The 143,708-nt window shown below is 44.9% G+C and overlaps 1 protein-coding gene and 2 long non-coding RNA genes across 11 annotated transcripts; 2 read left to right on the top strand and 1 right to left on the bottom strand.

The window, feature by feature from the left end:
• Positions 1 to 23,428: 23,428 nt before the first annotated feature.
• Positions 23,429 to 25,293, bottom strand: LOC131820330 (uncharacterized). Its single transcript, XR_009349586.1, has 3 exons — positions 25,077 to 25,293; positions 23,599 to 23,741; positions 23,429 to 23,495 (listed from the first exon to the last, which is right to left on the bottom strand). It is a non-coding gene; the product is annotated as an uncharacterized LOC131820330 (long non-coding RNA).
• Positions 25,294 to 28,454: 3,161 nt separating this feature from the next.
• On the top strand, positions 28,455 to 70,789 carry LOC131820327 (conserved oligomeric Golgi complex subunit 2-like). Of its 6 annotated transcripts, none has more exons than XM_059155866.1 (5): positions 28,455 to 28,651; positions 47,761 to 47,922; positions 49,072 to 49,134; positions 51,349 to 51,429; positions 70,612 to 70,789. In XM_059155866.1, exons 1-5 carry the CDS (start codon positions 28,580 to 28,582, stop codon positions 70,708 to 70,710), a joined length of 477 nt encoding a protein of 158 aa, XP_059011849.1. In that variant the 5' UTR covers positions 28,455 to 28,579; the 3' UTR covers positions 70,711 to 70,789. The 6 variants fall into 6 exon arrangements, 5 of the variants coding, with proteins under 5 accessions (XP_059011849.1, XP_059011852.1, XP_059011851.1 ...); XM_059155869.1 differs by lacking the exon at positions 70,612 to 70,789 and adding an exon at positions 53,271 to 54,816; XM_059155868.1 differs by lacking the exons at positions 28,455 to 28,651; positions 47,761 to 47,922; positions 49,072 to 49,134; positions 51,349 to 51,429; positions 70,612 to 70,789 and adding exons at positions 56,499 to 56,942; positions 58,590 to 58,717; positions 60,703 to 61,576.
• A 22,278-nt stretch (positions 70,790 to 93,067) lies between these two features.
• On the top strand, positions 93,068 to 137,524 carry LOC131820549 (uncharacterized). Of its 4 annotated transcripts, none has more exons than XR_009349687.1 (5): positions 93,068 to 93,464; positions 116,300 to 116,441; positions 122,967 to 123,155; positions 123,260 to 123,437; positions 137,286 to 137,524. It is a non-coding gene; the product is annotated as an uncharacterized LOC131820549 (long non-coding RNA). The 4 variants fall into 4 exon arrangements; XR_009349686.1 differs by lacking the exon at positions 137,286 to 137,524 and adding an exon at positions 128,795 to 128,996; XR_009349688.1 differs by lacking the exon at positions 137,286 to 137,524 and having other exon boundaries at positions 123,260 to 123,723.
• The last annotated feature ends 6,184 nt before the right edge of the window (positions 137,525 to 143,708 follow it).

Raw genomic sequence — 143,708 nt, 5'->3', positions numbered from 1 at the left:
ATTACAATATCAAGCGATGATCTCTCAAAACATTAAAACTTTAGGAAGTGCATAGAATCTCTAGAATAGTTATAGCATTTTCCCAAATGTAACCCAAGGTTTATCATTGGTTTAAATCTTGTCAACAATTGCTAAAACCTTAGAAAGTTTAAAAACACATGCCTAAATATAATTAGGGATGTTAAACACCTGATAAAACAAAACATAGGAACTGAATTTTTCAGGCGGGCAAAGAGGAAACCATTTACACTTTTTAACAGATCAATTAGCTAAGAAAACTTTGCCCCTTTTAAACAGAAAGAAAACCAGCTTTTTATACCAGTGTCTTTCCCTTTTTTTATTTTACTTCTAAGTGTGCAGTCTTAAGATAGGAGTTTTCTGGGTTTCCCTCCTATCATGAATGATGTCGCAGACAAGGGGGGGGGAATCTTTTCCCTGCTGTCCTGTTTGCATCCCTCATGGGAATTTAGGAGCGTCTTAGCTAAGGCCTGTCCTCATAAACCCCGAACCAGGCTACTCCGTGGAGTAGATGACCGTTATGCCATATGACGCCCCGCGAGACTCAAGGTGCAGCCCACTCAGACTTGGTAGCCGAAGTGGTGGAGCCATACAGACACATTCACACAGTCAGGCACTCTTGAGATTCAAACAGGTTGGATACCCTCCCCTTCTGGGCATCTCTGGCTAATGGGAGGTGATCAGTCTCCCCTTTCATTCTTTACAGATTAGAGTGAGTTTCTATGGTTACAGGCAATGGAGGATGGTAACAGGGTGTTTTTGCAGTCCCTCAAGGTTGGGCTGCTTCCTTAATCTCTCAAGGCAAAATGGCCCTTATACTTGGAAGTATAATCTGTGTGGAGGCAGGACAGGAGAGTGCTAAATCACCTTGGAGGCTGTTTTTCTTTCTTTTTTTAGTCTGTCCTGACCATATCTAAAATTTCTTTTGTGAAGATTTCCGTTCACAAACCTTCCACAACTTTCCTTTGCATTCAGGTTTTGTCCCAAGCCATTTCCTTCCAAACAACCATCTCATTTAGGACAAAATTACCTTCCCTTACCTTCAACAAAATGTATTCCCATTCCTTAAATCTTTCTTACTTATCATCTACTTTCCTAGAGTTTCCCTTATTTCCATCAGTCTTAGTTACACTAAGCAGAACTTTGTATTCTTAGAAACACCTTTAGTTATTAACCAATTGTAAACTGTTACACAACAGAATTCTTCAGGTAGCAAATTTATGAATCAGTTAAGTGGCAAACAAGTTTACCAGCAGATTTAAATACTCTTAGTTTCTTTGCAGTAAGAAGTCAAAAGCACAAACCTACATCCAGTAATTAACGACTTAGCTTTTTATCCTGTCTGGTTAAGATATAGATGTCCACAATTTAATTCCATTTGTCATCCAAGCAAAACTTTAAAACTTTCAGGTTACCAAAGACTTTGAAAGTTACTTCAGCAATTACCCATTAGAACTTTGAGACAGACAATTAACCATCAGTTCAGTCATTTCTTTGCTAACAAATTTTAACAAGTAGCATAAGCTTATTTGACCTTTAGTAAACTTTGATAGAATAAAAGTTTCATATTTACTGCTGTAACTTCAAAGACAGGTCTTATCTTAATTAAACCAACAAACTTAACTTAGTTTCAACATTGATTTACTTTTCACCTGGACCCATTCCACTTTGAATATTTACCTGAGACGTGCGTGGGAAGATCTGGAGTGGGGGTGTTCTTCTTGCTCCTTGACAGTGAAGAGAGAAGGAGCCATGGTGCATGATCTAGAGGCTAGTCATGCAGGCTGCACGCACGTTGGTGCACAGAAACAGGAGAAGGGGGAAACAGAAGAAACAAAGTGCTGCCAGGAGGCAGAGAAAGGATTCCCGGTTTTGGAGCTCATAAGCCCCAACAGAGGAGCAGACGCCATGCTTTCCCACCAGCAAGGGGGGAGGGGTTAAGCAGTCCAAGTCGGCCAGAGAACACAGGGAAACTTCCCCGAAACAAAGAGAGTTTCTGCAGCTGCTTGGGAATATTCCTTATGGTCTCTGTCTCGAGTTAGACTAACCCCAGTTGGCTCCAGTTATAGCCATTAACACGGGAAGTGAGTGAGGGAGAAGCCCCCTCATCTATTAAGAGAAACAGGAATAACGCCAGAGTCCCCTTTGCTAGGGATGGCCCAGCAACCAGGGTTTACTAGAGGAAGGCTTATTTACGTAATTACCATCCAATATGTCAGGAGAAAGTTTACTAGCTGACTCATTTGGGCAAACATATTCCACAAAAGCCCCTTACTTGGAGTCCTGGTGCAGAGCAATGAAGGCCTAGGTATGAGCGGTGAAGGTATCTTAGGTCCATTTGCCCTGCTTCCTGCAGAGGAGATCTAACTGATAGATCCCACTGAGGCCATGCAGTGTTACAGGAGCTCAGTCCTTTCCTAAGTTTTGCAATCCAAATTATTTCCAGTGGGTTAAAAGGCACCCCAAGATAGAGTCCTTGGGAACTGAGGAAGCCTACTGAGGCCATGCTTCCAGAAAAGTAAAGAAGGTCCATTACCAAATCCCCCCTGACTCCTGGGTAGCGTCCCACGCAGGATATGTCAGAGGTTCCTGTGTGTCAAAAGCGACCAGAGGCGTCCCTCAAGATATCGCTATTGATCACCATCCTGCCTTCCCTGGAAAGACATTCCTGCCATAAAAGGCCCTGGAGGGGTGCCGGCGTCCCTCCACTTCCCCATCGCATCCTAGGCTGCTGATGGGTGCCTGGTGAATGGACCAAAACTCTGTGCCATACCATGCCATCGTCTGTCCTGAGGACTGCATACTGTTTTGCCATTTTAACCCATGGAAATATTAGAAAAGTTTGGCAAGGGGAAATTACCTAATTTCATAGCTTTAAGCGGTTTGCTGATGACACTGACGAGAAACAGTTAAAGACTGAAATCCATCATGGTCTAAGCGACATTCCAGCACATGTGGTCCTTACAGCCAACTTCCCTAGGAAACGGTCCCTGGTTGCATTTTAATTCAATCGGGTACTGGTTTCGGCCGGCTCCCAGTGGAGGTCTCGCGGCCAGAAGTGGCTAGACCAGGATGTGGAGGGGATCACATTAGATCAATCAGGAGGAAACCTCACACGGGAGTCTTGAGATTGGAAGCCATCCTGGTGACTTAGGTGGCTGTCCCGTGCCCAAGAGAGACAACTTTCTATAAGAACAGGAACAAAGAGAGGCCATCAAGTTTCTGGGTCTTATTGCCATTCCGGCCAGGGTACTAGCTTACAGCCAAAAGGCAGACATTCTCCTCCCCGTAGAGTAGCCACGGGCTAGACGATTACAGCCTGAGCAATTGACATGCAAGTGTTCCAATAAGACCATACTCCTTGAAAAGCCCTGGAATGAGCGTAAAGGAAAAGGAGAGAAAGTACTCACCAATTTTGCACCGAAGCTCAGAGTCCAAATATAAAGACTCATGAATCTCCTGGCTGGCTCGCCAAAAATGATGAAGTCTCAGAACCTAAGTCAGGTTCGGTGGGGTGAGGTTCGGAGCTGACGACTAAAGAAAGAATTCTTAAGACATCTTTGGTGCAAAATGGTGGTTTATTAAAGCACGGGGACAGGACCCGTGGGCAGGAAGAGCTGCTGCCCCGGGTTGTGAGGAGTGGCTGGTTATATACACAGGAGTTGGGTAGGTGAGGACAAAGGGTTGTTCAGAAGGGCTATTGGGATAAAGAAGACTGTCAGGATATGGAAGGCCTGGTTACTATCAAGCCAAGGCCACTTTCCCTCTAATGAGGCACTAACATAAAGACAATTGGGAGTCTCCTGGTGGAATGTTACATTCCTGCTAACAAATGTCCTTGTTAGTGAGATTTAGGTCTTAAAAGATATTTAACTTTATTTACTTTTCCTTCTAACTCCATCTCCTTCGGTTTTTTTATGGAGGGGAGGGTGACGTAAGGGCTTGAGGAACTGAGTTATGTATCTTTGGAAATTGGGCTATTGATAAGGTAACTTCTTTGTTGTAAATCTCAAGGACATTTATAAACCAAGAGAGACTCCTGCCTTGCAGGACTGTGATCTCTGCAAGATAACCATTTGCTCTTCTTTTAGGGCAGTCAGGGGTGCCTGTGAAATGTCACACATATTACCAAGGGGAGTGGGTGGAGAGGGGGTGCAAGGTGCCAGCCCCTGCTCCGTTCTCAGCCAGCCTCTTGCTCCCTCATCACTAGTAGAGATTTTGTGGAAAGAGAAAGGATGAAAAGGGCTAGACCGTACCCAAAGGAATCCGCCAAGGCTGCTTTTCCGAGGTCTGGAGAAGAGACAATGGAAAGACACCCGATCCGTGAACAGAAAAAGAAACCATTGCAGAACAACAAGGGATCCTCTTAGAAAGACATGGCTATCCTCAAGGTGTCTGCATGCGATGAGAAAACTCCCTGAGATCCACCACATTCAAGCCCATCCAACAAGGCTCCAGACACTTTTTGGAAAGCTTGTCTTTCTTTCGTGGAGAAAGAATGAGTGAGAGAGAGCATGAGAGAGGAGAAGGTCAGTGGGAGAAGCCGACTCCCCAAGGAGCTGGGAGCGGCAGGCGGGATGAGATCCTACCAGTCCGGGGTCATGACCTGAGCCCAAGGCAGTCCCTGAACTAACGGAGGAGCCACGCAGGCACCCGTCTCCAGAAATGGAAATGGGTCAACAACAGCTGAGGAGCACCTGGGCGGCACCCTCAGTGAAGTGCCCAACTCTGGGTTCTGGCTCAGGGGGTGATCTCAGGCTCTTGAGATTGAGCCCTGAGGCTAGCTCTGGGCTCAGGGCAGAGTCCACTAGGTCTCTCTTCGGGTCCTGCCCTTCCCCCCTTCCCCAGGAAGAGTGCTCTTGCCCTGAAACCAACTAGGAAAAGCCTTCACAGAAATAAACAATGGCTGAGAGGGGGAGGGGTGGGGAGAGAAGCGACTGGCCCGGGGCGAGCGGGAGGTGCCCGAGATGCTGCCCGCCCTGCCAGGGCCGGGCTCCCTCAGCCGCCACCGCCACCGCCACGCGACGCCGTCGCAGCCACCGCGGCAGCAACTCCCGCCGCCCCCGCCGCCCCCGCCGCCCCCGCTGCAGCCCCCGCCGCACGGAACAGCTGAGCCCAGGGAGCCTTGGCGCCAGCCTCCAGGAGCGCCTGCAGCGCCCTCTGAGCGCGCTCTCTTGGGGCAGCGGGGCCAAAGATCCGTCAGGGAGGAGGCGAGGGCGGCGCCCAGGCGTCCCCGGCGGGGGAGGGGCAGGCAAGACCTGCAGGGAGATCCCCTTGGGATTGTTGGAGCTGCTGCAGGGCTTCACGCTGCACTTGGAGACGCACCAGCCTGAGGACCCTGCCCTGCATCTGGCTCTTTCCTGAGCAGGGAGCCTGTTTGGCCCTCTCTCTCGGCCTGTCTCTCTCCCTCCTTCTCCTCTCTGTCTGTCCAAGGAAGGAAGAAAAACGTCCAAGAAATCATCAAACAACCCTCCTGATTCTTGTCGTTCTTGAGGACCCCATGCGTCAACATTTGATTTGTACTTCTTGAATGGAAGGGATTGCTTGTTTGATAGACGCATTGGACAGAAAGACAGACACAGTGAGAGAAGGAGCCCCATTGGAGAGGGAGTACAACAAGTGCAAGTGGGAGAGAGAGAGAAGCAGGCTTCCTGCTGAGCAGAGAGCCCCAGGCAGGGCTTGCTCCCAAGACCCTGGCATCAGGACCCGAGCAGAAAGCAGCCACCCAGGTGCCCCACTCCATGATTAAATCCGTTTTTGACGATTCAGTCCGTTGCATTAGGCAACATGCTTCGAGGTCCTCCTCCACTGGGATAACACTAACCCACAGGTTGTGTTTTCCTTGGCACTCTTGTGATCACTGAGCATTTAAGGAATCTTTTCCTGGGTTTCTTGGCTGATGATTTTCTCCTTGGCATATTTCTGTGCCAGGATTTTCATTGTTTTGAAGGTACCTACCTATCCTTCTTGATTCCTAGTTATCCTCTCTCGAGTTGTATACAGTTCCTTAGGTGGTATCTCCATACAAGCTTTCATACTTTTCGTCTTGTCCTTTGCTGGGCAAGACTTTGTGTTTGGAACCTTGGATTCGTAGAGTCCAACTTCCTAACTAACCCTTCTTGGGCTTCCCGTTTTTGGTGGTGTGCTCCACTCATCTCTGCCACCTCCCCCAGATCCTCCAAAGGGTTTCCGATTGTATCTTCCAGACAACTTCTGATGTCTTCTTTCGTATGTAGGCTCCATCAGTCTGGAAGAGCGTTCGGACCTCTTCTGTTCCACGTGGATATTCACGTCGTTTAGCACCGCTTGGTCAAAGTCTGCCCTCTCGTGTTGGTCTATTTGCTCGGGTCATTCATTTCAAGAGACCTTTTGTAAGACATCCTATCCCATCAGATTCTCCTCTCACTCTCTTTCTCCCTCAGTCTTGCTCTCGCTTCTTTCTTCAGATTTGCCGGGGAATGACGAGCCCTTTTCGTGTCCAGGGCAATAGGAGAACTGGCTTATCCACGGACACAGGCACTTGCCAGATCAGAAACTGGATTGCATTGAATCCCTCCATCCAGTTGGGGTCCATTGAAACTGTACACTACCGTTCATCCAATCTCTGTACGTGTTCTCACCCTGGGCCAGTCACTTCTCTCCCCACCCCTCCCCCTCTCAGCCATTGTTTATTTCTGTGAAGGTTTTTCCTAGTTGGTTTCAGGGCAAGAGCACTCTTCATGGGGAAGGGAGGAAAGGCAGGACCCGAAGAGAGACCTAGTGGACTCGGCCCTGAGCCCAGAGTTAGCTTCAGGGCTCAATCTCAAGAGCCTGAGATCACCCCCTGAGCCAGAACCCAGAGTTGGGCACTTCACTGAGGGTGCCGCCCAGGTGCTCCTCAGCTGTTGTTGACCCATTTCTGGAGACGGGTGCCTGGGTGGCTCGGTTTGTTCAGCGAATGCCTTGGGCTCAGGTCATGACCCTGGACTGGTAGGACCTCATCCTGCCTCCCGCTTCCAGCTCCTTGGGGAGTCGGCTTCTCCCAATGACCTTCTCCTCTCTCATGCTCTCTCTCACTCATTCTTTCTCCACGAAAGAAAGACAAGCTTTCCAAAAAGTGTCTGGAGCCTTGTTGGATGGGCTTGAATGTGGTGGATCTCAGGGAGTTTTCTCATCGCATGCAGACACCTTGAGGATAGCCATGTCTTTCTAAGAGGATCCCTTGTTGTTCTGCAATGGTTTCTTTCTCTGTTCACGGATCGGGTGTCTTTCCATTGTCTCCATTCAAGACCTCGGAAAAGGAGCCTTTGAGGGTTTCTTTGGGTACGGTCTAGCCCTTTTCATCCTTTCTCTTTCCACAAAATCTCTACTAGCCACTGCATCCTCCTATGTAGAGTTTAGTATTCACTGACCTATCCAGGTCTTTCCTTTCAATAGAATTTCAGTCGTTCATTCTGAAGGTCATTGTTGAAAAGTTAAAGGTGAAGTCTACTAACTCGCTAGACGTATTTTCTTTTTCCTGTCTATTCCTTCCTCCCTTTCTATCTATACACATATATATATATAGGAATACATATACACACACACACGTGTGCGTTTGTGTGTGTGTGTGTGTGTATATGTGTGTGTTTATGCATTTAAACTATCCAAGTCTTAAACCCCAGCACCTGGAAGCATGACCGTATTTGGAAATAAGGTCCCTGGAAATGTCTCTAGCTAGGATGAGGTCATATTGGAGTAGACTGGGCCCCTAATTCAGGAGGACTTGTGTGCTTCTAAGAAGGGAGAGTGCAGATACACAGATATGCACTGAGGGAGAAGGCCCGGTGAAGAAGTCCAAAGCCAGAGCAATACTTCAAGCTGGAAAAGGGGCCTGGAACAGATCCATCCACAATGCCTACAAAAGGAGCATGTCCTACCAACATTGTAGCCTCTAGAAATGTGACACTGTCCACTTCTGTGGTTTCAGCCTCCAGGCTTCTGGTTTCTTGTAATAGCAATCCTAGAAAACATATATATACATATACATATGTATATATATTATATGTTTGTGTGTGTGTATATATATGTATATATATATTTTTTTATTCATTCTTTTACCTAATAAAACATTTTTGTTCAGAATCTCAGTCTTCCTTCCTTTCAATAGTAATGTTATTCACATTCTTTTGGCACCTCCTGAACAATTCGACCACGTCTTCCTCTTCTATTTGCATGAAAGTCATTCATACCTAACGTCGTTTGCCATTTCTTTAAATACAGTTGGCATCTTTTTGCAGTTTCCACTGTTTTTGGTTTGAGTATCTGTTTATAGGCTGATAAAGGTAACTTTTATCCTACTCTTTCCTTCTGAGTTTGTTTCTTTCTGGGAAAGTATAATTTCTACTCTTTAAAAAGAAGACCTAGAAAAGCAAAATGGTTCTTCTTTGTGTATCTACATTCCCTTTCACCATTTTTTACCTCTCTTTAATATCTCCCCCTGCTCTGAGGCACTGCAGGTTCTAAGCAGCTTCAGGCAGGCATATCTCTTTCTGAACGTCAGACTGACGCTGAGTATACATACGGAATAAGGCATATTTTGAGTCTGAGTGTAGAATCGTTCCTCTATTGCTGTGCAATGAATTACCCCCAAACTTAGCAGTCCAAACTATATATTTAAGTACTTATGATCTCACATCGTTTCTGAAGGTCAGGCACCTGGAAGCTGTCGAGCTATGTGTTTCTGCCTTGAGGGATCTCATGAGATTGCCATCAAACAGCCAGCTGCAGCTGTTTGAAGGACATGTGATGATGGATAGAACTCAATTCTGTGCAGGTGGCAGGTGTGGAGGGCTTCAGTTCCTTGCCACCCGGGTATCTACAGGGAGACCTGCGTTTCCACAAGAGCTAATGATAAATGAGAAAGGGAGAGAAAGGGAGGGAGTGAGAGGGAAGCAGAGGGGGAATAGAAGAAGGAAGGAGAGAGAGAGAGAGAGAAAAGAAAGAGAGGAAAAGAGAGAGAGAACAAAACAGAAGCCTCAGTGTCTTTCATAACCTAATTTTGTAACTGATTTACCCCCAATTCTGCTATATCCTGTTAGTCACACCAGATGTGGGAGGGTACAACACACGTGCAGATACTGGGATGTGGAAATCTTCGTGGTCCTCCCCGAGGCTGGCTAGCACACTGACTTGTGCTTTTCCCCCCACAAAATCTAACATCTTTGAAATTTGGATACATCTTACAATCAAAGGTATAGCATGGTTGGAAAGGCCAAATTCCCATTTAACAGCATTTAAATCGTCATAAGCCTTATCATCATGATTTGAGAATATGCTATCCTGGGATAGTCGGGCTTTCAGGAGGCTTCCTGGCTCCTGGCAGCTTGCCTTGAACCCAGTCTCTCACGGCCCCACCTTGACAGTCCACTTGCCACCTGCCAGATGTGCTCGGCTCCTGTCCTGTGCCCTTGCTCACCACACCACCCCTTCCGATGTGCCCTCTTCACAACTAAATGATCACACCAGGTACTGAAGCCTCCAGAAGATTTCCTGGACCATCTGGAAGCATCACAGTCTTCTCTTGCTATAGGATTGTCCTAGCTACTGCTTCCATCCATTCATCAGTACTTATGCTTCTGGCCTGGTAGACTTGCTGCACTTTCTGTGTAATAAATGTTTCTGTATGCATTTAGCCTGTTTTTTAAAAGCAGAATTTCTGGACTCTTCATAAAACAACTACAACAGACTTCTGCTCCTCAGGTGAAACTGTAAAACTAATCCGGCACACATCAGTAATGGACAGCTAACCAAGAATGCACAAGCTCACTGTTATAAACTGAAGCTGCAAAGATCACTGTTTCCAACGTTCATCAAACTGATGAACATTCTGTTCCCTACAACTTCTACATTCTAAGATTTGCTTAGACAAGGCTTTGAAGTACACCATCGCATAGGATGGGGAAGGGGTTCCTGCTCTTTTTTACTCGCAAAGATAGGGGTTCTGTCCAGTCACTGTGTTAAGAATAAAAGGTCAGTACTTTGTGACACTCTTGTAAGTGGCTTAATTTGTTGCCCTTTTTTTCAGGTTTAATTCCAACAGGTGAATTGATGTTCTCTATAGAAAGCAGGTTGAAAAGGGGGAGTGGATAAAATGCATGAACTTCCATTGAAACCCAGTAGACAAGATTGTTAAATTTGAGGATTTTCTTTCAGTTATTTGACTGCTCTGAAGGAAAGCTGTGCTGGACCATTGCCAGGAAACAGTGGGAAAGACCCAGGCCCATTCTTCTTGGGGACAGGCTGGAAAGCATTTCTATCATTGCATGTATGTATGGGAAAACAAATCATCACTCTTGCCTCACACTATATCCAAAAATTAACTGGAAATAGATTGTAGACTTAAATGTAAAGGCTAAAACCATAAAACTTTCAAAAGAAAATGCAGGGGGAAATCTTCATATTCTTGGGGTAAGCATGGCTGGATCGGGCCAGGTACACTATTCCCTAGGCACCATTTTTCAATTCAGGGCACAGGAAGATTCAAGACTATTTTGGTCTTGAATATAAGCCATGCTGACTCATCTAGCCCTCAATACCTATCACATTTGATTGAACTCGGTTCTTATCTGTTGTCAGTCTAGGTTAGAACCCAGAAGGATGATTCATTGACACCTTCCCTGATCTCTAAGAGAACAGAGTCTAATATTCTTCAGTTTTCCCAGACTTGGGAATAAGTGCCTTGCGGGGACATTGCAAAAAGGTGGATGAGAGGTTGTCTACAAAACACCCAGGTCTCTAGGAGGAAGACACCTCAGATTCACAAGGGTCCACTAGCATAACTCTTTTTCCCAAGAATATGTTCTGACCTGTTGCCAAGAACCGGTCTTTTATCTGTCTCAGGATGTCTGTGTTTAAACGGACAGAGTTAATGATTGGGTTGGTGGTTGACATGAGGGGATGGTCACTGAACAAAGGCACGCCACCTATCCTCTGCTCTCTGATTTCCTCCCTCTTCTCCAGGTCCCCTATAGCATGTGACAAGCAGAATTAGCTCACATAAAACTATCAAAGAACTCTCTCATTAACTTAGCCCCCAGGTGTCAAAAGAAACAGCTTAAGTCCCTGAAACATGAAATGAAGATGTGTCCCCACCTTAATGATGTAACACCCCTTCCCTCACATGATGCACACCGTGGGAAGCTCTAATCACATCCATTAGGGACCTAGTTGCTGAGCATATATTAAAGGAATAGGACAGAAGTGAGGAAAGATAATTATGTTTAACAAATGAATTAAAACAATTATACAACCACCCACTGAGTACAGAGCTTTGAGCTCTGCTTCAAATAGGATATGAAAAGAATCAGCTGAGAAATCGTATTGCAATCAAAACTGGTCAGCACTTTCAGAGAACTTTTTTCTGCAGGATCAGAATGCAGACATTATTGGTTAGAGAAATCTAAAAGGTGCTCTCTTATCAGATATCTTGTGAACCTACAGTAAATTATTCCCAGTAACATTAAAACCCAATAATAACTGTTTCAAGACATTAAAACCCCACTTCTGATGGTTATTGGTATTGTTTGTCATGTTTGTTGTAATTTGCAACAGCCAGCATCCTTTGGATACTCTTCCTACCTCTGAGGAATTTTCCCATGTTGACTTTCTACCCCAAGAGAAGCCAGAAATTACTTTGCAAATGATACAAGGTCTGCCCATCAGATGCACCCACATGAGGCTCTGATGGGAGAAGAAGAAGCAAGCACCAAGTTGGTAGGATCTGTTTCTAAGGATGGACGCAAAAGACTGGAGTTCTCTGAGCAGCCATGCCCACGGTTCCATCCAGGGTCAACTGTTGGGGTATCACTGCACTATCTCCCCTGGGCAGTCCTGCGGTGGTACAGCCCCAGAACCTGGCATTGGCCCTCCAGGCATTCTTCAAGGCCCTTGATAATGTTCAATAAAGTTCTTTTCTGTTCAAACTAATTACATCATTGACTGATACACATTTTGCTTTTCAGAAGTAAAGAATAGGGGAAGAACTCATAAGTGCTTTGAAAGCTGTAAAAGACTGTATCGATCTACGGTAGCAACTACAGTGCTTGGCTTTTAAAGGCAAGAAGCAGCAACCTAAGCTTGCAAATAAATAGACCACTCACAAGCTTGTTGAATGTTTGGAATTCTACAAAGTAAAACATGGGTCATGGGATTAATGTTGTAGACGTCCCTTCATAGCCAGATGGATGATGAGTTGGGTTTTCAGAAGTTTCCAAAGCTACTCTTCGTGTAGGAACTAACTGAGGCTATTTCTGTCCCCATGCTCTGACACTGGACACTTGTCCTTTGGGGGACAGATAGCAGGAAACCCCAAGTTGGTGGGACGATGCAGGTTTTCAGTCCGGGCCTGGCTTAGGTCCCAGCCAAGAGCCAGCATGGCCCACCAGGGACATCACCGACACTCCTTCCTTTGTTAAGCTGAATAATCTTCCATTGTAATTTATTTATTTATTGCATCGCCATTTTATTTATTTATTTATTTATTTATTGCATTTCATTTATTGATATAATAATATAGCATTATAATAATATTTCATATATTATATGTAATATATATCATATCATTGGCTCTCTTCTGTGTCTTCCCATAAGGGCACTAATCCCATTGTTAGGGCCCCACCACCATGACCTAATAATCTCCTAAAGGCCTTATCTGTAAATGTCATTACACTTGGATTAGGGTTCCAACATATGACTTTTTTTTAAAAGATTTTATTTATTTATTTGACAGACAGAGATCACAAGTAGGGAGAGAGGCAGGCAGAGAGAGGGAGGGAAGCAGGCTCCCTGCTGAGCAAAAAGCCCGATGCAGGGCTCGATCCCAGGTCCCTGGGATCATGACCTGAGCCAAAGGCAGAGGCTTAGCCCACTGAGCCACCCAGGCATCCCTCCAACATATGACTTTTGAGAGGGGACACAAACTTTCGGACTACAGAAGAGCTATATTTTTTTAAATTATTTTTTTAAGAAACAGGAAAAATTAACCAAAAACCATTAATGTAAAAAAAATGATAAAAGTACATTGTATTACTGTAGATTTATTTTGTAACTGCTAATATTCACTTAATATAATCAATCACCTGCAATGATTACAAAATGTGGACTCAACAGCCCTGGCTGACAATTTGAGTCGGCATCTAAACTGTATCTGTGTTTTATTTTGTGTTTACGTGTATTTTGTGTCTTGAGAAAAATCTGATTACAGAGATAAGTAACTGTAGATAAAGGCTGACTCGTGACAATTTGCCTTAAAATCTCAGAGCACCCCTTAATTTAACCCAAAGTCTTGAAGAAAAGATGAAAAAAGTCTTTGCTTCAAAGTTGAATCACTAAGAAGGTCAAATACGTGTTCAGATTCCTAAACAGAAACATGCACATTTTATTATGGCAGCAGAAATTTACACAGTGATGGGTTAGTCCCTCACTTGCTATTGTATAACACTATCAGGTCCTGGAGGAAATCCCAGGGAGGAACATGCATCAAGCTACAACCATTGGGGCAAAATAGTGCACATTCAGCATCTTCGCCTGACGTTTTAAGGTTTACCAGAAGGAGACACTTTGGGCTAAAAACCAACCTGTACTTTGCTCCCCAAGCAGTTTCCACAGCTAACAGCTGCAACTGTGCAAAGGATGGTGCTTCTTTTCCTAATCCACACCCAGGCACCATACAAAGATAATAAGGCACCATACATTCATCAGTGGGAGAGGTCCTTGTGTAATCAGGCATATTGTTTTGATTTTCTATGCACGGATATTTACAAGCCTGAATTTCTTAAAAGAGCAGTCAGAGTTTAAAATTTCCTGGTTAATTGTGTATTTGGAAGGTCAAAGATAGGCACAATAATGCAGAGAAAAATCGTATTCAATAATCAGTATGAGGATGAATGAACAATGGCTCTATAAGTGAATGTGATGGTGGAAATTCAGGATATATAGCACACCTCGAGTTTTGTTGTCATCATTTTAATAAAAAAATATGAATAAAAATATTTTTAAGACACGTGAGTAAAGACTAGAAGTGCAGTCTTACAGGCTACCCACATCAAATGAGGTCACACATCCATTACATCGAAATTAAAATGGCTTCAAGTTCTCACCCTCTTCCCTCAAAGGAATCTGAAGGTTGAACATTGCTATGCTGTCACTTGGGATGCCATTGTTGGCGCTGTCACCTTGCAAGGACAGAAATATGCACTGGTTATTATGGGATCAGAAGGAAGAGTCACAGAAACCTGATTTAGGGGAAGAGGGTGAAAAAAATATCAGGGAAGAATAATTGACCTCTGCATTAGAAACTATTGACACGGGGCGCCTGGGTGGCTCAGTGGGTTGAGCCGCTGCCTTCGGCTCAGGTCATGATCTCAGAGTCTTGGGATCGAGTCCCACATCGGGCTCTCTGCTCAGCGGGGAGCCTGCTTCCTCCTCTCTCTCTGCCTGCCTCTCTGCCTACTTGTAATCTCCGTCTGTCAAATAAATAAATAAAATCTTTAAAAAAAAAAAAAAAAGAAACTATTGACACACTTTACGTTAACTAATTGAATTTAAATAAAAGAAGTTTAAAAAGAAAAAAAATCAGGGAAGACGAGTAACCGTCTTTATTTTCCATATTTTGATACTTTGACCATCATGAGTGCCTGCTGAAGCTGGAAGGACTGCCCCTCCAGGGTTGGTCAGCTCCTAGAGAGAGTTACCCCTCAGCTGGGAGTGAGGTTTTTAAATGCAAAGCAAAGAATCTAGAGTCTGAATTCCTGACCACCTTCTCTGTGGAACTGTTACTCAGGGTCCGAATCACCCCAGGGCCAAGTACCAGACAACCAGGGACAGCCGTTATACCCCAGCTCCTGCTGAAAGTGTCCAAATCAGCCAGTCACAACCTACCATCCCTACTTCCCCCATTCCTTCCTACAGAAACCACAATAAAGGCTCTTATCCTCAGTCCCATCCTGACGGAACCCGGTGCTCCCCTTTGTCCTTCCCCACCCCTCCCTGGTGGCTGCGCCAGCCCCCTCCTTCTGGGATCTGTGAGTAACCAATTGTCTTTTCAACGGCAGTGATCTCCTGCTCTGTTGGCCTTACTATCCCTAAATGAGAATAAAACCCCTAAGTAAAAAACAAAGACTTCCTGGAGGAGATGATGTATGAGGTGTACGATGTGTGAAGAATGTCTGGAAGTATTATCTTTGTATAACAAGCCAGAAAATAGGGTTTTAGGCACAGAGAGCAGCAGGTGTGGCCAGATGCAGGTAAGAGAAAGCCAAAGCCATCCACGAATTCACAGGGGCTCACTGTGGTTCAAGCACAGAACCTGTGGAAGGAGCAGGGAAAAGTGGAATCGAAGAGATCATGTAAATGGTGGAAACTGTGGGCTATGTGTTGTGCCTGACCGCTGTACTTTCTCATCTTCCTCTTTCTGGGTACACAACGCCGTTCACTCTGGATAATTTCCCCTGTGCTTCACAGTATGAAGGCTCCTCAAAGAGGAAAATAGAGTTACCCTAGGGCCCAGCAATCCCACTACTGGGTATTTACCTAAAGATACAAATGTAGTGATCCAAAGGGGCATGTGAACCTGAATGTTTACAGCAGCAATGTCCACAATAGCCAAACTATGGAATGAACCTAGATGTTCATCAACAGAGGAATGGATAAAGAAGATGTAATACACACACACACACACACACACACACACACACACACACAGAGGAATACTATGCAGCCATCAAAAATGAAATCTTGCCATTTGAAATGACTTGGATGGAACTAGAGGGTATTATGCTAAGTGAAGTAAGTCAATCAGAGAAAGGCAATTATCATATGATCTCTCTGATATGAGGAATTTGAAAGGCAGGGTAGGGGGTCATGGGAGGTAGGGAGGAAAAAAATGAAACAAGATGGGATGGGGAGAGAGACATACCATAACAGACTTAATCTCACAAAACAAACTGAGGTTTGCGGGGATGGAGGGGGTATGGAGAGGGTGGCTGGGTTATGAACATTGGGGAGGGTATGTGATATGGTGAGTTCTGTGAAATGTGTAACACAGATGAATCACAGACCTGCACCCTTGGGGCAAATAATACATTATATGTTAATTAAAAAAAAATTTCACCTGTGCTTTATGCAGTCTGGGGGAGGATGGGCACACATATAAACCCATATAGTGATTGGTCCACCTGACACCAATAGGACCAATCAGAGTCTCCCTGGGATTGATATGTAAATGACAGGAAGACAAGGTTCTCTCTTTAGGCGAGTGACTGGCCTTGCTGGATGGGATTCAGGAGCTGGCAATGGCCATCTTCCTGGACACTTGAAGAGTCTGACTAGAGAAGAAAGCAGCCATATGGAGACAAGTAAACATGAGACATGGACAAAGAGAAAAGTGTTTTGCCGGTTTCCAGTCCCTAGTTCTTGATTCTGAAATTTTAGTTCTGTAGCTCTTCTTTTGATTTTTTAAAAAGATTTTTTCTTTATTTATCTCACAGAGATCACAAGTAGGCAGAGAGGCAGGCAGAGATAGAGGAGGAAGCAGGCTACCTGCAGAGCAGAAAGCCCGATGTGGGGCTTGATCCCAGGACCCTGGGATCATGACCTGAGCTGAAGGCAGAGGCTTAACCCACTGAGCCACCCAGGTGCCCCGTATTCTTTCGGATTTGTATGAACTTCTGTGGTATCCACCCCTACAGGAACCTGGACATTCCTTTGTTTTTTGTTTGTTTGCTTGCTTTTCCCTTTTGGTTCCTCCAGTTTTCTTTGGATTGCTGCCACTTGCAAGCAAAGGGTCTTGTAAAAATACCACACCAAGGAAATTCACACGTCCGTAGGAGCTATTGAGTAAGTTCCTGTAGGGGAAGGACACAGTGAGATGCACATTTTAGAGTGATCATTTTAGAATAAGTTTAGAGGATGAATTGGTGTGAGGAGGGGAGGGAAAGGGGCATATTCCTGAAGATGAGATGACAGGTTGGAAGGCCATTATGGTCATTCTGGCAAAGTATGGTGAGTGCCTGAAACAGAAGAGAAAAGGGGGCCGAGGAAAGATTAAACTTACACAAGGTGAGAAGACTAATGAGACTTTATGAAATCTGAGTTTGTGAAATCGGATATTGCTAGGCTTTTAGCACACTTACTTTGGGATCTAATCTTCAAAAATATTTAAATATCTCTGGTGGTGACAACACCATCGTCTTTCCAGTGATTAAGAACTCTGAAATCTTAATCTGGCCTGGGCTGTAGAATGTCAGCTGCGGCTTGAGCACAACGAAAAGCTGTTGAAGGGTTTTACACTGGTGGGTAGAGGGTGGTCGTGGGATTACTTTTGCATTTTTAAAATGTCATTTTTGGCTGCTGTGTAAAGAATGGATAGAGAAAAGGCAAAAATAGAAACAAATCATTCTCCAATATTTACGGAACATCTACTATGTGTCAGGTACTGTTCTAAACCCTAAAGACAGAATAGTTAACAAGAAACAAAATGAATTTGATGTCCTCTTGGACTTTTCATTTTAGTTGTTGAGTGAGAAATGAAGCAAATAAATATACATACATATCAGGGGTTGATGTGGGGTAGGAAGGAAACTAAGCTGAGTGAGTGGACATGGGGTGTGGGGTTTAGGGGAGCAGGTTGGTATTTTCTATGGGACTGTGTCAGGGAAGTCTCCCTCATTTGAGGAAAGACCTGGAGGAAATTAAGGAACGAGCAGTTGTGCTGTTTGGAGAAGAGCATCCCACACAAAGCAAACAGTAAGCCCAAGGTGGGAGCACATCTGGTGTGTTAAAAGAATGACACAGCGACCAATAATGCTGGGCAAAAAATGAGCAAGACGGCAAGTGGTAGGAGGTAGGTAAGGAAGGTAGTGGGGTCAGATCACATAAAGTCTTGAAGGCCATTGTAAAGATTTGCCTTTAACTTTGTGCCAGATGAGAAGAGCTTGGATGGTTTTGAAGAGGCTTGACTTGATTTAGATTAGAAAAGGATCGGGGCGCCTGGGTGGCTCAGTGGGTGAAGCCTCTGCCGTCAGCTCAGGTCATGGTCTCGGGGTCCTGGCATCGAGCCCCGCATTGGGCTCTCTGCTCATCAGGGAGCCTTATTCTCCCTTTCCCACTGCCTGCCTCTCTGCCTACATGGATCTCTCTCTCGCTCTGTCAAATAAATAAATAAAATCATAAAGAGAAAAGAAAAGAATCACTCAGGCTGCTGTGTGCAGAACAGACGTGTGGAGTTGTGGGGTGGGGATGCTACTTGCATTAATGTAGACTGAGATTTCTATACTGCTGGCATTTGGGGCCACATTAATTTTTGCTATGGGGAGCTGTCCTGTGCACTGACCACTAGATCGCAGGAGCGCCCTTTCCCACTCTCAAGTTGTGACAACGAAAAGTGTGTCCAGACCCTGTCAAAATCCCGTGGGGGGGGGGGGGAGCAGGTGCACAAAACTCTCCTGGTTGAGGACCACTGATCTAGGTGAGAGGGGGTATTGGCCCAGACCAGAGCAGTAGATGCAGGGGTGGGGAGAAGGGGGGAGATTCTGGGTGTATATTGAAGACAAAACACGCAGGATTTGTAAATATATTAAGTGTGGAGTGTGCGGAAAAGACAAGAGTTCGGATGATTTTACAATTTTGGGGGCCCGAGGCCCTGGAACAGTGACGTTACCACTTGCTAAGATGGGAAAGATGATGGGAGAAGCAAGTTTGATGGGCAACAGGTGTTTGGTTCTGGAGATGGTGGCTGAATCCACATGGGGATGCCCAACCAGCAGCTGAACACAGGAGTCTGGCATTCATGGGTGAGGTCCGGGCTGGAGGCACAAATATGAGCACCGTTAGGACATAGGGTTCAAGCTCTGAGAAGAAGTGGGCTTACCTACGCAGTGAGTATGGACAGAGGTGTGTTTGGCAACATGATAAGGCAGCTTCATGATATCTGTCCCCTGGTATGTGTCCTGTGAGTATGGATGGGAGTGTGTATGGGACTTAGGACTTGCTTTTAACCAGTAGAATTTGGCAAGGTAAGAAGATGTCACTATTATGGTCTCATTATATTAAATCAGACTGTTTTACTGATTGGAGTGAGAGGCTGTCCTGGACTTGAAGAAGCAAAGAGCCAAGTTCGGAATCAACTGTGGAGAGAGTTATATGGCAGGAGACCGCAAGCAGCCTCTGGGGGCTGAGGATGGTTTCCAGTTAACAGCCTGGAGAATCTCCCTGGCCCGCCCCAGCATGGGCTGCCCCCCAAATCACACAGCTACAAGGAAATGAGTTCTGCCAACAACCCGAGTGAGTTTGGAAGCAGAGCCTTCCCTAGTGGAACCTGCACGTGAGAACACAGCTTGGTGGGCGCCTTCTCTCCTCCTTTGAGTGAGACCCAGAGCCGAGGACCGTGGTTAAGCTGTGTCTGGCCTCCTGACAGCTAGAGATGGTAGGATAGTAAACTGAGCTGTTTAAAGTTACTAAACTTGTTATTATTTGTTATGAAGTAACTATTAAAAACAAAACAAGAGGGGCGCCTGGGTGGCTCAGTGGATTAGGCCGCTGCCTTCGGCTCGGGTCATGATCTCAGGGTCTTGGGATCGAGTCCCGCGTCGGGCTCTCTGCTCAGCAGGGAGCCTGCTTCCCTCTCTCTCTCTCTCTGCCTGCCTCTCTGTCTACTTGTGATTTCTCTCTGTCAAATAAATAAATAAAATCTTTAAAAAAAAAAAAAAAAAAAAAAAACAAAACAAGAGGCCCAAAATGGAGTTGCTTATGCTAAGCCCCATGTCCCCCAAACCAGACTTAATTATGATTTCAGCTGTCCCAAAAATGGAATCTGAGCCCAGGCAAGCAGACACCACCTGATCCCCACTCCCTCGGACCCCTGCCATCCCCAGAAGCCAAGTCACCTGGCCATAACCAACCTGCCTTGTTTGCCTGACATGACTTCCTTGCTCCTCCTCTCTTCTGCCTATAAAAGTCTTTCATTTTGTACTGCTCCTCCGAGCTCCTTTCAGTCTGCAAGCAGGATGCTGCCCATTTCGTGAATCATTGAATAAAGCCAATAGGTTCTTTAAAATGTACTCAGCTGAATTTTTTTTTTTTAACACAACAGAAAACTCAAGCAGAAGGTCCAAGTCCCAGAGCACAGGACTGATGTCTAAAGGTCAGGAAGCTCAAAAAAACCCAGCCAGGAAAGGAGCCATCATCACTGACCAGTGTGGAAGAGGAAGGGAGAGCCAACATCATGATGAAAAAGATAGAATATCTCCAGAGAAGTGGAGGGACTTCTATGTCTATAGGACTGACAGGTTGAGTCATTTGGATCTGAGGGTTAATCACTGGATTTGGCAACTTGGTGGTGATTAGCGATCTTGTAAAATATCTGTGTTGGTGTAGTCGTGGGACCAATGACTGTTAACAGTGTCTGAAGTGCAAAAAAAATTTCAGGGTTTGGATTCAAATGGGAGCAGTGGATATAAAGAGCAGTGAGCAAGTCTGACTTCTGTTTTGTAGGTCAAATCAGTTGGTTTTGCTGATGGATTAGATACAAGAAAAGGGAAAGGGGGAATTTATCCCAGGGGCTGAGGCTTTAGCCAGTAGGAGGTGGGGATGCTGTTTACTAAGATGGGGAGACTGGGACAGGAGCAGCTTGAGGAGGGAGCAGGATAGAAATCATGGTGAAAATAAGACTCCTGTTACATATTCATGGAGAAATATGCTGCAGGCAGCTTGCCATGTAATTCTCAGCTCCAAGGGCGGGTTAGGATTAAAGACGTTAACTTCAGAGCCTTCAGCTTCTACAAAGAACTTAAATCAATGATGCTGAATGGAATCGGCTAAAGCAGTGGTTTTTAAACTGGGGCTGGGAGGCAAGGAGTTTTGCTCCCAGGGCCGATTGAACAATATCTGGCGACATTTTTGGTGGTCACCACTGGGGGGGGGGGTGCTGCTGGCATCTAGCGGATAGAGACCAGAGATGCTGCTAACTGTCCTGCAGGGCACAGGACAGCCCCACAGCAGAGAATCACCCACCAGGTATCAATAGTGCTAGGTTGCAAAAGACTGATCGAGAGAGAGAGAGAGAGAGAGCGCGAACGCATAGCTACAGAAGACCCAGAATCAAGCTCTTCAAAGGGGCGGAGATGAAATAGAGAAGCAAATTGAGAATACAGGTCCAGGATGGTAGGAAGAGAAACCATGTGATTAAGAGGGCACTACGGAAGCGGGAACCTAGAGACACCGAGTACATCCACGTTTGCTAGTGATAGGCGTGTACGGTGCATGGACCGCCTATGAGAATTCACACACCTTGCACATTTTTAAGTGGGCATCTGAAACTTTTTAATCATAAACTTTTCATCACAATATATGTATATTTTATTAACTAGGTGTTGAAAATATTAAACATTTAAAAAATGAGATAGAGGGCACCTGGGTGGCTCAGTCACTAAGAAGCTGCCTTTGGCTCAGGTCATGATCCCAGGGGCCTGGGATGAAGGCCCACATTCCTGATCAGCAGGAAGCCTGCTTCTCCCTCCCCCGCTCTCCCTACTTGTGTTCTCTGTGTGTGTGTGTGTGTCTCTCTCTCTCTCTACCAAATAAATAAATAAATCTTAAAAAGAAAATGAGATAGGAAACGATCGACTTCATTGGAATAACATTTGCCTGCTACAAGTTGATTTTTTTTTTAAAGCAGAACAGTCTCATTTTTTGTTATTTTATTTCCCAAACCACACTGGAATGGAATGAAACCATTAAAATCCTTACTTGTGCTTTTCCCTATTATGTCTCTAAAAATATGTTGTTTAATTTAAATATGAAGGAATGAGTGTCACTAACCAAAACTGATGTCAGAGCACTTCCAACATCTGCCCAAATCCCCTTTCCGATGTTAACCTTTACCCTAATAAGGAAAGGAAGCCCTAAAAGCAGAGCCCCAGGACTGCCCACAGAAGGGCATTATTTGAAACAAAACTGGTATTTCAACTTTGGTATCAGCCCAAGTCCTACACTCTAATAAGATCTGAGAGGAGTGTCTTGATCTTCCAGGAAGGAGAGGAGTATCCTGATATCAGACCCAAGAATGGGCATATCATTGATCCTACAGAGCACACATGGAGTTTGGATCTGGAAATGGACTCCGTTAAAATGATCTGCACATAAGGATTCTTTATAGAGATTTTTCAACTACCCTTGGGGACATGGTACCCTACACCCACAGGTGTAGACAAATATTTTACAAGCTATTCTGGGAATGAGGTGAGGAGAGAAATATGGAGGTTGTTATAGGAAGATAGAAGGTTAAAGGAAGTCTTTGTTTTGGGTTTTTTCCTTTTGTTTTTAAGAAAAAGGTCATTTGTCTTCTGACTGGAAGGATCCATTGGAACGAGAACTTGATATTGACCCTGGGAGTGGAGTCCTGGAGAGGGCTGGAGGGAAAAAATCCCAGGCACAAGGAAGAACAAACCCCAGATGGGGATGTCTGCTCTTCTCAATAAACCTGCTCTGTCTTCAACTCTTTCTGTGTTTCTTGTACATTTCTCCAATTACCATGTAAATTCCATGATGCCAGGGACTTTTCTGTGTTGTTCGCCACAGATTTACAAACACTCAGGGCAGTGTGTAGCACACAGTAGGTACTGACTAAATATTTGTTGAGTAAATGTTTAAAAACAAATTAAAAATGGATACAAATGTAGGTATAGATTTGATTGAGTGGTGGTAAGATAAGGGAATTCCTGCACAAGGGGCTTTTATTTTCTTGAAGTGTGACACTAGTGATGAAGTTTTAGAACACAGGTGAGGTTAGGTGGGGTTAGGTCCAGAGCCAATGACCAAGAAAGGATTCTTGAGACGTCTTAGGTGCAAATGGTGGTTTTATTAAAACACAGGGACAGGACCCAGGGGCAGAAAGAGCTGCTCAGACAGAGGCATGGTTGACTGGGAGCTGAGGAATTTGAGGACAAAGGGGGTGTCCAGAAGGACTGTCATATGCTAAAGAAGAATTTCGGGATAAGGGAGACCTGGTTATTGTCAAGTCAAGGCTGTTTTGGCCTCTAATGAGGGAAAGCATGAAGACAGTCGGGAGTTTCCTGGAGATATGTTACATTCCTCCTATCACACATCCTTGTCAGTGGGCTTTGGGCTTAGAAGAAATTCAGTTTTATTACACTTCCCTCCCCCTTAGCCTCCCTCAATTTTATGGAGGGGAGGGTGATGTTAGGGCTTCCGGAAACTGAGGTATGGGTCTCTGGAAGTCAGGCTATTGATGAGAAAGCTTCTTCCTTCCTTGTAAGTCGCTAGGACATTTGTAGATGGAGGGAGACTCCTGTCCTGCAGGACTGGGATCTCTATCAGTTAAGCATCGTTTTTCCTTTAGGGCAGCCAGGAGTACATGAGGAATGGTACACATATAGGTGTAGGGTGCCAGTTTCTGCTTTGTCCTAAGCTTGCCTTCTGCTCCCTCATCCCTAGGACAGGAGCTGGGAGTGAGGTGACATAGTTCAGAAGAGGTGGGGGTAGGGATTGTTGAGGCAAGTCTTGAAGGTGTGAACCGGTCATCCATTAGAGGGAAAGCAAACTCACCGGAGAGACAAGGGAGTTTGAAGCCAGGGTTGAGTATCCACTGGAGAATTGTGGTCAAGTGTTTTAAAGTACAGCAGGTTGGCTCAGCTGTATGATTCCTTCCTGGTTTCTGGTGCATGCCGCTGGCATTGGTAGAATCATTTCTAAAGAAACAAAGCAAAAGAGGATAAGCCATTCTTTCACAAACGATGATGAATCAAGTTTTGAACATGCTGGGTTTTGAGGCACAGGTGGGACATCAGTGAAATAGCATGAGTAGGTAGTCAGTTACATGGGCCTGGTGGGTAGGAAAGAAACAGATGGTCGTGTATCAGTGGGAGAGATGTTGGCTGGGAGCTGAAACCAAGGGCACAGTTGATATCACTACAAGAGAAAGTAGCTTGGAAGAGAAAGGTTAACTGAACCCCCGAGGAAACCCTGATGGGAAAGTCACATGCATTTCCCAGGCATGCCAATGTTGACACAGATTATTGTAAGTCCTGGGGGCCAGAAGCCATGTCTTTGAGATTCATTCATTCTCTGCCTCTGGCATAGCGTGGGCCACATTGAAGGTAATTCTAAAATTCATTCCTATTTGATTTCATTGCACTTTTCATTTACCAGAATCTTGTCATGGTTTGCTAGTGTATCATTTTCTCGAAAAGATTAAATAAGGACCATTTTACAAATATGAGATGAATGCCTGAAGGGATTTTGTTTAATTCATTCATTAGCTCAGGAACCACTAAGATGTTACCACCACTTCAAGCAAGAATCTCAAGGCAGACACATATACAATACAAGTAATACTTAAACGAATTTGCATTGATAGATGCAAATAGATATGCAAATAGAATGCAAATGGATGCAAAACTGCGTTCTACCAAAGGAAAGGGGGTCAACTGTATTTCCAGTGGACAAAATTCATTTACAGATAGCTAGACAAGATCATCTGCATCCACATCAATTATGTACAATCTATAGGGTTGCAAAATAGCTCAAAGACAAGAAAGGCACAGAATATCCCATAGAATTGGTCAGCCCAGAAGGGTACATGAGACAACACCTGTTTTCCCTTGGAAGACACTATAATCTTTTAGATTCATTTCAATGTCTTTTGTGATTTTGCCTATGCTTTAAAAGAAAAAAAAAGTTACCCTTATCATTCTTTTTAGTTTGAAAAAAAACTAATAAAATACTAGTCTGTTATAAAATACACATGGAAGAATGTTCTGGCACTATCATACCCAATTTGGGGTACTAACTGATTAGGAAGATGAGGCAGAATTTGGGAGCCCCTAGAATGAGTCTGTTTCTGGTTGGAATGGGAAATATTTAAGAATCAAATTAAATGATCTCAAATCCACTCTGGAATGAAACAGGTTATAAGGAAAATACAGAAGATGTTGAAATGGACCTGTTGGCTCATTGTGAGCTTTCCTGGTTGAATGGAGACCTCTACCATGATGCTTGTCCTCCATGTCCCACCCGTCCCATACCTGCTATCCTGGCACCAAAGGGCCATCAGACTTTAGGCTCAGTCTGCAGTTCCAAATGGAAACCCTCTGTTCCCACAGTAGTGGACAGGATGACTCTGGTTGCTGGTGGAAGCGTCAGCTGCTTTAGACCAACAGTTCAAGAGAGGATCAGAAGAGCATAAGGACGATATTGGAAAAAAATGCTCGGATGAATTTCCAGAACACAATATTTCTCTTTGCAATTTTTGAGTGTTCTGTAGCCAACCTGCCAAAAAAATGTGAAAACTATAAATAGAGAGGAGTGGGGAGGAGAAATGAGGACCTGTCACAGTGCCAGTGAAAATAGGGAACTGAGAATCTTCCAGAGATTTTGAGTCAAAGGGGGTTAATATTTACTTAGAAAAGAAGTCGTGGGCACAAGTTCTAGGATGAAATGAAGGCAAGAGAGGGAAGTTAGGGAATCGAGAGAGAGAGAGACTTGAAGATAAAAAAACGTCAACTTAAAGTCTCATTCCTCATTAAGGAAAGTACATATCAGAGAAGAGGGGAGAGACTGGGATATAGTTGATCGCCGATTGTGTCTGGCTCTGATTAGAAGCTTTGTATCCACTTTTTAATTTAATCTTCGAGCCTGTTTCCTGGATTCCAGCTTCTATTTCCTATGAAATAGGTACCATCACCAAAGACGAGAGTCAAACATGTAACAGTAGTCAAATCTTTAACAGCGTGGACAACTAACTAACCAAAAGCTGTCCCGGGGACCCCTGCAGAGTCAAGTGTTACACGCCCAGTGCCTGCATCGCGAGGCCATGGTAGGGATCTTGGGAAGGGTTTAGGGTAGGGAGACACACAGCAGGTTCTGGCCAGAGGCTAGTCACCAAACTTTGTGTGGCTGAAGGGGTGTGTACCAGGTGAATGTCAGCTCCAAGATGAAACTGAGGGAAATGTCCTTTGGGAAGGTTTACGCTGACTCTCTGCCTTTCCTTCGTCCTCCCCAGGGTGTTCCATTAGCATTTGGGGTCTGGGGTCTTGCCTGTTGCTCCTGGCTTTGGTGGGCCACACCACTGCCACAGCCAGGGCTCCAAGTGGCAGTGAACTGTATGGGCTCTTGACTGTTCCCTCCTGACTCTCGGAAGAACAGGCAGCAGGGATTTTCATTCTTTGTTGGCACCTACTCTCTTCAGCAACCCCAAGATCAGTACCCCAGGCTGCACAAGCTCAGGTTCATGTCTTTACCAAAGGCCGGCAGTAATTTCAGAAAGGAATGACAATGAAGGAAAAAAACAGTTCAACTACTCGCTCATCTGGACTTCTAGGGCAGGTGGGGTTCCCAGACAACTTTGTTCCGTCGGTCTGGCACCCTTGCCCCCCCTCTCGGTGCCTTGGTGATGAGTGTGGGCCTTGCTGTTTGCGCTGCCTGAATTTGCCCTTGTCGCTTATTAGCACTGTGGCCCTAAAAGTCTGAGAGGCTAAAAGTCATGCCTCTCAGAGCCAATCGGAATAGCTTATTAGACCTATTGATTCTGGCATAGTGGGCCTGGGCGGAAATCTCTCTTCTTCATCCCTCCTCCTTCTCAGTCTTCCCCTCCTCCACGTCTTCCTCCTCCTTCTTTGATGTGTAAAGCAAGGTATTTGGGGGGCAGGGAATGATGTGATGTTTGGGATTTACTTTAAAATATATTCCAGACCTCCCCCCTCCCCAAAAACAAAATTACAGGCACTTTGGGGGCAGTAGAAGGAGGAGGGCCTATGAAACAGTTGGGGAAGCAGAGTGATAAGTACTCTACACATTTTGGTGTATGGTTGAGAATTTTCATAATAAGAGTAAACAAACAAAGACCAAATAATGAGGCTTTCATTCCCTATATCCAAATGACCACAACAGGGCATAGAATGCACTTTCATAGTTATTGCCCTGGCAATTTATTCTGATTCTCCAAATAAGATTCCAGCTCTCATCCTACCTGTCATAGTCTCTGGATATTGACTGGGAACGTTTTCCTCAACAAGGCCTTGCCAGGCCCACTGCTAGGGAATGTATTGTTTCAGATTCTGTACTCAGGTTTTAAAGATTTTTGTTTTATTTATTTATCAGAGGAAGGGGAGAGCGAGCACAGGCAGACAGAATGGCAGGCAGAGGCAGAGGGAGAAGCAGGCTCCCTGCCGAGCAAGGAGCCCTTGTGGGACTCGATCCAAGGACGCTGGGATCATGACCTGAGCTGAAGGCAGCTGCTTAACCAACTGAGCCACCCAGGCGTCCCTGTACTCACGTTTTAAAAAAAGTGACCAGTTTCCCGTTTGGAGTGACTCGAATGCAAGACTCACTGTAAGCCGTTGTCTTGCTTGTCCCATCCCTTTCTAAGGACTGTTTGTGCTATCTCTGGGAGATCACAGCATTTGGAGGGGCAGCCCAGGCCTGGGCTATTACAGCAAAGCTGCAGCCTGAAGGGCGCACGTGAGATCTGTGGTTTGAGCTGTCAGATCTCACGGAGAAAAAAAAGAGAAATGAATCATCATTTGACCATGACATTCCCACTAAAGGGGAGGACAGTGGGAGAAAGAGCAAGGGAAGAAGAAGGAAAAATCTCAAAATAAATGTGGGGTGGATGGCAGGAGGAGGGGGGGTCTCGGAAATTGGGGGCAGGTGTGGCGATCCAACCAACGCTAGCCACAAACACACGATTCCGCCCATTCTAGAGCGGACTGGACATAAACATGCAACCACATCTACTTGTCGGCTGCGTTTTGTCGGCTGGTAGCCAGGTGATTCTTTAAGAGCTCTGAGAACCCAAACTTGAGGCCTCCCCGCAGCTGAGCTGAAGTGGAGCTGGGAGCTGTCCAGCCGACCCGAAGCTGCCAGCTGACCACCTTCCTCCCTACTGATCGCTGGAGCCAAGCTCGGCGGGGGAGAAGCCATGCTCGCAGGTGGGTGCCGGGGCTAAGGGCGGAAGCTGGGTTCCCACAGAGGCCTCCGCGCCCAGGCGGCTGCAGCGGCGGCGCACGGGGACCGGAGGCCTGACACCGAGATGCGCCCCACACTCTGGACAACCGGCCGCAGAAGTAAAGGGCCAGCATCCCGCCACGGCTATGCTTCCCGCGGGACAATCTCGGGAGAAGGTCCTGGAAGAGGCTCACAGGCCGATTTTCCGAGGGAAACGGCGAGGTGGGGAGGGAGCGCCCCTGACCCTCCCCGCCCTCCCCTCTCCGGATCACCCCGCATCACCAGCGGCGGGGCTGCTCCGCAGAAACTTACGCGAGGTTGTAGTGTCGCCCTTCGCCGCATGGGGGCAGCATCACCTGCTAGCTCGGTGGCAGCGGTCCGCACCCCTCTCTTGGCGGAGGCAGGCGGAGGCGGGCCTGCGGCATCCTCTTTCATTGGCCGCGGGGCGGACGCTGCCATGTTGGAGGAAGCAGTGCCTTCTGTATGGTGGAAACGCTGTGGCTTCACCGGTAGCGTCGGGGAGCGCAGCCTCCTACCTTCCTCCTCGCTCGAGGGTCGGTGCTGAGAGGCGGCGGCCGTCGGGATGGAGAGAAGTAGGATGAACCTGCCCAAGGGGCCGGACACGCTCTGCTTCGAAAAGGACGAGTTCATGAAGGTGCATGCCTGGGCTCTGCTCCCCGGAGCCGGGCCCTGGGTGGCCTGCCCTCCTTGGCCCTCCGGGGCCTCTCCTCGGGCTTCTCCTGCGGGCTTCCTGGGCCATCCCCGCCCCGGACGGGTCCTCGCGGGGACCTCACTGCACTTCGCAGTGAGTCTTTTGGCCTCGGGAGGGCTAGGTGCAGCTTGCAGAAAGCACTCCTGTGAAATCGTGCACATTGAATGAAAAGGCCTGAAAGTTCAGGGCAAGTGGTTTTGAGCTAAACGTAAAAGCCCCGGATCCGTAGGACCCGCCTCTGGTACCGTGCGGCACAGTCAGACCGCCGCTCCCCCGGCCTGACAGAAGCCTCCCAGTGCCTTGTGCCTAGAAGCTCAGCGATTGTGCGTTGAACACATCTCTGAACGCACGTACTTACCAGGAATCGGGTCAAAAAGGCACTTAACCTAACGTTTATGCCTGACTTTCGTCTTAAGCTCCCGGAATGGGAAATCTGAAAGACTGCACTGTCCTTACTGGTTCTGGTCCAGTACTACAAAGCATACCAAGCTCCTTTTCTAAAGTTGCCCTACTTCTCTTGGTGAGGTCAGCCTGAAGCTGGCAGCAGATAACTGTAGGACATAAACTTACAGAATAGAAATTTAAACTGAAAAGACTTTACTGACAGGAAAGGTTCATCAGACATAGCCTTGAAAATGTCCCAAGGTTTGAATCAGAGCCAGGAGGAGCTTTATCTGTTTTCTGTATCCCTCTGGGTCTGTACTTAAACTATCAAAACGTATATGTTTAATTTCTAAGGATTGGGATTTAGTAGCTGGTTTCAGTGTTAAAAAGTTTTGGCTCTGTAGGTACCTAAAATTCTGAAAAGAGTTTGAATTTCTTACTTTTTTATGGCTTCAAGTCATAATATGTTTTTTTCTTTTTTGGGTTAACCAGCTAGTTCCTTTTTGATACTTGCATTCAGATCACATCTCCCAAACTCTGGCTTTAAAAGTGCTTATGTCTGGATCCTCTGCGGTGTGGCCATATCATTTTTAATATGTAGGGATGTCTAGACGAAGGTATATTGTACTCTTGTTCTTGTATGGTGATGTTAAGCCACTGTAATAAAAGGTGTAAAGTGAATGGAGTGTCTGAAGGAGAGCACAGAGTGAATTCTCTGATCCAGAAACCTTTTGTTAACGAAGGGCACGTGATGTGGAGAGAGGTCATTGGAAGAAGAAAAGGCACACACACAGACTTAAAAAATGTCAAAGCACGGAAGTCTCTTTAGCTTGTCTGTCTTTGGACTTCGTCAGGCTTTCTTTGAGCCTAACACTAGCATTTTCTCACACTTCCTAGCCCCGCCATCTTTCTCACTCTGAGCTGACAGAATGCCTTTGGTCAAAGCAGCTTCGGAAAATAGAAATCTCAAAATAGCAATTCTAAAGTAGTACTTAGAGTTAGGGAGAGAGCAAACTGGGAAAGTGGCTAGAATGCCAGCAATTCCATATTCTTTCAAAGCTCTGAAATTTCTGAATGTAATGTACAATTTGTAGTGTTAATGAACATGACCCCTTCATACATAGAAGGAAAATACATGGAATAGCTGTTCTGTGTAAAGTGGTATTGATCTTCTATGTGGGAGCTGGAGATAAAGGTTATTTGCAATTTGTGTTTCCGTCAGAGAGATGTTTTGTTAAGTTACAGTTCCGAGGCAGAAATGAGTGGAGAGCTTGCTGTCGGGGTTGTATTTCTACATAGGTGTCTTGTTTGGCACATTTTGGAATGAGACTGGGATGGTAGAAAGGGAGATGGGGTGGGGCTGCGGGTTGCACCTTGGACACTGCATACATTGAGGGGTCCATATTGATGCAGTCTTCATGGTAGAGCTGCAGTCAGGTTTACAGCAGGAAATTGCATGGTCATATCTGTTGAGTGCGAGCTGACTGGTGGCAGGAGACTACTTAAAAAGTCATGTTTATGAGACCTAATAAGAAATAGAAGGGGAAAGGTATGCAAAAGAGGTAGGTGATCAAAGTGCAGGAATGGCAGATGGGGAAGGGTCACCTGGGGCAGAGGCACTGGCAACATCATACTTTGTCCGCTTAGAAATACGAAAATCCTTTGGGTTAACAGCCAACTAATAGATGAGCAGGACATAAGGTATTGGTAGTAGGGGGAGAAAGTGGCATAACAGATAAATTAGACCATTTACATGGGTGTGCTATTGACATCACATGTAGCCTTCCTCTTCCATCTCAACATATGACTTCATCTCCATTCGTACAGAAAAATTAGCAGCCATCCCACGGGACCTCCTCCATCCTGCTGATCATGATCCCATTCTTGTATTTGTCCCCTTCTCCTCCTCGCCTGGTATGGGGAGGGGCTCTCCTTCCTCCTCGGGTTCGGTCTCCACTCTGGCTCGGAGTCCATGCCCTCCCGCCCTTCCAGGAGCCTGCGAGGATCCTCTCGCCTGCACTCCTTCCCATCACGTGCTCCTGTTTGATCCTCTCCCACTTGACTGCCCCACCTCTAGGTATTGCCCTGTCACTGTCGCACATCACAGCCAGTGCTCAGGGGTTGACTTGACTTTCCCACCTTCCACCCTTCAGGCCCTGTCGTTCCACTAAAGAGTTCTTACCAAAACTGTTTCTAAGTCAGCGCACCTGACCTTTCTCTGTCTCCTTACTCGACATCGCAGTAGACCAAATGCTCTGCATTGCTTCCTGTCTTTCTTCTACCTCTCTGATGTGTCTCCTGTGCAAAGTCATGCTCCTGGTAGCCACTGAATGCTGACTATGGGCTCAGCCCCGTGTTCCTTTCTTTCCCTAGATGACCTTTTGTGCAGCTTCATGACCGCCTATCAGCAGGTAAGGCAGATTCCTGTCTCTGGCTCACACGCCTCCTGAGCACCAGTTCTGTGTATCGGACTTGCTGACCTTTCTTCTCGGATGTGTCTGTGGCCCCTCAGACTCATCAGATTCAAGACGGAATTCATGAGCACCTCCTCCACTGAAAACCACCTTTCTTATTCTATTGCCTCTCTCGGTAAACACTTCATCCGTTTAGCCTGGAGTCGGGAAACCAGAAGTCAACTCCTACTCTGTCACCTTTCCAAAATCTAGTCTGTCACATCAAGTCCCGTGGATTTCGCTTCCTAAACCTCTTGAGCCCATATACTTCTTTCCATCTCTTCTCGGACCTTTGCAGTGCGCCCTTGCCGTCACACCGTAGAAGCTTCTCACCCAGTCTCCATGCGCCTTCCTTGTCTTCCTGGCCCCTGGTCTACACTGCAGGAAAGCCACTCTTGTCAGAATGCGGATGTGATCTTGTATGTACCAGGTGACTGGTCAGTCCACCAGCTCTTGAAAAACCATTTTCCCACGCACTCGAACATATTTCAAAGAGAATCAGTCCCCCATGGGGTAGTTTTCCTTGGTAGACAGTTTGTTTCTGCACTGAGCCATCCGCCTCCTTCGAACTTCTCTGTGTCAGTTCCTCTCTGGAACCTGTGGCTCCGTTGGCACCCTGGGTAGGCACATGATGACCTTTTCCATGAGAAGTGAAGGTAGGAGCCCTCTGGACGGTGAATGTATGTACCCTCATGTTCCATAGGTAAAAGAACCGTGTGTGGGGGTGGGGGGGTAAGTCCTTGAGGCTCCTCCCTGTTCTAATTGGGTGAACTGGGAATTTTGAGACAGGAAGCAGGTCCTGTGTGTCCCTGTTTGCAGGGAGCATGCATTCTGATGGACAAAACGGAAAAGGGGAAGAATGAGCAGCTGCTCAGATCTGTTTGTACTGTGCTGGCTAATTAGCTGTGTCCTGCAGATGTGGGTCCCATCCTCGGCTCTGCTCTCTGCTTGCTTATGTCTGACTTGGGGCAAATCACTGGCCTCCGGCCTTCTGTTTGCTTGTTAGTATAATGAGGTGGTGCTTATCTATGTGATCTTTGCCAGCTCCTCTGAAAAGACTCTCTCTAGTCCATCCTGGCTTGCAGATAAGGAAACTGAGGCCTGAGGTGTGATGACTTCCTTTAAATCCACACAGCTAGTTGGAGCCAATCACAGGCCAGATCTCCTGACCCCCACGCATCAGTCCTTGGAAATCCTACTGTAATATGTTCCTTTCCAGAGGCCACAGGTGGGAACTGAGGGAAGTGGGACAATCAGAACATTAAGAATAGCGCAGAAGATGGCACAAGGTCCGCATGCCTTAGCACCTGCATTTCACCAATAGGGCCACCTCTTACCTTAGAAGAAGTTCCCACAGGGCTGGTGATCTGGATGCCTGGCCTGGAGCTTAGCTACGGTAAATGGGACCAGAGGGAAGTGATGGCAGTTTGAGGTGGACTTTGTTGACAGCGGCTGGAGATAGCAGCTGAGAGAGGAGGAAGAGGGAAGAGTGACAGACAGCAGATAGCTGCAGGCCCGCAGGTCAGCCACTGTTGCCCAGGGCCGCCCATCCCCAGGAGACGTCTTCGTATCAAGGAGCTGAGTGCTTACCCTGTGGGTTCTTAGTTCGATGTCATGTCTTGATGACAAGATTCCATTCTCTTCCGCATCAGTTTGAGACAGACATCGTAATGAAATTCTAATTAGCCAAATATGGAATGTAAGCCTGGAACTCATTTTATAGAGAAATTTTCTTATGTGAACTACTTTCCCTGATGATAGAGGAGTTGTGACGATGTAACATCAGATAAAGTTTATCTGATTGGCACTTGTAAGAAGGGTTCCCGGCAAAAAAGAACTTTTTTTGTTGTTGTTGTCCTCCCTTTTGATCTTTCCTTTCCATTCCTTTTTTTTTTTTTTTTTTGTCTTGTGAGCAGTCATCTGATTTATAAAAAGATGCAACAAAAAGTAAAATGGTACAAGATAATCAGTTTCAAAACATAAAAAATGTGAGTGTCTTTAGCCATAGCTCAGAACAGAGGAACTGGGTAAGGAGAATTGCTTGTATGAACTGGCAACAGGAAAAGTTGGTAAAGGAGAGCTGAGGAACTCTATTAAGACATAGGAGTGAGGGGCTCCATCATCATCTGGCATTTGCTCAGTGTCGTCTATATGTTTAGAGATGTCCATGATGGGAACTCCAGCAATCTTCTGGGTCTGGGTCAGCTGATGCCACAGTGTAACACTGAATTACTTCCATACTGAGCAGTCATATGTATAGTTTGTCTTTTGTGTATGTGGTAATCATTTGAATCTTGGCTCTTTTGCAATCCTTAGAGCCTCTTGATACTTTCCCCCCGGTTTCTCAGTTTCAGCCATTACACGGTCAGTTGTACAACTGGTACACTTGGCACACAGCCCGTCCATCATTGACCGGTCAAGTTTGGCCTAAATAGAAAAGTTGATAAAGTCGGTACCAACCAGGATGTGGTAAGTCGGCCCAGCTGTGTGTTTATATTGGAAAAAGCAGGAGGGATGTTGGGGGACTTCTCTTTCCTTGAGTGCATGGGATCCTTCTTTTCTTTCTTTTTAGGTTTTAATCTGTCCTTCTCTCGGAGAAGGATCTCAGAGCTAAGCATTCGCTTCCTGGTCACATACTTTCTTGCTTTCTCTTGCTTCCCCATGTTCACATCATGCCCATTTCTCCTTGCTTTTGATTTTCTAATTCACTCTTTGTAGTACCATAAAACTTATTTAAATAAAATGTTGGCCTACTAAGTTATTGATTATTAGTAAGTTCTTTGTTCAAAATTTGAGAGCAAGAAGTATTATGTAAATATATCTTTTTGTTATTTAACTAGTCTTACAACATTTAGCATCAAATTTCTTGAAACATTTAAACAAATTAATCACAAACTGGGGTTTGGGCTCTTTCTTTCTTTTTTTTTTTTTTTTTTAAGTAATCTGTATACCCAACATGGGACTTGAACTCAAAACCCTGAGATCAAGACCTGCACGCTCCAGTGACTGAATGAGCCAGGTGCCCTTTGGGCTTTTTGTTTTTAAGTTCCTCAGGTGAGGGGGTGCCTTAGTGGCTCAGAGGGTTAAGCTTCTGCCTTCAGCTCAGGTCATGGTCTCAGGGTCCTGGGATCGAGCCCTGCATGGGACACTCTGCTCAGCATGGAGCATGATTCCCTCCCTCTCTGCCTACTTGTGATCTCTCTCTGTGTGTCAAGTAAATAAATAAAATCTTAAAAAAAAAGTTCCTTAAGTGATTCTAATGTGTGACCAGTGTTGAGAACTCTAGCACTGGATAATTCCTTTAAATAGCTCAAGAAATTAATTTTGAAAAGCGAACTAAAAGCCTACATAGATTATGATTGGTGTTAAATTGAGGGGAAAAAAGAGATAAAGAGAAGAAATCAGCTGGAACAGAGCGTAATTAGGTACTCAAATATTTGTTAGATGGATAAATACATTTACGGAATGTAGGGTTTTTTTTTTTTTTGGCTCTTCATAAATATGTCAAATGGGTATATAAATTCAACAAAGGAGTTTGATATAAAATTGATGAAAATGTTAGAACAGAAGTTTTTTAGAATTTCAGTGTTACTATTTCATGATGCTTTTAAGATGATCTCTCTGTAGATGGTGGGAAGATCTTGTTAGCATATGTTTTTAATTTCTCAAGCTTGAATAATTTAGTCACCGAACAAAGATTTAGAATGAGTTTTGGGAGACACAAGTCCTAGATTATGTCCCCACCTAGCTGGGTCAGAGATTTGAGAGCAGGGGCTGGAGGGAAGAGCTCCAAGGACATTTTTGTATACATGCTGATACCTTGGGCGGGAACACTCTTCCCACACTTCCTGTGGCTAGCTCCTTTGTGTCATTTGGATTCAACTCATTGTTCTATATTTCCTGGTTCATCCAAGTTAAAATACATCCCATTTGTCACTCAACCTTTACTGTGTCCTGTTTTCTTTTTAGCTGTGATCACTATTCATTAATCACTATTTGATCACTGTTCATTAATATAATGTTTGTTTACATATTTATTTTCTCATTTCTGCATTAGAATATCTGCTCCTTAAAAGCAGAGACCTTGTCTTTTCTTTTCATGACTGTGTCCCCAGGTCTTAGAGCAGAGCTGGAGTTGCATGATAAATATTTGAGGAATATTTATGGGATATACAGGGACATTTATTCATCTCTGTTGTCCATTGTTTTCAAGAATGGTTGGAAACACACACATACGTGAGCTCAGACAAACTTTCTATGTCTTTCAACCCCTATGTAGTGTGCAGATTAGTGCTTAACTATTTTCGTTTTTTGTCTCAATGAAATGGGACATGTTTCAGGGCAGAGCTCATAAATTTCATATGCCCTCTTAGTACTTCTCATCATTACAGAGTGATGGTTCTGGGGGATTCTGCTTCTCGTGGAGATAGTATATAGTGATTTTATAAGTCCATGTATCTGGGAAGGAGTGTTTTACTTCTTGGCAGCTTAGAGAACTTCAATCTTTCCAAATTCCATGTAATTTTCATAGCATTAAAGCTACTAATTTCAGATTATTGGTAAGTTTTAAATGATTAATTCCCAGGTTACTTTGAATTAGTCTTTGTTTGCCATCCCTAATTGCAGCTAGTTAGTAAAGTAGCTAAAGTTTTAAACTCTACTTGGTTTTAATTTTGAGTGATGTCACTGCTTCTCTCATGGTTAATGGTTCTTCATTACCTGCAGCTTGTCTGGTTTGCTCATTTATTTTCCTGTGTTCCAACACCTCTTGTAATCTCCCAACTTCTGGCCTTTTGGGGGATTTGTACTTTAACTGGTTTTAGATAGGAAATACCCCTGAGTACAAAGAGAAGATATTTTTCTTCTAACTTCACTATCTCCTATTATTAATGTATTACATTGTTGTGGTACATGTGTTACAACTGATGAACCAGCATTGATACAGTATTAATTAATAATCCATGGTTTACATTAGGGTTCACTCCTCTTTCTATACTTCTGTGGGTTTCGACAAATGTATAATGTTATTTACCTACTGCTGGTATCTTACAGCCTAGTTTCATTGCCTTGAAAACCCCTGTACCTCATCTATTTGTTTCTTCTCCTCTGTCTGCACCCTCCTCGCTCACCCCTCAGCCCGGGATCTTTTTACTGTCTAGAGTTTTACCTTTTCAGAGGCACCTGGCTGGCTTAGTTGCTAGGGCATCTGACTCTTGATCTCGGGGTTGTGAGTTCTAGCCACCACATTGGGTATAGAAATGACCTAAAAAATAAATAAAAATAAAAATGTTGGTTAATTTTTACCTTTTCCAGAATGCCATAGAGTTGGAATCATATAGTATTTAGCCTTTGAGACTGGTCTTTCACTTAGCAATATGCATTTAAGGTTCTTCAAAGTCTTGTGGCTTAATAATTCATCTTTTAATTGTCGAATAATCCGTTGTGTGGGTGTGGCACAGTGTACCTGTTCACCTACTGAAGGAGATTGGATTGCTTCCAAGTTTTGGCACTTCAGAGAATAAAGCTGCTGTAAACATCCGTGTGCAGGTTTTTGTGTGGACACTAGTTTTAAGCTCTTTTGGGTAAATACAAAGGAGCACAATTACTGATCTTATAGTGAGAATGTGTTTAGTTCTGTGAGAAACTGCCAAGCTGTCTCACACAGTGTCTCCCATTTTGCATTCTGACCAAACAGTGAATGAGAGTTCGGTTGTCCCACTTCCTTGCTACCATTTGGTATTACTAGTGCTTTGGATTTTTTATATTCTACGTGATATGTAATAGTACCTTGTTTAAATTTGCAATTTCTTAATGACATACAAAGTTGAGCATCCTTTCAGATCCTTTTTTTTTTCTTTTTTAAAGATTCTATTTATTTATTAACAGCACAAGCATACGGAGAGGTAGCAGCAGGCAGCGGGAGAGGGAAAAAAGCAGGCTCCTCGCTGAGCCGGGGGCCCAGTGTGGGGTTCAGTCCCAGGACCTGAGCTAAAGGCAGATGCTTAACTGACTAGGTTTCCCAGCCACCGCTCTTTTCACATTTTTAAATTAGGTTTGATTTCTTGTTGCTACTAAGATATCTTTATATTATATTTCTTATTTTAAGTCCTTTACCATGGATGTGTTTTGAAGATATTTTTTCTACTCTTTGACTGGTTTTTTCATTCTCTCTCTTTTTTTTTTTTTAAGATTTTATTTATTTATTTGTCAGAGAAAGAGCGAGCGAGAGTGAGCACAGGCAGACAGAGTGGAAGGCAGAGTCAGAGGGTGAAGCAGGCTCCCTGTGGAGCAAGGATCCCGATGTGGGACTCGATCCCAGGACGCTGGGATCATGACCTGAGCCGAAGGCAGCTGCTTAACCAACTGAGCCACCCAGGCGTCCCATCTTTTCATTCTCTTAACAGTGTCTTTTACAGAGAAGTTTAATTTTAACAAAGTCTCTCTCATCAATTTTTTTCTTTCGTAGATCATGCTTTTGGTTTTATATCTGAAAAGTCATTGCCAAATCCAAGGATCCCTACATTTTTTCTTATGTCATCTTTAAGAAGTTTTGCATTTTACATTTAGGTTTTGTGAAAGGTGTGAAAAGTTTGTTTTTATTCTTTTCATTTGTTTGTTTTTTCTTATCAATGTCCCATTGTTCGGTTCCATTTGTTGAAGACTGTCCTTGCCATTGAGTTGCCTTTGCCTGTGTGTGTGGATGTTTTTCTGGGCTCTCCACTCTGTTACAAGCACCTGTCTCTTTTGCCAGGCACCTTCTGTCTTAATCACTATAGCTTTAATAGTAAGTCTTGAGATTGGGTGGTGGCAATCCTCAATTTCCTTTTTTTCCCCACTCTTTAATATTTTGTTGACTACTCTGGGACTCTTGGTTTTCCAGTTTTCCATCCAAATTTTAGAGTCAACATGGTGGTATCCACAGAATAACTTCCTGGCATTTTGATTGGGATAGCATTGAGTCTGTCGATCAGTTTGGGAAGAACTGACCTCTTAACAGTATTGAGTGTTCTTACCCAAGATTATGGACTTTCTTTCCACTTCACATCTTACCTTGCTTGTTATCTTTCATCAGAATTTTGTACTTTTTCTCATATAGATCTTGTGCATATTTCGTTAGATTTGCACCTAAGTATTAATATTTTTTGGTATGCTAATGTAAATGTTAAGTCTCTTGTGATTTGCATCCCTGTCTGTTTCTATTTTTCCTTCCCTTCTCCTATATTCATCTGTTGTTTCTTAAGTTCCACATGTGACTGAAACTATATGGTATTTGTCTTCCTCTAGTTCCATCCATGTCCTTGCAAATGGCAAGATTTTATTCTTTTTGATGGCTGAGTAATGTGTGTGTGTGTGTGTGTGTGTGTGTGTATGTATACCACATCTTTATCCATTCATCTGTTGATGGACATCTGGGCTCTTTCAATAGTTTGACTATAAACATTGGGGTGCTTTTGCCCCTTCAAATCACTTTGTGTACTTTGGATAAACATCTAATAGGGCAATTGCTAAGTCATTGGGTTGTTACATTTTTAACTTTTTGAGGAGCCTCCATACTGTTTTCTAGAGTTGCATTCCCACCAACAGTGTAGGAGGATTCCCCTTTCTCCACATCCTCGCCAACATCTGTTGTTTCCTGACTTGTTAATTTTAGCCATTTTGACTGATGTAAGGTGGTGTCTCATTGTGGTTTTGATTTGTATTTCCCTGATGCTGAGTGATGTGGAGCCCTTTTTCATGTGTCTGTTGGCCATTTGGATGTCTTCTTTGGTCTGTTCATGTCTTCTGTCTATTTCTTGACTGGATTTTTTTGTTTTTTGGATGTTGAGTTTGATAAATTCTTTATAAATTTTGAATACTGGCCCTTTGTCTGATACATCATTGGAAAGCAATTGACTTCTGTATTTTAACTGTGTATTGTGCAGACTTGCTATAATCACTTGACTAGTTTCAGGAGGGTGTGGGGTGTGAAGTCTTTGTATTTTCTTTAGACAGTCATGTCATCTGTGAACAAAGTTTTATTCTTTCCCAGGCTGTATACCTTTTGTTTCCTTTTCTTACCTTATTTCATTAGTTTGGCCTTCCAGTATAGTATTGAATAGTAGTAGTAGGAGGGACATCCTTGCCTTTATTCCCTGTCTTCTATTTTCTCAGTATTAATATCATGTTAGCTGTGGATTTTTGGAGACATTCTTTATCAAGTTGAGGAAGTCCTCCTATTCCTAGATTTCTGAGGGTTAATAATGAAGAGGTGTGGATTTTGTTAAATGGTTTTTTCCTCCCTTCATTGATATGATCATGTGATTTTTTTTCTGTTGATATGATGGATCACATTGATTTTCTAATGTTGCATACCTGGAATAAATCCTACATGATCCTGGTGTATAATTTTTTAATATAGTGTTTGCTTTTATTTGCTAATTTTTGTTGAAGATTTTTGTGTCTGTGTTCATGAGAGATACTAGTTTGTAGTTTCTTTTCTTGTAGTATTGGTTTTGGTGTCAGGGTAATAATGATCTCCTAGAATGATTTAGGAAGTATTCCTTCTAGTTTTACTTTCTGGAAGAGATTTTAGAGAATTGTGTAGTATTCCATAAATGTTTGGTTAAATTTACAGTGATTGGGATTGTTAGCAGTAGCCCTCCCTTCTTTCATCTGATATTAGTAATTTATGTCTTCTACCTTTTTTTCTTTGTTTGCCTGGCTAAGGGTGTATCTGTTTTATTGATGTTTTCAAAGAAACAGACTTGGGGTTTATTGATTTAAAAAAAAAATTCCTGGTTTTAATTACATTGATTTCTGCTCTAATTTTTATTTTTTTCTACTTCCTTTAGGGTTTTTTTTTTTTAATGATTTTATTTGACACAGAGAGAATTAGTGAGAGGGAATACAGGCAGGAGGAATGGGAGACGGAGAAGCAGCCTTCCTGAGCAGGAAGCTCTGATGCAGGGCTCTGTCCCAGGACCCTAGGACCATGTCCTGAGCCAAAGGCAGATGATTAACCAACTGAACCACCCGGGAGCCCCTCCTTACTTTAGATTTGATTTTGTTGTTGTTGCCTAAAATGGAAGCTTAGATAATTGACTTTAATCTTTTTTTTTCTAATATTTGCATTCAGTACTGTATTTTCCCTTTAAGCAGCATTCCACACATTTTGCTACATTGTATTTTGTTGAGACTGGTCTCCTGTCATTTAGAAGTGTGTCATTTAATCTCCATGTATTTTGGACTTCTTCAGCTATCTTCTGTTACTGATTTTTGATTCCATTGCGGTCTGAGAACATACTTGGTATAATTTTTATTTTTAAAAATTTGTTGTGTTTTGTGGCCCAGAATTATTCTGTCTTGATGAGTGTTCCATATGAGCTTAAGAAGAATGTGTGTTGCACTATTATGGGGCGAAATTGTCTGTGTACATCTGTTGTACGGTAATTGATGGTGGTGTTAAGTGTGCCATGTCTGGACTGAATGTCCACATTTGTCAGATACTTGTTGCCCTGCTGCTGGATCGGCCCATTAATGATGGAGAAGTGTTGAAGTCACCAGCTGTGATAATGCAATTGTTTATTTCTCCCTGCAGTTCTGTTAGGTTGTGTCTCACCTGTGTTGATCAGGCACACATACGTTAAGGATAATTGTGTCTTCTTGGTCAGTCGATTTCTTTATCATTATGTAATGCTGCTCTTTATGCCTGATAATTTTCCTTCTCTGAAATCTGCTTTGTCTGAAATTCATGTGGCTACACCATTGTTCCTGTGATTAGTGTTACTTTGGATTTTTTTTAATGTATCCTAGCATTTAACTTGTTGATATTTAAGTTGTTTCATTTTTCATCAAAATATAATTCACAAAGCATAATAGTGGCCATTTTAAAGTGTACTCTTCTCTGGGTTTTAGTATATTTACTGTGTATATGGTACATAAGTCACTTCTGTCTAATTCCAGAATGCTTCCATCATCCGAAAAATAAACCTCTTAGTTTATTAGAGTTCCAATTCTCCCCTCCCCTTATTCCCTGGTAATCATGAATCTACTTTCTGTTTTTATGGATTTGCCTTTTATGGAACATCTCATATCAGTGGAATTGTATAACATGTGACCTTTTCTGTCTGGCTTCCTTTAACCTGAGAGTAGAATGTTTTCAGACTTCACTCGTGTTGTAGCATGTAACAGTTTATTCCTTTTTATGGTTGTGTAAGAGGCTCTTCCACATTTTATGTATCCATTCATCAGTTGATGGACGTTGGGTATATGCTCTTTTGGCTGTTACGAGCAGCGCTGCTGTGCACATTCATGTACAGGTTGTGGCAGGAACATCTGTTGTCAGTTCTGTCGGTGTCATACCCCTAGACGTAGAACTGCTGGGTAATTTTATGTGTGTAACTTCTTGAGGAGCTACTGAGCTGTTTGCTGCCTTAGCCACACTGTTTTACATTCTCACCGACAATACAGGAGGGTTCCAGCTTCTCCGCCTTCTTGCCAGCACTTTTCTTCTTTTTTTTTTCTTTTTCTTTTTCTTCTTTTACCATAGTTGTCCTAGTGGGTGTGACGTGGCATCTGCATGTGCTTTTGATTCGCAATTCCCCAATCACTAAGGATGTCGAACATCCCGACATGTGCTCTTGACCGTCTGTGTATCACCTTTGGAGAAATGTCTATTCAAAATTCTTTGGCTTGTTTTTAAATTAGGTTATTTGTCTTTTTGTTGTTGAGTTCTAAGAGTATCTTTGCATATTCTGGTTATTAGGTCCTTGTCAGACAAATGATTTGCAGATACTCTCTCCCATTCTGTGGGTTGTCTTTTCACGTTCTCCGTAGTGTCCTTTGACACACGAAAGTTTTTATTTTGATCAAGTTCAGTTTATTTAATATTTCTTATTGCTTTGTGTATCATGTCTAAGAAAGCTTTCCCGATCCAAAGTCATACAGATTTTCACCTATTTTCTCTGAGTGTTACAGTTTTTACTCTTACATTTAAATCTTTGATCCATTTTGAGTTATATTTTTGTGTATGTGTGACGTTGCTGTTCCAAGTTCATTCTTTTGCATGTAGATATTCACTTGTCCCAGTAGTAGGCACTCGAAAAGACTGTTTTTCCCCCCATTAAATGGTCTTGGCATCCTTGTGAAAAATCAGTTGACCATAAATGTATGGGTTGTAAATACTTTCTTTTTGAATACTTGGGAAATCTACACTATAAAGTAAAACCATTCCTAAAGTAGTAAAACCATTCTTGGTTAAGTGAAATGGGTCTCTATTATGGCACTGTGAGTTTGGGTTTGCTTTTCACAGCAAACGCTGCCTAACCCAGTATTCACAGATGTTCCAAGTTATTTAGTCATGTGTTATGCAACTTTTGTTTATCTGAGAACAAATGCATAAATGGTAAGTTGAGTACTAATATTACCTAATAGCATTTGTTCACTGAGGCTAAGTTATATGATTTATTTATTTATTTACTTAAGATTTTATTTGAGAGTGAGAGAGTGCGGGAGCAGGAGGAAGGGACAGAGGGAGAAGCAGTCTCCTTGCTCAGCAGAGCGCCTGATGTGGAACTCAAACCCAAGAGACTGGGATCATGACCTGAGCCAAAGGCAGATGCTTAACCAACTGAGCCACATAGGCACCCCAGTTATACAATTTAGAATGCCATCATGAAGTTCAAGAACTTCAACAATGTGTAACTGAGGCAGGGAAAGTGATCGACCTAAAGGTATACAGTTGGTGAGTAGGATCGCCAGGATTATGAACCGAGACCCCCTCCCGTGATGTACTACATAACTATGATGTAAGGTCTGAGATGGTCTCAGGAGAGAAAGGTCCAGGCTAATTTGGTCACCAGTGTAAGGAGCAGGTGGCTTTCTGTAGATGAATGTGAAATTACGGTTTGGTATGAAGTCCTTCTCTCCGACACTAGCAGGGTCAGTCTTTGGATGATTAACTTAAAAAGTCAGTTTAAACAAGTACTCTTAGGGAATGGTACATACAGTTTTTAGCATTTTATTTGGAAAAAATGTATGTACATTTATTCTCCATTGAAACAGTGCCAGGTCTTTTCTCTGGAAACTGGCCTGCAGATTAGATTTCTGAGTTATCACAGCACTTGGGTCGCTCAATAGGTTAGGCATCTACCTTTGGTTCAGGTCATGACCTCGGGGTCCTGGGATGGAGTCCCACATTGGGCTCCCTGTTCAGCAGGGAATCACCTCCCATTGCCCCTTTCCATGCTCATACTGTCTGTCTGTGTCTCAAATAAATAAAAAGAATCTTTTTTAAAAAAGCTTTCTATGTTGTCTTTTTTTGCATTCAGTTTCAGTTTCTTTTACTGAATTGAGTGAGAATCCTGTGATCACTCCCTCCCTGCCTGGTACTTGGTCATCTCACCCATACCTAACTTAGCAAAAATTGTCTTATTGATTTCTTTGTATCAAATCTTTCCAAAGTAGCTGTGTTAGTTTTCAAAAGAACAGTGATTTTTTTTGCAGTCATATTTTGTTGGTTTACATAGTGTTTAATGAAGCTATATAATTACGAAGTAAGTGTAGGTGTCCTTAACTAGTTTGGGAATCATCACATTTGATTCTTGCTGACTAAACAGGTCATGGAGTAGCAGAGTCACAGGGGAAGTAGATAGTAATTTATTGCCTCTAAGCATATAAGCCTACCGGGGTATCACAGTATTGTAAAGGGGAAACACAGGATAGCTAATCCTGTGAGACCAATACTTGGAAATAGGTTATGAAAGATTTGGAACATCTGTTCAATGGGACACTCAGCATGCACATAAAATATTAATAGAAATGTATGTGTTTTACGTAAAGACATTCAAGTTATATTTTTTGATGGGAAATTTTTTTTAATAGAATGGGTTTTTATTTTTTATTTTTTTATTCTTTTTTTAGATTTTATTTATTTATTTGACAGAGAGAGAGAGAGGTAACAAGGAGGCAGAGAGACAGGCAGAGAGAGGGGGGAAAGTAGGCTCCCGGCTGAGCAGAGAGTCTGATGTGAGGCTTGATCTCAGGATCCTGAGATATGACCTGAGCCGAAGGCAGAGGCTTAACCCACTGAGCCACCCAGGTGCCCCTAGCTGGGAAATAGTTTAGAAGAGCATGAATATTTGTGTGTGTGTGTGTGTGTGTGTGTGTGTGTGTACACATATGTGTGTGTACACACATACATAGAGAAGGTCTGGGGTTTCCATTCAAGATGGTGGCATAGGAGGATCTTGAACTCATCTCTTCTATGAAATACACACTGAATCTATAGCTCCATATGGAAAATTTTCCTGTGGAAAAAACCCTGCAACTAGCTGAGTGACTCCTACACATTAGGTGAGTAAGGAAAAAAACCTATGTTGAAGTAAGAATCAGTCTTGCCATAAACCCCACCCCTGGTACAGCGACCTGGGATTGGGAGGGTACTCAAAACCCCAGGCTTCTCCCTGAGGAGCAAAGGGTTTGAGCCCCACTTCTGGCACCCCAACTTCCAAGATGTACATCTAAGAGACAAGACCCCAAAACATCCAGCTTTGAAAGCCATCAGAGCTTGCACCCATGAGACCCACAAGGCTATAGCAAACTGAGAAACCGTTCTTAAAGCAGTCGCGCGAGTAGACTGACCCACCCTGGAACTCAGCACAGAAGCAGCAGACTGAAATGGGTTCAGATTTCTGTGAAAGAGGCTCATTTGCTTATCTTAAAGCCCTGAAGGGCAGGCATCTAATTTAACGTGGATCTGGGAGCCTAGTAAGGTATTCTCCAAAGATGGAGCTGATGGGTACCATCTTTGGGCTGTCCCTCTACCTCGCTTCTGCTTTCTGGTATCTCCTAGAAAGGAGCTTGAATGCTCGTATGATGCCCCGAGGTTTGCAGTTGCTACCCAGGGTATACCTCTAGATCACTTGGCTCTAGCGGCCAGCAAGCCTCACACTCACGGTAGTGAGTATCACAGTATTTACAACAACCAAGACTTGAAAATAACTAAAGTGTCCACCAACGGGGTGAATGGATAAAGAAAATGTGTGTGTATACAATGGAATATTACTCAACCATAAAAAGAAGGAAGTCTTGCCATTTGCAACAACATGGATGGACCTTGAGAATATTGTGCTGAGTGAAATAAGTCAGACAGAGAAAGAGAAATACTGTATGATCTCCCTCACATGTGGAATCTAAAAAACAAAACAAAATCAAGTCATAGAGAACAGATTGGTGGTTGCCAGAGGCGAGGTTGTGGAGGAAATTGATGAAGGGTCCAGTGGTATAAACTTCCAGTTAATAAGATAAGCCTTGGGGATGTAATGTACATCATAGTGACTGTAGTAAATAATACTGTGTATTATTGTATATTAATTTTATTATTTTCTATTAGAAATATGTATTATTAGCCCCAGGGTTACAGGTCTGTGAATTGTTAGGCTTACACACTTCCCAGCACTCACTGTAGTACATACCTTCCCCAATGTCCACAACCCCACCACCCTCTCCCTACACCCCTCCCCCCAGCAACCCTCAGTTTGTTTTGTGAGATTAAGAGTCTCTTATGGTTTGTCTCCCTCCCAATCCAATCTTTTTTTTTTAAGATTTTATTTATTTATTGGACAGACAGAAATCACAAGTAGGCAGAGAGAGAGGAGGAAGCAGGATCCCCATTGAGCAGAGAGCCCGATGTGGGGCTCGATTCCAGGACCCTGTGATCATGACCTGAGCCGAAAGCAGAGGCTTTAACCCACTGAGCCACCCAGGTGCCCCCCTCCGAATCCAATCTTGTTTCATTTTTCCTTCCCTACCCCCACACCCCCCACTTTGCCTCTCAAATTCCTCATATTAGGGAGATTGTATGATAATTGTCTTTCTCTGATTATTTCACTCAGCATACCCTCTAGTTCCATCCACGTCATTGCACATGGCAAGATTTCATTTCTTTTGATGGCTGCGTAGTATATTATATATATATATATTTTTTTTAATATTTTTATTTATTTATTTGACAGAGATCACAAGTAGGAAGAGAGGCAGGCAGAGAGAGAGGAGGAAACAGGCTCCCTGCTGAGGAGAGAGCCTGATGTGGGGCTCGATCCCAGGACCCTGGAATCATGACCTGAGCCGAAGGCAGAGGCCTTAACTCACTGAGCTACCCAGGCTCCGTATATTATTACATATTTAAAATTGCTAAAGCTTAAGAGTTCTTAGTACAAGAAAAAAATGTGTATGTTTGGTGATGGATGTTAACTAGTTTTAGGGTGATCATTTCACAACAGATTAAACTATGGAATTTTTATGTTGTACGCCTGAAACTAACATGTGTCCATTATATGTCAGTTTCTTTAAAAAGTAATTGATATTTTATTTTTTAAAAAATTATTTATTTATTAGACAGAGATCACAAGTAGGCAGAGAGGCAGGCAGAGAGAGTGACAGGGAAGAAGGCTCCCTGCTGAGCAGAAAGCCCAATGTGGGGCTTGAACCCATAACCCTGGGAACATGACCTGAGCTAATGACAGAGGCCTTAACCCACTGAACCAGCCAGGCACCCCAAAAGTAATTTATATTTTAAAGAGAAAGACTATGGCACCTGGGTGGCTCAGTCAGTTAAGCATCTGCCTTCGGTTGAGGTCTTGATTTCAGGGTCTTGGAATGAACCCTGGCATCAGGCTCCCAGCTCAGCAGAGAGCCGGCTTCTCCCTCTGCCCCTCCTCCCACTTGTTCTCTCCATCTCTCTCCCTCAAATAAATAAAATCTTTAAAAAAAAAAAAAAAGTAAAGAGAAAGACCAAAACAAAGTCTGGAAGGATGTGAATCGCTGTGTTAAATAGCGAAGAAAAATAAACATTAACAGTGCTTAACTGCAGAGCATTAGAGAGTGGGTGATTTTTTTTTTCTCTCTTACATAAGTATTTCTTGGTTGGTTGAAAGTTTGACAGTGAACATTTGTTACTTTTAAAATTAAGAAGAAAAAGCTGTTTCTATTTTGAGAAGAGCCTCTTTGAAATGTATAATTAAAAGAAATAAAATGCCTGTAGAGTTAGGCAACAGGAGAGAATGGTCTTGGTGAGGGGCCCCCTTTCCCATAATCTTAGGAAGTGAGCAGACCCCCTGATGTCCTGTGTGTGTTCCCCTGCAGTAATACGGCCTCTTATTCTTTCTCTGATCTTATTTTTCTATGTAAAATGTGGTATTAGTGCAATCATTTTTTTCTTTCTGGTTTGATTTTCAGGAAGATTTCGACGTCGATCACTTTGTGTCTGACTGTAGGAAGCGTGTCCAGCTGGAGGAACTAAGAGGAGATCTGGAACTCTACTATAAACTTCTTAAAATACCCATGGTCGAGCTCATCAACAAGGATTATGCAGATTTTGTCAACCTTTCCACAAACTTGGTAAACCTGAAATTCACAAGTCCTACACACACACACACACACACACACACACACACACTTTCTCTCTCCTTCATATTTATTAAAAGGGCAGAGTTTTTAGAAACCTTTCAGTTGATTACCCCACCAACCTCACCAGAAACTTGAAGAAATTACCAATTTCATTAATAAAAGAACTAAACATTTGGAATACATTTTTTTGTTTGTTTTAGTTTTTATTCATTTAAGGTTGCTCTAGTTTGATTATGTTTCAAATTCATTAGTCAACAGTGAAAAGTAAAGGATAATAATACCCAAGGGGTTGTTTTATTAGTTGCTAAGTGATTACCCTGAAGTCTTCCTTGATTTAGACTAATTTGTAGGAGCAAATGTCCACCACTCTTATATTGTTTAATTTACTCCCAGGTATATCTGTTAGCCAGAGCTAGGTTGAGGGAACATTGGCCAATATTGATATTTAAAAAGTTTGGTTTTATAAAAATATAAGAATGATTTGCAGTGAGCTTATCAATTGTTTGTAAAAGCCGTTTAGAAATGTTGAATTTTGTTACTTGGCAGAAAAGTCTCCTTGTTGATGCTTCATTTTGTTTTAAATCTGTCCAGAGAAGCACAGAAAGTTGCAGCTCCGTGGGAATTTCAAGAAGCATTAAAATTAATGATGCACATTTGCTTTTGGGAAATATACCACTAAGATAAATATCCCAATAGGATTAAAAACCTAGAAAATTTTACTTCTGTTTAATTTCTATTTTTCTCAAGGCTTATAATAATGTTTAAGAGAGACGTAGCCCGTCAGACTTTCACATCAGCTGGCTGAGTATCATCAATTACAGACAGAGAACTGTTCACCTTCTGTGAAAATTTTTCACATTCATTTAAAATGTCATCTAAAGGCAAATTGTTCTTAAGGAAACTTTCGTTTCTCATGACTTCCCTTATTTTTATAGTTTCATGTATTTCAACAGATTTTTTTCATATTCTATGAACAACATTAATGGCCAAATAACACTTCTGTTGTTTAGCTAGTTAGGTAGCAAAATACGGTTGTGCCAAAAAAATAACTTAAATCTGGTACTGCTTTGATCATTAAATAGATACGTCACTATTACTCCTTATCGTGATGTGTTTGTGCCAACCTGGTTTTGCCTTTAGGTTGGCATGGACAAAGCCCTCAGTCAACTTTCTGTGCCTTTGGGACAGTTACGAGAAGTTCTGGTAAGTCCCCAATTAATGAAAACAGTCTGCTGTGACGCCTGTTGTCCTCGTCGGCTTTTCTCTAAGAATTCTTTTCATCTGTTAGTTTGGTGGTACTGGTGGTTGTATTTTAACGGTTCATGATTATAATATTCACCTTCAGAAGAGTTGTAAATGATTTTGTTTTTGCATATGCTAAAAACATGTTCGATTTGAAGAAGACATATTCTCAGAGTAGACAACCTTAAAATGTCATGGGAGAGGAAGCATATTTCCAAATTCAACTTATTAATGCCACTTTGGTCATATGTAAGTGGTTTCTAACTTATGAATGACTTGTATTTTAACAGTTTGTAATCTTCTAAATATCCCCCCACCCCACCCCACGTAATCTACGTGTGGTTAGGTTCCTGGGCTGATCTACAAAAACTGTGTAATCCCTAATGGAACTGAAGGATAATATAAATAAAATGTAATACTTAATAAATGTTACATTTGCATGTTCTCTCAGAAAAATCTCTGTTGTGGGAATGGACTCCCCACCTCTAAGCCATTGGGAATAGGAACTCCACCTGGGTGAACAGTGGAGGGGCAGTTGTGGCATCACTTCTAACAGAAAACTGTGCTGCCCTGTCTCCCCCCCCCCCCCGTCTGTGTCTGGTGCCCTGACTTAGAGCCTCTGTCCGTTCTGATGCCCTGTCGTAAACTTGTCATAAACGATACCATCCTTCCTTGTGTGTCTCCTCTAGCTTGAGTGGCCTCGTGCGTCCCTCCCCTAAGACAGTGCCTGCATCCTAGAGAGAATATAAGGAGAACATAATTTAAGGGAAGACACAGTACATGGTTAGAACCAAGAAAAATGCGGAGTAATGAAAATATCAGTGCTGAGAAGCCTAGGGGAGGGGCAGGCAGGAAAGAGTTTGTGAAACAGGTAAAAATCTTGAGTTGTGCCTTGAGGTAGCCAATACTTTCCATGGTTTATGTCTCATTTGAATTTTACAAAATCTTGTTAAAGGTACTTTTCCTTGGAATGGAAGGGATTTTCATGGTCCGCTGTTGGATTCCACACCAGCCGCTGTGGGGCTCTCCCACTGCCTCCTTGGTGTGCCTCTTCCTCTCAGGGCCTCATAGTGGTGTTGTTTCCCAAGCCTAGCCTTCCTTTGGCCTCCCACTCTTCTCTCGAACCCCCTCCCTGGAGGCAGATTTGCTCTACTCACACAGGCTCCCGTCCCGCCTCACCCCCTGCCATCACCGTATCCCCTCCCTTTTCCATGGCCTGTTTTTATGGCCACTTTGGTCCTGCTCAGCCACAAGCCTGACCTGCCTTTCTGGTCCCAACTCTGAAGCTGTTCTGTGAGATTCTCAGACCACTGAGGGATACGACTATATCTGTCTTCATTGCATCCCTGTGGGCTGCCACAATACTGACGTCCAGGAGGTGTTTCATAATGTTGATGGAGTGAATTAATTCACCTTCCTGTGGAATTTTTGTGATATGCCTACTTCATTCTAGTTGTTTCTGTTAACCTTTGTTTTGGCCCTAATTCCTAATTATCTCTTTATTCATTAGCTTCTGGACATGTTTCTCTACCTCTGTGCTCTGCCTTTTTCTGGTCTTCTGTTCTTCATTCTTGATTCCTGGTATTTCCATACCCACATTTCATCATCATGCATCAGTGCTTTGACATTCTTTCGTTCTCCAAAATATGCAGAATCTAAAGACCTCATCTCAGTGAAGTTGGCCCTCCATTCCTATTTCTGCTTCTCTCCAGAAGGAAGCCTGCAGTGCACATGGCTGTGTGCCTGTCTGACCCTGCCCCTGAGTGTGTGCACTTACATCTGCTCCCCATCCCCTCCCCACCTCGGCAGCTGTGTACACATGGCTTTCAGAGTCCGATTTGAGCCCCGTCGCATTTCCAGACTCTCCTGTACTTTGCTTCATATTATCTGTTCTCCATTCTAAGCCCCCTCATCCCCATAACTTTCACTGTATATGTCATTCTTCTTCTGGCCATGCGACCCTGCCTTCGTGTCATTATGCCCCCAGATCATGAGTCCCCTCAACAGTAACTGTGTCTGGTATATCATGTTTTTTTTTTTTTTTTTTTTTTTTGTCAATATCTGCATAGTACTGGTGCACAGGTATTAAGTTCTATGGAATTGAATGAGATGTAGGAACTTGATAATGTGACAAAACAATGTCTGTAATACGTTTTATTTATTATTCTTTTAAAGAGTCTCAGGTCATCAGTCAGTGAAGGAATTCGGGCAGTAGATGAACGAATGTGTAAACAAGAGAACATAAGGAAGAAAAAGGTACCCTCCAGTAGATGTCTTATGCTGTATGCCAGTTGAAGCCCTCTCCTCTTGTCTCCGTGAACTTGTCAGCACTATTCAGCTGTTTTTCTTTATTTTTTAAATTTAGCTTTTTTTCAAAGCTCTCACGCATGTGCATTTTATGCATTATGTCACGTTATCTACCTGAAATAAGAAGACAGAATTTCAGAAGTACCCACACGATCTCAAGATCACCCACTTTTTCCAGAACAAGAAACCGTGATAACTGTTGTCGGTGCAGCGCTTGACAGTTAACGACTGTATAAATTGTCAGCGGCCCTGTAAAGAAAATAGGCCTATCTTAGAGACTAGGGGAGAAGTGGGCTTTCCAAAGCAAACTCAGGATTCTGCCGTAGGTTTGTTGTTATTTTCTGATCCTGTGTTCTTTATGTTCTCGTGTTCACTTTAATTTTTTCGATTCCCAGTAGTTAGCATGCGGTGTTGGCTTAGTTTCAGGTGTGTGAGACAGGCAATGGCTCTGTACATCTGAGGACTTACCCCGGGAGTGTGCCCCTTAGTGCTATCTCCAGTTCCAAGTGTCCCCGATGTCATTCATGATCATAACGATGTAGGGGCACAGCGGGCATTGGGAGTCTGGGCTTCTGACTCTCACCTGCTGCTCTGTACAATGTTTCCTATGTCTATTATTAGCATATTTGTTAAAATCTCAGTGGGGAGAAGCCTGTTTGAGGGACCTTCTGTTTAATTCGCCTCTGGATCTCCTCACAGCTTTTGTCCAAAGAATGCTTGTCGTGCGCTTCCAGACAAAACAGTAAGCTTTGTGAGAGTAGGGTGTATTTCTTGCTTTATTTTCTCGTGTCCCCCCCCCACCCCCCGTCGGAATGAATGTCGAGCTCCTATTTATTGAATGGATGACTTTGTATTTTTTTGTTCTTTAAGGATGAGAGTTTTCATAATGTCCCTCAACCTCTTTGATAATATTTGTAGTGTAAAAGGTCTTTAATGATTTGGTGCTTGGGCATATAGGTATATGCACATGTAAACTGAGAGGGCCAGTACAATCGGAAGCCAAAGTTAAAACATGAATAAAGGGCCATAAGAAAACAAATGGAGGGGCGCCTGGTGGCTCAGTTGTTTAAATGTCCGACTCTTGATTATGGCTCAGGTCATAATCTCAGGATCATGAGATTGAGCCCCGCATTGAGCTCTGTGCTCAGCAGGATGTCTGCTCAAGATTCTCTCTCTCCCTCTGCCCCTCCCCTGCATGCGCACATGCAGACTCTCTCTCTCTCTCTCAAATAAACAAATCTTTTTAAAAAAATAGGAAAGGGGGCGCCTGGGTGGCTCAGTGGATTAAGTCTCTGCCTTCAGCTCGGGTCATGGTCTCAGGATCCTGGGATCGAGCCCCACATGGGGCTCTCTGCTCAGCAGGAGCCTGTTTCCCCTTCTCTCTCTCTGCCTGCTTCTCTGCCTACTTGTGATTTCTGTCTGTCAAATAAATAAATAAAATCTTTAAAAAAAAACATAAAAAAATAAAAAAATAGGAAAGAAATGCCCATAGAAAGATTAAGGATGGGGAAAAGAAGAAATAAGAGTATAGAATATGAGAAAGCAAAGTCTAGGGTTTTTTTTTTTTCCTCTATAAACTTGCAATAGAATATGGAAGTATGCTTATTCTAGAACTAAGATTTGCATTCTTGAGAATTCTGTGTTTCATAGAAATATTCAAAATATAGCATGCCCTATATATTTGAAGTTAACTTTTGGTCTTATATTTTCCTGCATTTAGCATGGGAAATAAACATGATTAAGAGTAAAGATGGTGACGTTTTTTGTTTGCTTAATTTTTATTTTTATAGATGTGTGTGTTGAGGCTTATACAAGTTATTTGATCAGTTGAAAAGATTGAAAAAATCTTAAATTCACAAAGTTTTAAAGAAACCTCTGCACTAGAAGTAAGCAGGTAAGCATTTTTTTTTTAACTAAGTAGCACATAAATTAATACTTCACATCCAATCTAATTAGGCGGGGACGGCTTAGTTAGAATTCATTTCTGAACAAGAAGAAAATCCAGGTTTGTGGCTAGAATGTAGCTCCAGGAGAGTGGAGAGCATGAAATGGTGAAATCTATAACACGTTCCTATAAACCCTTTGTTTATAGACCACAGTTCCAACACGTCATTATGCTTGCAGTGGAAAAGTATATTTGGAATCACCTTCCCTGAGGACTAGCAAAGTCCTGTTGATCTTTAAGGCATACTTACCATTCATCTTGGTTTTTGTCCATCTCATTTTTTTTCCTAGACATGCCCAGAGTATTACCATTGATGTATTTTGCACCAGCATTATATTATTATGAAACAGTATAGGACATATCCAGTTGAAATTTACAAACAGGAAAGAAAAAACTTATGAAATAGGAAAAAGATGATGGCTCTCTTTGTTATACTGTGATTGTCTTGTTCCCTTCCTGGTGTGAATTTTCAATTAGCCAGGGTAGATGAGTGACTCAGAAAATGAGTAGTTAGGTCCTGTCAGCACCGTGAGACTCACAGTGGTGCAGTGGGAGTAGCTGGGGCTGGTCCTACACATACCAGCTGGGATGCCTGCGTCAAGGTCGCCTGGTGCCCTGAGTGCTCTGTTGTGTGACGCTAACAGTCCCTCCCCTTGCAGGCGGAGTTAGGTTTCTAAATTTTAGGAATTAAGGTTTTAGATTTGGAAGGAACTTGAGAGACCATATGCTCCACATGTCTCATGATGGAGATTAAGAATGGACACATCCCAAAGGAAGCGATTCTCTGGTCCTGGGTCTCTGCTCCCTTTCACATCAAGGCATTCAACTAAGTGGTCAGCCTCCACTGTGCTTGTGTCTCTAGCCCGTTGCACTCGTGCTTCTGCCCCGTTCGTCCACACTTAGCAGACAGTCTGCACGCGGCCCTTCTGCAGCCCGTGTGTCTCCAGCGGCTCTGCTTCGCTGCGGCCCTTGGCAGCACCTGCAGCCCCTCCAGCCATGTCCACGTTCGGCCCCTGGGGAGCTGGCCCTCCAGTGTTCTTCCCATCTTTGCTGTTGCTGCTGTGCTCCTCGGATAGAAACACCTCAGAGAGCTCTGTGTCTACAATCCTGTCCCTGTGCAACACTGTCCTTGATAAACAGACATTGTGCGCTTTCTTGCTCAGAATTACCTTGGAGGACTTTTTTCTCCAGAAGAGCAGCTCTGAGCTCTAGAGTCAGGAAAGCCAGAGCAGTGTCAATGCACGGTAAATCCATCATGCTCTGCCAGGCCCAGAAATGCCGAGAAAAGGATAAATAGGAAATGTGCATGGGATCAGTCAGTAGAGGTTGGGATTAGGCTTCCACTTTGGTTGTGCCGAGGGCTTGCCTTCCCTCCACACCTGTTCTGATGCTCTGGGACGGGGCACACCGTGGCAGGTCTCCAGAGATTTTGGGTTTCCTTACAGTGTGTTTCCTCACTACCTGACTGCCCATTCTCAGATGGGGGATGCCTCATAGAGCCCAGCAGGGGCTTTGGGGCATTTGTTGTGTTTTTTTTCTTTCTTTCACTGTTCGACTTCCTTTTGAATGGGGTTGATGCTTTCTAATGTGGGGGCCAAGAGGGAAGTGTATCCAGTCCACTTGATGGCAGATGCACTGTGAGTGATTTCTCACCAGCTCCCGGAGCACCGAGCTTGCTCTTTCTGCCGTTGGGTAAATTTAAACTTGGAGTCCGCTGCTCTGAGTGATTTCTCAGGTTGCTGCTAGGCGGTCAGTTTTAGCTGATTGAGGAGACAGCAGTAGTTGGTACTGGAGAGGTACTTGGGAGGGAGAATGAGGCAGGCGGAGAAGAAGAGGGGGCTTCGGGTATGAACGGTAGGACAGGGCAAGAGAGAGGAGGGGGTTAGAGAATGGGAGAAGAAGGGAGAAGAAGGGCACGAATGGGAGAGCCCGAGGAACGTGGTGGAAACATGCAGTTGTACCCACACTGACCTAAAATAGCTCCACCCCCTTGCCTGGGCCCTGTGGCCCAGGCCAGGCTGCGTCGGTGGCTTCTACGACCTCCCCGCTCCTCACCCCTTACACTGGGGCCTGCTGCACAGACAGTTTGTCCTGAAAATTGATGGCGTGCAGGTGCAGGTGCCTGAGCGCTGTAAGGTATGGGGGGCGATGGGGGTGGCAGGTTTTAACTTTGGGAATTACACTTCTCTAATTGTCTCTACTAGCCCTCTCTGGACTAGACAGATTTTGGAGAGAATTGCCACAGAGTTTAACCAGTTACAGTTTCATGCTGTTCAGAGCAAAGGCATGCCTCTTCTGGGCAAAGTAAGACCAGTAAGTGTTGGTTTCGATTTTCAATTTGCTGTTTGCGAATTTCCTGGATGATTTTGGTTTGACCTAGCATTGCCCCTGATAATTGCTACTCTACAGGATTTTGAAGCTATCTTTGAATTTTTTTTTTTTTTTCAGTGTCTCCTGCTTGGGACCCTGCTTCCATTATGTCACACTAGATAGATTTTGTGTAAAGACACAAGCGTAGTCTCCAAACTATGCAAGTAAAATTAATTCTGAATTTCATGTAACTTGACACATCATATGATGTAGTCAGAGTTCATTTATCCAAAGCCCTTGACTGGGTTTAAATGCACGTTTGTCTGATTTACTCCATAGCTTAAGAGGCAAATAAATTTTTGTCGTTCAGTAATTGTCTAAACTTCACTTTGATGAAGCCGACTTACTTTCAAAGAAATCATAGGGAGGGGACACCTCAGTGGCTCAGTCAGTTAAGCCACTGCCTCTGGCTTAGGTCATGATCCCAGGGTCCTGGGATCGAGTCCCACCTTGGGCTCCTTGCTTGGCAGGAAGCCTGCTTCTCTTTCTGCCTGTGCCTCCTTGTGTGCTTGTGCTCTCTCTCGACAAATAAATAAATAAAAACCTTTAAAAAAAAAAAAGAAAGAAAGCAATCATGGGGAGAAGAGATTCATTGTTATTCTCTAGGAAATGATGGGATTTTTTTTTAAAGATTTTATTTATTTATTTGACATAGAGAAATCACAAGTAGATGGAGAGGCAGACAGAGAGAGAGAGAGGGAAGCAGGCTCTCCGCTGAGCAGAGAGCCCGACGCGGGACTCAATCTCAGGACTCTGAGATCATGACCTGAGCTGAAGGCAGCGGCCCAACCCACTGAGCCACCCAGGCGCCCGGAAATGTTGGGATTTTAATCTTACATATATTCTGGTAGAATTAGAGGCTTGCTTTATATATATAACACATATGTATATAAATTATACACATATATTTGAGCTTTTAGAAACTGTGGTGCCTGGACCTTCTTTCCTGGTCTCTCTGTTCTTGCAGCGTATAGCCCACATTACGGCCAAGCTGCAGCAGTCCCTGGGAGGCCTGCTGCTAGAAGGGCTTCAGACTTCCAATGTGGACATCATACGGCACTGCCTCCAAACTTACGCTACAATTGATAAGACACGGGATGCAGAGGCGTTAGTTGGTCAAGTACTGGTGAAACCGTACATGGATGAGGTTTGTGCCCCCATGCACCTCATTCCACAAACACAGAGCATCTAATCTGGCTTCGTTTCTTGACTGGGTGCGAGAGAGCTCAGGGCTCTTCCTTGAAGATGCTCCTAGTTCCTGCTCTTCTGGTTGTAAGAAAAGGTTGGTCCCGCTTGGTGCCCATCAGCATGGCAGGAATCAGGCATGCGCTCTGGTCTCTTTCAGTGATGCCATAACTCAGGGATCATCTTAATTTAGTAGGGGTGAGGGACTTGCCTCGGAAGAAGGTACGGATCAGAACATTTTCAGGTCAATTTCCATTTCCATAAGTTATACGTTAATGAAGTTGCCAAAAAGCGTGACCCCACCAAGGCACCCGTGCCCACTGGAGGAGCTGGAAGACAGCTCTGTGCGCAGGGAAAGTCTGTGAGGGGAGGCGTCTTCGCAGAATTGATGTGGCCTAAGTCTTGAAGACCATGGGGAGTTTGCCAGGCTAGGAAGGTGGGAGGGAGGGAATATTCAAAGATAAAGGGCTTTTAAGGGCGAGTTAGCGGGGTAGTACCTTAAGTCCGGAACTTGGTTACCCAGTGTTCTTGACGTATAAGGATACAGTTAAATACAGGGAGTCAGTGTATCCTGCCTCTGAGTGGCCGGAGTATGGGCTGCACCATGTGAGGCCGCCAGCAATCAGCAGCTTCCAACTTAGAGAGCGTCGTTTCATCTAGTTCAGGGTGACAGAAGTCATGAAGCCTGTCTCAGTGTTTGAGGGCTTTCTTCCAGTCACCTGCCAGTGCGAGTGTTCTTTCTGTCCGGTAAGTATAAAGCTACCCACCATGACTTCAGGATGAAAGGCTTCCAGTTTTAAAACGAGACAGTATCCCAGTGATAGAAGTGAAATTGAAGGATTAATTTCAGTAATCTTCTCAGCTTCATTAAGACTACTAAAAGTAAATGATCTGTCAGTTCTTTGTATGTATCCTATTATAGTTCATAGCTCTCTCTGTGGGGGTGAAAAAGATCACATTATTCTTTGTCACTAAATGAAAATATTTTAGTTATTTAATTTATGCCCTTTTCATTGAACTGAATCTAATATGCTAAATGAGGGAAGTACTTTACGTTTCCGTGTCATTAAATGAACTGTGGCCACGTTTGTATTTTAAGTTTGTATGCTTGTCATTCACCTCCTGCAACTCAGCCTCACCAAAAAAATATAAAATACTAAAGCAAAATAAGATGTGTTTTCTTCCATCACTTTCCATCTCAGCCCTTTCCCTGTTCTGGAGACGGTAGAGGATAAGGCCAGGGTGAAGATGGTACAGAGCTGTTGTCTGCAGATACAGTATTTCGCTTTTAAGCTCAGAAGGGAAGCAGATGAGTGTGTGTGATGTTTTAGCTTCAGGCCAGTCTCTGTCCCTCAGCCTCTGTGTCCCCCAGGGTTGGAGCAGTATTCCCAAATCCCGGGACCTAGATTTTCATGCCGTTGTTACTTACCTCCTGTTTAGAAAGCATACTGAGTGGGGAGGAGGAAGGACGAAGTGCATTTGTAAGGTTTACTCGATTCTTTTCTCTGTAGTGTATAGTTCATACTTCTCTTTTAGGTGCTTTAAAAACAAACAAAAACACAAACAAACAAATAAATAAATAAAAATAAAACGCTCTTCCTTCTGCTAGGTGATTGTAGAGCAGATCGTTGAGTCTCATCCGGACGGCCTGAAGATCATGTATGCTAATAAGCTCCTGGAGTTCGTTCCTCACCACTGCCGCCTTCTTCGAGAGGTCACAGGAGGAGCCATCTCAAGGTGACGTAAACTGCTGTGTATGCACCTGAGCTCAGTTTAGTGACCACCTGTCACCTCCTCATGTGCCGCTGATCCCTGGCTGTCCTGTCTGACCCGGGAACGTGGGAACGTGTGCTCTTCCCTATTTGTTACCAGTGCTGTGTGGCAGGTGTCGCTTGCCTGGGTTTACAGGGAAGGGAATGAAGAGTGGGGACGAATCTCAACGGTGACATTTGTGTGACTCCAGAGCCTCTGCTTTTCTCTTGTCTATACTTTCTCCTTAACCAGGTTCAAAATCAAAATTGGTTTCCTTCCATTATTGTGATGTCATCATCGGTCTAGAAATACCAATTCATTTTAATTCAACACGTTTTATACTGATGGCAATTAAAGTCATGTTCGGTTTTCCCTCCCTCTCTTATTTCATTTCCATGGCTTTCCAGTTCTGTTTCATGAATATCCCATTACCTTCCACCATCTCCGTCATCCCAGTCCAGACCTTTGTCGCCGTTTGTTCGAGGGTAGCGGGCTCTCCCCACCTGGTCTCCCAGCTCCACCTGTCCCTCTTCATTGCAGCCCTCAGCTGTCCCACCTGCCCAGAGCTCTGCAGCCTTCCTGAGTCACTCGTGGCTTCTCATCACCCACAGAAGAGCATCCAGTCTTCCTGGCGCAACCTGTGACCATTGTTGCTTGAGTCCTAGTGGTTCTCCTCTGTAGAACTTTCTGCTGTGGTACTTTCCCCCATACCACTATGGTTCCTGGCCAGACAGGAGCGCTTGACCTTCCCTAACACACCTGGTACAGAAGATCCCTGACTTCACCTTGGTTCAGTTTATGGTTTTTTGACCTTTTATAATAGTGCAGAAGTGATATGCATTTAGTTTGGATCTTTTCCCAGGCTGGCGATCTACAGTAGGGTCCTCTTTTGTAATGCTGGGCAGGGGCAGCGAGCACAGCCCCCAGGCAAACCACGTGATCACGAGGGTCAGCAACCAACACAATTGAACCGTCCTGTTCTGGCTTTCAGTGCAGTGTTCAGTAAGTTACATGAGATACCAGACACTTTATTGTGAAATAGGCTTTGTGTTAGAGGATTTTGCCCAACTGTGCAATACTGTAAGTGTTCTCAAGACATTTAAGTTTGGTGGGGCTAAGCTCTGATGTTCAGTCGCTTAGGTGTTTTCCATGCATTTTCAACTAAAGAGATTTCCAGCTGAACAATGGGTTTATTAGAAGCCGAGGCCGTCATAAGCCGAGGAACATCTGTCTATACTGTGCGCCTCTGTGTTTTCCTTCATTGCTTCCTGTCTCATATCCCTTTGTCTTTCTGTTGATCTGTCACTCCACATGAAGCTCCAGTCAAATACAACTTCTTTTTTTTTTTTAGGTTATTTATTTATTTACTTATTAGAGAAAGCATAAGCAGAGGGGGAGGCAAAGAGTGAAGCAGGCTCCCCACTGAGCAGGGAGCCCGATGTGGGACTCGATCCCAGGACCCTGAGATCATGACCTGAGCCACCCAAGCGCCCCCAGGCTATGGTTATTTCAAGAGAAGGTCCTATTTGTGAATTCTTCATCTAGTGAAGATGAATTAAAATCAGAAAGTCAACTCTGCCACATTTAAAAACCCAGGAACAGAAAAAAATTCCGCGAGCAGGTATAACCCTATCCACAATAAATCACTTTCAATCCAGTCCTGAAAACTAATACAGAGTAGGAAGAAAGCATTACAGAAAAATTTTGTTTTCATTAATCAAGCTGGAAAATAACAGGCCTTACACGAATGCCCTTTAGGAAGACAGTTCTTATAGTTTTATGTTGATGGAAACTAACATTACATTCGAAATGCATGTTAAAACCATGACTGTAGATTAACTACCACTTTCAGTCGTCAGAAGATGAAAAATGGTCAAGAGTCACCCAAACTGAATCCTGGTTCCTCCTGGAAAATGTGTTCCTAAATATTTTCCCCCTGAACTACTGTGCTCTTTCTTTATCTTGCACAGCAGACACTGCGATGCACAAACACATCCAGAAGGCCTTTGAGGGCTGACAGCCTGCTGGAACAATGAGGAATTCACCCGGGTTTCTGCCTTTCTGCCGGGCCCAGAAAGTTCTGGGTAACCCAGGTGACGTGTCATGAGAATACAAGTGTACCTCACACCATACGTATCATCTCCTCAGGGTAGACACCAAAATCCATGTTCGTATATGAAAATCTGAGATGCGTACAGAAATCAAGAGTGATTCTGTCATCTTGAAAGAAAAACACACTGTTGCGCTGCCACATGCCTCGTTTCTCCTCGAGTGACTGCAGGAAGTAGGGATTGCAGTCAGAAGTCTCAGAAAGAAAAATTAGAGTAAGGGCAACACCTGAAGTTTATTCCTGAAAATACTTGGAGAACGACTGTGACCAATAAACCAGGGCTTAGTTCATGAGACTATGTCAATGAGCTTATACCATCCCATGTCCTGGTCAAACCCTCATGTCTGGGAGATGGAGGGACGTCTTCATCTTCCAGAGCTACTATTAGGGAAAAAGGTGGAGACAATACGGACTGAGTCCCTCCTTCAGCAGGAGAGCCAAAAACACCTTGCCCCTCCATAATCCCAAATGAAAATAAACATCTCGGGGCGCCTGGGTGGGTTAAGCTTCTGCCTTTGGCTGGGAGCGAGCCCCACGTCGGGCTCTTTGCTCAGCGGGGAGCCGACTTCCCTCCTTTTCTCTCTGCCTGCCTCTCTGCCTACTTGTGATCTCTGTCTGTCAAATAAATAAAATAAATAAAATCTTTAAAAAAGAAAAGAAAAGAAACATCTCATTTTACTAGTGTGCAGCAGTGACTATGCAGGAGAAATTATTATTGTATTATTATTAGATGATATATTATTATTATTATGATTATTATTATTCTATATTGTTAACCTTTTGAATTCGGACACCTAAAATTTTTAATAAAATATGAAGGCCTTTTTTTTAAAGATTTTATTTATTTGAAATAAATATGTGAAGAGCTGGAACCTGTAAATTGCTGGTGGGCTTGGAAAATGGCGCAGCCACATTAGAAATGGTTTAGTAGCTCCTCAAAATGCAGAACACAGAGTTGCCATATGACACACCAATATCACTCCTGTGTATAGAGCCAAGAAAAAAACTATGCCCACACCAAAACTTGTGCATGAAGGTTTAGGGTTTATTCGTAATAGCAAAAAGGTGAGAACAACCCAGATGTTCATCAACTGATGAACAGATAAATAAAATGTGATCCATCCAGCCAGTGGAATATTATTCAGCCTTGAAAAGGAATAGAATTTTGATATGTGCCACGACACAGAGGAGCCTTGAAAACATTCTGCTGATTGAGAGAAGTCAGTCACAGAAGACCACATATTGCATAATTTGATTTAAATGGAATTTCCAGAATAGCTAAATCTACAGAGACCGAAAGTAGATTAGCGGTTGCCTAAGACTGGTGGTGATGGCTAAAGTTTTCTTTTGAGGATGATGAAAATGTGTAGGTAGTTCAGTATATTATAGTTAACTATAGTGAAAGCCATTAAATTGTCCACATTAGATGGTGAGTGGTATGGCCTGTGAATTATATCTCAGTTAAGCTGTCATCGAAAAATGCAAAGAACTTCTATATTTATGAAGTAGAAAAAGAAAACTTGATTAAAAACATCAAAAATGGGGAAAATAAAAACAAACAAAATAAGATGGAAGGAATAAAATCATGACTGTTTATCATTAATTTAAATGTGTACAGACTGACGTTTTCTATTAAAGCGCCTATCAGGGGGTTACAGATCCATGCTGTTCAAGAAACATACTTAAAATGCAAAAGGTTGGGAGAAGGGGGTGGGATTATGGACATTGGGGAGGGTATGTGCTTGGGTGAGTGCTGTGAAGTGTGTAAACCTGGTGATTCACAGACCTGTACCCCTGGGGATAAAAATATATGTTTATAAAAAATAAAAAATTAATAAAAAAAAATAAAATGCAAAAGGGATTGAGAATGTATCAAGTGAGGAGATACCATGCAAAAGAGAAAGCCAGAATGGCAAAATTCATCGCAGACAAGTTGGGTCTAAAGTTATAGGTACTAAGATGAAGAGGGACATTTTTAAAGGCAGAGTTTGGAAAGAAAATGTAAAAGGTATAAGCAGGTATACATCTAACAACATAATACCTAAAGACTCTAAAAATGCAATAACAAGGTAAAATTTTAGCTGTTCAAATGGGAGTATCTACTAGAAGGAGGGAAAAACAAGGACACACAGAAAATAGACATCCTGGGGCGCCTGGGTGGCTCCGTGGGTTAAAGCCTCTGCCTTCAGCTCAGGTCATGATCCCAGGGTCCTAGGATCAAGCCCCACATCGGGCTCTCTGCTCCGCGGGGAGCCTGCTTCCTCCTCTCTCTCACTCTCTGCCTGCCTCTCTGCCTACTTGTGATCTCTGTCTGTCAAATAAATAAATAAAATCTTAAAAAAAAAAAGAAAATAGACATCCTTATTTCCCTCGGAAAACATTTCTTTCTTACACCTAAGAAAAGCCATATTTGTAAAGATTAATTGCATACTAGGCAACAAAGGAAACCTTTACAAGCCTTCCAAATTAAAGATTTAAAGAACAGTTCTTTGATCACAATCCAGTAGAATCAGAATTAGATAACCTGGTAACAAAAAATTGAAACTACATACAAGTTAAGAAATACAGTCTTCAGTCAAAGAAGAAATCATAAGACGACTGAAGAAAATCTTGAAAGCAATGGAAAGGAGACTATTTCATACCAAAACTTACAGAAGACACCAGAAGTTATACTCTAAGGAGACTTTAGTGTCAAATGTCTTCAATTTCAAACATTTTTTTGAATAAAAGAAACTACTCATTTAAACCCATCAGAAAAGGGCAGCTCAATCAAAAGAAAGGAAGTAGTTATAATAAAGATAAATTTTTAAACTAATAAAAAATATGAGGGGCAAATAAACTCAAAATTGTTTCTATGAAAGACTAATGAAATAATAATAAAAAAAAACTTCACAGGCCCTATGAAGGATAAGAGAGGGGGAAGATGGGGTGCGGGAGGAGGTGGGGAGAGAGGGAAGGGGGATGGGGAAAGGGGGGTTTCAGGGAGGAGGGGACAGAGAGAGGGAGAGAGTTGCAAAACAGATAAGGGTTGGGAACAGAGATATAAAAGCAAATGCATAATATAAAAGAATCACTAAACTGCAAGGCACTTTATACTAATCAATTTGATAACCTAGAAGAAACGATGATTTCCTAGGCAAACAAAATCATCCAAATGATTCAAGAATGGAAAATTCAGAAGATGAGTTCCAAGATCAGACAGGTTTGCAGCTGGATAACTGTCATTCTACTGTTAAATGGCAACAGGCAATTAAACAATAATAAGTCAATTCACTTGATGAAGCTGAGCACAATTTTAATACCCAAACCTGAGAGGGAGTAACGGGGAAGCTATTAACAAATCTGGCTTAGGACAGATTAGTTAACAGAAACTGAACTAATGTTAGCAAATAACAGAAGTCAGGCATCTATCAAAGGACTATATCCTGAGACCAACTTGGATTCCTTCCAGGAAAATAAAGGGAGCTCAAGACCAGAAAATCAACAAGATTTACCTCATCACTAAATTAACTGTGAAAAAACTCTTAAGACCATAGCAATAAATGCATTTGATAAAAAAAAAAATCACCTGATAAAAGGTGAGCAGCCATTCTTTATAAAAATGAAGATAAAAACAGAAGGACGTTATGCAGGAGGGATTATTAACCGGGAAGCACTAGATCAAGAGGTAGATAAAATGAGCCCATATTTGTCAAACAGTGATAGAGCCCCATGCGTGTGTGGATAGAGGCGAATGAGCTCATGGATGAGCACCAGGCTGTCAACAGGTATTATAGGGACAAAGGCAGCGGTGAGGAGAGGAGAGTCTTAACAACAGGGAAGAAGGTAAAAGGAGGATTGCAGTTAAAAATTGTGCATGATACATACACATGCAAATAAGACCGGATATTTTCCCGTATATAGTTTTTTAAAACCCTGCACACATTACTGGAACTACCAACTCTTGCTTTCAGCTCCGCAGCCCTCGCGTGCTTTCCCAGTACCAGGATGCAGGGGTAGATCCTCCGTTGGTGACATCCTATGTCATTGTACTCCTAAAGGTACAGGTGAAACAGCGCAGGGGCTGGAGGTCGGAACTCAGGCACCCCACTCTGAAGCGGCGGGCACTTGGAGCTGTTAAGAAGCAGGGATCTGAGCAGTTCTCTGGTTTCCCCTGGAGCCATCTGCATCCATTATATTTCCCACAGCTCTCCCCGAGTGTTGGTGCTGGCTCCCCCCGAGTGTTCCCTTAACTCCTAGCACACCCTTCTTATGAGAGCACCTAGTACTCCCCGTCACAGTGCTCTATCTGTCACATGCATCCATTGATTGACTTTGTGCTGGTTGAGGGCTGGAGCCCCCTCCTGTTAACTTCTCAAGTCCGTTTCTAATGCAGCAGCACCTGGCACTTAAGCACCCTGTCAGTACCTGCCAAATGAATGAAATGTACTCAAAACATAGTATAAAGTCTGCGTTTTGAAACTCCTTTTTGGAGCCGTTTGCTATCATTTTCCCAGGAAATTTAAAAAACTTCCAGCCTTGCTGCCAATAACCTGAAGGGGTAAAGGAATGCCAGCGTGCCCCATGGGACATGTCACTCTGGATGGTCCTTCGGCAGCAGGGACTTTGATAGCACTCTTCCAAACCCAGCAGGATGGTGGAATGGGTACATGGCTGAAGTGCCTCCCAGGTCTGACCCTGTGTGACGCCACCCGGTGCCTGCAGCTGCACTCTAGAAGGTGTTGCTTTAGCAGCAGAGCCAGAGGGCACCAAGCGTGTGTCTGTCTCCAAAGTCCTGGGCACCACATCACAATGCCTTCCTGAGAAGCAGAATCAAGGACAGTTGCTGATCTTCATTCCTTCCCACCAAAGGTATCTCATACACCATCTTTGGAAGTTGGAGCCAGGGGGTGCCTGGGTGGCTTAGTCGGTTAAGTGTCTGCCTTCAGCTCAGGTCATGATCCCAGGGTCCTGGGATCGAGTCCCACACCTTTGCCTCCCTGCTCAGCGGGGAGCCTGCTTCTCCTTCTCCCTCTGCCATTCCCCCCACTTGTGCTTTCTGGCTCTCTGTGTGTCAAATAAGTGAATAAAATCTTTTTTAAAAGTTTGGGCCATAGTCTTTAGCCATTCTACTTTCCCTGGGGTAATTTGCCACCTCCCTGAATTTACCTGCATCTTTCCCAAAATCTACTTATCTTCCATCCTTCTTGACAATAATGAGTCTATAAATTTTCAATAGACAGTGTGAACTTACACTTGCTAATATTTGCATAACATGCACCTCTTTCGATCTCAAAGAAAAGCTTCGCACCGCAATGGTCTCTAATCTCCAATTAGGTTCTGTTCCGGGATCCCACTGGAGTTCTACGCGCCTGTCCCCTAAGATCCCATAAATTGTGGTCCAGTTTCCCAGCCAGCCAAGGAAAGCACATGGGAAATCTTGCTGAAGTATGAGTAAGAGCCAACGAAAGGGAACATATTTATCTGCCTCGAATGCTGGGACCTGAGGAAAGCAAGTTTCATTACAGACAAATCAGGAAGGAGGTGAAGATTGCTTTTTATGTCACTCTGGAGTGGAGGTCTGCCATTGATCATTAAGGCCATTTCCTGCAATGCACTCACCAAAGTGATACTCGCTTCGGAGTAGACAAAACTTAGGAAATGGCCAAGGGGAGCTCTGCTTACACTTTACACTCTCAGCATTTATTTGTATTAATTTCTTTATAGGGCAGTATAGAGACATGAGACCACATTGAAAAAGCAAAGCTTGTCATCCTGTGGCCTTGGGTCAAGAATAGAGATAGTGCTGCTCATGTCAGTTTCAACCTCCAGTGGCCAAGGGTTTGATCTGATGCTCGTTTCAAGTTTTCACCATAGCCTTTCTCAAGCTCAATGGCCAATAATCCCACAGGGGGAGATTTTAGGGCCCTCTCAAATTTCTGTTTTGTCATCTCTCCCCAGCCTGCTTCCTCTGCAAAAGTCACCACTTTGCCTGTGCATCTACCACCTCTTAGAGCCTTTGGAATCAGCCACGAATTGCAGTGCTGATTCCTTCCATGACCACATATTGTTTACAGGAAAACTCTTGTTCGTTATGCCTTGCCAGTCAGAGTGACAGTTTCATCCGCAACCTGGGCCAGGTTCGGGAATGTTCTACACATAAATGTGAGCAAATGTCTTCTGTATTGAGAGACATGTACATTATGTAAATGGACTCTATTGAAAAACCAATACATAGGGTACAGTTATGTCCTGACCCAGCTGGAAGGAGGCACTTCATTTCCATCTTTCAGAAAATTGGTGTAACACATTGATTTTCAAAACAAAGAAAGCAGTTTTGTGTCCTCTACCAAAAGACTGTCATAGTAAGCAATAAATTGCCTCTTTGGAGTGAACAAATTAATAATATATTTTCTAAATTTCAAAATAACAAAGACAGAACGATGTCTGTAATGCTAAGTGCATCCCCTTAGTTGCAGGGCATTGTGTCATGGATCACCTGAGCAATGACACATGGCGGCCGGTAGTCTGATTTGTACATCAATTCACCGGGCAACCTGTTAAAAGAAAGTCTTGCACATGACAAGTTTTCAATAAGACACTGACAAGATGGCCAGGAAGCCCCCTTAGCTGGCTTTTTCAGGTGTCCAGACATCTAGTCAACCTACCTCACCAACTCATCACCATGCTTACTGGAGTAAACCCAATCTCTTCCTTCCCCCCTGGAGATGGGAGAAGAGCCACTCACACGTTTGTATGGAATTCTCATTCCCCCTTGCTCTGTCCCCACATGGCGCTGTCTGTGTAATAAATAAACAAATCTTTATGTCACCCGGAAGTTCCTTGGTCAAATTACACAACTCGGACAATTTTGGGTCACTACAGCCTTTTGTTTTTCTCTCCACCTTAAGCCTTCTGGGTGACCAACAGCTATCTAAAACTCATGTTGCTGCCATAGGCTGTTGTTCTGCTTCATCTTCCCAGTAAAGTTCAGTATTTTTCCCTAAAGTTTGGTTTATCAGTATCTCCAGCGTCTATCTCCAGCTAGGGTCACGATCCCAGGTCCTGGGATCAAGTCCCACTCTGGACTTCCTGCTCTGCGGGAAGCCTGCTTCTGCCTCTGCCTCCCATCTCTTATGAATAAATAAAGAAAATCTTTTAAAAAATTTAAAAAAACCATTTCTATCTTCCCACTTTTAAAGATTAATTCTAGGAATTATTGCTATAAATCCAGTGTCCTATCTCTTTCTTAAAAAGTCTTCTCCAGGGCACCTGGGTGTCTCAGTTGATTAAATGTCTGACTCAAGATTTTGGCTCAAGTCATGATCTCAGGGTCATGGGATTGAGCCCTTAGTGAGGCCTCTGTGCTCAATGGGGAGTCTGCTTCTCTCCTTTTCCCTTTGCCCCACCCCCCTACTCACATGTGCACACACGTGTTGTCTCTCTCTCTCTCTCAATAAATAAATAAACAAATCTTTAAAAAGTCTTCTCCAAAGGGAGTTTGAGAAATAGTCCAGTAAGGGGCTGGAAGAAAATATTATAAGTTTTATTCATATTTCATGTCATCCATTTAACTGTTTAGCTTTTGCATGTCATTTATAATGTGCATAATAATTTAGTAGAGTAGTAGAGTTTATAATTTATCAAAAATTTGCTTAAATTGGTGGTATGTCCACAAATATTTTTTGTATGTATGTATATATGTATTTATGTATTTATTTATTTTTGTGAAAGAGAGGTGCACAGTAATAAAAGGAGATCACTGCTCCAGGGACCCAGATATTTCCCCAAGTCCTGTTTCCTTCCATTCCCTCTGGACTTCATTAGACCCCCTTAACACCAATCTTGTCCCTAAAACACGCCCTCTGCAGCACCAAGTTCAAATGCTTAACTCGGGCCATCACTGCAGGCTGTACCGGGATGACCTTAGGGAAAAGGGTGGTGGGTCTCACGGGTTAGCTGTGTCACCTCCATGAACAGTCCTTTGTTCTGAACAGCTAGTGCAGCCCACGTTTGCAATCACAGGCTCTGGCACTAGAGTGGGCGTAGAGCCCAGCTGGCCCCTCAGTAGCAATATGGCTTTGGGAAAGTTGTGTCATTTCTGGCCCAGACTTAAGGCTCATCCATAACGTGGAGGAGAAGACAGTGTGACCCTCAGTGGGCTGTTGAAAGGATCATGAGATGGTTCGACTCAGGTGCTCCGAGGTACCCAGCACACAGTAGGCCCACAGTAGAACAAAAAGTTGTTCTGTTGATCTTATAGTTACTATTACTCATACTAACAAAACTGATCATTTGAGATGATTTTCAAGCGAAGTGTCTTCGCCTGGATTTCTAAGATTAACCTACTTCAAAATGAATTCTGCTCTACTGTGAAAAACGAGCTAACCAGCAGGTTTCTTCTGCGTCTTTTCTGAACTTTTTAGGATCCTCTCTAGAGAAAGGTTCTAAAGGAAGGCAAAGTGCAGAAATACTCTTGCTTCAAAGGATGTGTAGGAAATGATTAATTTTGCCAAAAAACCGTGCCTTGAACATAAAAGATGTTTGACAAAGCTCACTGTAGACAGTGTATCCCTCCAGGATTCATAAGTTGAAAACTCAATGTCCAAAGGGACATAACTAGGAGATGGGGTCCTTGGGAGATGTTTAGGTCATGAGGGTGGAGTCCTCATGGGCGAGATTAGTGTCTCCATAAGAGAGACCCCACAGAGACCCCTCGCCTCCTCCACCTTGGAGGTTATAGGGAGAAGATGGTCATCTGTGACCCAGAAAGTGGGCACTTGAACAGACACGGAATCTTCCAGGGTCTTGATCGTAGACTTCCCAGCTTCCAGAACTGAGAGAAATAAGTATGTCTTTTTTTTTTTTAAAGAACTTTCTTTTTTTTTTAATATTTTATTTATTTATCAGAGAGAGTGGGGGGGAGAGAGCGAGCATAGGCAGACAGAATGGCAGGCAGAGGCAGAGGGAGAAGCAGGCTCCCTGCTGAGCAAGGAGCCCGATGTGGGACTCGATCCCAGGACGCTGGGATCATGACCTGAGCCGAAGCAGCTGCTTAACCAACTGAGCCACCCAGGCGTCCCTAAGTATGTCTTTAAAACACCTAGTTTATGGTGCTCTTGTTACATCAGCCCAAACTAAGATAAAGCTTGCCTCTTATACTGAAAAATAACACAAATGTTAACAACAATTAAAAAAAGGAACAATGTGGCCAATGACATGTAATGAACATCATCTCTCCTTTGCAGAGCAAAGAGCTTAATTAGTTTCGGGCAACTCAGTAGAGTATGATTAAACCAAAGAGCAGCAAGATGTCTAAATGCTCAAGTCCTCTGCCTCCTACTTTTATGTCAAAACAAAAGAAAAGCCCTAGGCTGGTTTTGGTTGCCACCACGCACAAAACAGCCAAATTCCAAATTAGAAAGCTCTGGGGTTTAATTGTGGGTGTATGGAATTACATAGAAGCTCTCTTTGATCATTCCAAAGGATGTTTCCCTCAAAGGTTACAAATACATCTCAGCCTACCAACCATCTCAGGCCTACCACAAAAATTATATATATATATATACACTTTTAGCATTTTAAAATGTGTCTAAATTTCAGTTTCGGATCCAGTTTTGACTATTGTTATGGGCTTAGTTGGATGCCCCCAGATTCCTACATTGATGTCCTAACACCCAGCATCTCAGAATGTGGCAGTATTCAGAGACAGGATTTTTAAAGAGGTGATAAAGGGAAAACGAGCTCACTGGGAGTGGGCATCAAGCCAACAGGACTGGTGTGCTTACAGGAAGAAGAGATTAGGACACAGACAGTACAGACTGAAGGACAATCGTTTGAAGACAGAGTGGAGAACACAGCTATCTGCAAGCCAAGGAGAGACGTTTGAAGAATCGAACCCTACTGCCACCTTGATCTTGGACTTCCCGCGCCCAGAACCATGAGAAAATAAATTGTATGTTGCCTAAGTCACCCGGCTATTGATATTTTGTTTACAACAGCCCATGACTCAGAAATTTGAGGACCTCCCCCCCAGATTTTATCCTGAAGTTCTGTTTCAGCTTCAGGGGCTTGTGTAATACTACTGTATCAAGGAGGGAGGCTCCTGCCATTCCCTGCACTGGGTCATTGAGACACTGCACAGCTGTCCCCAGGGCTGGCTACATAATTTACAAGCCCCATGCAAAATGAAGATATAGGGCCCTTTGGGCAAAAACAGGGAGGAAGTGTTTGTTAAAGGTACTAAAATAGAAAGCTCATTTCCTCCATTGTCTGTCTTCTGAAGGGGCATGGCTGCTGTTTTCTATTTGCATTTAATGTCATTCCAAGCAAATAAAAATTTTAAAATGTGATTATGGGCATGATTTTTGCCATTCATCTTCGCAGGGTGCAATGTCAGTGTTAAATAATTCACGCAGGGATTCCACAGCTGGGGCACACCCACGTGCCCTCTTCTTATCAGAACCGTGGAAATCCTGAACAAGACCAGCTCTGCCATCTTTACCTCACCTGGGGACTCACACATGTTCCACCGACCCTGCCTCCCCCGGCTTCCTGATGAGTAAGGAACTTGACAGGATCAGGAGCCGGGGGCTGCCTTTCTTTCCCTTCCCTCCTAAGTCACCACTTCCAAGGCTTGGCTAACACAGGGAGTTGACATGAGTGAGAAAGGACAAGACAGGGTTCTGGGCTGCTCACAAGAGGCCACTGCCTCCTGCCAGTGCTCAGAGCAAGCTCTGGTCTGTAGGGAAGGCGAACTCCAGTTGACTCGGTCATAGACGTCACGTGGTCAGAGTCTCATTGACCACCACTCACGAGGTGTCCATTTCCATGCTGTGCTCACCAGGCAGGGCGAGCAGTACATGCAAATGAGGAGGCAAGGAATGGTGGATACCCACAGTGGGCTGTCCCCTCCGCTATGTACGTGCTCTACTGTCCCACCTGTTATGCCCCAATAATGGGTCCATGATTAAAAGAGCGAGACTGATACAAAGCAAAGGTCAAACAAAGCTTTATTTCGCACCAAGCATCAAGAATCAAACTGACCAGCCAGGGCCGATTTTCTTACAGAGAGGTCGACCCCTCTCTCCTTTACGGACTAGCTTTTAAGGACATAGGCCATGCGGTTGGGCCTGGTCATGCACAGGTGGCCAATGAAATTGTAACACACGGAGAAAGCTGCACAGTGATGCTAGGTGACCAATTGAATTACAACTTAACTTTTAGTAGATATTTGACCTAGCCTATCACCTTGTTAGGATTGGCGCCCAAAAGACTCACAAAGGGCGGGACCCATACTCCTTGGTAGCTAGGGAGACAGTATGCAACCCTCCACTGATCAGATGTCTTACCTGGCCTGACCCACCCTTGTATTTGGGCTTTGTTACCTGAGGTTGATTTCCGGGACTTGTTTTTAAGTAAGTCCCCTGGGAGAAGGGGAGCAGGGACAGCTTAAGGCTTAAACAACAAGGTTATTGTGTAACCTCAATGGAAGCCTCTGGCTAAAATATAAAAATATAAAATAGGTCCTTACACCACCTACTTCGCTCAAAAAACACAAAGTCAAAAATAAAACTGAGTAATTCCTAGACATTGAGAGAGAAGCACACTGACTTCACCTTAGAACCCTTTTGAGAGCGGTGCTTGGCGGGGATAGGGGGGTGTGAGGGTGTTGGGGGTGGATAATGGGACCTCTGAGGGTGTGGCCAAAGGCAGGGCCCTTTGTGAAGGGGCTTTCTGGGGGAGGGGCCCTTCTGGGAGCAAAGCCCTGGGTGGGGGCATTCCCTCTGGGGGCAGGGCTGGGAGCAACCCCAGAAACCTGGCCCACAGAGAAGCTGGTCCTGTCTCTCCCTCTGCCCCCTTTCCCCAGGGACCCCTAGGCTTTGGAGACTAAAGTCAAAATTAAAGCCATATGTCTAAATGGTTCATACTGTGGTTGGGTAGTGTTTCTAACATATTAATTGACTGGTTTTTCTCAGTATTTGTCAAACGTTTCCCAACTCAAGGCTTTCTCTTAAGCAGCAGTGCAAGGCTGGCCCTTCAGTTGGGTCAAGCTGATGAGGGAGCAGGAGGCTGGCTGAGGATGGAGCAAGGGCTGGTGCCTTGCACCCCCTCTCTACCCACTCCCCTTGGTAATATGTGTGACATTTCACAGGCACCCCTGACTGCCCTAAAAGAAGAGCAAATGGTTATCTTGCAGAGATCACAGTCCTGCAAGGCAGGAGTCTCTCTTGGTTTACAAATGTCCTTGAGATTTACAACAAAGAAGTTGCCTTATCAATAGCCCAATTTCCAAAGATATATAACTCAGTTCCTCAAGCCCTAACGTCACCCTCCCCTCCATAAAAAAACGAAGGAGACGGAGGTAGAAGGAAAAGTAAATAAAGTTAAATTTCTTTTAAGACCTAAATCTCACTAACAAGGACGTTTGATAGCAGGAATGTAACATTCCACCAGGAGACTCCCAATTGTCTTTATGTTAGTGCCTCATTAGAGGGAAAGTGGCCTTGGCTTGATAGTAACCAGGCCTTCAATATCCTGACAGTCTTCTTTACCCCAATAGCCCTTCTGAACACCCCTTTGTCCTCACCTACCCAACTCCTGTGTATATAACCAGCCACTCCTCACAGGCCCTGGGCAGCAGCATCTCTGTCTGCCCACGGGTCCTGTTCCCGTGCTTTAATAAGCCACCATTTTGCACCAATGACGTCTTAAGAATTCTTTCTTTAGTCGTCAGCTCCGAACCTCACCCCACCGAACCTGACTTAGGTTCTGAGACTTCATCATTTTTGGCGAGCCAGCCAGGAGATTCATGAGTCTTTACATTTGGACTCTGAGCTTCGGTGCAAAATTGGTGAGTACTTTCTCTCCTTTTCCTTTACGCTCATTCCAGGGCTTTTCAAGGAGTATGGTCTTATTGGAACACTTGCATGTCAATTGCTCAGGCTGTAATCCTCTAGCCCGTGGCTACTCTACGGGGAGGAGAATGTCTGCCTTTTGGCTGTAAGCTAGTACCCTGGCCGGAATGGCAATAAGACCCAGAAACTTGATGGCCTCTCTTTGTTCCTGTTCTTATAGAAAGTTGTCTCTCTTGGGCACGGTACAGCCACCTAAGTCACCAGGACGGCTGCCAATCTCAAGACTCCCGTGTGAGGTTTCCTCCTGATTGATCTAATGTGATCCCCTCCACATCCTGGTCTAGCCACTTCTGGCCGCGAGACCTCCACTGGGAGCCGGCCGAAACCAGTACCCGATTGAATTAAAACGCAACCGGGGACCGTTTCCTAGGGAAGTTGGCTGTAAGGACCACATGTGCTGGAATGTCGCTTAGACCATGATGGATTTCAGTCTTTACTGTTTCTCGTCAGTGTCATCTGCAAACCGCTTAAATCTATGAAATTGGGTAATTTCCCCTTGCCAAACTTTTCTAGTATTTCCATGGGTTAAAATGGCAAAACACTATCCAGTCTTCAGGACAGACAATGAGCATGGCATGGCACAGCATTTTGGTCCATTCACCAGGCACCCATCAGCAGCCTAGGATGCGATGGGGAAGTGGAGGGACGCCGGCACCCCTCCAGGGCCTTTTATGGCAGGAATGTCTTCCCAGGGAAGGCAGGATGGTGATCAATAGCGATATCTTGAGAGACGCCTCTGGTAGCTTTTGACACACAGGAACCTCTGACATATCCTGCGTGGGACGCTACCCAGGAGTCAGGGGGGATTTGGTAATGGACCTTCTTTACTTTTCTGGAAGCATGGCCTCAGTAGGCTTCCTCAGTTCCCAAGGACTCTACCTTGGGGTGCCTTTTAACCCACTGGAAATAATTTGGATTGCAAAACTTAGGAAAGGACTGAGCTCCTGTAACACTGCATGGCCTCAGTGGGATCTATCAGTTAGATCTCTGCAGGAAACAGGGCAAATGGACCTAGGATACCTTCACCGCTCCTACCTAGGCCTTCATTGCTCTGCACCAGGACCCCAAGTAAGGGGCTTTTGCGGAATGTGTTTGCCCAAATGAGTCAGCTAGTAAACTTTCTCCTGACATATTGGATGGTAATTACGTAAATAAGCCTTCTTCTAGTAAACCCAGGTTGCTGGGCCATCCCTAGCAAAGGGGACTCTGGCTTTATTTCTCTCTGTTTATCCTAATAGATGTGGGGGCTTCTCCCTCACTCACTTCCCGTGTTAATGGCTATAACTGGAGCCAACTGGGGTTAGTCTAACTCGAGACAGAGACCATAAGGAATATTCCCAAGCAGCTGCCAAAACTCTGTTTCGGGGAAGTTTCCCTGTGTTCTCTGGCCGACTTGGACTGCTTAACCCCTCCCCCCTTGCTGGTGGGAAAGCATGGCGTCTGCTCCTCTGTTGGGGCTTATGAGCTCCAAAACCGGGAATCCTTTCTCTGCCTCCTGGCAGCACTTTGTTTCTTCTGTTTCCACCTTCTCCTGTTTCCGTGCACCAACGTGCGTGCAGCCTGCATGACTAGCCTCTAGATCATGCACCACAGCTCCTCTCTTCACTCTCAAGGAGCAAGAAGAGCATCCCCTGGACCTAACACCCCCACTCCAGATCTTCCCACGCATGTCTCAGGTAAACATTCAAAGTGGAATGGCCCAGGTGGAAAGTAAATCAGTTAAGTTAAGTTTGTTGGTTTAATTAAGATAGACATGTCTTTTAAGTTATCAGCAGTAAATGTGAAACTTCAAAATTTACTGAAGGTCAAATAAGCTCGTGTTATTTGTTAAAATTTGTTAACAGAGAAATGACTAAACTGATGGTTAATTGTCTGTCTCAAAGTTCTAGTGGGTAATTGCTGAAGTAACTTTCAAAGTCTTTGGTAACCTGAAAGTTTTAAAGTTTTGCTTGGATGACAAATGGAATTAAATTGTGGACATCTAGATCTTAACCAAACAGGATAAAATGCTAAGTCGTTAATTACTGGATGTAGGTTTGTGCTTTTGACTTCTTACTGCAAAGAAACTAAGAGTATTTAAATCTGTTGGTAAATTTGTTTTCCAGTTAACTGATTCATAAATTGCCACCTGAAGAATTCTGTTGTAACAGTTCACAATTGGTTAATAACTAAAGGTGTTTCTAAGAATACAAAGTTCTGCTTAGTGTAACTAAGACTGATGGAAATAAGGGAAACTCTGCAGGAAAGTAGATGATATGTAAGAAAGATTTAAAGAAGGGAAATGCATTTTATTAAAGATAAAAGGTAATTTTTGTCCTAAATGAGATGGTTGTTTGGAAGGAAATGGCTTGGGACAAAACCTGAATGCAAAGGAAAGTTGTAGAAGGTTTGTGAAGGGAAATCTTCAGAAAAGGAATTTTAGCTATGGTCCAGAATGGACTAAGATCGAAATGAATGGGTTTTAAAGGTACATTGGTACAAGACTGAAATTGTCTCTGTTCAAAAGGACAATGTTTTCAAAGATCAATTGATCTGCTGTTAAGAAAATGTAAATGGTTTTCTCTTTGCCTTCCCAGAAAAACCAGTTTCTAACCATATCCATTCTGAGTTTTGTCATTTATAATTGTTTTAATTTTCTTGTAAAATGAGTTTTATCTTCAAGGAGATTCCTATAAAGGACTTTCAGGACAAATACAGATATTTGATATACTTGAAAATCCTAAAACTGAAATGGGTAAGAATTTCCAAAACTGACTAAAGCCGCATTCACCAGATTTAGTAACATGGGACTAAATGAACTAAAAGATTATAATGTTGTGTCTCTTAATGTTTTGTCTTACTTTAAACATTGCTGGTTCTCTATAATGTTCAATCTTCCAGACTAGGGATACTTCCTCCTAGTTATCTGTAACTTATAGAGTTTTATAAGTGCTCATTTGTAAAAGTGCTCAAAGCATTCAAGCTTTTCTCTCTATATGAACCCTCTGAAACCAAAAGGTCTCAGTAATCATTCTTCCATGGCAATCAGTCATTTGCATAAGTTCAATAAGAATCTGTTCTCCTTGTAACAGGAAAGAATTGGAAACTGGTTATTTTACCAAGGCATTGACTGGGATGTCATATTTGAAAAGACTCAGATATGACCAGACAGTTTAAAGGAACTAAGGTTGACTTTATGAAGCCTGGAGCCATAAAGCCCCTTGGGACTGTTGGCCTGATACCTTGCTTACAGAGTTCCCAGCAGCCTCACCAGGTGAGTAAAGAATGTCACTCTTTGGTAGGTTGCAGAGTCTCAGAAGAGGAACTCGCCCAAATCGACAGGTATTACAGGCATGCCTGATGGCAAGTACAGAGCTTGGCTTCTGGCCCGGAGAGGCTACTAAAAGTTCAACCTAGAGATTCCTTATAAGAAGTTCCAGCAAAGCGGATTCTAAAAGATCTATTGATCACACTCACTGTTCTTGCTGAGCTTATGTAAATAATAGGCCAAGTTTGTTAAAACTGGACTTGTTTCACAAGTGAATTAGTCCTGATTTGGCTATCTCTGTAAATGAGGGTTATTTTAGAGAGAAAAATTATGTTTTAGTAACACACCTTTATGGATGTTAAATTCTAGATTTGATTGTCTTTAAATGTTTATTTACCTAAGCTAAACAATTTGAGGTAAACTTCAGAAAAGTTACACAATAACTCATTTAGATGATCTTCTTGCTTTTTTATTTTGTGGGGATATTAGTAGAAGCCCCTCACACATGATTAAACAACTGGAAAATGGGATTGATTCCCCTACAATTGTATAACTTGACTAACACCTTATGTGTGGCTTGGATAATGAAATTGCCTAAAAGCCAGCCTATTGCACTCCATAGGATTAATTATGGACTTGTGGAGACAATGGATGACCCCACTTTGTTTATGAGTGGATTGTATGATGCATGGGGGACTCCCCTTATCTCTTGACAAGTTTTCTCCCACTTGACAATGATCCTCTGTAATCAGGATATTGTTAAGGCTGGACCACTCAAATGTCGTCTTATTGGTTTCATCCCTTAGTCATATTTATCCTAGAGGCCACCTCTGTTGAGGTGCAATTGCAAATAGATGCTTTAGCAAAACCTAGAACAGCCTCCCTCATAAAAGAGCCTCAAAGTTCACTATGGGACAGTCCCTGACTGTAATGATGTCACATCAGGTCCAGATTTGTCTTAGAAGCCAAAGCCCACCAATGGATGATGGAGGCCGACTTATTTTTTTTTTTAATTTTGTTTATTTACTTGACAGAGAGATCACAAGTAGGCAGAGAGGCAGACAAAGAGAGAGAGGGGGAAGCAGGCTCCCCGCCGAGCAGAGAGCCCGATGCGGGGCTCGATTCCAGGACCCTGAGATCATGACCTGAGCTGAAGGCAGCGGCTTAACCCACTGAGCCACCCAGGCGCCCCTGGAGGCCGACTTATTAAATACTGGGCTACACTAACAGATATGCCAGAAATAATACTTAAAACTTGTCAAACTTTAAACCTAGTTACCTGTATGCCTGAACCTGACCACTCTACTTCTTTCTCTATAGAGCAAAAATGTTCAGAGGTTATTGATCTTGCTTACTCTATTGGTCCAGATTTAAGATGCCCCTGTTAAAAATACGAATGACAGTTGGATTTCTGATAACAGTAGTTTTAATAGAAAAAATAAGATAAGCTAGGTATGCCATAGTGCTCACTAGCACTTTGCAATTGCCAAAGCCTAAGAATTAACATTTATACTGACTCCAAATATGCCTTCCTGGTACTACATGCCCATGTAGCTATTTGGAAGGAAAGGGGATGCTATCAAGCCATAACTCCCCAATCAAATATGGGCCTAAGTTACAAAACCCTCCTTATCGCTATACTAAGGATGTCATATATCAAATCTGGGATACATATCTGTGTCTTACACCCACGATTGGACGGCTCAGTCAGAAGGCAGTTTTATGCTGGGAACAAAGAAACCATATGAGTGATACTTGGGCAAAGAATGCACTAGAAATGTGTTCCCAAGTAATAGTACTCCAAGCTACTGACTGGTTTGCTACTGACTGGGCAAGGCGACCTGGCATTAGATGGCCAGCTCCAAATGGAACCCAGTGGATATGTGGAACCAACCTGTGGCCCTGGCTTCCTCCAGGGTGGATAGGTCGCTGTACTTTAGGATTTTCCTGGATTCATGGGCGCATTACGAAAACCATTACAACCCCAGCTAATCTCCGCAACTTGAAACAAAGATGGACACGATCTGTTTTTAAATGGTATGATCACTTAGCATCCATTTTTGTTCCATCTGCGGGACTAGAGGATGTCATGTGGCATGTAGAAGCCCTTAATAAATATACTACAAAGGCACTCAATGACTCACTGAACAGCATCTCCCAACTTAATACCGAAGTGTCACAAATATGCAAGGCAGTCCTACAGAATAGGATGGCCTTAGATGTCCTGACAGCAGCACAGGGTGGCATATGTGCAATTATCAAGACAGAATGTTGTGTGCACATTCCAGACTATCACAAAAATGTCACAGGACTAATAAAAGACATGAATATCTAGATTAAGGCCCTACAAGATCCTTCTCTCTCTCTCAGTGAATGGTTAAGTTCCTGGTTTGAAGGAGGACTATGACCAACAATTAGGAATCTCATTCTCGGGCTTCTCATTCTTATCACCTTATTAACTTTAATATGTTGCTTTATTCCATGTTTCTCTACTTGGTGCCGAGACTCCATTGCTGCAATGACTTCACCACGACAGATGATCCTTACCATGCACAAAGTCACTTCTTCACTGTCATCGCTGGATTCAGCTGCCTCCACCTTTCCTAATCCCCTATACATTCCTCCACTAATCAATGTTGACCTGAGTAGGTAGGGACAGCTCTACGCCCCTATTCAGCAGGAAGAAGTTACAGAAGATGAGACCTTCCACCTTCAACCACCTTAAAGATTTAAGGGTCAAAATTGTTCAGGGGGGAATGATGAGGGAGCAGGAGGCTGGCTGAGGATGGAGCAAGGGCTGGTGCCTTGCACCCCCTCTCTACCCACTCCCCTTGGTAATATGTGTGACATTTCACAGGCACCCCTGACTGCCCTAAAAGAAGAGCAAATGGTTATCTTGCAGAGATCACAGTCCTGCAAGGCAGGAGTCTCTCTTGGTTTACAAATGTCCTTGAGATTTACAACAAAGAAATTGCCTTATCAATAGCCCAATTTCCAAAGATATATAACTCAGTTCCTCAAGCCCTAACGTCACCCTCCCTTCCATAAAAAACCGAAGGAGATGGAGGTAGAAGGAAAAGTAAATAAAGTTAAATTTCTTTTAAGACCTAAATCTCACTAACAAGGACGTTTGATAGCAGGAATGTAACATTCCACCAGGAGACTCCCAATTGTCTTTATGTTAGTGCCTCATTAGAGGGAAAGTGGCCTTGGCTTGATAGTAACCAGGCCTTCAATATCCTGACAGTCTTCTTTACCCCAATAGCCCTTCTGAACACCCCTTTGTCCTCACCTACCCAACTCCTGTGTATATAACCAGCCACTCCTCACAGGCCCTGGGCAGCAGCATCTCCGTCTGCCCACAGGTCCTGTTCCCCTGCTTTAATAAACCACCATTTTGCACCAAAGATGTCTTAAGAATTCTTTCTTTAGTCATCAGCTCCGAACCTCACCCCACAGAACCTGACTTAGGTTCTGGGACTTCATCAAAGCTGTTTGGTGATTCTCTGTAAAAACCCACCCTCTTGCGCTGCTCAGGAGGGCCTTGTTGTGTCCTAGGATAAACATAAATATATATCAAATGTGTTTACAAATTATATTTATATGTATACATTCAATTCTATGTTTACATATATATGTATAAAATAAAAATAAAAATATTGTTTAAAAGGCTGTTTTCCGGGGCGCCTGGGTGGCTCGGTGGGTTAAAGCCTCTGCCTTCGGCTCAGGTCATGATCCCAGGGTCCTGGGATGGAGCCCCGCATCGGGCTCTCTGCTCAGCGGGGAGCCTGCTTCTCCCTCTCTCTCTGCCTGTTTCTCTGCCTACTTTTGATCTCTGTCTGTCAAATTAATAAATAAAATCTTTTTAAAAAATGCTGTTTTGCGGGGAACCTGGGTGGCTCAGTCCTTAAAGTGTCTTTTTTCCACTCAGATCATGATCTTAGGGTCTTGGGATGGAGGCCCACATTGGGCTCCCTGCTCAGCAGGAAGCCTTCTTCTCCCTCGCCCACTCCCCCTGCTTGTATTCCTGCTCTGTCTCTCTGTCAAATAAGTAATTTTTAAAAAAGAAATACTTTATTAAAAAAAATAAGTAAAATGCTATTTTGCCCTCTATCCTGGTAAGATTGAACACATTCCTAATAAGAGATCTTCCTTGACTCCGTGATAAAAATTTAACATTGTCTTAATGAATCCTCACAACATCCGCCTCCCCAACCCTTCTCAGATGTTACAATTAAGGTTCAGTGAAGTCCGAACACTGGGCCTGAGGTAATATACCCAGTATGTGGCCTCTTGGCATAGTCTAGCAGCCCAAATTGGGGGTGAGGGTGTTTGAGTGTCGTTGGCCAGGATGAAAAAGCTGAAAGATGAAAAGAAGGGTAGTCTTGCTTTTTGGCCCAAAAAAAGAGGATTTAGAAAGAAAGAGACCTGTCGCCCAAAGGAGGAGGCTCCCCACTGATCCCGGCTGGGCAGGAGTCAGAGCAGAAGGGAAACTCCCATCACCAAGGAGAATGGGCTTCTCCTTCATACAAAAGCCTAGGATCCCTCTCACCTGATATGTTTCTGTCCCATAGTCATCCCCCTGTGCCTGCCCCATAATAGCATTCACAGGAAATGGCTGAGAGATACATTCAACTTGCAGAATTATAGCAAATAAAGTAATCTTTGACCCATCCTGGGAGCTTCTGATTACTGGGAGGGGCCAAGCCATCCTAGGGCAAGTGCACTCATTTCAAGAACCAGTAAAATGACTCCAAGAGTATCATAAGGGCTAGTGATCATGACTGGTCCAGAAATATTTCTGGGAGTCCCTTTTAACATCCCTCCCATCATTTCTTCTCATCTCCAAGGGAATGGTACTTAGGTATTCTGAAAGAAATATGCATGACTAGTAAACTGTGTGTGACCCCTGCCGCCTAATTCATCCCTCACCAGCAATTAACACTGATGGTTTGAAGTATGGCTACTCCCCTGGCAGGGCAAGAGCTGAAGCAGAATGTATGGGGCCAGGCGACTCTTCCCCCTGGATATAAATAATTAAACCCAGTAGCCACCCTTCCTGCCTGGCCACTGTCATTTAGGTATGGCTGATTATCCCTAAATTGGAATGAGATGGGGGCGGGGGTGGGGGAGGGAAGCAGGTGACGGTCAAAAAAACTACAGTAGCTGCCACTGAGGGTCCAACCTGGCATTAGACTGAGCTCAAGTCCTGATTCCATCATATACGAGCTGTATAAACTTGGAAAACTGAGTTCAACTCTCGAAGCATCTGCTTTGCCCCCCCCTTGGAGTGAGAATAGTCAGTAGTATTGACTTCACAGGGCTTATTAGGAGGATTAAATTAGATACTGTTCATTTAGCACAGTTTCTGGCCTATAGAAGGCACACATAAAAGTTGATTATCGTTATTATGGACCTCCAACTTTAAGCCTTCTATAAAGACCAAATGATATCTCTGAAAAATACCAACTGCCTACAAGGTTGTAGGGAAAGTGGTATCTATGTTGACCTGATTAGAAAAAAGTGGAAAATCTCTCTCATTTAAGACTTGTTGAAAATTTTCTAAACTCTGTCCGCTCTTCTGCTTTAGTAATTAGAACAAACGTTGGAGACTCGTGGTTTTCTGATAATTGAGTTGCTCGTTGTAACGCAGGGCAATTCGACATTAGTGTTTATTTTAAAAATTACCGCAAATGAAGATAAATGGTGAGACGTGCACTAAATTTGATGAAAATCCTGACGTGAGTGTTTCTCCTTGGGATTCTCCCTCTCTCTCTTTTTTCTCCTATGATCTGAGAGCGGATTACATTCTACTTGGGTGATGGCTCAGGTCAAATGTGTGGTTTTGCAGGTGCCTAGCCTTTCACAGACAATCTTGGAAGAACCATCATTGTCTCTGTAAAAAAACGGAGGGAAAGATGTGATTTTAACACTCAGCCTACAACAGTTCAACAATCTACCAATGTGAATTTAGAAACGCTGAGCAGGTCCCTCTTCTAGTAAGGAATATCTCTCCAATTTTCTTATAATACCTGAGTTTCTACAACTGAGCAATCTACTCTTTTGTGTCAAACAGCTTCCCAGGATTGTTTCTCCTTTAAACGCAAGTGAACTTTGGGGATGGCACTCAGATCCCTTTCTTTTACTGGACAACTGTGGAGCAGGGGTTGGGTGTGTTTCAAGAGGGAAAATATCCACAAGGGGACAGAAAAAGGACATAAATGTACAAAATCCCATTTTCCAAGAATGTAAAAAGCTAACTTCCAGGGGAGCCTGGGTAGCTCAATTGCTAAGCATCTGCCCTTTGGCTCAGGTCATGATCCCTGGGGCCTGAGAATCCAGCCCCACGTCGGACTCCCTTCTCAGAGGAAAAACCTGCTTCTCCCTCTCCCACTCTCCCTGCTTGTATTCCCTATCTCATTGTGTCTCTGTCAAATAAATAAATAAAATCTAAAAAAAAAATGCGAGCTTCCAATATTTATTTTTTTTCCTTTGCTCTAAATATCTCAATGTTCGCTTGTTGAAAGCAATTGATTGAAGCCCTTGGAAGAAGTGGTAGATTGAAGCACTCATCAGAGTTGTATGTGCTGCTTTGCAGGGGTCTGGCTGCACTAAATTATTTCAAGAAGTATTAATTATCTAAGTCACTCAGAAGAAGCCATTTACCTATTTTATTTTCTTTTTTTGTAGAGAATCTTTTTTTTTTTTAAAGATTTTATTTATTTGTCAGAGAGAGAGAGGGAGCGAGAGCGAGCACAGGCAGACAGAGTGGCAGGCAGAGACAGAGGGAGAAGCAGGCTCCCTGCCGAGCAAGGAGCCCGATGTGGGACTTGATCCCAGGACGCTGGGATCATGGCCTGAGCCGAAGGCAGCTGCTTAACCAACTGAGCCACCCAGGCGTCCCCCTATTTCATTTTCTGTGGTTCTTGATCCTTCCCCCAAATTCTCACAGGCCTCCGCAGCTGGCACAGAGTCCGCTCCCATAACTATAATCCCTGTCCCATACTCTCACCTCCATCATACATCATACATACCTGATACAACCCCACCCTGGTAAAAACCCAACCCTCTGTCCACCCTACATCTGCCCCTGGCAGCTGAAGGTGGTTTGTGAGAAAAGCAACGATGCTGGAAGCTTTCACATTAAGTTTTTTTTTTTTAAGATTTTATTTATTTATTTGACAGAGAGAGATCACAGTAGGAGAGAGGAATGGAAGAGATCACAGAGAGAGGAAGGGAAGCAGGCCCCCTGCTGAGCAGAGAGCCCGATGTGGGACTCAATTCCAGGACCCTGAGATCATGACCTGAGCCGAAGGCAGCGGCTTAACCCACTGAGCCTACCAGGCGCCCCTTTCACATTAAATTCTCAGCCACAAATCCAAGTATGTTTCTCGGACTGACAGAATCTCCGCTCTTCTTGTGAAATATTTTGACTATTTCACATCTTCTTTCCTCCAACCTTAAGCCAGGGCTTCTCAACACTGGCCACACTTTTGAATCACCTGGAAGACTTTAAAACACAGGAGTGCCCACCTCCAGAGGATCTGATCTAATTAGTGTAGACAATTAGATTAATATCCAATTAGAGTCTGGATATAAGTGTGCTTTTAAAATTCTCCCAGTGATTCTAATGTACAGCCATTTTGTTCAGAGTGAGAACTGAACACCTTCCATCAGATACAGCTGATGACCGACCATTCTGATGACTTCACTGAGAAAAGTAAATTGAGGGCACCTGGGTGGCTTCAGCTCAGATCATGGTCTCAGGGTCTCGGGCTCTCACATCAGGCTCTCTGCTCAGCAGGAAACCTGCTTCTCCCGCTCCCTCTGCCTGCCTTTCTGCCTACTTGTGATCTCTCTCTCTCTCTCTTTCTCTCTGTGTCAAATAAATAAATGAATAAAATATTTTTAAAAAAGAAAGAAAAACAAACTGGGTGGGTGTGTAGGTGGCTAAGTGGTTAAGCGTGTGAATCTTGGCTCAGGTCATGAGCTCAGGGTTATGAAATCGAGCCTCACATCAGGCTCCATGCTCAGCGGGGAATCTGATTGAGATTCTCTCCCTCTCCTTCTGTCTCTTCCCCCTGCATGTGTATGCTCCTGCTCTCTCTCTCTCTCTCTCTCTCTCTGACAAATAAATCTTGAATAGAAAAATCGGTAAGGAAAGAAGACCCACAGAATCCCACTAAGTTTACCTGGGTGGAACCCTTACTCCAATCCCTTCTGAGTGAGGACAAGCCCCTCCACTTGGGGTTTCTTCTCATTTCCCTGATCTCTGAGTATGAATGTGCTCCAGGACCCAACCTCAGACTTCTCCTCTGTCTACACTGAGTCCTTGGTGACTGTCCCTCTTCTACCATCTATCTCCTGATGACTCCACATCTCCACCTCCAGTCCAGACCTGGATTTTGAGCTTTCTCCCACTGCCTGCTTTCCAGATCTACCTAGATGAGTTAAACCCAACATGTTCAAAACCAAGCTCTTATTCTTCTCGAGCTCTGCTGGTCTTGCAATAGCTCAAACAGGAAACTGTAGAGTCATTCTTGATTCATCTCTTTCTTTCACTGCCCACGTTTAATTCTTTGGTAGAAGCTGTGGATTCTATCTTCAAAATATATTCTAAATCTGACCAGTTCTCCACACTTCAGTACTCCCACTGTGGTCCAAAACACCGTCTTCTATAGCCTGAGATATTGTAATAGTCTCCTATCTGGTCTTCTGGATTCCTTTTTTGCTCTGTTCTAGTTTATTTTCCACTCAGCAGTTAAAGCGATCCGTTTAAGACAAAAGTCAGACCTTGTTATTTCTCTGCTCTAAGATCTCCAATGGCTCCCCACTTCACTCAATACAAAATTCAGTCTTACAAAATTTAACACTCAACTTCCTTCTCAATTCATCTCCTACCTCTTCACTCAGCTGTCTCTGCCTCCGCTCACCAGCCTCCTTAGTGTCTAACAGAGTCCAGCAAGTGCGTGCCTCCCTTGGGGGGTTGCACTTGTTTCCTCTTCTTAAATGTACCCGTCTTGTTCTCTGAATCCACTCAAGGATCTGCCAATGTCTTCTTATCAGAGTAATCTCCCCTAACTGCACACACAGCCAGCACCAGCACCATCACAATCAACATAATTTCTGTCCCTCTCTACTTTTGACTTATTATCAACAGCTGACATATTATATATTTATTTATTTACTGTCTGTTCTCTCTCTTCTATTTGAATGCATGTGCTATAAAAATGGTATTTGTGGGTTTTTTTCCCCTGATTTATTCTGTGTTCAGAAGAGGATTTGATACATAATACTCAGTACATAATTGTTGAATGAACGAATGAATGAATGAATGGAAATATCAGGTTATCTCTCAATCATAAGACAGATTTCTCTCAAGCATTTTCTATAGTATTGCCCTATTTCATTCTCTGCATCTCTGGGTTGATTAGTAGATAAAATCATCATGTAAAATCAGTTTGAGCAAGGTTGGATCCTTAAGCTTCTATGTCACCTAGGACTCCAAATGTCACGGTGTACCATGCACATTTGCCTCCAGCCTTCTCCCCCATATTTTGGTCATGGTTCAGCAGCTGTGGCATCGTTCAGCTTTCTTTTCCCCTCCCCTGTCTCAGTTCCAGGAGGTCCTCCTTGGCTTTGGGCCCCCTCCTTGTGGGTGATGAAGGCAATGTAGGGAGAGGCAGCAGCTTCCCTGACTCACCCCTGCTTTCTCCATTCATACTGATCCAGTAACGCATAGCCTGTGCAGTACAGGGCTGGCCAGGTCAGTCTCTGCCACCTTAGGACCTCATTTTTGTTCCCTGCGGCAGCTTGGCCATTTGCAAAATCAGAAATTGTAAAAGTACAAACAGGATACAATATGCCATATTTTATAGATTTTAAGATGCCCCTCCCCTCCCATTTTCTTTCACATCTCCAATGTCAGGAATTGTCTTATAGTTGGGGCTGAGCAGGTGGAAGTCCCTATAAAGTTACCACAGCTTGACCCTGTGCCATGTGGTTACTGCTCCTAGGGCACAACTGATCATCTACATCCCTTGGCATGCCAAGCCACAGGCCTTTTGAGTACAATTTAAAGAAAGAAAATAAACTGGTTATTATATGAAAATCTCAGATAAGGAAAAAAAAAGAAAAAAGAAAAAGAGAAACCCCACCAGCATCAAACCAAGCAGAATGGAGGGGTGGCAATTTGGATGACCTCAGAATACTTTTATAAGAAGTGCAGCATGCAAAACAATCTTGAGAAAGGAGAACAAAGCTGGAGGTATCAGTTTCTTGGATTTCAAGATATACTACAAAGTTATAGTAATCAAAACAGTAGGGTACTGTAGAAAATATATGCATAAATCAATGGAAACAGGATAGAGAGCCCAGAAATAAGTCCACAATTATATGGTCAATTAAACTTTGACAAAGGAGGCAAGAATATGTAACAGAAGAAAGTCTCCTCAAAAACAGTGTTGGGAAAACTAGAGAGCCATATGCAAAAGAATGAAACTAGACCACATTCTTTTACCATACACATAAAGAAACTCAAAACGGATCAAAGATCTAAATGTGAAGTCTGAGGTGTCCCTGTCTTGCTCAGCCTGTACAGCATGTGACTCTTATTCTTGAGGCTGTGAGTTTAGGTCCCACATTCAGTGTAAAGCTTACTTAAAAAAAAAATTAAATGAATAAATGAGAGACCTGAAACCATAAAACTCCTAAAAGACAATAAGCAGTAATCACTTGGAGATTGGTTTTAGCAACATTATTTGTGGGTATGTCTGCTTAGGCAAGGGAAACAAGAACAAAAATAAATTATTAAGACTACAACAAAATAAAAAGCTTTTGCACAGTAAGGGAAACCCGCAACAAAACCAAAAGGGAACCTACAGAATGGGAGAAGATAGTGGTGAATGATAAATATAATAAAGGATTAATAACCAAAATATGTAAAGAACACACACACAAAAAAAAAAAACCCCAAAAAACCCAAACCCCAACATATAATCCAATTAAAAAATGGGCAGAGGACTTAATAGACATTTTTCCAAAAAATACATACAGACATCCAATAGACATGTGAAAAGATGCTCAATATCACTCATCATCAGGAAAATAAAATCAAAACCACAGGGAGATCTATCACCTTATACTTGTCAGAATGGCTAGTATTAAAAAGACAAGAAAGAACAAGTGTTGGCCAGGGTGTGGAGAAAAAGGAACCTCTGTACATTTTTAGTGGGAATGTAAATTGGTGCAACAACTGTGGAAAACAGTATGGAGGTTCCTCAAAAAATTAAAAATAGATTTACCATATGCTTTAGTAATTCTAGTACTTGACATTTACCCAAAGGAAATAAAAACACTTGATTCAAAAAGATATATGCCCTCCTAGGTTTTCTGCAGCACTATTTATAATAGCCAGGATATGGAAGCAGTCCAGGTGTTTATCAGTAGATGAATGGGTAAAGATACGGTGTATATAGATATATAATGGATTATTATCCAGCTATAAAAAAGAATGAGATCTTGCCATTTGTGACAATATGGCTGGATCTAGAAGGTATTAGGTTAAGAGAAATAAGTCAGACCGAGAAAGGCAAATACCATATGATTCACTTCCTTTGTTTTTCTTTTTAAGATTTTATTTATTTATTTGAAAGAGAGAGAGAGAGATCACAAGTAGGCAGAGAGATAGGCAGAGAGGCAGGTGAAGCAGGGTCCCCACCAAGCAGAGAGCCCAACTCGGGGCTCGATTCCAGGAACCTGGTATCATGACCTGAGCCAAAGGCAGAGGCTTTAATCCACTAAGCCACCCAGGGGCCCCTGTAATTTCACGTCTATATGGAATCTAAAAAAAGAAACAAGTGAACAGACAAAAAAAAAAAAAAACAGAAATAGAATCTTTTCTTTTTAAGATTTTATTTATTTATTTGACAGAGAGAGAGATCACAAGCAGGCAGAGAGGCAGGCAGAGAGAGATGAAGGGAAGCAGGCCCCCTGCTGAGCAGAGAGCCCCATGCGGGACTTGATCCCAGGACCTCGAGATCATGACCTGAGCCGAAGGCAGTGGCTTAACCCACTGAGCCACCCAGGCGCCCCGCAGAAATAGACTCTTAAATACAAAGAACAAACTGGTGGTTATGGGAGGGAAGGTGGATGGGGGATGGGTGAAATAGGTGAAGGGGATTAAGAGGTACAAATTTCCTGTTATAAAATAAATAAAATAATTTCCTGTTCTCATCTGGAGATGAAAAGTACAGCATTTGGAATACAGCCAATGATATTATAATAAGTTTATATGGTGACGTGATGATATACTTACTGTGGTGATCACTGAGTAATGTATAGAATTGTCAAATTACTATGTTGTACACCTGAAACTAATTTAACATTGAATGTCAGCTATATGTCTAATAATAATTTTTTAAGTGCAGCATGACAGAAGCTCTGGATGGCTCCGAGGAACATATTGTGAGAAAAATCTGGGCGCTGAAATCTCTCAGTTAGAAAGTAAATAAAAGTAGTGAGATTCTTAATGTGAGGTTTGGAGAAACGTTAACCAAAAATTTTAACTTTTATTTTTATGTATGCATTAAGGCCATACGTGATAAAAATCTGTCTAAATACTTACCAAAGAGCTTTTTGAATACAATTAAATTAAAATATTACTGAAAAGAAAACATTGTATCATAGTTTGAATGGTAGCATTTTTTGTTTTTTATTAAACTATACCAGGAAGGGAGGCCAAGACTCAATGAAATATGGCTATTATCCCCAGTTTCACAAGAGCATGAACTTCTCTGGCTTAACAAAGCCTAAGGAATCTACTACAGAAATGGATTGTTCTTACTACCCTGGAGCCTTTTGTGCAGACTATGAACCAAAAGCTCAATATTAATCTTAAAATTAATTATATTACAAAGTTGTATTATTTGGAAGATGTGTTTAAATGACTCAAAGTTAAAAGATCTCAGTATAATGCTGGTTCTATAATTATCCTCCTGAAAGACCCGCGGATCCCCTTATGGAAGAATTCAACACTGCCACAGGATGCAAACAGCAAGAGGTTCTTTATTGTTACGCAGGCGCCTGCGGGTGGTCAGCGCGTGCCTGCGGGTGGTCAGCAGCTCCTGCTAGCTGAGCACACCTGGCTGGGGTGGTGCAGGATTTTTATAGACAGGTACAAACAAGTCCCGGATGGGACAGGGCCGATTGGCTGACAATTTGAACATTTGAAAAAAGGCATACTTGGTGTTAGCGGATTGGCCCTGGAAGACCCCCACCCGCTAAGAGAAAGCGGGAAGGGGAAACAAAGAGGGGAAGTTTGACCGTATTACTCAGCAGAAAGACATCCTGCCTACCTGACTATGCAGCCCCCTGTCTACGTGACCTACATGACCATGCAGCCCACTTGCCTACGTGACCATGCCCCGGCTATTAGGAGAGGGTATCTTGTTCAAACAGGAGTCAAGTGTCATGCCCTAAAAGCCAAGCGGTTACAGAAAGGCAAAAGAGCAGTTACATTGAATTCAACCCTGGGGGAAGGGTCTTTTCATTGCAAGAGGAGGAGGGGTACTTTTACACAACAAAAGAGCAGTTAATTAGTTACCGACGGGGGGGGGGGGGGAGGGTCTATCACTCCCAGAAAACATTACTTGTAAAACTTAATGATGTAGAACCATAATCATAGTATCGAGTAGGAAGTTGCCAAGCAGATGGGAAAGATTTTGGTTTTTGTTTTCCAGTTGTTTTCTTCCCTTTCCTCCCCTCCTTTCACAAGGAGAATCAGCCACCTGTTTTTAAAGGCTGAAGTATTTTTACTGTTCTTGGTCGGAAACATTTGTTTAAACAAAGTAGCACTTGGTTGCTAAACCCTTGATTCTAAATGGACATAGCCATCTCATTTTTGTTGGGCCAGGGTTTGGATAACAATTTTATTTCCCAGTCTGTTTCTTTTGTGACCATATAATCCTCTCCCAGTGTTGCATGCTCTGTGAGCTACCAGCACTTGAGAGCTCATAAGCACAAAGACTCTAAGGTTTCTTTGGGATTAGCACCATACAAATGCATATTTGGGACAATGGAAGACTGTGTCCATCCTTGTAACTGTTACTGCTCTACTTCCTGCTTCCTCTGGGTAGCAGAGCAAGCCACTGTTTTTAAAATACACACTCACTTTAGCTGCTGACTTTTTCATTGGCTGCCTGGAGAAGAGGAGTTCTTGCCTATGTATTTCAGTGTTTTGGTCCCTTTCAATTATTTTTTAAAATATATATCATTAAATTTTACAGGAGTATTACAGAATTCCTAATTGCAGAATTTGAACTTGAGCTACGCAGTCTTACTTTTCGTCTTCAGTCTATGTGTCATTGACCTTTTTAAGTCTGATTACCTGTATGAACTCTCTTCAGAATCTTTCCCTGGTTAACACAGTATAGAGAAGTGCTGGAAACCAGTTCTTTTTCTGTGACACAATTCTTCCAACGGAGTTGAAATGCTTTGCAAACAATTTCACGTATATCAGCCAATTCATATACAAAGCAATGTCATGTGAATCCTTTCCTTTTTATATATCATCTTTCAGTGATGATCAGGAATTCATGCTGGTACAGAGACTCTGGTTTGGGAGGAGGAAACAGGGGCTTGCGAGGGAAGGGCGAGAGCAGAAGCTGCTCACCTGCTGTTAGAACTGACCTTAGCTGGTGGTCCCAACATCTTCACCCTTTATGCATCTGCATCCTTTATGCATGAAATAGCAATATGCCTTTCCCTTTCGTGTAATCCTTATTTAGTTAATACCCAGTAGGATTTGCAAGCCCTTCACATCTCTGTGGATTTATTTTATTTCAGAGTGCAAGTGACTTTATGGCCCAATTACCATCATTGTGACTTATTGCATTATTGTGGGAGGGAGAGAGGAGCAAGAAACGCCTGATCATGTGTATCGCCATCAACGGAATGAGTGCCACGCACTCCTGGACAAGGCAGAAGGATGGATGAAACCTTTCTGATCTATTGTTTATCAGAACACTGAAGCCTGGGTGATTGTGCCGTATTTTAACAGACGAGTGTGTCAAATGTATGGGTGGAGATGTTGCAATGGTGGTGTTAGAGTAATTAATATTTGGAAGGTAATGAATATTTTGAGTTTAAAGATGTCAAAGGTCAAAGACGGGAGGAATGACTAAGATCGGATGTTGACCCCCTCAAATTACAGGGGTATTGAAGCGAGATTGAGTCACCACCTGACCCCAGGAATGAAGCTCAAGGCACAGCAGGCTGTGGAGCACGGAAGCAGCAGCAGCCACAGCAGCCGCGGGAATCGTGACCCCCGGGCCCGGCGGCGCCTACCTGGAATTTCAGCAGCGCCTGGTTCAGAACCACCGGGGCGGACAGCTCCCCGCCACCGCGGGCGCCTACTATGGAAGGGGACCAAGAGCGGCGGGCTTCACTCTCCGTGAGCCGGCTCGGGTGGCGGGAAGACCGGCTGCGTTCCCCCCAACCCCCGACACCCACTCGGTTCCTCCCTTCCCCCTGCGGGGCAGCGCGGGGCCACACGTCCCGAAGGCGAGGAAGCCACCGGCCGCCCTCCCCCTTGCCGCCGCCGCCGCCTCTGTTCTCCTGGCCCCGCTGGGCAAGGGGTGTGGGGCGTGCCCCCCGCGGGCCCCGCCCCGGCCTGCTCCCCATTGGCCGGCGGGCCGGAGGGGCGAGGAGGCGGGGTCCGTCTCTGGCAGCTCCCGCCCGGGAAGGTCCGCCAGGGAGCGCGGGGTGCCGCGGGAGGGCGCACGGGGACGCAGCGGGCGCCGAGGGGACGCAGCGGGCGCCGAGGGGACGCAGCGGGCGCCGAGGAGACGCAGCAGTGGCGGTAGCGGCGACAGGAGCGGCGGCGGTAGCGGCGGCGCCTGGACCCGGCGCAGCCCCTGCCTCCCGCCCGCGCTCTCTGCGTACCGCCGTGGCCTGCAGCCTGAGGCGCCCGAGCTCCGAGGGCGCTTCTTCGGGCGCTGAGCCCCAGACGGCCAAGACTTCCGGCCGGCCGGGCGCGGGGCGGCGGGCGCTGTGCTGCGGGCTGCGCTGGTTGGGGGCGGCGGGCGGCGGCGCGGGCCCGGCCCGGCGCTTGCGGCTGGGAGGCGCTGTGGGGGATGGGCGCGCGGGCGACGGCCGGGGCCATGGCCTAGGTCGGCGGGAGCGCGCGGAGGAGGGCGCCGGCGCTGCTCCAGGCGGCCTGCGCGCTCTACGAGAGCCTGCACATCTGGGACGACGTGTTCGGCGAGTCAGGCCTGGACAGCGGCGGGAACCCCTTCTACAGCACATCCGCCGCCTCGCGCTCCTCCTCGGCCGCCTCCTCGGACGACGAACACGAGCGCCCCGGCCCCCCGCTGCCTCCCGACGCCCCCGAAGCGCAGGAGTCCGACGAGGACGAGGCCAGCGCGGGTTGGAGTGCCACGCTGCGGGACCGCCCGCCCCCGCGCTTCGTGGACACTGGCGGTAAGGCGCGGCCCGCGGGGGCGGGGGCGGCCTGGGGAGGCGTGAGCTCGGGGCTGGGAGAACTCCAGACGCTCCGCGGGCCGGCTGCTCGAGGGCGACTTTTCGCGTCAGCACACAGATGGGGCCCCGGCAGCGGGGATTTGCGAGAATCAATCTGGTTTCGTGGTGGTGGTTGGTGGGGGCCGCTCCGACTTCCCCGCGGATGGAGAGGATGAGGCGGAGGCCCAGGTGGCACCCTGCCGCTGGCAAGGACCCAAGGGGCGGGGCTTCCCTCCCTTGCTGGGAGTGTCCAACCCAGTCACACCTGTGGGGTTGCTCGTTAGGGGTGCATTTGAGTTAGGTTCCTAAGGCCCGATGTGTGTATGTGTGTGTGTGTGTGTGTGTGTGTGTGTGTGTGTGTGTGTGTTGCGGGTGGGGGGTGCGTAAATCGTTTTGTGTGGATGGCCCCAGAGCAGCGTTACCCAAGTGCCAGGGGTGGGGCAGCCAGCCTTTGGAGGGAGGCCTAGTGTGAGCCGGGACGTCTTCACTGGCTCGTGTTTTCTCCAGTGAATCTGACCAACTTTGTGCATGCCTTTCAGGATCACTTGCTCAGAGCAGAGAAGAGTGAGAGGACCAGTTAGCAGCGTTAAGCTGTCTGCTCTCGCTCCAGAACGCACTTGTGTGTTCTTTTTACCGACATGGTAATGGTCAAGCCCCTGATATCTGGGGGTTGCAGGCCTGCTGGCGGTTGTGGCTGCTTGAAATCCTCCTTTACTGCCTTCTTTTTGGGAAGGTAATTCTGACACGTCTCTGCTTAGCCTGCAGAAGCTCTGCGGCCTCTGCCCTCTGGGAGAGGTGGAGACCAGCCAGCAGTCCCACCTGTCCCCTGATGCTTTCTGTTCCTTGCTCGACAGCCTACTGTGGCAGGCCCTTGTTTCTGCACACCATTTTCTTGTGTTGAAGAGTGTGCAACCAGTGTTGTGGAGGACCAGGGAGTGGCCATACTGGACCCAATGCTGCTCTCCCTGTGGCTCTCCATGATTGTTGTTCAACCATAGGAGGGCAGGCCAAAGGGAACCCTGGCTGGTGCCTGGGCTTGGATCTGGACCTTGTGCCACAGCCTGCTGGTAGGCTGATTGGGTTGGCTGGATTCTCTCAGCAGGGAGTGGTCTGCAGACCTCCCACGGACAGGCTGCAGTGTGGACACCCTGAGCTACAGCTGGGCTCTAGGGTCTGAGTCAACTGTGCTGTGTTTTGGAATGGGTGAATTTAACATATTCTCATTTAGGCTTCAGTTCAGAGTTTGGGAATTTTGAAAGTCACATCACCCTGCATAATCCTTTTAAACCCCATACATTTCCCAGAATGTCATAAGGGTTTCCAGCCCCAGATGGCTGTTTTCCATTCAATTAGCTCTTTAAGAATTGTACGTACCCAGAGCTCTGGTTTGGCAGACTTGATGCTGTGAGTGCTGTGATCCAGTTTTTGATCTTGGACCATGAGAGACATGTTCTCTTGTTTCCCTCCCTCTCTGGGGAAAATAGGGGAATCGTGTTAGCTTAAGCCTGGTTATGACTAAGAGCCATGAGTGTTGGTCTGAGAAGGATGAGCGCACCTAAATACATTTTCAAGCAATATTATGTTTCTCAGTAACCTATACTTGGGAGAAATTCTGCATCAGAGCAATTTAGTCTAGCCACTGTGGCACTTAAATGGTCATGAAGTTCAGGATCATTTGTCATTTAGCATCAGGTTCAAATTCTGCTTCCTTTGGATGTGCACTGAGCTCACATCTGGACCCGAGAATCACAGGCAGGCAGGTGCTTTAACCAAAGACATTTAGTGGTTATTGGATGGTATTTATACCCAATTTTGTTTTCCGGTTTTTTGTGGAAGCTTGCTTTTAAAATCCAGCCCTAATGAAGAATTTCCTTTTCTTCTTGAAACAGTCTTTCCCTGTGGGAAATTCGGGGTGGTGGCGGAAGGGTGAGGTGGATGGTTTATTAAGCATGAGTTCAGATGGCCTGGAACAATGGGATATGATTTATGGGGCCTGGAAATAGATGCCAGGCAGAGAAAACCCTTGTGCCCCGCGGTGGGGGAGGGGGGGAGATGGACGGGTTTGGTAAGAGTGAGAGCTGCACCCTGGCCAGTCTGAGAGCAGAGAGGCTCAGGCTCTGAGGTTTATTAAAGTGTCAAATATAACCCCACTTTAGGAAGGCAGCTTGGGCCTGTCTTCCATCTTTGTTCCCTGGTTCACTGACAGATGTGAGCAGGCCGGTGGGGTAGGAAAGGGTGGAAAACAGGACGGTGGCATTTGATCAACCCTCGAATAGGAAAATCCGTAGCAGAAATGGCTGTTGCTGCTAGAAGCAGAGGAGGAAAGCAAAGGACTTAGGGAACAGGTTTCATGCCTGCCTTCTGCTTCAAAATCGTGTGTGTGTGTGTGTGTGTGTGTGTGTAGATAAGTGAATGTGTATGTGTGCATAGGTGTCTTACACATAAATATGTATTGCTTGTGCTGGCTTGGGCTGGTTGGGGATTTTGGTTTTGGTTTTAAATTAGAGATCACAGGTGCTGTCTAGGAGTCCCGCTGATGCCCTAGAGTCCCTGCGCCGGAGAGAGCACTGGGCACCCCTGAGCTTGGATCTGCATCTGGAGTGCAGTAGGGAGGCACCTGGTGCCCAGCCGAGGGGAGGAGGGCAGGGAGGCAGAGGTGTTTCTGTGGTTCAGGTTGAGACTAGTCAGCGAGCAGCTCTTCTAGTCTTCCAGTCTTCCCAGATTCTTCCTTCTGTTCTGTCCACGCATTTAGCTTCATGGATCAGGCGCTCCAGAAGTGCAGCCAGCAGATAGGAGTGGAGGTAGCCTCTCCCTCTCCCCTTTCCCTCTACTCCCTGGCTTCTGGTTGTGCCTGGAGATATGGGCCCCCTTGAGGTGATTTAAATACAAAGACCATGCTTGCCCTGCTGCCTCTTAAACCCTGTCTGAAGGGAGGGTCAGCTTGGAAGCTGGAGATGCGTGCTGGGACCCCAGGGTCCAGAACCTTCTCCTGATCAGACTTACAGCTCTCCCTCTAAAATAACCCCTTCAAGCTGTCAGCCTCACCTGCCCACTGTGTAAATAAGTGACACAGCAGGCGGGCTCACTCCTTGGAAGCAGCACGAAATTCAGGACGCTCTGGTTTCCAGGCTTCTGCCCTTCTCATTTCCCATTCCGAGCAGTCTTGTGACTTGTTCCCTCTGAGGAGGCAAAGGAACAGGCAGATTCCCAGATGCTCAGGGGCCCCTCTGTGTTTGGCTTTGTCGGTGGTTCCTTTGCCATGGCTGGCTGCATTCTGAGCTGTTTGCTTTTTCTCTTAGAGGCTGGACATCCTAAGAGTTTTTTTTTTTTTTTTTCTGTGTACCATGTCAGCAACCCTCGGTAATCATTCAGCAGGGAGGTGTGACCTTGAGAAGCTGAAGACCACCGTAGGGCTTTGGAAATTAACATGGTTAAATGTTTTATCTTAGGGTTTGTTGTTGGTTTACTCGGCTTAAAGTCTTTTTTGACTGAGAAGTAAGAGGAGAAACATCTTAAAGCTAGAGTTAAATGTATACGCTCGTAATGGGTTTGTGAGCTGAGGTACCTGGGCCCTCGGCATTGGTGTCCACGGTGAGCCCCTGCTCCCAGCTTTGGCATTCGGTGGCTCCGGGAGGAGCTGGGCGTCTGGGCGAGCGACAGGGTACGCCTTATGCAGTGCTCCCTAATAGTCAGCCACGTGCCCCTACCACACAGAATTAAGAGAAGGGAGCTTCCTGGAGGGAGGTGGTGTTCAGGCTGTGGGCATGACGGTGACCACAACCAGTGGGCCCCGGTCATAGTGTTCCATTTCATAATCACGCCAAACCTTTGCGAGTACTCCGAGAGAGCCGCGATCACCTCCACTTCACAGAGAAACATGGTTTCGTCTGAGGCGATGAGATTACCTGGGGAAGTGGTAGCCTTCTCTCGAGGGAGACTTGATTAATCAGGGAAGGTCGTGCCTTTTTAGTTTTTTTTTTCTTTACAGCATCTGAAAACTTTTGCTGTCAGAAATACTTTCGTATTTTTACAGGGAATTGCTTGTAACTTTTTCTCAGGGCGTACGCAGTTCAGTGAGGTCTAATGCATGTATGGATTTGGATTTGTGTAACCAATCTGCACAGTCGGATAAGAGACAGGAAATCTGGAATGTTATCTCCTTATTTAATCTGTCTCAGCCACTGTGATGAGCGTGGATAGAGCGCTTCTGCAGGCAGCAGGGCTCTGAATCCATGGGGAATCTGGGGGTTGTGTGGGGTCTGGTACTCAGTTTTATTTTATTTATTTTATTTTTTAAAAGATTTTATTTATTTTATTTGACAGATAGAGATCACAGGTAGGCAGAGAGGCAGGCAGAGAGAGGGACGAGGAAGCAGACTCCCTGCTGAGCAGAGAGCCCGATGCGGGGCTCGATCCCAGGACCCTGAGATCATGACCTGAGCTGAAGGCAGAGGCTTTAACCCACTGAACCACCCAGGCGCCCCTGGTACTCAGTTTTAGAGTTGAAAACTCACCTTTATTTTTAAGAAGTGTGATTGTGTATTTTTTCTTATTAATAAGTAATATATGTACATTTTAGGGAATAAAATGATAAAATTTTAAGAAATCCCATAACCCCTCATGACCTTAGCTAATCATAGTTAATCATATTGAGTATATTCTTCATATATCTTAGGTTTCAGCTTGTTGGGTGACCTGCTCTTTAATTGTAATTAATATATTGTAGTCATTTTCCATTTACATTTTTAAATGTCGATTTTAATGAGTCCGCGGTATCACACAGTTTCCTCTGGGTCGGTGTTGTTACTGCCTCCCTCTTGTATTTGTTCTGCTGTGATAAAAATTCTTGAAACCTAAGTCTGTGTGCACATCTGTAGCACAATCCTTAGCAGAAAATGACCGAAGCAGAATTGAATCAAGGACCCACTGTAAGGTTTTTGGTGTCTGTGGTGAAATAGGTCTCCATAAACATATCTACAATGCTCCTGCTGGCTGTGCACCGAAATCCTTAGAATGTCATGCTCGGAGGACCTGCTCCAGTGTGTGATTCCTGCCCGCTGGGGCTCTTAGAGGACTGTTGCCTTTGGTAAAGCTTGCTGAGGTGTAATACACACACACAGCACGTGAGTCCTAGCATGCGGCACGCTGTGTGTAACTACTACCCAGATGAGGATCAGGAACGTTCTGAGCACACCAGAGGTTCCCTCCTGCTCCTTCCCAGTCAGTCACTCCCTGCCCCCTGCTTCTCTTCCATCACCAGCGATCAAGTTTGCCTGTTACCTTGCTCTGGTGGTTCCGTTCCTCAGGACATCTATGGATTCCTTCTTGTTGTCGCGTATGTGGCATCTTAAATTTCGTTATCGTCTGTTGTCTTCCATCACGTAGGTACTGTAGTCGGTTATCCGTTCTCCTGTTAATGGTCTTTTACATGGCATCCAGTTTGGGGCTTCTGAGGATAAGCTGCTTCAGACATTCTTGTGGTTTTGATGGACAGATACATTTCCCTTGAGCATGTAAACCTAGGAAAAGGTTTGCCAGGTCCTAGATTAGATGCGGGTCTCCCCTGTCAACCTCGTGGATTGGGTGATGTTTTGCTGAGGCCTGTCTTGTGCATGGCCAGATGTTGGCCACCTCCATTTGGCCTCTCCCCACCAAATGCCCAGTGGCGCCCTTTCCTCCAATTACATCAACCAAATGTTTCTCCAGGCATTGCCATATGTCCCCTGGGGAGCCAAATCACCTGCAGCTGAGAACAACTGCTTAATTTTTTTAAAATTTATTTAAAATTTATTTTTTGAAAAGATTTTATTTATTTATTTGAGAGGGAGGGGAGAAGCAGAGGGAGAGGGAGAAGCCAACTCCCTGTTGAGTAGGGATCCCGGTGCAGGCCTGGATCCCAGGACCTTAGGATCATGACCTGAGCCAAAGGCAGATGCTTCACCGACTGAACCCCCTGGTGCTCTGAGAACCCCTGCTTCACTGCATGCTGCCACACTGTGTTCCAGTTCATCCAGCCGCCAGCGATGTGCGGGACATGCCATGTGTTAATTCAGCAACATATTGAACCCTGCTGGGATAAAATGATGAGTGAGACCTGTCTCCTGGAGTCCAGCAGGAGAGACAAAGTAAAGACAAGGAGAAAGAGCCTCTGGGAAGCAGTGGGATCAACGTTAACAGGTATTTATATGGAATTCTGGGGAGGGCCACCTGGTCCAGCGGGGTTAGGGAGGAGGTGGCCCCTGTGATGGAGGTGGCCCCCTGAGCTGCTTCTGGAAGCAGAGATAATGATTACTCAGGTGAAGAGGAAGGAACAGGGCATCTCCAACTTGGTCAAAGGCCAGGAGGAGAGAGAAGGTATTCCACTCTGCCCAGGGGCGGACCCACCCTTTTCCTACCCTGAGCATCCCGACCTGAGGCCTTATTTATGAAAATGTCCTGAAACGCGACATGATGTCCTTGTTACCACAGCACAAGTAACTGTAGCTGGGATCCAAGGTCCCATGTTCAGGTGCAGATACAGATGTTTCCGGCGTTTTCTGGCGCCCACAGGGAGGGGAATGTGGTCGGCTCGGTGAGATCTATGAACTTAGGATGGAATCTCTGGAGAAGCCCTGAGCTCTGCCCTCGAAAGAAGGAAGAGGGAAAGGGAAAAACTCAACTTCTGTTGGCGGAAAGAGGCACGGTGTTGTCTCGGGGTGGGAGGGATGTCGTACTGAAAGGATAACAGGCTCTGAAAACACCCTGTAATGTGATGATGATGTTCCGCCCCGACTGGCACGTGGTGCAGAGAGCCCCTCTCCCCTTTTTGAGTTTCAGAAAAAACTTATTTCAAAAGTAGGAACCCCGGGCAATAGTTAGCTGTGTGTCTAATAAGCCACTTTACTAAAAAGTTTAGAACTGCAAATCTTGACACTCTCACTGCGACAGACTCACTCCTTGGCCAGGATATTGGAAACTTCATCTGCTTCCATTTCCAGCTTCTAGGCTCGTGGACACCCCCACCCCATCCCCATTTCTTCTGTGGAAGAGGAGTGATCTTTTACAAATATAGGCTAATCTGATGATACCCCGCTTAAACCTTCATGTAGCTTCCGGCTGAAACCAAAGGGAATTCCAGAGTCCTTCGCAAGGCCTCCAATGCCGACAGCTGCTCCGCAGCCTTCCTTTCCAGTGTCCCCTTAGTCCCCTGTCCTGCTGTCTGCACATAATCTATTCATTTCCACCTTCATGCCTATGGGGCCCATACCTGGAATGTTCTTCATGGCAGGCTCTGCTTGTTAGTTTGGTCTTGATTCAGATGTTACTGCCTTACCCCATCCCTCTTTGCTGCCACATTTGCTAATATGTTTCCCTTGTGGGATGAGATGCTGGATGTCTTGGTCACAGTTAGGACACGGTGAGTCCTCTGTGTTTGTTGAATAAAGGAACTAACAGAAGACCAGATGAACACACAGCTAGGTTGTTAAAAATGAGGATGGAATCAGCACCAATGGAGAAATGTCTAAACGTTTTCTACATCCCAAATAGCAGAAGAGAGGTTGGACCACTCTTGAGGGAACGGATTCCCTACTAGGAAGGCAGCGAAGCAAGTCTGGAATGTGTTTTACAGGTTTTCTGTCCTGCATAGAAAATTGAACTTGGCCTCGGAGGAACTCTATAATCTTGGGCTTGTGCGGCCTGCCCACTTCCTAAGAGCTAGAGACCCCCAGACAGGAGCCTATTAGAAATCTGAAGGGAAGCCAGCCTCTTGTACCCTTTTATCTGTTTAACAAGTGCTTGTGTGTCCTGTAGTATGTGCATATAGTGTTCTAAGAACTTCGGGTTTTTTTAAGATTTTATTTATATATTTGAGAGAGAGAGAGAGGGCAGGAAGTGAAGAGGGAGGGAGAGGGACATGCAGACTCCTCGCTGAGCAAGGAGCCTGACACGGCCCTATCCCAGGACCCTGAGATCGTGACCTGAGCTGAAGTCAGATGCTTACCCACTGAGCCACCCAGGTGCCTCTAAACACTTTGTAACGTGTGTGCTCCTCAAAACAATCTTGTGAGGTATTATTATCCTCATTTTTAGTATAAGGAAACTGAGTCACCGATTGGTCAAGTGATCTCGGGTGAAAGAGTTCCTTTGACTAGGGCTCGAGGAAACCCCATCCTTACGGCGTGAATGTGGAACACAATATATCTGGTCAGATCTGCTACTTAATGGTATTTCCCTTGTGAGGGGCCCTTGAAGGCCAGTGTCATTCTCCAGATCTGTCTGACCTGCTGCCTCTCTTCCTAGTGGCGGCACCTCATTACTCAGCACCCTTTGTAGTGAGACGGGGCCGCTGCCTGGATTCAGCGCGGTGGAAAATGAGCCCAAGGGTGGGCTCCACTCTCAGGCCTGGCCGCGGGGAGGCCCCTGGGAGCAACACGTCAGGGATGTTGGGGGCCGGCAGGCAAAACGACCTTGTATCAAAATCACCATTTGGAGAAAAGCTGCTCCCGCATCAGCCACAGCTCTTGGGGATTAAAGGCTTGTCGGCCAGAAATGAACTTCTTCCCCAGTTGGTTCTTGGTACGTTTGGTGGGGGGTGTTAGATGAGCCGTGTTTGCAGACACAGACGCTGAAGAAAAGCGGATTCCTCGGGGGAAGTGGATTCAGAGCAGTAGGGCCCACGCGGCATTGCTGCGTGGGGACTCCTGAGGGGCTACGAGGGAAGACAGCCCAGAGGATAAAAATCGATTCCCTGTCTCCTTGCTGCGACATTCCCACGGTGATTTTGGGAGCGGCCAGGGAAGGGTGCCGGGAAGCCACGAGCATCCTGCGCTCTGGAGATGGGTGCTGAACCGCACGTCGGTGGTTTGAGGCTGTAGACGGTTTGGAAGGGGCTAGGGGGTCAGTTTATGGCTGGAGAGGACCTGGGGCAGGAGGCCTGGGCTGTGCGTGGGCTCCCCCTGTGACTTTGCACCAAGGGGCTCCTTCCCAGGGTTCTGAGGGTCAGGAAAGATGTGCGGGGAAGCCCAGAGCTGCTGGCTCATTCTGGGGAGCTTGTGGCCAAAGTGCATATGATGGCTTTTGTGCTACTTAGGAGATTTTCAGACGTTTGCAGCAACCAGGAACCTTAAAGAGGGCAAACCCAGGGTACCAATATGAGGCAGGGGAAAGCAGGCGCTGTCTTTGAAGTTGGGAGTGGGAGGGCCCCAGAGCCCCCCACCCCACCCGAGGATGCTTCCACACCCCATCCCGCTCAGTTCCTCATACTCTAATGTGAAGGACCTTTGGCTGGGACCTGGGTCAGGAGGGGAGAGAGGCCTCTGAGAGGTACCCAGTCCTTTTCTGAGATGGTGAAGAGGACACTGATAAGTCAATGAGATTCTGGTGTTTCAAAGCCACCCAAAAGTGTCTATGGCAAAGTGATTAAAAATTTAATTATTTTGGGGCTTCCAGGGTTCCTCAGTTGGTTAAGCATCTGCCTTCGGTTCAGGTCATGGTCTCAGGGTCCTGGGATCGAGCCCCAAATCGGGCTTCCTGCTCAGTGGGAGAGTCTGCTTGTCCCTCTGCTTATGTGCTCTGTCTCAACAAATCACAATTTTTTTTTTTAATTTTAAAGATTTTTATTTTATTATTTTGGATGGAACTGGAATGGGAGGACACCTGTTTCCTTCTTTAGGAAACTGTTACAAAAAGAAGATCATGGATTGGGAGAGAGGATGATTTTCTAGGAAGAAAAAAGGTAAATAAGTGTAATTGTCTAAAAGTGGTGACAGTCTTGCTTGTAGATGTTCCTCCTGCATTTTGGGAAGTTGGAGAATCCGTAATACTTTCACTTAAAGTTTTCCTGAGAATCCCCAGCTGACTTTGGGGGTGGGGGGCATTGTCCTTTGTGAAGATTTTGAGCTTCTGTGAGTGAGCAGACCTCCACTCCAGAGTGACATAAAAAGCAATCTGCACCTCCTTCCTGATTTGTCTGTAATGAAACTTGCTTTCCTCAGGTCCCAGCATTCGAGGCAGATAAATATGTTCCCTTTCATTGGCTCTTACTCATACTTCAGCAAGATTTCCCATGTGCTTTCCTTGGCTGGCTGGGAAACTGGACCACAATTTATGGCATCTTAGGGGACAGGCGCGTAGAATTCCAGTGGGATCCCAGAACAGAACCTAATTGGAGATTAGAGACCTTTGCGGTGTGAAGCTTTTCTTTGAGATCGAAAGAGGTGCATGTTATGCAAATATTAGCAAGTGTAAGTTCACACTGTCTATTGAAAATTTATAGACTCATTATGGTCAAGAAGGCAGGAAGATAAGTAGATTTTGGGAAAGATGCAGGTAAATTCAGGGAGGTGGCAAATTACCCCAGGGAAAGTAGAATGGCTAAAGATTATGGCCCACACTTTTTTTTTTTTTAAAGATTTTATTTATTTGCCAGAGATAGAGAGAGAGAGTACACACAAGCAGGCAGAGAGGCAGGCAGAGGCAACGAGAGAAGCAGGTTCCCCGCCGAGCAAGGAGCCCGATGTGGAACTCGATCCCAGGAACTTGGAATCATGACCCAAGCCGAAGGCAGCGGCTTAACCAACTGAGCCACCCAGGCGTCCCTGGCCGAAACTTTTTTTTTTTTTAAGATTTTATTTATTTATTTGACAGAGAAAAATCACAAGTAGATGGAGAGGCAGTCAGAGAGAGAGAGAGAGAGAGGGAAGCAGGCTCCCTGCCGAGCAGAGAGCCCGATGCGGGACTCGATCCCAGGACCCTGAGATCATGACCTGAGCCGAAGGCAGTGGCTTAACCCACTGAGCCACCCAGGCGCCCCCTGGCCCAAACGTTTTAAAAAGATTTTATTCACTTATTTGACACACAGAGAGCCAGAAAGCACAAGTTGGGGGAATGGCAGAGGGAGAAGGAGAAGCAGGCTCCCCGCTGAGCAGGGAGGCAAATGTGTGGGACTCGATCCCAGGACCCTGGGATCATGACCTGAGCTGAAGGCAGACACTTAACCAACTGAGCCACCCAGGCGCCCCCTGGCTCCAACTTCCAAAGATGGTGTATGAGATACCTTTGGTGGGAAGGAATGAAGATCAGCAACTGTCCTTGATTCTGCTTCTCAGGAAGGCATTGTGATGTGGTGCCCAGGACTTTGGAGACAGACACACGCTTGGTGCCCTCCGGCTCTGCCACTAAAGCAACACCTTCCAGAGGGCAGCTGAAGGCACCGGGTGGCATCACACAGGGTCAGACCCGGGAGGCACTCAGCCATGTACCCCTTCCACCATCCTGCTGGGGTTAAAAAAATTACCTATAGATATATATAAAAAAAGAACCAGAATAGTGGTAATGAATGAAAGATAAAAGTTTTCCTATGTAGTAGTGGTAGTTCTCTTGTAGTACTTTCTCTCTCTCTCTCTTTTTTTTTTTTCTTTCTTGGTTTGTTTTCTGGGGAAGGGGCCTGCCATGTGGGTTTTCAGTCAATGATGTTCCCTGACTTAAGTCCTCCCGCCCCCCTCAAGGGGGTGGGCTCTGAGGAAACTTTTTTTTTTTTCAGGCTTTTGTTCTCTGGCGGTTTCTTGTTTGTTCACTTTTTTTTCTCACTTTGACCACTTTTGATGGTTTTTGTAGTTTTAGAGGAAAACAAACCGCACCCTGATCTCCCTCTCAGAGAGAAGCCTCAGTCTGGCTGCAGAGCCCAAATAAGTTCCCCCTTGGCCGCTGGCAGAGCAGGTTCCAAGTCGCTGTCCCTGGGGATGGAGGATCTTTTGCTTGTACCCAAAAGCACGGCAGCAGCAGCTTTGGGCACCTCTAGACTGCTAGAGAGGTTCCAAGCAGCAATCGCACACTGAGATTTTCCCGCTGGCCCGGGCTGGGAGTGCCTGGTCTTTCTGGGTCTAAGAGCGCCCACCTTACATGCACCAATTTCAGGGAAGACAGAGGTTCACACGCGGGTCTCAGGCTCTGAGAACGGGGCACAGGTCCGAGAGCACCAGGCTGGGCCTTCGCGCACCTCTCTGGGGCAGGAGTTTGGTGCAGGCTCTGAAACAAGGGTGTGTATCAAAGGGCACCGGCGGGGCCTTTATACCTCTCTCAGGGGAGTATCTCAGGCTCTATAGCAGGACTTTCGCATTCTGCCGCCTGGTGTGGCTCCCATCCCCTCACAGGAAAAGGACCCCATGCATTCTCCAGTGCACTGGCAGCTTAGGGACCAAGAGCTGGTTTCTCTGCCGCACTCTCTCTGCCTCAGCGCCAAGGGAGGCTGTCCTGGGACCTGGGACTTAAGCCCCTGTCCCTAGCTGCCCCGATTCCCACAATTTCCCCCGAGATCCTTTGCTCTTTTGGAGTGCTTTCAACCAGTCTCCAAGTTAATGCTGGTCCCCAGACGCAGGGCACTCTCGCTCGTATTGGGATATTACTTTCCAACTGGTTGCCTCTGGTAGCTCCCTCCCCCTTTTGTTTATCTTCTGATATCAGTTCACAGTTCCCACTCCGCTTTACCTGCCCACTGGCTTCTTCTTCCCCTGTAGAGATCCAGACGTGTATAATTCTGATCTCAGGCTGATTTCATGGGTGATTGGAGTTCATGGGTGATTGGTAGGTAATCAGCTCATTTTGGGGTACAAGTTGAAAAGACGCCTCCTCCTACTTCCGTGCCATTTTGTCCCCCCTCTTAACTTTTTTTTTAATTTTATTTGACAGCACAAGTAGAGGGAGAGGATGAAAGAGAAGCAGGATCTGCACTGAGCAGGGAGCCAGATGCAGGGCTGGATCCCAGGACCCTGGACAGATGCTGCACTGAGGGAGCCACCCAGACACCCTTTTAGACCTAGGATGTAGGTAGGAGATGCAAGCCAGGGGTTCCTTGGCCCAACACTAATGACCATGGCTCAGATAAATCCATCTTCCACTGCAGGCTTCCAGATACTCTGCGAAGGAGACATTCCCCTTCCTGTCCCTGAATGCTCTGCCAGTTCAAGGCAGATCCATGTTTCTGAGGGTTCCTCTTTGGTCATTCTGTCAGGGACAGCCAAGAGGGCTCCAAGCCTGTGTGGACCCCAGGCCTGGGGATCCCAGCCCTGAACTCTTTCCTCTGCCCTTGATGACTCCAGAATAGATCAATTCAGCAACTGTCAATCCATGCCAGGCCAGGGAACAAACACAGCAGTACACAAGATCAACTCGCCTTGGTCCCAGGAGCCTGGATTCCCCAAGGAGGGCTTCACCTGGTCTCTGAAGGGGATTCCAGGGGTTCCAAGATGGCCATGGGTGGAGCCCACCAGGTAGAGAGGCCCCTGGAGAGTGTCCACTGGCGCTGAGCAGACGGAAGATCCCCTCAGGCCTTCCCTCTCGGCTCCACTGTGCCCTGGGGAGAGAAAAGGGCCAGCCACACCGCACCGGGGCCGCAGCTCGGCCGCCCAGGAGCGGCAGCGGGCCTAGCCTGGAGCTCAAGCAGCAGCAGGGAGGCCAGGATTGGGCGGGGGACTGGGGTCCTGGAGTCAGCAGAAGAGCAGCGGGAACCGGCAGGGGGCGCAGCCAGGCCCCTCACCGGACAGGACAGACAGGAGGCTGGGCGATGGCGGGCGGGTCTGCAGAGGCCTGCACCGCTGTTTGCCGCCCCCCACCCACCGCATCGCGCCCGCACCTGCCTGCCCCCGGCCCACCGCCTTCTGAGGTCCCAGCGAACTCACTGTGCAATTAGCGCCTCCCGGGGAGGCAGGGGTTCTGGGCTGGCAGGGCAGGGCGCGGGGGAGTGCATTGGTGCCCCGCTGACTCAGGTACTGAGGGGCTGGGGAGGGGTAGGGGCGCTAGGCAGAGAGGGAGACTGGGGCCCTCCTGCCCGCTGCCACCTGCTGCTTCGTCTGTGGGAGCGGGAGGGGGGCCTGGCGGACAGGTTCCTGGCGGACTGGTGCTCCTACGCCCCACAGCCCTTGCCCCACAGCCCTCGCTCCACTTCTCGGTATCCAGGGAACCCGTGGGGCCCTACTGACATCAAGGGGCCCAGCACTACTGGGCTCGTCTGACCCCCGGAGAGACGCCTGTGCTGACAGGCTTCTTTTCCAGAACTTGATGGAAAATTTTGTCCCTCAGAATCGCTGGGCTCCCCAACCCGAGAGGAGCTGGCTCTGCCCGCACAGCCTGGGCCCCACTGGGCCCCCTCCACCTCAACTGCTTTTTACCCAGGAGCCCCAGGATACCATTCCTTTCCGGCCCATGGACCCCTTCCCCCCACCCCCACCCCCACACCTCTACTTTGGGCCTGCGACCACCCTGGGATCACTTCCATCTCCGGCCCCCTACCCCACAGGTCCTTGTCCACCTCCAGGCCTGACCCCTGGCCCCTCTCACCTCAGGAGTCACTGAAACCCTTCCACTTGGGGGCCACTGGAATCTGCGATCCCAGACTCCCGGGACTCCCCTCCACCTTGGAGCTCCCTACCCTGTTTCCTCTAGGAACTGCTGTGCCTAGAGCACCGAAACCCCACATTCTCAAGCCAGCTGTCTTCGGGCCAGGGACTCAGGTATCCTCAGGGACCCTCCTTTCCGGGGCACATACTCCTCTCTGTGCAGGAGAGACCAGAGAGAGCAGGCTTGGGGATCCTTCACTCCAGCTGGATGGAGGGGCAGAAGCTGGGGTGTGTGTGAGGGGGTGCTCACAGGTGGCCTCCCTGGGTAAGGAGCTTCCAGGAGGAAACTTCAGGGCGAGGCCATGATGTGGAAGCCTCAGGAAGCACTGGCTGCACAGACTCCAGGCTCCTGGCTTGGGCAGTGGGCATTTAGTGGCCAGAGCCCTACAGGGCCAACCCCGTCCAAACCCACCCCACCCTGGCCGGCTTTTTTGTCTTGAATTTGCACAGCAACCTTTTCTCCAGTATGAAATTGAAAGCTTTGCTTTGGAAAGTTTTGTGTCCAGGAGGCTCCTGGGCATCCACTTACTTTATTTCCGGAGGCTAGTTGAGGAGGGTGGAGTCTTTGGGACCTTAACAGCAGGTCTCCTGATCCTTCCTGACTTCCTTTTTTTTTTTTTTTTTTTTTTTTTAGATTTATTTATTTGAGAGAGAGAGAGAGATAAAGAGCACACCACAGAACACATGCAGGCACAGGTGAATGGGCCAGGTGAATGGACCTGTGCCAAAACAAAGAGTCAGATGCTCAACCAGCTGCAACCACCACCCCCCGTCCACCTTTTACAGATGGGTTACATCTACACACTGTTAGGTGCTTTGCCTGGACCCGGCTAGTCTTACAGCACTCCTAGGACACTGTCTCTTGCCCAGTGTCTCTGGTCAGTACCAACCCATGCCTCAAGTGTGGGAATGACTTCTTCCTGACTCCTTTTAAGATTTTTTATTTTATTTTATTTATTTGACAGAGAGAGATCACAAGTAGGCAGAGAGGCAGGCGGAGAGAGAGAGAGGAGGAAGCAGGCTCCCTGCTGAGCAGAGAGCCCAATGCGGGACTCGATCCCAGGACCCTGAGATCATGACCTTAGCCGAAGGCAGCGGCTTAACCCACTGAGCCACCCAGGCACCCTTCCTGACTCCTTCTTAACTCCCTGTCCAGCCTGGGTTGCCCACCCCCCTCCAGGCTGTCCTAGTTGTATATATTGGATCTCTGTAGATAGTGGGCACCATAAGATCCTCACCTGTCGTGGCCGGCGCAACAAATCAACCGGGAACATGAGGGTAAGAGGATGAAGAAAAGAACTCGAGAAGCAAAGAGATGGGGGGCAGGAGGAGCACTGAGGAGGATGTCCAGCAGTGCTAAGTTTATTCAAAGCATTAAGGCCATATATATAGTGACATTACATCTGTGTTTAGTTAAGCAACTACGGTTCCTCATGACGCCAAATGGCTGATGCCAGTACAAATACAGCAAACCTGAAAGTAATTTATGGGCTGTACTAAGGCAGCAAGGACCAGCAACGAACTTTTTAGCCCAACCGAATTGTTCTCATTTGTTTAGTAAGCGTGAGGGAAGTCACGTAGGCGAGCGCACAACACATAGCACAGACTCTTTCCCAGTGCTACTCAACTTTTCCCATCCTAAACCTTTTGTTAGGTTATTTGGACTTTAAAGGAGGCACAAGTCAGGGTCTGGTTTGGTTCTCGTCTCAAGCCTTATTGCGGCCTCCCACACTCACCGAAATGAGAACATGGCTCAGGGTTATGGAGTGAATATACCCTTTAGGAAACATTAAAGGACGTAGCATAACTGGTCCGGTGTCACCCAGCCTGTGAGAGGCATGGGTGAGATTCAGACTGCACTGGGTCCCACAGCCATTTTCAGCTCACCTTAGTGTCCAACCTGGTCCCAGAAGGTTCCTGCTCAGGACTTTGCTTTGTGCTGAGCTGGGCTTGCTTCCTGCCTGTGAAGCCATTTTCACAGTGTGTCCCCAGCCCACCCTCTCATATTGAGCATCAGTGCTGCCTTGGCTGGTCTCTGTTGATCGTGCCGTTCCTCTCCATCCCTCTGTCACCCCTCCGGCCCACTGTCCTACTGCCCTCTGTCCAGTGGGCCAAGTTCTGAGTTTCTTGCCTGCACTTCCTCTTAACTGTGCTCTGTTGAAATCCTCTCTAGCAGGGAAGACCTGCTTATCAGAGCAGCTTGATTTGGAATCCGTCTCCCCTGGAGGTCAGAGCTTCTGACCATCATGTCCCCAGCCTCAGCACTGGGGATGCCTGCCCAGCCTATTCTAGGTGCTCGTGGAGCTCTGGGATCTTGGAGAAGATTTGCCATGAAAATAAGCATTTATACATAACACGGAAGAGAAGATTTGAGGAAATTGAGTGGGTGTCATCTGGTAATGTTTGTGTTAGGATGGTTCTGAAATTTCTGGGCCCTGAGTTACCAAGAATCCTAGGTTGCCCAGCTGGAAGGACCTCAGATAGATCAGCTGGGCTCCTCACCTCATTTGACAGATGGGAAGTTGAGGCCCAGAGCTTAGTGCCACAGAGCAGGAGTGAGGAGAGATGTTAATGACAGGAAGAAACCATAGGGTAAGCACAAAGTGGCTGAGCCTCGGCTTTGTTTATGCAAATGAGGCTGCTGACCCTATTTAGTGCCCAGCAAGAAGTAACACCAGCCCATACCTTCTGAGGTTTAACTCATGCCAGGAATGATTCTCAATGTTTTATTTGTGGGCACCTGGGTGGCTCAGTTGTTCAGCTGAGGTTATGCTCCCAGGGTGCTGGGATCTAATCCTCACCAGGCTTCCTGCTCAGTGGGAAGCCTGCTTCTCCCTTTCACACTCCCCCTGTGTGTGTTCCCTCTCACCCTGTCTCTCTCTCTCTGTCAAATAAATAATAAAATCTTAAAACAAGAACAACAACACCAAAATGCTTTATTTGCCTTAGGAGATAGGGTCTGTTATGGCTACCATTTTAATGCATGGAAATATGGGCACAGGGGAGCTGAAGGAGTCCAAGGTCACACAGCTTGCAAGTGGAGGAGCCAAGATTTGAACCCTGGGCAGCCTGCCTCCAGAACCTGTATTATTTTTTCCCCTTGTGTATGTCATTTTTAAAAACCTTTCCCTGAATTCTAACAGAGATGTGTAAACATTGTTAAGCATGTAGTTTATTGATCATCACAAAGCTTAGGTTCTGAAGCATTGCAGCAAGCTGGGGTGGGCTTTGATGTCAGACCTTGTTGGAATCCAGTTTCTGGTGCTGCATGGCCTTAGGTGACTTACTCAGCCTCAGTTTCTGCACTGAGTTTGGCAGCCTTGTGATGAGTAGATCGTGTGACAGTGCCTAGCGGGTTTGGTGCCTGGCGAGTGTTTAATAAATGGTTTTCTCTTCTTAATAATGAAGATTCTAAGTTGTGTTGGTTTTGTTAAGCAGTCCGAATACCTTCCTCATCGGTCAGTTGCCTGTCAGTCGCCTTGTAGGTACTTGTGATGAGTCACTTTGGTAAGTCACTATATATAGCTGAAACATTTGGGGGTAGTTGGGGGACACCCCCCCTGCCCCCACTGCCCCTGCATTGAAAGTCTGTAATTTAAAATGTTCCACCTGTGCCTTTTTTTTTTTTAAACATAACCACTTTGGGACAGTGAAAGTTATATGTCTTCTCCTTAGGGTTGTGACGGAGCCTTTGGGGACCTGCAACAGCTTACTTCCAGTTTCTGTCTGGCATGCTGATGGGCCAGAACTTATTTTAACAACATTCCATCACATTCCAGGCACCTGGAAGGAGGAATATGTTGAACTTCTCGGAAATTATTTTTTGGAACTGTTTTTATCCTGAGGAATAACCCATTTAAAAATTGAATGACCTTTATGGTTGACTTTTCCACTCTACATAATGCAAACTGAAAAACTCCTTGTTTTCAGCTGCTTCTGCAGCAGTGGGAAGAGCAAGCCTGTGGGAGTCCTCCCCAGGTTGGCACCAGCACAGAGCGGCATCATTCTACACACCCCTCATGCCTTGTCTCCTTGTCTGTGAGGTGGTAATGATGGTGCAGGGAGCTCCAGGGGTTGTCGTGAAGGTTACAGAGATGGGGGGTGTAAACTTTGAACAGTGTGCCCCACATAAAATGCAGATCTGGTGAGCAGAGGCAGCTGCTCACATTAATTGTTGATGCCAAGGCACTGGAGTTCCAAAACAGCCTATGCCTTTCTTTCCTGGGTCCTTTTTGTCTCAGCCACCACCTTAGAGAAAGTGACTCAGCAAGGCTGGTGCTTGTGGAGCCCTCTACAAGGCCAGCTAATTCACACGGGCGATGCCCTGGAGATAAGGGGGTTTTCCTGGGTGGTAGGACCCCATTTCAGAGGCTTAACTAGCCGGTTTCTCCTAACTGGTCCTGTCCTCCAGGGTCAAGATGAAGGCCTGCCAGGAGCCTGGTGGTCTCGCCAGAGTTTTCCACTGGAAGCATGAAGGACCCCATGGGGCCTCGTGCAGAAGGACATGGGTGTTGGAGGGAGAACAGGGGGGACATCGCCTGTACCATCATGGGCAGGTCACTATATCTGGCTCACGCCGGCTTTCTTCCCATCGGGGAAATGGCAGAAGACCATGCTTTTTCACAGGAGGGATGAGGGTTTAGGGAGGTATTTGATGACTGTGTTGGGGCTGCATGAGTAACAGAGTTGACGGAGGGGCCTTGGAGTCACAGACTTGGGTTCAGGCCCCTGCTGCTGCCACATAAAAGTAGATCGCTTGGCTAAGCCATGGACCTCAGTGTCCTCCTCTGTGCACTGTGGATAATACCTAGCATGTAGGTCTGTGAGGGGTACAAAATAGAAGGCCATATTAGGAGCTTAGAGCAGAGCCTGGTACTCACTAGATTGTAGTTTTATGGGGATACTCTGGCATCACTGGTGTTGCAGACCTGGTCCTACCCTCTGGAAACTTTGGTTGTGTGACAGATGGCTTATGAGGCCATGGCTGACAGAAAGAAGCGGTGTCTGTCTTTTCTTAAGATTAAGGGTACAGAGGGGTGCCTGGTGGCTCAGTCGTTGAAGCATCCAACTCTTGGTTTCAGCTAAGGTCATGAACTCAGGGTGGTGGGATTGAGCCCTGAGGTGTGCTCTGCTTTCAGTGTAGAATCTGCTGGAGGTTCTATCTCCCTGTATTTGTGTGTGTGTGCTCTCTCTGTATCTCTGTCTCTGTCTCTCTCTCCCTAAAATAAATGAATCTGTAAAAATAAATAAATACATACATGCATAAGTTAATTAATTATGGGTACAGAAATCAGTGATGGAGCTGGGCTGATGGGACACTTGGCAGCAAAGACAGGTGCACCCTGCTTGAAGGCTCGGGGGTAGCTGCGGTGTCGCCAGTGGTGATGGGGGTGTGAGGAAGTTGCCTCGTGCAGCATCCAGAGGGGAACTTAGATGGGGAGGGTTCCAGGGAGTAAATGCCCATGGGTAGGAAGCATCTTCAGGCAGATTAATGTCAGAGGGTGTCCTCATGAATGGGGAGGCACCCTTTCTCCCTGAAGCTGCCCACGAGTGGAGGTGTGCCTGCTCGGGACATAAGTAAATCATTGGGGTTTATCCTCCTAAGCTGTTAATTTATGAAGATGTGGCCAAGACCTTGTCTCACTGCTTTTTAAAGAGAAGTAAATTAAACTGTTGTTTGGGATGGTGTTGTCTTCCAAAGGCTCATTCAGAGTCAGTGGCAGAGCTGCTGTGGGCTTTCCAACTTGTCTTAAAAGCCTGGTCCAGGCAAGAGTGAGGGATATTCCCATCTCTTGCGGTCTCTTGCCCTCTCTGTTTATGGCAGAACGTGGATTTGTGACTGGTAAATAAACAGGCATCCTGTGCAGATCCTTCAGCTCTTCGTGTGGCTGCAGTAGAGGAAATTCCCATTCACTGGGCACAGACTGTGGCTGGACGGGTGGTGTGGCGGGGCTCTCAGTGAGCATTCTCCTTTCACGTAATCCCCGACCAGACATGAGTTTTGTGGTGTTGCCACTTTCCTGCTGGCCAGGAGGGAAGTTGAGGCCCAGGAAAGTTACACTTTCTCGCTGTGGTAAGCGGCAGAGCCATGTCAGCCGGTCCAGGCCCTGGCTTTCAGGTCTGTTTGCTGTGAGCATTTCCTCTTGTGTTTCCAGCTTTTGGCCTGTTTGACCTATCAAACTATTGATGGTGTATTGATAATTCTAATACTCTCGACATTGTGAGAGATTAGCTCTTCACTTTGTGCTAGAAATGTTTCTTGCTGTATTTTTCTTTTAATTAAAAAAAAAAAAAAGCCGAAGTCCCACGTTTTTGCCCATTTGAATCTCCCTGAGTCTCCATGTTGTGAAGTGGTTGGGTTTGGGGATTTCTAGGGCAGGGGCCTAGTTGGTGGTGGCTTTGCCTGGAGGAGCCCATGGCTCAGGACGTAGAGTGGGGACTGGAGCAGTGTGAACTGTGGCCTGAAAATGTGTTCGTGTGTGCTGAGGTGGTGCCCAGATTCTTTTGGAGGATGAACTGAGGTTTTGATCAGTAGGTTAGAGAAACACTTGATGGAATAACACTGATAATTTTGTTTTTGTATTCAATCCTAATTTTGTGTTTTCGTTTTCGTGTAGTGCAGTGTGCTCTATGTTCTAAAAAAAAAAATTGGCAATCAATTCATACAGTATCATGATTTAATAATCCTTCCTCACTCACCGGGTCATATTTCAGGTTTTTATATGTAGTTTTTATATCTGTAGTTCTGTTTCTGAATTCTGCATTTTGATTCATTCCTTCATTTTTAAATTTCTTATTTTAAAGATTTTATTTATTTGAGAGAGAGAGAGAGAGAATGAGCTAGGAGCAGGGGCAGAGGGAGAAGGAAAGGGAGACTCCTCACTGAGCAGGGAGCCTGATGTGGGGCTCAGATCCCAGGTCTCTGAGATCAGGACCTGACCCAAAGGCAGATGCTTAACAGACTGAGCTACCCAGGTGCCGCCACATTCCTTCATATTTTTATTTTTACTCCAGTGCTGCACTGCTTGGCTGGTTGCTTCAGTTTCTGGGAGGGAGGGAGATGACGCCCTCCCCTGTTCTTCTAACAAGTTTGTTTTTGCTGCGTTGACTGGAGAAGGGCCAGGCTTCCTGAAGATGAGTAGGATGATTCAGTGACACCCAAAAGGCAGTGGCTATCATTGTTCCCACTGTGCTTCAACAACTTCACCCACTGACTCTTTGATGATGGCAGCCACCAGCAAATCTTCTGCAGAGGACTGCTGCCTTGGGATGCTTTTCTTGTGGTGCTGGACTTCATTCCCCCTGGCAGCCAGTACAGCTAGGATTAGAACCTAGGAAAAGTCCCATTAGAACCCAAGAAAGTGGGGTGCCTGGGTGGCTTAATCGATTGTCTGCCTTTGGCTCAGTTCATGGTCTTAGGGTCCTGAGATCAAACCCTGCACTAGTGTCCATGCTGGCTGTGGAGCCTACTTAAAATCAAACAAACAGAAATCAGCCCAAGAAAGTACCATCCTTTGTGTTGTTCTATACTGTGGATCAGATTTTATTTTTCTTTTCTTTTTTTCTTTCTTCTTTCTTTTTAAAGATTATTTATTTGTCAGTGAGAGAGCACAATCAGGGGGAGCAACAGGCAGAGGGAGAGGCAGGCTTCTGGTTGGGTAAGGAGTCTGATGCTGGACTTGATCCCAGGACCCTGTGATCATGACCTGAGTCATGTTAGGCTGCTGCCTAACAGACTGAGCCAACCAGGCATCCCCAGGATCAGACTTCAATAACCCTACCAGATTTCTTTAGCTTTGACATTTTAAAGGACAATGAAAGCTAGCTAAACCTACACCAGGATTCTGCATCTGCTGGGGCTGTGCTGTCCAGGCCTATGTGCCTCCTGTTCTTCTAACCCCATCAATTCCACCCATGTTTTAGCCAGAGAACTGTAGGCAGGTGTGGGTGTGTCACTGAAAGCTTTGACTCATCATTCATATCTTTATTGTAAGCTTATAATCTTTATTTTTTTCTTTTTTTTGGGTAAGATTTTATTGATTTGTTTGTTTATGAGAATGAATGGTGAGCAGAGGCAGAGGGAGAAGCAGACTCCCTGCTGAGCAGGAAGTCGGACATAGGGCAAGATCCCAGGATTATTTATGACCTGAGCCCAATGCAGATGCTTAACCGACTGAGCCACCCAGGCGCCTCTTTATTTTTCCTTTATTGATTATCTGCCTTTCTGAGGCAGCGTTCTACCTGGGTTTTCATAACTCCACACTAAGGTATTCTTCCACTAGTGTGGCCTGTTTTGAGGTAATTCCTATACATTCTGGTTATGCTGCTAAATGATGCTATGATCTTGGATTCTTTTTATTTTTTTAACCTCTCTGAGCCTTGGTTTCCTCTGTGCTAATGTGGATAATATACCCTCTCTTGCAGATGTGTGGAGGGCCATAGCTGACTTGGATGCATTTGGAGTCATCTCACGGCACATGGAATACACAATTTATCTTGCTTCCTGTCTTGATAACGACATCTTGGTTTTCATGCTGTCTTAGAACAAGAAGAACTTGACTTACATGTAAGTTGTGAATTCACGTACTTTTGACAGAGGTGTTATTTTAGTTTAGTTTAGTTTAGTTTAGTTTAGTTTAGTTTAAAGCAGGCTCCACACCCAGTGCAGAGCCCAGTGTGGAACTCAAACTCACCACCATGAGATCAAGATCCGAGCTGAGATCAAGAGTTGGCCGCTCAACCAGCCTAGTCACCCAGGCATCCCTTCTGTTTATCATTTTTCAAAAAATGTGACAAGTAACACTTTCTCTGCCTGGACCTGTCCTCACACCTGCTATGCTGGCCTGGGGGTCAGACGTGTAACTGGTGTGGTGCTGGTGATGATGAGCAAGACAATTGTTAAGTCTTTTTACCCTAATTGCTGTTGTCCTATTATTTCCCTTTTTTTTAAAGATTGTATTTTATATTGTGGTGATATATGCTAAAACTGTTGCTTCTGGTCCTGCATTAAAACTTGAATATGTAGGGCATTTTTCAAGGATTCATCCCTGGAGATACAGTATTTGTTTTTCTCTGTCTGACTTATTTTGCTTAGCACAACACCCTCTAGGTACATCCATACTGTTGTAAATATCAGGATCTCATCCTTTTTGATGGCTGAGTAATATACCATTGTGTGTATGTACCACTTCATCTTCTGTTGCCGGACACTTGGGCTGCTTCCATACCTCGGCTATGGAAAAAAAAATGCTGCAGTAGGCTTAGGGGTGCCTCTGTGCTTTCAGAATGTTGAGTCTGATGTGTCAACTGCCACAACAGTCGTGGCAACTCAGGAAGGGAGCCAGGTGCAGGAGGTAAGAGGAGGAGTGCAGCTTTAGGCAATCTGAGTTGAGGTGTCTGTGGGACGTGCAGGTGTAGGTTCTGGTTGGACAGTCAAAATGTAGGGATGGGTGCTTGGGGGAAGAGAGATGCAGTCATGCTGTTGCCAAGGGATATATTCCTTGTAGAGAGAGTGACAGTTAAGGATTTAGGGTAATTCTTTCTTTTCTTGGGCAGATAAAGGGGAAGAATAAAGGAGTAGTGGATGGAAGGGGAGGGACGTGGCTTTGATGCCAGGAAGGCATTTTTGCACAGATGTCTAGAGAAGAGAGATTTGAAGGAATGAAATGTCAGCAATGTTCGATGATGTGAAAAGTTGCAAAGCAGCTTGATTAGGGGGTGGGGGTAGATCGAGGAGGTTGTCACTGAGTACTGAAAGAAAATGGGAGGTGAGTAGTGGAGTCCTAAGCCAGACAGAGAGATAGAGTTACTGGGTGTGAGACCATGGAGGTCACATACAAGAATAGCCTTTTAGAAAGTTTGATGGTAAAGACACAGACGATCATAACTCCAGACATAGCTTGGACAAAGGTGGGTTTTACAGGCTGTGTTTACCTATTTGCAGGTTGACTGAAGGGAGATGACAGATGGTGCATGCTGCTGGGTGTTGTGGGTTGAGATGGGATCAGGTATACAGAAAAGCACACAGAGAGGAGTGTATGGATGCCCTGACTGCTTCTGTAGAACGTTAGGCCAACATTAGGCATGGAGGGAATGGAACGTGGCTCAAGGAGATGTGCAGTCTCAGATACAGACCACATGGCTCAGAGTCTTACAGGGCTCTCCTTGCCTCTGCGTGGCCCTTCTCACAGGGTTTAAGTTTTGAACAGTCCTTTTGTTGCTCTGGGTTTGGGGTGTGACTGGAGACACAGAGCAGAGAGCAAGGGCTGAGGAAAGACCAAGAGGGCAGGAACTCACAGAGGGGAGTCTACTACCCTCTCTGCCTTCCCTGGTATGGGCTCTCTCCTTATCTGGATGGATGGATGACCTGCCATTACTTCTTTTAAAAATGCATTTGGCTTTACCCTCCCAGAAAGCAACACATGTTTATTGAAGAATAGTGGGAAACCCCAGAGAAACTGAAGGAAGAAAATAAGCACTCGGCTGAAGACAACCATTCAAAAGTTCTGGCACCTTTTCCTCCCAACTTTCACTGAAGTTGAACAGATAAATGTATATATATGAAGTGATTTCTGGGAAAGACCAAAAAAAAAAAAAAAATACCAACAACAGGAAAACAAAAAATAGAACAAAGCAGAAGAAAACGGTGTTCATTTTCTTCCTGAGGCTGCCCTTCCTCCGTACTGCTACTTGGTTTTACTACCTGCTTTTCTCCCTGGGCTTTCTTGACAAAACATGGTTCCACTACTTTACCTTCTTCAAAGTGTTTAACAGAGTCGTTTGCTTTCAACATGGAGTTTGAGCAAAATGGACTATTGTTTTAAAATATTCTATCATGTGTGCTGTAATATCTCATCCTGGACATGATACAAATGCTATGATAAAAAGAAGAGATGCTTTTAAAGTGATCACCATAGTTGTGAAATTCATTGGCATGATCCTTCTTTTTTTTTTTTTTTCAAAGATTTTATTTATTTATTTGACAGACAGAGATCACAAGTAGGCAGAGAGGCAGGCAGAGAGAGGAGAAAGAAGGCTCCCTGCAGAGCAGAAAGCCCGATGCGGGGCTCGATCCCAGGATCCTGAGATCATGACCTGAGCTGAGGGCAGAGGCTTAACCCACTGAGCCACCCAGGCACCCCGATATGATCCTTCTTTTGAGGGTCATAATTCGTTTAATTTTTTTTCTGCTCCATCTTAACCTTCGCAGTCTTCAGTTGTTATGTGCATTAGACACAGTATTAGCAGTAGTGGCAGTAAAAATACTCCTGTCACCCTTTACAGGTACCATTTTACTAGCATCTCCTTACCACTGTAGCAGCTTTAAACCCTGTTTCCACCCTGTTCATTCCTTTCAATGCCTTTTCTCTCTGGCTTTCCTTAAAACCTTTTCTTAGTTTTTGGTGTTCTATAGCTTTACCACAAAATGTTTCATTGAAGATTTCTCATCTTGCTTGGTATCTGTGCATTTCCTGTATTTCTGGATTTATCACTTCTGTAATATCCTCAGCTGTTTTCTTCTGAAATGTTGACTCTGTCCTTCTGCTGTACTTCCCAGGATTCTTATTTAAACCTCCCGTCTGTTGCCCGTGTCTCTCAAGCTGGCGTTCCTCCTCTTCTCCTGCCTCCTTGTGTTGCATTCTGGGGAGTGTCTTCACTTCTTGGTGCGGTGTTGTGAAGTCCCTCATTCGGGGCTCATCTACTGCCCCACCATTCTGGTGTGTCTTCTGTTGTGTTTTACGTCTCAGTGATTTTTGGTCCCTGTTTCACTTCCTTCAGTTCCATGTTCACACTTGGCCTGTTGCTTTTGATAGGCTCTTGATCCTTCTTCATTTTTAAACCTCTTTTGTGTTCTTAAACAATTAACATGTAATATTTTCTATTCTGTATATGATCATTCCAGTGTCTGAAGTCTTCATTTTCCCTCAGTCTTCTGTCTCTCACAGTGGCCTCATTTCTTGCATGCTCTGTGAAGGGATTTTGAGACCAGATTTATTGGAACATAGATGTAATCTCTTTTAATTCTGTTTTTTGGTGTTGTTTTTTTGTTTGTTTGTCTGTTTGTTTTTTCCTGGAGGGTTTGTCTTTCCTTTGCCAGGAGGCTGGGAGTGTTCTTGGTTGGGATCACTTTGGTTCCATTTGAGGGTCCTTGTTTATTAAGGAAATCTCAGGTTCAGTTCCCCCAACTTACCATGTGGTGGGAACGGGGTCTGGAGGGCACAGGCCTGTAGAGATCCTGCAGTGAAAATGGCATTTGTTCTCTGGCACCCTGATTTGTTTCTCTTGAGCTTGTTGCTTACAGATCAGGTTTTGGCTCACTTGTTTCTGCCACCTCCCTCTTCCCGCTTCCTTTCCTACCATTTTCTAAGTCCTTTGTTAGTTTTCCGATGTCTTCTAAAGCCCAGAAATGTTTTGTGAATTCCATTTGCCATCACTAATTGCAAGTCTCATCCTGCAGCAGGAAGGCCAGAGCCAGACACTGTAATGCTCTGCCTCCCACAGAGGAGATTTTAATACCCTCTCCTCGTGTTCAGAAATTCTAGATTGGAGATGGAGTTATGGATACATTACCATCTACAGAGGATTAGTTGCCTATATAATAGAACAAGTATGCATTATTCTAATCTTCCTAAAACTTCCATTTTGCATAATAAATATGAATGAATAAGGAACCCACATTACTTTAGTTTATGCAGATGTTCTCTTTCTGTCTCTGGCTTTAGATGGTAGGTTGTAATTTGTATGGTTCATTCTGAAAATTGGGTAACTTCATTCTTATTTTCTACATGTTGGTGCCATATAAAGTGATGATTTATGGACATTCAGAGGTAAATATTTATCAACATCTAAATAATTGGGGAAGGCTTCCTTTACAAAAGGTAGAATTATTAAGACCTGTTTAATCACAGAAGGGATATCCTGTAAAGCTAGCCCATAAATAAAAAGTGGATCAGAAGAAAGCAGAGAGAGGAGAGAATTTGGAAGGAGCACGTGTAGGGACACCTACTGCCTATCCCTGTAAGTCAGGGGCAATCCAGAAGGGAAACCTTGTTAAAGGAGGCAGTAGTGTTTAGATGTAATGAGCTACTGGAAACCTCACAGTGTTCTGGTGAAGCAAGTGGTGTGCAATCAAGTCCGCAGCCCAGTTGAAGTTGTGGCTTCAGGCAGCAAGCGAGCAGGCCTTTCTGTCTGCCTTTATCTCCAGTGGGAGCGACTTGTCCTCCTTGAAGTCAGCCTCCAGACATCTTTTCCTGTCGCTACACATCTGTGCATCACTGAGAATTTCTGCGGTTGCTGCTTCATGGAGATGTTTGTCAGTTTTGGGTTTTGTTTGTTTTGTTTTGTTTTTTACCGAGGTTCACTTGCTAACTTTTCTCTTCTCTTAAAAAAAAATATTTAATCTAGGGGTGCCTGGGTGGCTCAGTGGGTTAAAGCCTCTGCCTTCGGCTCGGCTCGAAGACATGATCCCAGGGTCCTGGGATTGAGCCCCACATCAGGCTCTCTGCTCAGCAGGGAGCCTGCTTCCCTTCCTCTCTCTCTGCCTGCCTCTCTGCCTATTTGTGATCTCTGTCTGCCAAATAAATAAATAAAATCTTTTAAAAATATATGTGTTTAATCTAGGGGCACCTGGGTGGCTAAGTGGGTGGGTTAAGCCTGTCTCTTCAGCTCAGGTTATGATCTCAGGGTCCTGGGATTGAGTCCTGCATCAGCAGGGAGCCCTCTTCCTCCTCCTCTCTCTCTCTCTCTCTCTCTCTCTCTGCCTCTCTGCCTACTTGTGATCTCTCTCTGTCAAATAAATAAGTAAGTAAATAAATCTTTTAAAAATTTATATATAATCTCTTCCAGGAAGAGATTATGCTGAGTGAAAAAAGTCAAGCAGAGAGAGTCAATTATCATATGGTTTCACTTATTTGTGGAGCATTACAAATAGCATGGTGGACAAGGGGAGATGGAGAGAAGGGAGTTGAGGGAAACTGGAAGGGGAGGTGAACCATGACAGACTATGGACTCTGAAAAATAATCTGAGGGTTTTGAATGGGTAGGGGGTGGGAGGTTGGGGGAACCAGGTGGTGGGTATTAGAGAGGGCACGGATTGCATGGAGCACTGGGTGTGGTGCAAAAACAACGAATACTGTTACACTGAAAAATATATATATATATATTTCATCTATCATTACCATGTATTTCAAATGGTAGTGGGGGATGATGGTGTGGGACCCCATGAAGTGAATTTACACTGCCATCTTGACAATATAAGTGTCGTACACAGCCGTCCTGTGTCCCCTTTCCTTCTGAAATGGATTCTCTCTTCCCAGCTGTTATCAATAGAAGACAGGGGTCTTTGTTCTTGTAGCTGACTTGTCCAAGATCGCACAACTTTCGAGGTTTAACCTTTGGTCTGATTGTAGGACCCATTTTCTTTAACTCAGTGCCATGCAACCTACCATGTAGGAGTCTCAATACTCTCCTGCTTTTGAAGCTGTACTCCACAGGCCACGTCTACCAGTGCATATCTATTTTTGTCTAGTTCACTCATTTATTGCACACATTTACTGGATGCCAGCTATGTGTTTCAGGCACCTTTCTAGGTGCTGGAGATATGGCAGTGGGCAAGTCAAACACAACCCCCTGCCCTCATTGAGCATGTTCCATTTCCTACTACTGGAAGCATCCAACAGTAACAATGGACTTATGCCAGAAGTCCAGCAATGATATGAGTTCGAGAAATTTCTGAATGGTTCTTTGTGGAAGTGATGATTTGGTGGCAGCCCTCGAGGTAGCTACCTGCACAGGCAAAAAAAAAAAAAGGAGGGCTGGTGTAGAAATGCCTGATGAATGGGCTTCAAGGTCAAATAACTGAGCCAGGTCTTTAAGGTCTTATTTAGCTCTGAGATTTTTCAACAACTTTCCATGATACATATGCATATTATAGAAAAAAACCCTATTCAAAGCACACTGTAAATTTGGAGGACGATTGTCTTTGCATTATTTTTGTGATTAAATGACAGTTGATGATACAGGCACTGTTGTAAGTCACGTATCCCTGTGCCAGCACTTTGTGGTAAATTCTTTTATCATCCTTATTTTTCAGAGGTAGAGACTGATGCAAAGGGAGAAGTTTGGTGGTTCTCCACTGGCCACAGCTAAGCTAGCAAAAAGCAAAAAGCAGAGCCTGCATTGGAACCAGGCACTGTGGCTCCAGACCCCAACTCTTTACCCTTGGGCTTCTTGCAGCACGCCTGATTTCTTGTCACTAAGAACTTGGTGTAGGAGTTTAACGGTACCTTTAACTTCTAGTTTTTCTTTCTCAGAACTGAATCTGCATTGCAGTGCATCTCTGCATAAACATGTGTTTAATTTTGTCACCTTTAATTTTGTTTTTAGGTAAGATCTGAAGGAGTCAATGTGTTTCTTCTGTAGCTTCAAGCACTTCAGACAAACTTTGCAGAAGAGCAGGTGCTGATTTTTGCTTGCCTCGTGCCTGGTTTCCCAGCGATTATGTCATCCAGAGGGACCTGCATGGTGGAGACACTCATCAGTCCTAGCCCTGGTGTGGCGGATGGTGAGGAACATTTTAGCCAGCCTTACAGGTTGAAATGACTCTGGAAGTTCTCTTGAGGGATTCCTCAGCTTGTCATGATCCGGAATAGAACCCTTTATTTCGTAGATGGGTTTGGAGGAGGAATTATCCCCTGCTCTTGTTCACAGTAATGTCTTACAGACATTAGAATAGAAAGAATCAGAGCCTTTTTTATATGCAATGAGGACGGGAGACATTTACTGAAGTGGTGGAAACAGGAATGGAAGGGAGGACTCAGATGTTGGAAACAGCAGGAAGTGGAGACACATCATGTATCTGGAGTGTTTTCTTGGCTGTGAATGAAATTTAAATCTGCCATCCAAAACTACTGTTTATTGTCCTTAGCATGATTGTTTCACGAGTGGACATTCATCTGCTCACCCAGCTGTGTATTTTCATGCCTCATTCATGGAAAGACAGTAGCTGCTTCCTGGGAAAGTCATGGCAACCATCTGTGTCCCGTGAGTTTTTAAGGAACTTGCCAGTTAGGGCCAATGATTGATTAATGCACATCACTTTATTGCCCAAAGACAGGTATTTGATCCTTAGGCTGACCGAAGCAGAATTTGGCAGAGAGAAGAATAGTTTAGAGGGAGAGGTGGCTTCATGGGACTTTGTACCATATTTCCAACCCCTTGATGCTCGCTGGCCTGGAGTGTAGTGTGAGTAGGTTCCAAAGGAGGGGCAGATGTATTTTAATGAAGGCCATTTTTTAAAAACCCTTTGAACGTTGGCGAAAGAACTCCTTTTTTTCCCCACTCTGGAGCAAAGATATATCCACAAGAATCACTCCACTCTTGCCGGCCATATCAGGGGAAAGGATCACTGAGGACCAGACATGCTTTTTCCTTCAAGTACTATTGAACTCTATGGTTATTCAGGTAAAAGCAAAATCTTGGATAATTCAGGAATGGTCTTTCTCTTGATAGGAAAGAGGAAACATTGCTTATTTTCTCCCACCTTATCCATATTTTGTATGTTTGCTTGTTTGTTTGTTTTTTGAGTTGACTCTTTATGATATTTCACTAGAACTTGAATATGTGCTATATCACATCAGCAAAGACCTGGCATACATAATATTTTGTGTGAGAGTGTATGTCAAGGAAACATTTCAGTTCTCCCATCTGCTTTCATATTACCATATTCACACAGAACACTTCACTTCTAACACTGTGGCTGAGGCTGTGGATTTTTCCCTCACCAGGCAACTCTACAACACCAGCTGGGTGTCCTGTAGTTTCACTCAACTTTGACACTGTCTGCCTTGATATGGCATCTGTACCCACAGGTTAAGGTCTCAGTCCCATGAGACTGTTCCATCACATTCAGGTGCCAGTCACAAGTACGAGGAGCCCAGGTTACCCACAACTTCTCTACAACTTGGCTACAAATCAGAGGTTCCTTCAACTCCTCCTCTGGTTCAACTGAGTGGCTCACAGAACTCTGGGAAACATTTGTTTTCATTTGCAATTTATGAAAGATATGATAAAGGATACAGATGAACAGTCAGATGCAGAGACACAAAGGGCACAGTCTGGGAGGGTCCCAAGCACAGGAATGTCTATTCCTGTGGAGCTGGGTTTCATCCCCCTCCTGGTACCTGGATATGTTTACTTACCTGGAAGTTTCCTGAAACGCTGCTATGAGGATTTTTTTTTAATGATTTTATTTATTTATCAAAGAGAGAGAGGGGGAGAGAGCAAGCACAGGCAGACAGAATGGCAGGCAGAGGCAGAGGGAGAAGCAGGCTCCCTGCTGAGCAAGGAGCCCAATGTGGGACTCTATCCCAGGACGCTGGGATCATGACCTGAGCTGAAGGCAGCTGCTTAACCAACTGAGCCACCCAGGCGTCCCTGCTATGAGGATTTTTATGGAGGCTTCCTTACATAGATGTGCTCTGCTTTTAGCCCCCTCCCCTCTCTAGGGGAATGTAGGGGTTGGGGTGTGGGTGCCGAAGATTCTAAATTCTAATCATGGTGTGGTCTTCCTGGTGATGTGTCCCCACTGAGGAGCTATCTCGGAGCCCACCCAGAGTTGTGTTATTAGAACAAAATATTAAACTCAAAATGAATGGAAGACCTCAATGTAAGATAGGAATTCTTGCCAGTTTTCTTAATGTGATTCTTTCTCTCTGCTATCCCTCAAGATTCTGTCCTTGCCTCCCTTCCTGACTGCACTGTCCTACTGGGCAATCTTGCCTATTGGGCAGGTGGAATGGACCAGTAGGGTCAAAATGCACAGCTTCTAGAAGGCAAAGGGATACTCCAGTCTGCTCTCAGGACTTTGGAGTCTTTGTGTTTTTGGTGCTGGTGAAAGGAAATGAGAGAAGAGAGCAGACAAGAAAGAATGCTAAGTCATTAGAGAGAACTGGTGGGATAAAATACAGGCATGATGAGTAGAATGAGTTTAAAAACATGATACCATTGGGTGATTTTTTTAATACTCAGTAAGAAGATTTTTAACAAAGTGAACCATTTAGTTTTGAAATATTCATTCTTAGCATAATTTGAGTTTTAAGATAGGATTACATTACATGATTGTCAACATTATTTGTCACCATGACTTTTTTTAAATTTTGGATAGGAATTTTAATAAGATAGCATTTTATTTCAGTAGACATTTAAGTTAAAATTTAAATGTATATATGTCCTTTCCCACATATTATCCAAAGGCTACAAATTAGAGTGGAAGAATAAGGAGAATCGAGATACTTGTTTTAAAGTTCTTTTTACACTGTTTTGAAAATATTGTCTTCCTCATTTATTTCCATCATTTACCATGTTAGCAAAATCTACAAACTTGTACTTGGTAAGTACTGATTGGGCTGGGTATAGAGGATGTCCACAGGGAAGCTGCCATTCTCTTTCAAAGTGACCTTTGTTTATTTTTAAGCAAAATAGTCACTTTATTCTTATATTTAATGGTAACTTTATTGTAAGAGGTTTAAAGTTTCCTAATAAATGATTTTACCTATTTGTACAAGCTATTTATTTGTACCTCAGGAAGACTGTGGCTCCTAAAATAATTCAACATGTGTCATGATTCTTCTTGGTATAATTATATTTAAAATTATGTTTTAAAATTTTAGTTTTTAATTGAAACTGCTTATTGAAGGCAGTGTTTATTTTCTCATGCAAAGATGTTGAAATAAACATTCTTGTTGAAGTCTTCTCTTAACGGTGTTGAGGTATGGTGACCCCAGACCCCAGCCCTTGCCCAGTGGTGAGGCAGACCATCCCAGGCCATGCAACTGCCCAGAGTAGCCCTTCCTTATATCCTGGATGTTTCATCCACTACGTGCTACTTACAGCTTCTTATGGAGGGGCCAATATTTGGGCAACTGTGCAACCTAAGGGCAGTAAGCTCCAGAAAGGAAGGAAACATGAGGGAATTTCTAGTTTCACTGCTCAGGGTTTTTTGGGTTTTTGTTTGTTTGTTTGTTTGTTTGTTTTCCCCTATGAAAAATGAAGGCTCACAGGACAGAAGTATCCCTTTGATTGGTGCTGGGGTGGGGAAGCAAATTTTCTTCTCCCTATTATTGGAAAGCAGGCAAAATTAGTTAAAGTGAATAATCAGAAACAATTTGGGAGGGAAAGAGATCACAACAGGCATTAATCCATGTGGTGAATGTGGACTACTAATTCAGTTGTCTTTGGGTGTTTACTTACATACACACAAATGTGCATGCTTGGATCAGGGGAAAACAGCAAAAACTTGATGCCTTTTGAAATATGTAGAAGTACTAACCTTTAGAGGTACCGGGCTGTGTATTTGTTAGCTATCTGTATATGGGTATTTTTTTTTAGAACTTGTTTCTGATTTGATAAATAGTCTATATTCACTGTGGAAAACATAGTATACTTTAATATATTGAAATTAAAGTTCTTTATTGAGAACTTGTCTGCCTCATGCAAGTGCCTCCAGGTATATAAAAGGTGGGAGGTCGGGGTACCAGGTGGTGGGTAATATAGAGGGCATTGATTGCATGGAGCACTGGGTGTGGTACAAAAACAATGAATACTGTTATGCTGAACATAAAAAAAGAAAGTAAGAGAGCTGGACATACAGCAAGTAGTAGCTCAAGTCCAATACCATGTAACTTTTTGTATTGATTATGAAATTTAAAGGAGAAAGGGACTTTTTAAATTATTCTATTTCTTTTCAGTGTTCCAGAATTCATTGTTTATGCACCACACCTAGTGCTTCATGCAATAGGTGCCCTCCATAATACCCATCACCAGGCTCACCCAACCCCCTACCTGCCTCCCTTCTAAAGCCCTCAGTTTGCTTCTCAGAGTCCACAGTCTCTCATGGCTTGTCTCCCCCACCAATTTCCCTCAACTCACTTCTCCCCTCCATCTCCCAATGTCCTCTGTGTTAGTCCTTATGCTCCAGAAGTAAGAAACCATATGATAATTGACTCTGCTTGACTTATTTCACTCAGCATAATCTCTTCCAGTCTAGTTCATGTTGATACAAAAGTTGGGTATTCATTCTTTCTGATGGAGGCATAATAATCCATATTGTATATGGACCACATCTTTATCCATTCATCCATTGAAGGTGCATCTTGGTTATTTCCACACTTTAGTGACTTTGGCCATTGCTGCTATGAACATTGGTGTACAGATGGCCCTTCTTTTCACTACATCTGTATCTTCTTGGTATATACCGAGTGCAGTTGCAGGGTCATAGGGCAGCTCCATTTTAATTTTTTTGAGGAATTTCCACACTGTTTCCCAATGTGGCTGCACCAAGAAAGGGACTTGTTATTAATTCTGTGGAGCTGGTCAAGTCTGATACTCAAAGATGAATTCTTTCAGACATAAAGTAGTTTATACTGATTCTATTCTTCAGATTCATCTACAAGGAAAAAGCTATAAAACTAAAGTCCCATGGATTTGATTAGGTTAGTATTGGATGTTAAAGTACCTGAAATGATGAAGAATGTCTGTACATTCTTCTAGATTTGTTTCAGTCCTAAAATATTGAATTAGTTATAAAGTATGTGAAAATATGCTTACTATTAGAATTGCTTATCCTTTCTCAAATTTTCTAGTGGCTTAGTACTTAGTACTTCCACCGCTGTATGCCATAGCTATAAAAAGCAAGCAGTAACAGGAGTCACCATCCCACCTTTGTCAGGTCACAAGGCAGAATCAGAAACAAGTCTACCAAAAAATGTCATCCCTAATAATTTCTGGTACTTTAATTTTAAAGTTTTAGTTGATATTCATCCAATCAAATATATAGCTGAGGTATATGTTTGTGAGAAATTGATCTGTTTAGGGTGGTGGCTTACACTCACTCCCCTAATCATGTATTCTATTTCCTTCCAGACATCCCCCATTTGAGACCAGCGCCAGTGTATGTACGTTACTACAACTCAAGACAATGAAAACATTTATAGTATAAAAATTCCATACATGGCAACTCACATTGTTTTTATTAAATGGATTATAAATTTCTTTTTGGAAAAAAAGTATCTAGCTATAATCCAAAGCACTCAAAATCGAGTTGCTGTACTGCCCAAATAATACAGGTATGTCATTCATCTTTTTCTTATATTTTACATAGGTAAAAGTACACTAACACATACCAAAGTAATTGACTCATAGGGGTTTTGGTTCCTAAAGGATGCTGGTTCTAGGGATTATGTTTATGGGTGGGCTCTCTCTCTGTTGCTGAGGTGTCAGAGGGACTTCTCAGGTAGCACTTGCCATGCTCTGCTGACATTGCCATGACAAGGTGATCTTGGGGGCCAGGGAGATGTTCTGAGAACATGGTGTTGTGTGCAGTCTCCTGGACCCTCTCATTTTCCTTCATTTGCTCAAGAGCCAGTGACATCAGAGCATAAGACCAGGGGCCTGTGTTGCCTTCACCCATCCCCAGCACCAGGCAGGCCCTCAAGAATCATGTAGGTGGGCTGTGGGAAGGACCTATTCGACTGCCAAGTGCCTCTTGGCATCTCAGGGGGAGCAGTGGAAAAGCATCTCAGGATTTTGAGGTGCCATGATGGAATGCCTGGAAGAAAAGGCAGACTCTCTTTCGAAGGCTTTCAGTGAAGACCTCTTTCTGTGTGGGGCCCATGGTATAACTTCCCTCTCTTGTGGTCCTTGGTCATAGAGAAATGGGCTTTCCCAGCAGGTTGAGTTGCTTAGAGACTTTGTGCTGTGTAGGGAAGGACAACTTGGGGAGGTTTGAGAGGGGCTGCTTCATGGCAGGGGCCTGCTTTTATGCACAAAGCATGGTCCCCTTAGAGCAGGTTCGCTGATGCCCCAGAGTTCCCAAAAGTGTGACTAGGCCTAAGCTGCAAGAGTTCACACACCTGAGTGGCAGGTAGCATCTTGGTAGAGGAGCACCAAACTGAGGTCCAGAGCACATGTCCTCATTGATTAAGAACTGACTACAGAGCTAGACAAACTTATTGTCAAGAAGTCTGAGGGGGATACAGTTACAGTAAAGAGCAGCAAAATACTTACTGAAGATTTTGAAAGGGAGCTTTGGGGTGTGTGGATGGCTCAGTTGGTTAAATGTCTGCCAGAGATCAAACCCTGTGGTGGGGGGTGGGGAGTCCCTGCTAAGTGAGGAGTCTGCTTCTCCCTCTCCCTTTCCCTCAGCCACTCTCTCTGTGCTCACTTTCTCTCTGTCTCTCTGTGTCAAATAAATTTTATAAATCTTTTAAAACATAAAAATACAAGAAAGATTTGAAACTTAAATTCACTAGTTGTAACATGTAATAGGAACCCTGTAAATAGTAATGATCACTGCTGAGAACAAAATTGATTTTTTTAAATATTTTATTTATTTGGCAGAGAGAGATCCCAAGTAGGCAGAAAGGCAAGCAGAGGGAGAGGAGGAAGCAGGCTCCCCACCGAGCAGTGAGCCCAATGCAGGACTCGATCCCAGGACCCTGAGATCATGACCTGAGCTGAAGGCAGTGGCTTAACCCACTGAGCCTCCCAGGTGCCCCACAAAATTGGAATATCCCAGAACACTGAGGAAAATTTCAAAGAGATGAAAATGAGAAGCGAATAAGTAAGATCTGAGGTCAGGTCCAAATCTACCTTGCAAGTATCCTGAGGACAAAAGGAGAAAATAACAGAAGTTATAACTGAACTAATGCAGCATTTACTTGAGCTAAAAAACAGTCATGCCTTCAGTTCATAAAGCCTTCAAGTCCAAGGGAGAATTAGCTGAACAGACTCAAACCAAAACAGACATAAACCTATTTGACTTTCAGGGAGTAAGAAAAAATTGTCAGAGTTCCAAACAGAAACCACCAGTTCCTTCTAGAAAATGAGACAGAGTATCATTGAATATTGACTTTAAGCTCTATCCCTCAGAGCTGAAAGAACTCTCTTTCTTAGAACTCTTGCTTCCTATCATATATGTAAGCAGATGTCAGATTGATTAACCTTGTAAATTGGTTTAAGTTCTAGCTCTACAAACAGAATGATAAAGAATTTGGAGACAATCTAGGGGCATGTAAAAATTTGGGAAGTGGTAGACTACCTTAGGTAGAGATAAGACCCACAGACCATAGAAGAAATGACATGCCACTTTATTTTAAAAATTTGAAAAAGATTTGTATATCAAAAAAGAGTAGGGACGCCTGGGTGGCTCAGTTGGTTGAGCAGCTGCTTTCAGCTCAGGTCATGATCCCAGTGTCCTGTGTGATTGTTAAGTCAATTCAAAACAATCTGTTTAGAGACTCTGACTGTTCCCTACTTGGTTACAAATTTTCAGGGAACCATCACTGTATTTATTGAGAATAAGTTCCTCATTCTTGAAAAATACATTTGAGTGATGAAAAATAGCAAGCATAATGGAATAACCACAAATTCAAGGTTCTAGATTTCCCCCCGCCCTTAGTGGGAAAGGAAACTTTTCACACATGTGAGTCATCTACTTTTATTATCTGGCTTTCTTAGTTTCCGTAAAGTCTGACCTCCTGAATCAGTTTGGATGGTTGTCTCATCCTAACTCAAACTGTCTTAAAGATTAAAAACAAAACAAAACAAAACAAAAAAAAACCTTCAATCTCATGAAGAAGCAGCTAATGGCAGGACTTGCAGAGAATGTGTTTTATTCACACTGTCTCCATGATTTTCTCCATTTTTCCCTACTCTGCCCTTTCCCTCTGGCCAGTTTGTCTTCCAACCCCTGCTGACTGTGTGATGGCTGCCCGCAGTGGGGGCACTGCTTTCCTTGTTCACATTCAGAGACAACCCAGATATTTCTGTAAAGCCCTTCCTGTTTGTGTGTGTGGGACATCCTAGGTTACTGTCTCTCGTAGAACAGTAACAAGGCACTGACTGTCGTGCAGCTGGCTGTGTGAATGGCCCAGGAGGAACATGACTAGCTTCCATGACAGAACCCTTCCCTGTAGTGTAGATGGAGCCAGCTTCCTGTGAGTCACCTGGGCTGCAGTGGAGGAGGCACACAGTGCACTGGGGTTCAGGAAGGGGGTGGGAGGAAGGATGCTGGTAGTCAACTCTCCAGACCCAGTACTACCACACCCTGAAGATAGTCCTACCTAGAAATGGTCCCTGCCATTGTACAGACTCAATATGTCTCAGTGAGTTCTTCTAGTAGTTTTTTAGTGCCACTGTAGCAAATGACAAATTCTCAGTGGCTTGAAACAACACAAATTGATTATCTTGCAGTTCTGGAGGTCAGAAGTTCAAAAATCAGTCTCAGTGTGGTAAAATCAGGGTGTTAGCAGCCTGTGTTCCTTCTGGAGGCTCTAGAGGAGAATCCACTTTCTTGCCTTGTCCTGCTTCTAAAGCTGCCTGCATTCCCTGACTTGTGGCCCTTCATTGCACCACCTTTTATCCCTCTGTTTCCAATTTCACATTGCCTTCTGATTCTGATCCTCCTGTCTCCTTATGGAGACCGAATGTGCCCTTCAACAATAATCCATGGGCTCTGGGTTTCCTGAAGTTGTATGTCATGGGGTGAACAGTTAGAAAAAGTGAATCCCAAAAATTGACAACCCTATGGGGGTTTATATATTACACAAACTCATTTGTTTGTTGACTGCCACTCCAGTACTTTCTGTGTCCTAGAGCTCTACCCACGTGGTGCAGGCTGCCCCCATCTGTGCTGGAGAATCATGACGGGGCATTCAGTGGCCTTAGGCATCCCCACAGAGCTGCAGTTGCATCTTCTCATTTCCCACCTAGTTTGTGGGCATCCCCCTTTAGCTTGACCCTGACAGTGGACAGGTCTCAGTATGAGCTGTCTGTGGGAAGAAACAAGATGTTGGGGGGCAGCGGTAGTTGTTGATGGGAAGTTTTAAGTGTCAGGTTGTATCTTGCAATTTTCTGAACCCTGGCAGTGCAGGCCTGGGCCAACCTGGTATGTCTGTTTCACCGACCAAATCTTCCTCATGTGCCCAAGAAGTGAAACCATATTTGCATTTGCCACCAGAATCAACTAATACTAAATAATAGTTGAGAATTCCAGCTTGATTATAGTGAGTGGAAAATGGACCTCTCTCTGGTTAATTCTTACATATGATTTTACTGTTCATCTTCATAAAAGGGATAAGAAATGAGGAAACGTGGATTATCAGTTTGTTTTCACTCTCATCACTCACTGCAGTTATAATTTTCAAAATACCAAGATGTTTTTCAAAAGTAGTTTTTTTTTTTTTTTTTTTTTTTTTTTTTTGTGGAGGGAGTAGGGACTAAGACTAAGGAAAGCATTGTTCTATCAAGAGAAGTCGTTTTCAATTTATGGTATGATGGGAAATCCATCTCGTATGTGTTGGGCCCCAAGAGGCTAAGATGGCGCCGGGTGGCCTTCTCTTCTGGATCAGGAACCCACATGGCCGACCACAAAGGCGCCAAAGTGGCGGTTTCGGTTTCCCATCAGTTTCGTTTCCCGCGAGCCTCCACCCCCTGCAGGGCATGTCTCTCCCAACTCCCTCTGACATGGCACATCCCCATTGGCCCCCACTTTGCTGACCTCACTTCCCTTCCCTCACCCCATATAAGCCGCTGCCCTGCTCAATAAAGCGAGATCCTGCTTCGACAGATCCCCCGAGTCTGGTGTGGTTCGTTAATGCGCCTGGACTCGCGACACTCGCCATCCCGCTCAGCCCCAAGGGGAGCTACCGGCTGGCCCGGACACTCTCCTCGTGCCTGTCGGCCCGCAAAACCTACCGGAGTCCGACAACTGGTGCCCCGTGTGAGGACCCTCTCCTCGTTCTTCTCGCTGACGGGCCAATCGGTCTTCGGGTGAGTGTACCCCCATAAATTATGGGGCAGTCATCTTCCAAAAGTGACCCTGCCCTCGAATCCCTGCGTTTCCTTTTGAGAAGCCGCGGCCTTTCCCTCACCGATTCCCAAGCCCTTAAGACATGGGAGGCCTTTGTTAAGGTGGCTCCTTGGCTTCCAGAAGGTAACCTTTTTGATTGGGACTCGTGGGATCGTGGGATCGTATTGAACAGCTAATCCATAAAGCCCACGTAAACAGGGGGGAGATACCCCCTTTGGGTACATATCCTACTCTGGCGGCACTAAAGAGTTGCTTTCCACCCAGACCCCCAAAGGGGCTTAAGGAGTCACCTTGCCCCCCGAAATCTTGCACCCCTCCCCCTTCCCAATCCGAGGCAACCAAACTCCCTTCTGGGACGCCCACTCCGACTATATCAGACAAGCCACAAGAGAAGTCTCCCACTCCCGCCTCAAACATTCCTGACGGCCCCTCTGCTAGACCCAAAAAAGCCCCTTGGCCCCCAGATCTCCAACCCAAACCTCGAAGTAAGAGCCCCCCTGTGTGACCCCCCTCCACTAACCCCTTTATGCTTTGGTTGTGGACAAGAGGGGCATTTCAAGAGAAACTGCCCACAGGGCCGTAAGCCCGTCCAGCCTCAATCTTCTGTCATGCCACGGACCCCATGCCCTAAATGTAAAAAGGGGTTCCACTGGGCAAAGGACTGCAAATCCAGATTCGATATCCAGGGCAAGCCTTTAAACTCCAGTCGGGGCAATCCCCAGCCCCGTTAAATAAGGGGAAGGCACCTGTTCGAGCGCATTGGACAGTCCCGCTGGTCCCGGGCCTCCGCCCCAAGATGCGCCTCACAATCGGAGACAAATCTTTTAAGTGCCTCATTGACACCGGAGCTGAACGTACCGTCCTCCGACAGGAGGAGGTCCCCCCTTCATGGAAACTTGTTCCTGGCCCCCCCTTAGTGGGGGTTGGAGGCCAAGCTGGCTCCCATGAGACTGCCAACTTAATGTGCTGGGTCGATCCAGACGGCAACAGAGGACAAATTCGTCCCTTGGTAGCCTCTGGGCTCACCGCCAACCTCCTTGGTCAAGACATTCTAGGAGCCACAGAGGCTTTCATTACTACTGATCATAAGGCCTTTTTTGATGATATACTGGATGAGGAGGAATACCAGCAACAATTCCGGGAGGGAAGGATTGCCCACTCCAACTACCGAGATGACCCCTACCTGGAGAGTATAAGGCAAAGACACCAGTCCCCCCAATCCTAAAGGCCACTGCCCTGCCTCAGGTCCCCAAAATTAATTGGAAATAGGGTCCTCCCATTTGGGTAGAGCAGTGGCCTCTCCCTTCTCACAAATTGCAGCAACTCCACCTTTTGGTACCATTTACAAAAACAAAAGGGGGAATCACTCCCCCCACACAACCAGCTTAAGAAGGCATTATTTACCCTAAATATAATGGGCCCCTACTGGCCCAGGCTTTCCTCGCCAATGTCTCCCTGCTCCTTCCCACCACGAACTGCCCTCTTTGGCCTCCCAGAGACCATGTGTACATATCCCCCCTCTCTTCTAATGTCACCTGTCTTTGGGCGCCCCCGTTGGCGGACAATGGCTCTAGAAGCGCCGCCACGCCCTGATGACCTACCCCTTCTGGACAAGCTTTAATGGCTTACCTTTGACTCCTGTATTATCAATAAGATTGCCCAATTCGTCCAAAAAAGAGTGGAGGCCATTCAACTCATGAACGTCCATGTTCAATACCAGAGACTGGCCACCCGTGACGACGAGTCCTACGAGGGGCCCCATCAATAGTCTCACGACCTATGGCGGATGGGATTCCTTGCAGGAACAACCCACGCCAGGTCAGGGACCAAACCCCCATACAGGCATGATATTCAATGACGGGTAAGACCGGCGGGGGACGCAGAGCAACCTAAGACAGGGGGTACACCAAAGCAGTGTGATTCCCCAATGACGGGTAAGCCTGAAGGCCCGCCGCCGGCGACCTAAGACAGAAGTCATGCATACAAAAACAAAAGGGGGAGATGTTGGGCCCCAAGAGGCTAAGATGGCGCCGGGTGGCCTTCTCTTCCGGATCAGGAACCCACATGGCCGACCACAAAGGCGCCAAAGTGGCGGTTTCGGTTTCCCATCAGTTTCGTTTCCTGCGAGCCTCCACCCCCTGCAGGGCGTGTCTCTCCCAACTCCCGCCGACATGGCACATCCCCATTGGCCCCCACTTTGCTGACCTCACTTCCCTTCCCTCACCCCATATAAGCCGCTGCCCTGCTCAATAAAGCGAGATCCTGCTTCGACAGATCCCCCGAGTCTGGTGTGGTTCGTTAATGCGCCTGGACTCGCGACACTCGCCATCCCGCTCAGCCCCAAGGGGAGCTACCGGCTGGCCTGGACGCTCTCCTCGTGCCTGTCGGCCTGCAAAACCTACCGGAGTATGTCCTATTTGGATAATAGAGCTCACTTTTAATTTTTTTAAACTTTCTTTGATTTGTTAATTGAAGTATAGCTGACCCACAATGTTGCATTAGTTTCAGATATCAAACAACAAGATTTGACAAGTCTGTATGTTATGCTGCGCTCGCCGTACTGTACCACCAACCATATTCCCTATGCTGTGCCTTTCGTCCTGCAACTTATTAATTTTGTAACTGGAAGCCTGTTATCTCCCACTGTATTTCACGCATTTTGCCTGTCCACCCGCTGCCTCCTCTTTGGAAACGATCAATTTGTTCTCTGTAGTTATGGGTCTCTTTCTGTTTTTCTGTGTGTTCAGAGAACTTTTTAAGATAACTTGGTGCCTTTAAACATATTCCTTGATTTACATTATTTTGGATACGTATTTGCCATGTTACCCAATTAGTTATGTAATGATCTCAAAATTTGGGGGCTTAAAACAACCCTTTTGTCATATTACATATGTTTTGGGGGTCAGAAATTAGGGCAGGATCTCATGGGGCAATTTTTATGCTTAATACAGCATTAACTGAGGTCAGTGGGTGGTGGCCTTCAGCAGGCGGCTGCTTGGTCTAGAGGATTCAGGATGACTTTATGCACATGCCTATTACTTTGATGGGTACAGTTGGGAGATGAGGCTCAGATGGCCCTCCACTTCCGTGCAGTCTTTGTAACAAGGTTGTTGGACTTCTTTCCTGTCCACTCAGAGCTCCAATTGCAAATGTTCCAAGAGAGGGGTTCCTTTTGGACTTGGGCCTGAAACTGACATGTTTCTTCCACTCTATTCCACTGTTTAACACAGTCACATAGCCCATGTGAATCAAAGGGAATGGGGAGTTATAGGATTTGTGATCGTTTTTTAACGTGCTACATATGTTCATATGTGCATTTTTTCCCGTTTCTCTGACCTGTGGGAAAATGGAAGTTATTGATCAAAGAGTCACAGGTTATCAAGCTGTATGAGAGACTTCAGACTTAATCCAACCTCCATACTTTATAGATTAAAGAATATATATGTAGGTGCACATGTACATCTCCATATCAGTTATTATATATACACTTGTATATCACTAAAAATGGTATCTGTGGATCAGCCAATTCTTCTATTTTCATAGGAATGAAAAGGACTTGTCATTCCCCGGCAAATCTGAAGAAAGAAGCGAGAGCAAGAGTAAGGGAGAAAGAGAGTGAGAGGAGCATCTGATGGGATAGGATTTCTTACAAAAGGACTCCTGAAATGATCAGAGAAAACAGACCAACAGAAAAGGGCAGACTTTGACCAAGCGGTGCTCAACAACGTGAATATCCACATGGAACAGAAGAGGTTTTAACGCTATTCCCTACTGATGTAGCCTACATACTAAAAAGGACATCAGAAGTTTTCTGGAAGATACAATAGAAAGCCATTTTGAGGACCTGGGGGCGGTGGCAGAGATGAGTGGAACAGAACACTAAAAACAGGAAGCCCAAGAAAGCATGGGTGCCGCTTCCAGTTGGCGACTTTGAGAGAAGAATTAGGCATGAACCAGTCAGCTGCAAAAGACTGGGAGCAGGGGACAACAGTCGAAAAGGACGGCTGCCAGGAGCAACTCGGCAGTCTCACTTTTATTGGATAGAAAACAATAGCCAATAGAAGGATTGAGGAAGGTCAAATGTTAATCCCATCTTGCTGACAAGCAAGAAGGCAGATATTTATAGTTAAACAAGCACATTGAAAGAACTCTTCTAACTAACAACGGGCACTTCTGGGAAGAGAAAGGCTCGATGGCGGGTAAGGGAGGCAGGCGGTTTTCATTCCACCCTGAGCTAACCTGGCGTTCCTGGGTGCTCCGCTTTCCTGAAGCGGGCGGCATTCCGCCCTGGGCCGGCCGGGCTTCCAGCCAGCGCAGCTTCTGGGAAGGGGCGGCGTTCCGCCCTGAGCGAGCTGGGCATCCCCAGCTACCCAGCTTCACAGTCCTATATCATCCTTTTCCCCAAAGACCTGTTGCCAGTATATGTATTTCTAGAGGTCATATGTAAATGTGCTTGGTAACTAGTAAAATCCTCCAGGAGTTACAGTTGAAGTAACAAATTGTTCCGAGGGGCAGCAGCAGTTGGGAAGTTGGACTCTACTCATTCCAAGGTTCCAAACAAAAAAATCTTGCCCAACAAATGACAAGACTAAAACTATGAAAGGCTCTATGGAGATACCAGATAAGGAACTGTATACAACTCTACATAGGAGAACTAGGAATCAAGAAGGATAGATAGGTAACTTCAAAACAATGAAAATCCTAGAGCAGAAATATCCCAAGGAGAAAGCCATCGGCCAAGAAACATGAAAAGATTCCTGAAATCCTCAGTGATCACAAAAGAGCAAAGGAAAACACAATGTGTTAGTGTTAACCCAAGGAGGCAGACCCCAAAGAGTGTTGCTTAATCCAATGGATTAAATCGTGAAAAAAGGATTTAATCATGGAGTGGGGCACCTGGGTGGCTGCTTTCTGCTGGGGTCCTGATGCCAGTGTCTTGGGCTCCAGACCTTCCTGGGGCTCTGTGCTCAGCAGGAAGCCTGCTTCTCCCTCTCCCACTTCCATGGCTTCTACTCCTTCTCAAATTGGGCTTCCTCTCTCGCTGTCTCGGTCTTTCTGTCCAATTTGTCAATCAATCAACCAATTCCTTCAATTCAAGAAGTAAAAATCAAATGTTGACGCATGGGGCCCTAAAGAACGACAAGAATATGGAGGGTTGTTTGATGATTTTTTTAAGATTTTCTTTCTTCCTTTGACAGAGAGGAGAAGGAGGGAGAGAGACCGGCAGAGAGGGAGGGGTAAACAGGCTCCCAGCTAAGGAAAGAGCCAGATGCAGGGCAGGGTGCACAGGCTGCTGCCTCGCCAAGTCCAACATGAAGCCCTGCAGCAGCTCCAGCAGTCCCAAGGGGATCTCTCTGCAGGTCTTGCCTGCCCCTCCCCCGCCGGGGGCACCTGGGCGCCGCCCTCGCCTCCTCCCTGGACCAACCTGTGGCCCCACCCCCACCCCCGCAAGGAGCACGCTCAGAGGGCGCTGGAGGCGCTCAAGGAGGCTTGCCCCAAGGCTCCCTGGGCTCAGCTGCTCCCTGCTGCTCCCTGCCAGGGCAGCACCGAGGGTGGCGGGGGCGAAGGTGGCATCCGCTGAGGGAGCCCGGCCCTGGCAGGGCGGGCAGCACCGAAGGCACCTCCCACTTGCCCTGGGGCCTGTCACTTCTGTCCCCACCCCTCCCACTCTCAACCATTGTTTTCTTCTGTGAAGGGTTTTCATACTTGGTTTTAGGGCAAGAGCACAATTGATTGTGAGGGGGAAAGGGCAGGACCAAAAGAGAGACCCAGTGGACTCTGCCCTGAGCCCAGAGCTTGCCTCAGGGCTCAATCTCAAGAGCCTGAGATCACCACCTGAGCCAGAACCAAAGAGTTGGGCGCTTCACTGAGGGTGCCGCCCAGGTGCCCCTCAGCTGTTGTGGACCAATTTCTGGAGAGGGGTGCCTGCGTGGCTCTGTTAGTTCAGCGACTGCCTTGGGCTCAGGTCATGACCCCGGTCTTGCAGGATCTCCTCCCGCCTCAGGTTCCCAGCTCCTTGGGGAGTCGGCTTCTCCCACTGACCTTCTCCTCTCTCATGCTCTCTCTCACTCATTCTCTCACAAAGAAAGAAAGAAAAGCTTTCCAAAAAATGTCTTTAGCCTTGTTTTATGGGCTTCTATATGTTTGATCTCAATGAGTTTTCTCATTGGATGCAGACAACTTGAGGATAGCCATGTGTTTCTAAAAGGGTCCTTTTGTGTTCTGAAATGTCTTCTTTCTCTGTTCATTTATCAGGTGTCTTTCCATTGTCTCTTCTCAAGACCTAGGAAAAGCAGCCTTTGAGGATTCATTTGGGTATGGTCTAGTCCTTTTCATCATTTTTCTTTCCACAAAATCTATAGTAGCCTCTGAATCGTTCTAAGTAGAGTTTATTTTTCACTGCCCTATTGAGGTCTTTTCTTTCAGTAGAATTTGAGTCGTTCACTCTGAAGGTCATTGTTGAAATGTTGAATTTGAAGTCTACTACCTCGCTAGGTGTATTTTCTTTTTCCTGTCTATTCCTTCTTCCCTTTCCCTTTAGAACTGCCTTCCTTTCGATGACCTGAGTCCTTTGGAGGCTAATCTCTGCCTTCTTTGATTGGCTGTCACAGGGGCAGTCAGAGATTAGTAGGTATTTCTGACCCTTTTTACAGTTGTTCTCCCCTTCTTTAGGGAAGCTCTAGAGTCAGCTTTCTCGGAGGGATCATTTCATCCCGCTCCTAACTCATGCTCCTTACCGGCTCTCTACTGAATATTGTGACTTGGCCAGAAGAACACTTCCCTCTGGCTGGTAGGAACTCCACTGACCTCTAGCCTTGTAGGAGTCTTGGCAACCATCTGGTTCCATTGCCTTGACTCTTTGTCAGAACCTGGAGCATTTTCTAAGACACACACTGCTTCCTATGGACCAAGGACTCAAGAGGACTCCAGTGTGTATTTTCAAGAGCTTGTTTTCTACTTGAATTCTGTCTCTCTGGAACCCATGGCGTTTTCATCACTCCAGCCTTCCTGAATTCCAATCTCTCTTTCCTCATACCAGGGAGACTCCCATCTTTTCCTTGGAATCTCCTCCTTACCCTCACCATCCAGAATTACTCCAGGTGAAAGCCGAGTGAATCCTGGGGCTCAGTTTCACAGGGTTCACAAATGTGCGTTCAGTTTCAATGTTTTAAAGAGTTAGATATATAGATATATATAGATAGATAGATAGATAGATATAGACATATCTATATCTATATAGATAGATAGGTACTTTTTTTCTTTTCAATTCCCCATGGGCTTCTGGTTGGTTACTTTTCCTCTCGCAGGTTTTGTATTAGTTTTCTAGGGGTGCTATTATAAGATACCACAAGCCTAGAGGCTGAACAACAAAGTGGACAGAATTTGAGTCGTTCACTCTGAAGGTCATTGCTGAAATATTAAATTTGAAGTCTACTAACTCGCTAGGCATATTTTTTTCCTGTCTATTCCTTCTTCCCTTTCCCTTTTGAACTGCCTTCCTTTTTATAACCTGAGTCCTTTGGAGGCTACTGTCTGCCTTCTTTTATTGGCTGTCACATGGGCAGTGAGAGATTAGTAGGTAATTCTGACCCTTTTTACAACTAACTCAGGCTCCTTACCCGGTCTCTACAGAATATTCTGACTTAGCCAGAGGAACTCTTCCCTCTGGCTGGTTGTTACTCCAATGACCTCTAGCCTTGTAGGAGTTTTGGCAACCATCTGGTTCCATTGCCTTGACTCTTTGTTAGTACCTGAAGTATTTTCTTAGACACACACTGCTTCCTATGGAGCAAGAACTGAAGAGGACACCAGTGTGTATTTTTCCAAGAGTTTGATTTCTACTTGACTTATTCTCTTGAACCCATGGCCTTTTCATCACTCCAGGCTTCCTGAATCCCAATCTCTCTTTCCTCACAGCAGGGAGACTTCCATCTTTTCCTTGGAATCTCCTCCCTACACGCACCATCCAGAACTATTCCAGGTGAAAATTCGAGTGAATCCTGGGGCTCAGTTTTTGTTTGTTTGTTTGTTTGCTTGCTTTCCTTTTCACACGGTTTTCAAATGTCCATTCGTTTTCAATGTTTTAAAGAGTAATTTATGTAGATATAGATATAGACATATCTATATAGATAGATAGATTTTTTTTCTCTTTTCCAATTCCTCATGGGCTTCTGATTGGTTACTTTTCCTCTAACAGGGTTGTATTAGTTTTCTAGGGGTGCTATTACAAGATACCACAAGCCTAGAGGCTGAAACAACAGAAGTGGACAGTATCACAGTTCTAGAGCCTACAGTGCTCGTAGACCATGCTCCTTTTGGAGGTATTATGGGAGAATCTGTTCCAGGCCCCTTTCCCAGGTTGATGTATTTGGACTTTGGACTTCTTCACATGGCCCTCTCCCTCAGTGCATATCTGTGTATCCACAGTCTCCCTTAGAAGCACACAAGTCCTCCTGAATTAGGGGCCCAGGCTATTCAAATATGATCTCATCCACGCTAGTTACATCTCCAGGGACCCTATTTCCAAATAAGGTCACAAACCCAGGTGCTGGGGTTTAGGATTGGGATAGTATATATGCATACACACACAAACACACACACACGTGTGTGTGTGTATGTCTCTCTCTATATATATTTATATTTACATTTATATTTATATGTACATATACTTTTTGATTTTTTTTTTTGCCTAATAAAACATTTTTGTTCAGAATCTCAGTCTTCCTTCCTTTCAATAGAATATGATTCGTGGGGCACCTGGGTGGCTCAGTGGGTTAAAGCCTCTGCCTTTGGCTCAGGTCATGATCCCAGGGTCCTGGGATCGAGCCCCGCATCGGACTCTCTGCTCAGTGGGGAGCCTGCTTCCTCCTCTCTCTCTCTGCCTGCCTCTTTGCCTACTTGTGATCTCTGCCTGTCAAATAAATAAATAAAATCTTTAAAAAAAATATGATTCGCATGCTTTTGCTGCCTCCTGAACAATTTGAACACCTCTACCTCCTCAATTTCCATGAAAGTTATTCTTACCTAAATTCGTCTGCCATTTATTTTTAAAAACAGTTGGCATCTTTTTGCAGTTTACAGTGTTTTTCGTTTGAGTATATGTTTATAGGCTGATGAAGGTGACTTTTGTCCTACTCTTTCCTTCTGAATTTGTTCCTTTTTGGGAAAGTAAATTTTATACTCTTTAAAAACAAGGACCTAGAAAAGCGAAATGGTTCTTTTTTGTGAGTCTGCATCCCATTTTCTCATTTTGCATGTGCTTTATGTGACCACAGTTTTGGGGGCTGACAGCATTTATCAGCATTTAAAAGAAAAAAATGAAATTTAATTTAAATTAATTTAAATTAAATATATTTAAATTTAAAATTTAAAAAACAAATTAAAATTTAAAATGTAAATTAAATTCATTGGAAGGGGACGTGAAACATGAGAGACTAAGGACTCTGAAAATCAATCTGAGGGATTTGAGGGGTGAGGGGTGGGAGGTTGGGGGAACCAGGTGGTGGGTATTAGAGAGGGCACATATTGCATGAAGCACTGGGTGAGGTGTAAAAACAAGGAATACTGTTATGCTGAAAATAAAAATTAAAAAAAAAACAGAAAAATTGAAAAAAACTTAAATAGATACTTTAAAAGAAAAAATATATTTTAAAAAAGGGATCTATGACTTTCTTTTTTTTTCTTGTTACTGTCAATGACATGAAGACAAAGTCAGCCTAACCTAGCCCTGTCAGCTATAAGCATAATCACTTATTTCAATGTGGAGTTAATTTAAAATGAACACTCTGGGAGAAATAAACTATATAAATCAAATATATAAGCATTAGTCTAAAGCTTTGGACTTTGCTTCAAGAGAGTTGGCATCTCTTTAGTTTCACTGTGAGAGCAATAACCAGTCACTGGGGTATCTAGTAGGATATGTAAACTGGAAGCAAACTGAAATGAATGCTAATATATACATCCATA

Source organism: Mustela lutreola, chromosome 18 (assembly GCF_030435805.1).
Source record: "Mustela lutreola isolate mMusLut2 chromosome 18, mMusLut2.pri, whole genome shotgun sequence".
Classification (NCBI taxonomy): domain Eukaryota; kingdom Metazoa; phylum Chordata; class Mammalia; order Carnivora; family Mustelidae; genus Mustela; species Mustela lutreola.
The sequence above is the reverse complement of the archived record's forward strand: the minus strand, read 5'-3'. Positions and strand labels throughout refer to the sequence as shown.

Bases quoted from the DNA above. Each gene is read 5' to 3' on its own strand.
- LOC131820327 (XM_059155865.1), top strand. From the start codon at position 56,679: ATGTATATAAATTATACACATATATTTGAGCTTTTAGAAACTGTGGTG. The intron at 56,943-58,589 runs GTTTGTGCCCCC...TCCTTCTGCTAG, and splicing joins TGAAACCGTACATGGATGAG to GTGATTGTAGAGCAGATCGT. The intron at 58,718-70,611 runs GTGACGTAAACT...GTGTGCTTACAG, and splicing joins ACAGGAGGAGCCATCTCAAG to GAAGAAGAGATTAGGACACA.